We start from the raw sequence: 144,179 nt of genomic DNA on the forward strand, positions 1-144,179 counted from the left end.
ACCTGCAATGCCTGAAACAAACGTTCTCAATTTCATGCTTTTTTGTTGTTTTGGGTTTTTCCCTCTCAGGTCAAGCAGGTTCTGATTTGTGTTTTGTTTCCTATCCTACAGAGTAATTTTGTTTTTGCTCCTCCTATTCAAACCGTTTTCAGTTCCTTTTATTTTTGTTTTGCCTGAAATAGTTGAGACAGATCATATAACTCTGTTTGTCCTATTTTTTTCCTAATTATTTTCCTGATTTAACTACTCAGCATGACTCAGCAGTCTAGAAATTAAAATATGGGCTAATTTTAAAAACAAAACGTAAGTTTTTACTTCACATAACAGCAACATGCAGTACAAAGAAATAGATTTCTTCAGGGTGGAAACGTTTTAAGACTCGAGCTTTCTTTGTATCGTTTAAAAGTGGCATAAACATTGTGGGAAACAGTGCCTGATTGAGTTTATATTTAATGTTCTAGAAGAAAGTGCTATATATAGCCAAAATGTCTCATTAGTGGATAATGTGCCAACAAACTTCAAAACAAAAATAGAAATACTTGCAACTTTATTGCTGATTAACTGTTAAGCAATTGTGCAGGACAATAAAACTCAATTTAGACCACTAATAACTCTAGGTGGAATTTAACTGGGAGACAAACGAAATCCTAGAGTATTATTGCTGTCTAAAATATGTGAGCTCAAAGATGGTCCTTCTGTTAACATTTAAATGCACTTTGGCTTTTATTTTTTTTTAAGAGCATAAAAATAAAGAAGCATAGGTTTTTGCATATACACAATGAAAGACTTAATCGCCAGTTGGCAAATTTTACTTGTCCAAATTAAAATATATTCCTACAAAGTAAAGACTTATTCTAATCTTATGGATTCTAGATGCATTATGATAAGCTATTCTTTACAAAGCAGATCTAACACAGAGAAATAAATTATACAGCTGGGGTAAATTTGTAGCTTTCTTACATTTATTACAAAAATAAGTTTTCTAAGTGAACATTTGGCATTATATTTAAGCACATTTTTGGCACAGTTTCTAAGGCAAAACAGTGAAGATTTTCAAGTGGATACGTATGTGAAATCCAAAGATACATATATACTTGTTACATTTATCTGTTAGAAATAACATTACTTCTTCAACACAATGAAGAGTAACAATTTGCTCTCCTTTTAAATCGGGACTCAGTGGGCTATAGATGCCAGGCCGTCAGACATTAAAGTGTCTTAACAAAGGAGCAGAATTCCATAATCCACCTCTCTCTCATTGGAGACCTATCCAAATAACTGCTCAGGCCTCTGGGATTAGGAGAGGGTTGGGACACAGAGTACTCGAACAGAGCTTTCCTCTCATTACCCTTGTATGCTTCAAGGCAAAATTTGGGGAGCCCACAGGTACAAACTGGAGTCTGAGACATCTTGGAAACAGACCCTTAAAGACAGTTTCTTCTCAGCTCTGAATTAGTGTGCTAGTGCCCCTGACACTAAAAACCAACAGGGAGATGGACAAGTGGGTTGACTCCTCCTTGCACTAAGCCTGGAGAAGTGTGAGGACAGTTGGGAACAGAGAGATGTTGACCAGGTACACCTGGGGAATACACATGTCTTTAAAATCAATTTTAAAAATGATGCCCCTTGACTCAGTAAGGTTACTGTGAAAAATGCCAGGGTCTTTCTTGTGTTTGAAAATCTATCAATATAATCCATTAATTCAACCTATGGAAGAAGAAAGCCGTATGATTACATCGAGTCATAGAAAATGCATTTTAAAATAATTATGTAGCCCAATCTAAAGAGGTAATAAAGTAAGGATAAGTAAGACAAATCACATAACAAAAGCACCTTCTAAAACCAATAGAATATCAAACTAAAACGCAGACAGGAGGACCTTCTATTTCTATTACCACCCAGCAGTTCTTTTGAAGATTCTTGAAAATGCAATGAGATGAATAAATGAAAATACGTTGTAACTATTGGAAAAGAACAAATAAAAGGAAACCTCTTTAGTTGATTGCATGAATGTGTACTGTAGGGGAGGAAGAACTCTCCCTCTCCCCTCTAGGTCCTTCTGGCTGGTCTAAGAATTGAATGGACATGAGGCAGAATAATAGGAGAAAATCAAACAAAGTTGAATAACATATATACATGGGAGAAACCCAGAAAACTGAGCAACTCTCCAGAATGGTGGAAGCCACTACCTTAAATACCATATTTAGCTAAAGACCAAGGAGGATGTTGGGGGTAGTGATTTGGGACTTCAAAGAGGAGGAAGGCAATTCACATGGAGATGAAAAAGCAAATGTTTGATAAATAAATGTTTACTGTAGACAATGAGACCTGAGAGAGAACTTTGATAAAAATGGGCTTGCTCAAGCTTTCCTGTCTTCCACACCTAGAATTATTTATGGTGATAGCTCCTTCCTGGGACTGGCCTTCTGTCTTAAATTCTTTTAGGCAGTAAGAGGAAAGGTCAAATTTTCTTCCTGAGTCTTTTGTTGCCCAAAATAATCATGCCAGAGAGACACATTTTGGGGTGGCAAGCTCTGATTCCCCAGAGTATCTGACAAAATCTGTTAAAAACCCATTAGAAGAAATAAGGTAATTTGGAAACATTATTGAATATGAAGTAAATAAACAAAAATTTTTCCTTTTTTTTTTCTATATAGGCAATAAGAACCTACAAAGCAATATGGAGACATTCTATTCAAAATCCAATTATTGTAAAAAATATTAGAAGAGCATTTAATTTAAAAAGTTATTGGAAAGAAATTGATCAAATCTTATTAAAGGAAACAAAACAAGATTTGAGCAAATAGAAGTGCAGTATACGCTGTATTCTCAAATGCTTAAATTTCATATCATGAAAATACCAATTCTATCAAAATTAATATGGAAATCCGTTGCAATTCAAATTAGAATCCTAAGAAGGTATTTTGTTTTTTCATAGGACAAAGTGATTTTAGAGTTCATAAGGAAGATACATTTACAAGTACAGTTAAGAAATAAATGTTTTAAATAATCAGTGATTCCAGGGCATTTGCTGGTATACATCAGGACACACTGTAAGCGCCCCCTACTCAAATGCATATGTTATTATTATTGGGATACACAGTAGAAAGTGACCCAAGCTGCTACACTTGAGAAACCCACCTTACTTTCATGCCGTAAGTGTGGGAGCAGCTTCTCGTCAGAACCAGGGCTGGATCGCACCCTTGTGGCTCCCTCCACCCATTGGTACAACTTTTAAGCAAATCCTCTAATGATATTTTTTTCCTGTCTAGACCCTGACTGATAATATTTTCCACTGACATTGTTATAACTAATATTAGGTAAAACTTAATTTTAGTGATTTAAATTATACTTACTATCAGGTAAAACATCATCAATCAAAAATGTTGAATTTGAGCTTTGTCACTATATGGATTAGTTCCATTGAGTTATATAAGTAAAAGAACATATCAAATCATATTTTAAGTTATTGTAGTGCCAGTAATATAAAGTGGGAAATTAAGGAAAAGTCTAGTAGAGATACTACAAAAAGATGTATTTGTAAGAGTATATGATGGGACAAAAGTTAAACGTTCCATATACACAACGGGTATACCTTCAAGAACATAGAACTATTGGTTTTGTTTTAAATAAGCCATTGATGTTTATTTTACTTATTTTTTACAACAGGGAAAATGCTTGAAAACCTTGCTAGATTGAAACTGGATGAGCCAAGTTAACTTTGTTTTTGCAAAATAGATTGATAAAATTACAGTACTTCTGGTTTTTTTCAATGTATAGAGATATTCTGTTATAGCTGTTTTATCAATTTTTTCAATGCATAGGGATATTCTGTTATACAAACTCTTTTTATAGAAAACGAGTATCCTTTTTAGTTAAATTAGGAAGTAAATAAATAGAACATCATCGTTACTAAATTCGAAGCATTAGAAAGATTCAACATATCCACAAAAACTAAGGAATAAATTGAACATAATTATAATAACTGTGGCTTAGCACCATATCATTCTATCATCTGCAACATGAGGAAAGAGTAGTAGTATTGAGATAAAAATAGTAAAAACTCAATAAATTAACTCAGTGTAGTGTTTTATATTATGATCATTATTATCATTTTATTCACTGAAATAAGCTATCTCCCAAAAGGCTAAATATTGCAGGAGTACAATTCATACATCAAACTAATAATGTGGCAGTTTAACTCTCATAAGAAAATTGATTAGTTTAAGGATTATTTAAAGATAATACTAATTTAACACTCAGAAAATGTTTGAATGTCGAAATTCTTAACAAGTCAAAATACAAAGTAATATTTAATGAATCCATATAATTTTTCTTAAATTGTTTGTACTATAATTTATGTCCTAAAATAATACAGACAGAAGCACATAAACTAGAACCTTTATAAAAATAGAGGTATATCTGATAATCTGAGACAAATGCAGAAGTCCTATAGGGCATGCTTCCATCTTAACAAAAACCTGTAATCTGGTTTATAAGAAGCTTAATCTTGAAGGGAAAGGTGAAATTATTCTGTCATAGATCAGCTTTTATTTTTTATCCTACAAACAGATTTAAAATGCATCAATTACTCTAAAATATATTTTTTCTGATATTCTGTTGTTTTTTCAATTAATCCTATTTTATGCTTTCTGTTGCATAAATTGTTGAATTAGCAAACTTAGCTTTTGAGGTGTTGCTAATTCCTTGGTTCTACTTTTCTTAGCACGTACAGGCAACTTTTGTTGAGTCTCTTATTGTCCAGGTCCACCTTGCCCTTTAAAATGCCCAGTCCAGAGCAGTCAGCTCATCTCTTCCCTAAGCGTGGGCAGAGCTCAGAAGTTGAGCTAGTGACTGGTGGGTAGATTACTGAAGAGTGTGCGCTAAAAAGGGGGAGAGAGACAGGGCTTGCATGGTGTTGAGTGTAAACTAAATCTATGGCTTTAGGGATATAGGGCGATTGGAGGGAAGGATTCGGGTTCTGTGTTTGCCAAAATATCTTGCCCAATGAGTCTTTGTTAAAGTTAAGAAGGATGGAAGGAAGAATAGGTGGAAGGAGTGAAGGAAGAAAGGAGGCTGAACATGCCTTCTAGAGGTCTTTGCAGAGTTATCGTAGGATGGATTCAATGAAGATAAGCTACCGAAGAGAACACGATTCTGGTTCTAAGTTTTCTTTAGCACCTTTTCCTCCCACATCAGATCTAACCTCTGTAGCCCATAGTGAAAAATTCAGTAAAAGATTCAGAAGAAGAGAGATTAAATTTGGGAATTTGTTCATACATCTTTTCAAGGTTTAAGAAAAGAAATATGAGCCATTCTTCATTTCTGGCTTGGTGACACATGGAATGCAGAGGTACGTCATACCCGCTAATGCCAAATATTCATGTTGGCTACCTCTCATAGCTCCATTGAAAGCAGTTCCACTGCATGAACATGACATCGGCAGAAAGTGAGAAGTTAAGTCACTCATTGAGGGTCACAGAGCTCCTTAGTGAAGGATCTGGGATGCAAACACTAGGAATCTTATCTCCTGAGCTCAGCTTTTGTTCAGCACTCAGTTCTGTGATTTGGTTAGGGAATGGGTAGTGAGGCTTGAGAGAGAGGGAGAGAAAGAAAGAGAGACAGAGACAGAGACAGACAGAGACAGGGAGAGAGAAAGAGGGAGAATGCCAGTTATGGGAAACAACTGATTCTCCTCAAACTTATTTTCCGTGCAATTATGATTTCCTAGGTAAGAGTACAATCAACAGCGCCCCATCATGATCTGACTCCTGTCTAGTTAACTTAGTTAACACCCTAGTAAATTCAGAGAATACTAAAGAGTTCCAGAAGAAATATGTGCCAGAAATTCAAATGCCACAGTGCAAGTCGTAATGCATGAGCTGTTAGCACTGCAAATAGCTGGGCGGCTGCCCCCTGCATGCTGATGTTCGACCTCCTGATACCCGATCGAACACATGCAGCAGCAGCTGGAGATGATTTGAAATAGAAAACTAAAAGGAATTCGCCAGACCCTCAAAGTTCTGGAGATTGACTATTCTTTCCTCTGAGAATTGCCTTCCCCGATATCTTAGTCTGCTTGGGCTGCCGTAACCAAATGTCACAGAGCACGGGGCTTCAAAAACAGACATTTATTTTCTCATGGTTCTGGAGGCTGGAAATCTGAGATCAAGATTTCAGCATGGTGGGTGTCTGGGGAAGGCTCTCTTTCTGGTTTGCAGATGGTTGGCTTCTAGCTCTATCCTCACGTGGTGGGAAGAGAGTGAGGGAGAGAGGAGAGGAGAGAGAGCTTTCTGGTGTTTATTCTTATAAGGACATTAATCCTGTAGGATCAGGGCTCACCCTTATGACTACTCTTATGAATTACTTCCTTAGAGGCCCCATCTCCAAAGAGACCGACACTGTGGGGTTAGGGCTTCAATGTATGAATTTGAGCAGGCCATACACAGTTAGGTCATTCCATGGTAAGATGACTGATTTTCCTTAGGTAGAGACATAATTTAGCCTTTCCACTGTTATCTGTGTACAAGTACCCGTCAGTGCAGGCATGCATGTAATGGATCACTGAGGAGCGCCTGAGCTGTAGAAGGAAGCCTGGAAATTGTAAACACCTTAGAATAGGGATCTTTGTTTCCTTCCAAAGACAACAAGAAAGCACATGGGTGGCCAGTGAGCCACTGGGAGGTATTTGCAGTCATTGTAGGATGGATGTGATGAAAACAAGCTACTCAAATGAGGGTAAATCTTTTTTTTTCTTCTCCCTAAATCCCCTGGTAGATAGTTGTATCTTCTATTTGTGAGTTCCTCTGTTTGTGCTATGTGGAACGCCGCCTCAGTGTGGCCTGATGAGCAGTGCCACGTCCACACCCAGGATCCAAACTGGCAAAATCCTGGGCTGCCAAAGTGGAGCACGCAAACTTGACTACTCGGCCACAGGGAGGCCCCAGGAAAATCTCGAAACATGAGAGGAAGTAAGCATATTCATTGCCTCAACACTCCAGAGTGTTCAAATGAGATGAATCTGATTTTATGGACATGCGTGAGTGAGAACAGTCTCTCCAAATGAAGGTCACTTAAGCAAGTCTCTAGCTTGTGGGAATAATCACACACAGTTTAGAATTCATCGTGATGCTATGCGTTTAAATATCTCTATATTGACTTATACTGACACACCTTAGAGTTCTTTCCAGATAATTTAATTACCATTCCCAATTAGATAAAAAATACTATTTAGAGAAAATCAGTCTCCTTAACTCCATTCTGAATCAGGATCCTCCTCTTTTAAATGAAAACTTCACAAACAGTTCTGGGGTTCATTTCTTCATCATCAACAGGTCTTTAACCCCAGATTGTGCATGTCACAGTGTTAAGTGCATGGGGGTCAATGAAGCGTGATAGATTGTCGATATTTTTAAGGGACATAAAAAGGCAAGGGAAAATATATACTTGGTAACCTTATAAATAAGAGCTATAAGCACCCAACTTGGCATAAAATAAGGAATGAACCTTTATAGAGATTAGCCCACAGAAGTTCTAGAGTCCTACATAGGGTCCTACATATGGTGTCAGAAACAGGACAGGCCGCTTTTCATTCTGCTTCGGTGTGTTTGTGTGTGCTCGAGTCTGTTTGCATGTGTGGAGTGTGTGCATGTGAGTGTGTGTGTGGCGTATGTGTGAATGCACGTGTGTGTGTACGTGTGAATGCACGTGTGGAGACCAGTTCAGTTTGCACTTAGAGAAAAACATGATGTCCTTTCTAGAGAGAAAGGCACAGGAGAAATTCTCCTATTTGTCTCCTCATTACTGTAGAGCCTGAAATCCTTCCTAAATTGCTGCAGTGCGAGTGCAGCTAAAGCATTGCAGCTGCAGGTTTACAAGCCTAATCAGGCTGCTTTTCCCCAGCTGTGGACCAACTATCGCTCAAAGAGTCAATGAACTAGAGCAAAATGATGATTTTGTTGTTATTGCTGTGGTTTTTCCCTACCTCCTCCCACATCTCTTCTGGACTTTCTCTGCTACTCTGCTACTTTTGTTCATGGCGAAAGAACTCATTGAACTCACTTAATGCCAAAGTGATATGCTCAGTGCTGCTAACTTTAAAATACATCGTGAAGAAGGAACGCAGCCTCACTTGAAATAATCTACAACGTAAGGCAGAAGACAAGCCTGACTGCAGTCTCCACACCTTCCAGAGGGTGAAGTAATGGGGAGGTGAGCTGAAACAATGTTCATTTCTGTATGTGGATTAGGAGGTCAGATCGAGGTAGTATGTGGATATGCAGGGCAATTAACTATATGAATCATCTTTTCTGCTCTACAGTAAGTTGGTTCTTTCATCACCACATTTCCATCAGTTGTTTGTCATTTCTTTTGGAGGTGACCTCGCCTGATGCTTCACAATACTGAGAAACCTCTGGCCACCAGCTACCCCAGATTTGTGAGTTAGCCAGGGTTCTTAATTGCTGCCGTCAGAAGCACACCCTGGCAGATTAAGCAGAAAGATGCTTGTTAAAAGAGATTGCACAGATCCCAAAATTGTTTGGAAGGGCTGGAGAACCAGGCTATGGCAAAATCTTCCAGAAACAATATCCAATGTAAACTGTTCAACTGTCTACATTGCCACAGCACACTTGGGGGGTTACTGCCAACTCTGATGCTGCCCTGCAATGACATTCCTTAAGCCAACGTTGTGACCTACTTCCAGTGCAGCTCCCTCAGGGAAACCTGGAAACCCCTCCTGCCATGGACACCTGTAAAAATGACTCTAATTGGAGCACCCTGGGTCACCAATTTGGGTCGTTTCAAGAGAAGCTGAAAATTTGAATTTCATGAATTCTACCTTAAGTAGATGAGACTCATAAAGCAAGAAATATGCCAGGCATAGCAAGTGAGTGCAAAACAAGTCAAAGAACCAAAAATATGAATCCTTCACCAAAGAAAGTTGTGGATGCATTGGGTAATGTCATGATTGATGAATGTCTTTCCTCTTGCTACAGAAATCTAGTGTGAGTTACGGCTGGCTTGGAGATAAATGGGTAGGTGGAAACAGGGCTGAAAGAATCATCCCTGTGTTAGTTTGATGATGATAAATGAAATACAAGGACGTGCCTGTCTAATTAGGTTCCTAAAGAGCTAGCCCCCACTTACCAGGTGTCATATTTTAGAGCTTTATTTAAACACTACTTATAACATAAGCAATGTATATCTGCCTAATAGGTGAAAGAAAAAAAAAATGGATTCAAAAATGTAATTAGTCGTACTGGGAATATAGGAATAATTAAGCACTTTTCCTCTAAGCTATTTGCAGCTGAATGAACATTTCAAGATGAAAAGAAATCCACTTCTTTTTAAAAAGAAGCAAAATCCTTCATATTGAGCAAGATGAAGTGGGATGTTCAAGAGAAAAAGAAAAGAATTGCAGATTAAGAGAGAAAGCCACTAAGCCAGTTTCTCAGGAAACACTCGCCTTGGAAGGAATGCAGCCAATGGAATTCAGAGATAAACCTTTTATTTCCTCAAACTACTATTTGACAACCTCAGATGGTTTGTCTCCCAGATGGATCCAAGATCCAAGTGTTCACCAGCAAAATTTCCTTAAAAACACCAACGTGAGTGATAAATCCCTATCTATTTAATGCCTATTCATTGAGATTCTTTTCTTCCGTAAATTCTAACTGCTGAAGGAGAGAAGTCATATAGTAGCCCACATTTCTCCCAAATGATTTATTCATGGTATGGTTAACTAAAACCACAGCCTACCACAGTTAGGGAGTTGTAAATGACTTGGGTTTGCTGATTCAACTTGCACAGGAAGAGGGAGAAAACAACAAACTTCTTCCATAGTTTTCCCGGTTGCAAGTCACCCCACTCCTGGATATTCCCTCTTTTGATTTACAGCTGTTCCTGTGCAAAGAAAGCGATCCTGTCCTTTCCAGCAATACATCTCTCACACATATCTCCACCTGATCCACCAGCGGAGATCTTCTGGGTTCCTGCATATTAAAAGATGCCAGACTTCTGAGAATACAGGCACCACCTCACTTTCTCCAACCCCCACATCTTCCTGGTGCGTATCTTGCCTCCTAATTATCTCTCGCACCCCCTCAACATGGATGTACCCATTGCTATGGTCTTGGCCCATCATCTCTGGCCAGAGGCAGTCCCTTTTCCTTCTGACAGCCACCAAAGTGAGACTGACAATGCTAACAAATCAAGCCCAACCATTTGACTTCCCAGCTTTCCATTCCCTTAAAGGCAGAGGGGTTCAACCATTTTAAAACTGAGGTATCCTTTCTTCAAAGACCATTATCTGAAACAGATAAAATTAGACTCCTTGAGTGAGGTAAGTTGGGGGGCTCAGAGTTTTCATCACTCATATCCCTAATTCTCATCATTTAGAAGGTTGTCCATTACCCCCATGGTGTTAAGTAGCCTGTAGTGTGTAAAGTATTGTCCTAGATCAATGCTGCCAATTAGAGATAGGATGGGAGATGCCTATGGCCATTTACGTTTTCTAGCAGCCACATTAAAACAGATGAAAAGAAACAAGTGAAACTAACTTTAAAATATATACTTTATAACAGATGCAAAATATTACCACTTTAACATGTAATTAATATAAAATTATTAATGAAATAGTTTACTTTATTTAATACTAAGTATTTAAGAGTAGGATTCTCTTAAACAATGCCAGAAAAAAACAAGTACAAAGGAAAGATATTTCTCCTTCATTGGCAAAATTATGTTTATCATTGCAGTGTTTTAATTTAATTCTGTGCTATAAAACTGTAACTCTATGTAAAGCACCTTTGATCCTCTGATGATCAACAACATCTTTGGGGGCGGCATTTGAAAATCTAGGAAGAGAGAAGTAACATTTTTAGCAAGTTGAGGTGGATCATTCATTAAAACCAGAATACACAAATTTATCATTTAACAATTGAGTTGTGAAGTAGTAGTCTTCTCACAACACAAGACCTTGAGGAAGTATGGTATATAGAATAAAATCATAATTTCTGAATATCAAAAGAGAGTTCATTGTGGAGATTTTTATAAATGTAGAGAAATACAGAGAATGAGAATCAAAGGATCTATTAATATGTCACTGAATAATAACTGCCGTCAAGTCATTGGTGTATCTAGACTTCTTCCTATGGATGTCGAAGTATATAAGATTATTTTTTAATATTTTTTTTTAAAACAAATATAGTGTGGGGGATTGGAATTGGCCACCCCAAGATATGTCTCTTTGTCATGAGGATTATTTTGGCCTGATTACTTTTAAAAGTTGCAGACATGAGAGAAACTCTGAAAAGCAGAAGTTACCCTTTGTTAGGAGACATTTACATTTGTAAAGGAAATCTCCATCTGTAAAGGTGTCTTCTTCTCTGTACCAGGAAGAGGGGGGGATGACCTTATCTCTAGAAACTCTTATCAATGCAGAAGGCAAGGACTTTTGCATAATAACCTTACTCTTGTTCACTGTACTTTTTTGATGATCTCCCATAACTGAGTCCCCCTACCCCCCAACATCCTCCTTTGTCTTTAGCTAAGGATGGTATTTAAGGTGAGAGCTTCCACCATTTTGGCGAGTTGCTCAGTTTGCCTGAGTCTCTCCCATGCATACACGTTATAAAGCTTTGTTTGATTTTCTCCTATTTTTCTGTCTCATGTCAATTTAATTCATTGTCTGGCCAGAAGGACCTAGAGGGGGTAAAGGAAATGTCTTCCTCCCCTACATAACATAGCTTGATTGTATTGTTTTCAAGCCTTTTCAATCATTTTATGCTTCTGTGCTTTTCTGCCTTTCTGAGAGGTAGCATCAGAGCCTGTGACAATTCTTTCTGGGCTTCAGGGGCTTGTGGTAGGTAGAATAATGGCCCCTCCAAAATGTCCATGCCCTAATCCTCAGAACCTGTGAATCAGTTAGGTTACATGGCAAAGGAGAATTAAGGTGGCAGATGGAATTAAGGTTGCTAATCAACTGGCCTTGCCATTGGGAGATAATCCTGGATTCCCTGAGTGGGCCCACTGTAACCAAAAGCATCCTTAAATGTGGAAGCTGGAGGCAGAGGACTCAGAGTGATGACTAGCTATTGCTGTGGTTGAAGATGGAGGAAGGGGCCATAAACCAAGGAATGTGGGTGGTCTTTAGAAGCTGGAACAGGCGAGAAAAATTTCTTCTGCTAAAACCTCTGGAGAAAACACAGCCCTGTCAATGCCTTGATTTAGCCCAGTGAGAACTGAGTCAACTTTTGATCTTGAGAACTGTATTCTTGTGTTTCTTTCAAGGCATTAACTTAGTGGTGACTTCCTACAGCAGTGGGGAACCAGTACACACCAAAGCTTTTCTCTGACTACTCCATAACTAATTCCTCTCTCCTTGGCCATGATTGGGACGTGCCTTACCACATTTGACATGTGTGTTTTAAGTCATCTTCCTGTGTTTAAAAAAATAGACATCAAGTATTATTCATTGTCAGATTACTCAACGTTAGTACAGAATGTGGCTGAGGGTAGATTTTCTCATTAGATATGTGGTAAATGAATTCATAAATTATATTGATAATAGATTTATATTTTGAATTTGTAGGATGCTGGATATTATAGAGAAAAACCGAAAGAGTATTGTATGAATAGAGCAATGTTGTTTAAGACAAAATGTAATATTTAGCCCCAATTTGTGGCAATACAGTTTCTATTTTGCTCCTGTGTTCATGGGTCAGTGCTATAAACAAAAATCAAGCTAAGTCCAATAAAATAAAATATTTAATGCATTTAAAAATCTTACATGGAATGTTTCAGCAGTATTTATTCAGACAATTAATGCCTGGCTTAGTAAGTACAGAAATTGTCAATCAAACAATTTGCTAATTAAACAATTTTAGCAAATTCAAAGACTTTGAACTTCAAGGCTGAGTATGCTGTGTATGTCGTTAACATTTTAGCAATTTTTCTCGATGTAATATTAAATGTAGTAAAAAAAATCCAATAAATAATTACACCAAAAGCAATCTTTTGGAACTTTTAGCAAATATGCTACTTTGAACTGTGTGTGTCATATCTTAATGGCAAAATGCCTATTATAGATCAGACAACCACTTAGAAGTCTCTCTTTAGAGAAAAAGCTAACTCTTAGCATAAAGGAATCCAGCTTTCAGATCATAACAATCTTCTGAATCGTTCTGAGAACAGTCAGATGCTAGCAGAGGGCAAATGACCTCTCATTTCTGATACTTGATGTTAGATTTCTCATCTTCTAACTCATTTCTGACTCTGGCTCTTTATGACTGTGTGGAACACAATGACAGAAGACCGGTGCAAACTGTGAGTCGAAATTTGAAGCTAATTGTACTAAGTTGAAAGCCACTAAATCGCACTTTTTGAGTTGCAGAGTGTTATCTGTTAGGGTTCTAAGGTGGCTTTTAAACTGTATGTTTTTTTATTCTACATAGTTTCATTCACCCACGTAAATAATTACACATTAAAATGTGGCCCTATTGAATGCACAGAATTACATCACAAGACAAATTCTACTAAATGCGATACAGAAAAATTGTAAATCTTTACTCACACATTGCATGCATATGTTGCTTGTGGAAGGATATGTGTACACAATTTTTCCAAGAATTATTTTGGGAACATAGCAGAAGTAGGCTGTGAGCTCTTATTGGTAAGTGAAGTGTTCCATTTCAAAAAGGGATATGAGTATTTCTACAGTGTACAGATCTGGCTGACTTCTTCACCTGAGGCCAGTCGCCAATCCAGAGTCAGGGGTACCAAGATAAACAAGGGCTACGTTACCCTAACATAAGGTCATTTGAAGTGCTCAGCATCACTCTGAAGAATTCGACCTTAAAGCATAGATGAAAAGATTACTCTCCACTATTATAGAAAGAAAATATTCTAATTCAGGACAATTCTGTAAGTTATGCTGCTTAGAAAACAGGATAAACTTAAAAGGTGAATGTCCTAAAAGAATTAACAGAAGCCTCTAAGATTCCCAAGAGGGAAACTGGAGACACTCCTGACATTACTCTGAAATAGTGGTTAAACTTTCCTAAGTTCTGTTTGTGTGGGTCTTCAAGGACCCTCCGGGTAGACTATGACTGGGTGGCAATGTTTCCTGTATTATTGAACTAATGTGCATCTTCATTTACTTATGCCTTGGGGGCTATCAATAGAACTGAGTAATTTTTTAATGGAAACAAGCGTACATAAGTGAAAGTCACAGAGTTTAAATATGCAATTCAATGAGTATTCCAAAATATGTATGAATAGGAATACAACATCCACACCAAGAGAAAGTATCTTCCTACAACTCCAAAAACTCATTTTCTAGTCAACAGCTTCTGTCCTCAGAAGTAACCACAGTTCTGTCATTCAACACACTAGGCTAGTTTTGCCCAATCTTATAATTTGGATGAACAGGATCATACAGTAGGCAATCTTTTGTCTCTAGTCTCTTTGATGTCACATAATGTTTTAGGATTCATCCACATGGTTGTGTTTATAAGCCCTTTTTTTTCATTTTAATTATCGAATAGCATCCCATAAGATGACAAATGCCACAATTTGGCTGTCCATTCTCCTATTGAAGGATATTTGGCTTCTTCTAGCATGGTGCCATTAAGAATGAAGGTGATATGAACATTCATGTGTGAGTCTATTGGGGGCACATATTTTCATTTGTCTTGGGTAAATGCCTAAGAGTAGAATGACGTGGTCATGTGGCGTGTGGGTATAATCCCATAAGAACTACAAAAATGTCTGCTATTGTTGGCCATTCTTTGTGAGCTTTTTTTTCTTTGACATTTGTATGTTTTCTATTGTGAGGCATCTGCTTAAGTACTTTTAAAAAATATTTGTTAAAATATTTAGTTAAATTATAAATTTAAGTATATATGCATTCATACAAATATATATTAATGAAAATAAATCATATATGTTTTACATGTGTGATAAATAAATAATAGTTTATTTAAACATTATGGATTTAAATATTTATGTCTCTCTCTATAACATTTATTTATATACTCCTTAATTAGCCTTGGTAAAATTCATTTTATTGATAGGTGCACTGTGAATATCTCCTCCCAGTCTGCGTGGGATAGATAAAACACAGTATGTAATAGTTCTTGGGACATACCTAAAATGGTGACAAGTAAAGTTGCATAGCATTGCATATATGTACTAGAAGAAATGTGATATATGAAGGATCTAATATTCTGACTTAAGAAGCTAGACAGAGAGTCCACTAAACTCAGAGCCAGGAGAAAGAATGGGATAGTAATATAATGAAAGGAGATCAAACTAAATAAAAATAAGTAGGAAAGAGAAGATAATAAAGAAAACAATGGTAATCAATTAAATCTGAAACAATGGAGATATTCAACAAAACCAAAAATTGTTTCTTTCAAAAGATTAAGATGATCAATGGACCCCGAGAGAGTTTTAGCACCTATGAATTTCCTTGTGCCAGGTCCCACCATCAGGATAAAGCACGTTTCCATCCCCTCAGATAGTGGCCTCCCATCATTTGAAGCTCAGTTCCCTCTACCCTTAACCCTGATCGATTACTCAGTACATATCAGTTGCTTTTTGTAGACATTCTTATCAATGAAAGCATACAGTATGTATTTATTTGTTCCCAGCTTATTTCACTAAGCACTGTTTCTGACATTGCTCCACATTGTCGTAGGCATCAGAAGCTTTTTAGACTTCACTTTTTTAAATCGGTTTTCTTTGTTCCCCTGCTTTATTGAGGTATAACTGACAAATAAAAATTGTGTGTATTTAGCGTGTACAAGATGACGATTTGATGTATGTGTACATTAGGAAATGATTGGCAAGCTAATTAACACATCCATCGCTTCACATAGTTAACATGTTTTTGCACGTGGTGAGAACACTTGAGATCTACTCCCTTAGTAAATTTCAAGAATAAAATACAGTTTTTAAAAACTATAGTCACCATGCTGTATATTATATCACCAGAACTTATTCACCTTATAACTGGAAGTTTGTACCCTTTGACCAACATCTCCCCATCTCTCCTGACCCCCAGCCCTTGGCAACCACCATTCTACTCTGTGCTTTCAGGAGGTTGACTTTTTAAAATTCCACATAGAAATGAGATCATACAGTATCTGCCCTTTTGTGACTGGCGTATTTCACTTAGCATTAGGTCCTCCAGGGGCATCTATGTTGCTGCAAAAGGCAGGATTTCCTTCTTCTTTTACGGCTGAATAACATTCCACTGTATATTTGCCACATCTTCTTTATCCATTCATCTGTCAGTGGACACTTAGATTGTTTCCACGTCTCGGCTATCATGAATGGTGCTGCAGTAACATTTCCTTTGGATATGTGCCCAGCAGTGGGCTGAAGATTAAGGAGAATTCCATTCACCTGCTGATGAGCGTTCAGATGGTTTCTGGCTTCTTGCTGTTATTACTGTAGCTGCTATAAACATTCACAGACACATTGTTGGGGTAGACATGTTTTTATTTCTCTGGGTAAATACTCAGGAATGAAATTTCTGTGTAATGTAGAAAGTTTATATTTAGCTTTATAAGAATATGCCAAACAATTTTCCGAGTGGTTCAACCAGTTATATTCCCACCAGCAATGTATGAAAACTATTTGCCTATATTGGGCTTATATAACTTTAAGATTATCCTTCTTAATAGGTGTGCACTAATATTGCTTTCTGGATTTAATCTGTATTTCAGCAATAACTGACAGTGTCAAATATCAGTTAATACACTTATTTGGCATTTAGATCTTATTTTGAATTAAATTTATCATTTATATATATTTTTTAATTGATTTTTTTGTTCAAGTACCTGTTCGCTCATTAAATTTTTTTTAAAAGTGTTGTTTCTCTTCTTATCATCAAGTTATAAGTTTTTTAAAAAGTCTATTCCATGTATGAGCTCTTTTTCAGCTACAGGTGTTGCAAATATTTTATCCCAGTCTGTGACTTATATTTTCCTTTCAAAGATCAAAATATTTTAATTTTAATGAAGCCTATGTATTTATTTTCTTATTTTGTGTGTGTGTACAATTTAAGAGGTCTTTTCCTACCTCAGTGACACAAATACTTTTTTATTAAATTGAATTTTAACATTTTATGCTTTTAAATTTAACAAATTTAACTGGATTTATGATCCACTTGGAGTTAGTTTTTCGTTTTTGTTTTTTCTTGCAAGCTATGATGAAAACTTGAGGTTGATTATTTTTTTCCATTTGAGTACCAAGTTCTTACAGCAACATTTGAAATGCATGTCCAAAGTATAATGATTTGCTTATCTACTGCTTTCTGAAAGATTTTGTGTAAAATTAGATGATTCTTTTTTCTTAAACATCTGATAGAAATCATCATAAAAGTCACGTGGTTCTGGAGTTTTCTTTATTGAAGGTTACTAAAATTAAAATTCAATGTTTAAAATGTATTTACAGCTATTCATGATCTTTTGTTTTTTGCATGTCAATTTCAGTAGTTTGTGTCCTTTCAAGAATTTTTCCATTTCAAATAGTAGTCTACTTTACTGACATAAAGTTGTTATTCATGTTTCAATATTCTTTTCATGTCTGTATGATTGGAATGGTTTTGTAGGGGATCAGAATTGGCCACCTCAAAATGCGTTTCTTTGGCTTGATTATTTTTAAGGACGAAAGACTGAAAGAAACTTTGAATTTCTCCCTAACTGCCTAAAGGGATTTAAGATAGAAGGGCTGTTCCAAGAAGGAGGTAATATTGTAAGATAACTATAATATAATACAAACTAGGTGTGGTGGACATGGAGGAAAATAACAAGGACTTTTTTTTTGGTGAGGAAGACTGGCCCTGAGCTGACATCTGTTGCCAAACTTCCTCTTTTTACTTGAGGAAGATAGTCCCTGAGCTAACATCTGTGGCAATCTTCCTCTATTTTGTACATGGGACAGACCACAGCATGGCTTGATGAACAGTGTGCAGATCTGTGCCTGAGATCTGAACCCGTGAACCCTGGGCTGCCAAATTGGAGTGTGCAACCTTAACCACTACACCACGAGGCCAACCCAGAACAAGGGCTTTTTAACCAAAGTCCTCCCCATCTCTCCTTGTCTTCACAAGGCATGGCCAACATTTGTTTATCAAACATTTGCTTTTCCATCGTCATGTAAATTGTCTTCCTCCACTTTGAAGTTCCAAACCACTCCCCCAACATCCTCCTTTGTCTTTAGCTGAAGACGGTATTAAGGTGGTGGCTTTGGCCAATTTGGCAAGTTACTCAGATTTCCCGGATTTCTCCCATGTATACATGTCATTAAACTTTGTTTGATTTTCTCCTGTGATTCTGTCTCATGTCACTTTACTTCTTAGACCCGCCAGAAGGACCCAGAGGGTAGAGGGCTGGTTCTTCCTCCCATATGGTGTCACCTAGTTTTCAACTGATACTGGTACTTTTAAAAACTTTCTTTGTTATGATGTATCATTATTTATATACCTAGTTTACCTATTTTATATAGAATCAGCCTTTTAAAAATATTACTTTGAAATAATTAGAGACTTATAAAAAGCTGTAAAAATGATACAGAGTCACTTGTATCTTACCCAGCTTACCTCATGGTAGCATCTTATATCTATGGTAATAATATCAACGCCAGAACTTTGAAATTGGTACGACACTTCTGTTAACTAGACAGACCTTATTCAGATTTCACCCCTCTTTATATGCAGTGTGTATAGAAGAATACACTTTGGACTTTATTAATTAATGGTTCAATTTTCTATTTCAATGATTTAATATTTATTTTATCATTTCTTCTCTTTACTTTCTATTAAAATTGTTCTCTTTATTTTTGCTAGTTAAATGAAAAGTTAAGTAGCTGATTTTATATATTTTTATATTTTTGTATAAGCATTTAAATATATAAATTTTCCTCTATGTTTTGCTTTGCTTGTAAGAAACACATTTTGGTACATTTTGATTTCATTTTCTTTCAGTTCAAAATATTTAAAAAATTTCCCTAAAGGCTTTTTTTTGCCCAACATTAACTCCAAACTGTGCTATTTAATTCCTAAATATTTTGAGGTTTTCTACATATGCCTCTTTCATCAATTTCTAATTTAATCCTTCTGTGATCAGTAATTAAGATGGAACACAAGAAAATATTTGATTTAAACAATGAAAAAACAGTGGAAGAAAAATGCTATTTAAACTTGAAGAAAGATCATGAGAGAAATACTCAAAATGTATATTCCAATTTCTGAAAAATGTCTGGCAATGTTTCTGGTGATTTTTTAAGTAGATAATATTGAAAATTTTGAGCTTGATAATAGTATAAGTGAGTTATTTTGCAGCTGGTTGAGGAATGATCCTCAGGAAGTGCTGAGGAGTATTTCTTTACGGCTTATTATCAAGCTGCTGGAAGGTCCTTAGGGCTGCATTTTCCCTGGCTCTCCCCTATTTCACATGAGTGTCCAGAGCTTGCATGAAGGCATAAAAAGCATGTTCATTCCACACAGCAATAGCTTGCTTGGAGCAATATTTACATCGTGGAGAAAACGAAAATGACTCGCCAAATTATGATGAAATCTAACTGAGAAAGAGTAAAATCTTTCATTTCATTTTTTAACGGCAGGATGGAGAACTCCTAGTTTAACCATTCATTAATTGCATTTAATAGATGCATGAAGTCAAGAGACAGAAGTTCACTAGCTTGAAATTCTGGTTAGATTAGGGTGTTGCATGTAGTTCCAACTGCCACATTTAAGACACATTGAGAAACTGTAGCAAATCCAGACAAAAGCCACTGATGGGGTTAAAAGGATTCACAATTGTGTTATGTGAGGATGATTTGAAAGATTCCATATTCTCAGGTCTAAGAAAAGACTTGTGGGTATGAGAGTTGATTTCGGTACCGCATGTTTGAGGTACTGATGCTTGGAAAAGAGATGTGTGCATCCTGGGGAAGAACTAGAATAGATGAGCATGAGTTTCAGGGAAACTGACAGTGCTTTTGTCTAAGGACAGATTGTATCATTACTAAACTGTTCTTGAATAGAGAGAACTGTCTTGTGAGGCCATCAGCCTCCTGTAGATATTGCCAAAGGGAAGCTATTTGCCAAGAGTGATAGAGAGGAGGTGCAAATGTTGAGTGGACAGCAGGATTGAGTAAACGGGTCAGTGAGAAGATCACCTGTTCCTATAGCTGTTTTGGGATCAATGGATCTTGTTTTAAATGGAAAGCATTGGGAGAGAAGACGAATGAGCCCCAGGAACGCAAGATCCAGGCTTAAGATAAGGTTGCTGTTACTGGCCCATCCTTCTTGGTCAGATCAGAGGATTTATGATGCCAGGATCCCATGAGGTAGGAGAATCACAACAGGTATTATAATCACCAGCAGCTACATTTATGCAAAGGTGAACAATATTCCTAAGATAAAGGCATCAGCCTCAGGTATCAACACTCCCAGTGGCCAGAGGTGGAAATGCAGCTATTTAGACATTCAAGGTCACTTACTTCTTCGTCCCCACATTCAAGTAACATGTCTTCCCTCTCCCCTCCTTTTTTCACATGTCTGAAGACCAGAGACTTCAACATAGCCAATCCACCTCGGTATATTAGGAAAGATGGAACTGTACAGCCTGCAGCTCTTCTAGCCATCTTCGAAGTTATTGCAATAGTACGACAGCCCGAGCTCCACAACTGATGAATGCTCATGGGTGCTATTTGAAACCTGAGTCCATTTCTAGTCCAGGCTGTGCACTCTTGCTAGAGGTGGGGATTTGGGCTCATTTGTTTAGGTTTCACATATTCCCCAAAGCTTGTTCTAATGCACATATGCTATGTCTATGGCTAGAAACTCCTTCAGAGGAATATTATCAGATAAAAAGAAAAATCGACATGGAGAATGTATGGTTCATTCTAAAGTTAAACAGAAAAAGCAAGGAACAGAAGCCTGGATAGCCCCCAGCCTGTGAGGATGCACATCAGGATGTGCACGTATGTGATGAGTGGCTTTATTTTCCTTCAACACAAAACTATTTGGGGCAGAGAGCATCATTGTTGACCTTGTTTTCCTGCAACAGAATGGGCTATTCTATAAAGTAGGTCTTCATATAAAATGATGACAGTGATAAGCCCACAATTATCAGTGCAGGTGGTATGAATATATTAACTGCATACATGGGAAAAGGATGGAATAATCCTTATGTCTTTTCATTAATAGTAGATGTAAATCTATCATCTTCCTTCCTTCCTTCTTTCTTTTTTCTTTTCCTTCCTTATTCAAAGGAGAAACTCTATAATGAGGAAACCCATTTAGCAATGTTTCCTTACAATTTTTAGAGCATGGACTTGGCATCATTTCATTGAGTAGGTGTCTCTCCTCTTTAACACTTTGTAACTTTAGAAGATGTGCTTTACTGCTGTTTCAATTTCTCTAACTGAAAGTGGGGTAAAGAATGATTCTAAATGCCTAGAGTTGGTATTAGCATTTGATAAAATTATTTACATCAATCCCTCAGCAGCACACCCAGCACGTGGTAGGTGATCAAAAACTAAGCCTTTCAAAATGATTATTCGTCTTTGCTTTATAGAATAACCCACTCTGTTGCACAAAAAGCATGTCTTTGGGAAATATTAATGGGGACTGTGACTTGGCCACGACAGCTCAGAGATTTACATGCTCAGAAGACTGCAGGAATGAAGACAGCTCAAGAGAAAACTCAATTAAAGCGAATCAGATCACCTTTAGTTTCTTGTACTGTTTTGTTGTTTTTCTTTTTCTCTCTTTTTTCTTATGAAGCCAAGAGGGAATTCAGGGGATTCAATCAATGGCGGGGCTCAGAGGGCAGACCTTCTCCTTCTGGCTCTAACAGATTTTTACTCTAAAACAAGGAGTCCACAGACTATAGCTGACAAGCCAAACCTAGCCCACTGCTTGTTTTTGTATGGGCTACAAGCTAAGATTCATTTTACATTTTTAAATAGTTGGGAACAAATAACTCAAAAGAAGATTATTATTTCATGACATGCAAAAATTATATGAAATTCAAATATCAGCATCCATAAAAAATTATTGGATCATAGACACAGCCATTCATTGACATATTGTCTATGGTTCCTTCTGTGATACCAGGCATAGTTGAATAATCGTGATAAGAAACACAAAACCTAAAATATTTAATACTTGTCAAAACCTAAAATATTTAATACTTGTCCCTTTCCAGAAAACTTTCCAGAATATTGCTCTGAATAAATCTTTTCAGGGGATATGATATCAGGTGGGATTACTTGGCTCAATAAGGTAATGAGTAAATTTAATGGGCTCCTGCTCTATTTTTTTAAACTTATAGTATTATAATAATAATACAATGGCAGTCCAATTGATATTAATAATATTGTAAGACAAGTATTCATGATGCTCTGAGTAAATGCCTTATAATTTTATTTATGTGTAGGACTTTTTTTCTTTCCCCAATCCAGAAATTCTTGGAAAGACTGAAAGAATCCAGTAAACCTTGGCACAATCATTTTCAGTTAGGTACAGAATGTGTTCAGGAAAAGGACATTTCCAAATTCCATAGGAAGGCATTTTATTACAGAGTCTTCCCTTCTCTCAAAACTGCCTGAATTTCTTTCCATCTTCTAAAAATGAACCGACAGAACTGTCGTGTTCCTTTTCAGAAGAGAACTGTCTATTACGTGCTGTGACTCGGCATCACACTAGTAAGGTAACAGTGGCGCCATCCTTGGTTAGGGAAGGTCAACCGTAAGTGGTAGTGCAGGAAGAGACCAGGTGTCGTCTTTCATTGCTGAGCAGACAGCTAATGATTTGACCACAGACTTTAGAAGGATCCACCTATAAAGCAAAACAAAGGGATGCTATTTTCTAAGAAGCTATCATTAAGCCACAGTTTACAATTGATCTGTTATTTTTCACCCAGATGACATTTTTGCTATCTGTCCACTGAAGCAAGAAACACTTTGCATTGAAGCTGCCTCGAGTTCTTATTTTTCTTTAAACTACAGGTCAGGCTTGCTGGTTACCAATCACGGAGTGGTGTGTGAAAACAAAAGCATAAAGAGAAGTGGAACAGGTGTGAATTTCTGTATTCCATAGAGCCCGAATTTGGCATTGTGCTATTAAATTTTTCTTGATGAAACCAAAGTGCAGGGGGAAAAAAGTTGAGATTAAGAAAAAAAAAGATAGGAAGAACTATGATGCACTGATTGTTGTAAATTTCCTATCAGGTACATCTTTTTATACAACTTTCTTCAATAGGTAATCACTTTGTGGATTAGGTTCAGCAAAGTCAGCTAAAGTGACCTACTCTGGAACTTTATGGCCTTTGTAAAGAAATTACCAACTACAGAAAGAAAAAAACAAATTGCCACATGAGTGATGTTGAGAAAATGCAGTGCTGTAAGCAAAGGGTCAAGTCAAGTAGTAATTGGGGAATTGGGGGTAATTTATGGACCCCAGGAGATGTTATCTCAACATAGAAAAGGGTGCAGTGATGGTCAAGGCCCCAAGGAAAGGTAGGCCAGCAAGATCCTAGCTGGACACAGATCTACTCAAAAGTTGCACAGAAGAGTTTAAAGTAAGGACTATCTACAAAGGTGTGGAGAAGACCGAACTCAGCAATTTGCATTCTAGATCTGCACTGGCAAAATTATTAAGCTTTAACCAGCCCAGGGTGTAAAGGAACAGGGGAGAGAAGGCGATCTCTGTAGAGCTTTGGGGTGCTGCAGGGAAGCAGAATCATGGGAAAACTGACAAGCGATCCTATTCAAAGGCACTAGTCCTACCACATTAAAACATAACAATCTTCCATAAGTAAAATAGTACCATTCTGTTGCGCATAGAGACAGACAAGTTCAATAGAAGAGAAAGTCCAGAAATAGACCCAACCACATGTGAAAATTTAGACAATAAAATGAGGATATCATCAATAAATTGGGACTTCTTTTTGGGGGGGGACATTAGCCCTGAGCTAACAGCTGCTGCTAATCCTCTTTTTTGCTGAGGAAGACTGGCCCTGAGCTAACATACATGCCCATCTTCCTCTACCTTATATGTGGGACGCCTACCACAGCATGGCTTGATAAGTGGTACATAGGTCTGCACCTGGGATCTGAACTGGCGAATCCCGGACCGCCAAAGTGGAATGTGCGAACTTAACCACTGCGCCACCGGGCCGGCCCCAAATGGGGACTTCTTAATATATTGTTTTGGGAAACTACAATCAAATAGATTCCCTAGCTCACACCATGCACAAAAATAGACTAGAAATGGATTAGAAACCTACATGGAAGAACTTGAAAATGTACAATTTTAGAAATAAAGATGAGTCATTTCTCTAAAATGTGGATATATAGGAATGCTTTGAAAGTGACTCAAAGTCCAAATGCAGTTAGAGAGATGATAGATGCATAGATAGATAGATAAATACATAGACAGATAGATGATAGATAATTAGATAGATAGATGTAGATGACAGATAGATAGATGGATAGATAGATCGATCTCACAGGAGTTAATCTATATAGTTGCTTTTTTACTTTTTCAATAAACACTAGATATGTTTGAATAAATTAAATGTTACATTTAAGAAGCACTAAAGGAAAAAAACCCCCACAGTTTGAACTTCCAACATCATGAATAGAATAAAGGAAATTTCTATCATCTAAATCAAACAATCAGAAATATAGAAAGAAAAGAAAGAAGAACATTCTATTGTGCACTTAAAAATCTGTTAAGAGGGTAGATCTCGTGTTAAGTGTTCTTGCCACAGTAAAATAAAAGTAAATATTAAAAAATGATCACTATGAAGTAAGTTGAAAGGAAAAAAATAAAATATATTGGTTGTCACACTGAAGGTAAATAGATTATACTTTCTGTTAAAATGGAAAGTGGAACTTTTTAATTTTAAAATTATTCAAATTATTTAGATTATTATTTAGTAGAAACACACTTAAACATAGATATAAAATATTAAGTGATGGGCAAAAATTTACCAGCTGAATGCAAACAAAAAGAATGGAGGTAAGGTCATTTTGATATCATATAGTGGAATTTTAGGTTAAGCACAGAAGTCAGAATCAAGAGGAGAACTTTTAATGAGTGAAGATGAAAGTTCTGATGCTCTTGTCATAAATCTGTATATATTATCAACATGATAGTGACCAAATAAAAGAGAAATAATAAAAAAATGATAAAAATAAAATTTTAAGCACTACGATGAACCTCATTCATGTTGGGCAGATTCAGCACAAAGTTAAGAATAAAGAGAAAGTGCTTCATACAATCACCAGCTTACTTTTGTGTCCATATCCATGGGGAGGGATGGTTCAGCTTTCAATAAGAAAATCTACTCTTTAATACATCAATGGAAGTGGCATAAAAATTCATACTTACATAATTTACAGGGCAAAGTCGATCTTCCTAAGTCAATGAAAGTAAAATGGCATCTAAATAAAATTTAAATCAGAAAGCTTAGTAATTAAGAAAAGATTTCCAAATAACACTGTCGAAGAAGCAACCACAACTGAATTCACTATCTGCCAAAGAGACAAGTTGAGATGATGGTAGCTGTCAGTACAGCTCCTGACTGTTCTTGCAAAAACTATACAGAACTACAAGAAGGACAGATAGAACTACACAACAACGCCAGCCGCAACATAACTCTATGGCAGAGCATGTCCCCTCTTCAAATTAACTCTAAGTATTAACCGTAAGAAAAAAAATCGGGGCTGGCCCCTGGCCGAGTGGTTAAGTTGGCGAGCTCTGCTTCCCGTGGCCCAGGGTTTTGCTGGTTCTGATCCTGGACGCGGACAAGGCGCCGCTCGTCAGGCCACGTTGAGGCAGCATCCCATGTGCTACAACTAGAAGGACCTACAACTAAATACACAACTATGTGCTGGGGGGATTTGGGGAGAAAAAAGCAGGAAAAAAAAAAAACACGAAGATTGGCAACAGTTGTTAGCTCAGGTACCAATCTTTAATGAAAAAACTCCTCTAAATTCCAGAGATCCATCTCTCATGCTCCCACACTGCTGCATGGCAAAGATGCGTAACCTAGGAGGACTACGGGGAAGAGAGAAAGAGTGGAAAAAGAGCAATTCTACAGCTTGTGGGTTTTCCATTGACATTTTTAAAGTTATTCTTTAAAACACTAACAATAATAAAAAAGAGATAGTATAGTACAGTCGGAAGCCTGCATTAGAACAAAAACAATGGAACTGAAACTCTGGTTGGTTGTATATTGGGCATGTAGCTTATCTTTCTAGCACTTGGATTCCTAATTTCTAAAATGAGTAGATAGGTTGACTTGATGGTTTTAATGCAATTCCACGGATTGCCTTTAAAGGGCTCATTAAATATATCTGTGCTTGCCTGAATTTTCCTGGAGAGAGGATCATAGCTTTCTTTAGAGTCTCATTGTCATAAATAGGCTCATAAAGAGGAAGTACAGGAATGGATGATCCACTTAGTTCCTCTCCGTTCTAGCGTTATCTGATTTCAACAGAAAATAACGAGAGTCTTGGAGAGTCTGTAAATCCTGTAGCATCTAAGATGCTAGGATTAGAATTATTCCCTATGTACACTATTTGAGTTTGAAAATATCTAATTCAATTCATTAAATTATTTTCATTCAAGAGGTGGTCTAATTTAACCCTTTTTTTCCTAGTCTTTGATAAATACTGCAAGGACATTTGTCATTCTATAAAAAGAAAGCATGCATTCAGAAAATTGCCTTTAGCCTACATAAATTCTCTTCGCAGGTTCATCTGTGGTTTGTTCTTACTACATCTTCATTCCCAGCCAAAAGTAACCAAGTTGGTCTTAAGCTGTAAAGGCTTATACATCTCAACTCCTGATAAACATAGACATTGGTTTTGAACAACCTAAAAAGAATGACAACATTTCTGTGTGTTAATTGTGCATCCTTTCGTATAATACTGAAGTTCTCTATGTTTGCCTTTTTATTATATTTTCACTCCAAATGCAGAAGAAAACAGAAATATAACCATGGAAACGCTATCCAGCTGCATAATGGAATAGTAGCTCAAAGCTGTACCCAACAAATATCATTCTAAAAAGCTATTTTGCCAGCATAATATAACCCAATAACAATGCTACATGCTTTTAGTTTGGGGAATGCTTATGCAAACTTCCACAATGATTTCTCAATTTTATAGGCAGCATCCTGGCAGTTAAAATCCAGCCCATTGTTCTAGCTGACAAGGGACTAGAGACAGTGTGTTCCATAACAATCTTTGAAATGCAGAAATATTACCCGTTTGAGGTCCAACATGTTTAACTATAGTGCTTGAGATAATAAATTAAGCTGTTCTGAGAAGGGGTCGATGTTGTTGTTCATTTAAGTGAGCCCTTTTATTCCTCCCCCTAGCTTCTAATGTGTTTATTACTAAATCTACGTAGTTCGGGGTGGAATTCGATGGCTCAATACCTCATTTACCTTCACTACAGATATTTATTGGTTAACTATATGTGTGTATGTATGTATATATATATATACTGACATTCAAAACATTAGGACTTTTTGTTAATTATACAAATTGAGGGTTTTTTACTTATAATCAAATGCAATGATGTTGATCCTAAACTAAAACAACTTGAAATTTGCAATGGGAGTCATGGCATATATAATATTATTGCGTGAAATATTACAGTACAGTTTATAGCTAAATACATTTTAATACATTCAAGTAAATGTTCCTTATACTACATTTTGCTCTATGAGGAATAGTATTGCAATCAATATCAAAAATTGCTTTTGTTTTTTTTCGTATACTGGTAAACCTAACATTCATAAGCAGTCATCCCAGTTCACTTACAAGTACCCATCAATTATCGTGCTACTGGTATTATTCCAACTTTTAGATGAGGAAATTGAGTTTCACAACTTTAAATTTTCATCTAGCTAGTAAAAATAGTGATACTAGCTAAATTTTCATCTAGCCAGTAAACAGTCTTTCAACCCAGGACGTCTTACCCAGAATCCTGTGCCTTAACCACTATGATTTAATTATATATTTTTCCAATTCATTGCACAAATATTATCATTTAGACCTAAATCAATTTACGGAAGGGGAAGAAAGATGTAAGACACACATAAGACAGAAAGAAAATGTAATTATAAACGTAGTACCCAGGAAGGTCAAATGGTGGAGGGAAACAATGTTTGCTGTTATAGAGGAAATAACGAAAATAAGGAGCAGGTGATATTTCCTAGCAAATCTTCAACGATCAGCTCTATTTACATAGGTGGAAGCAATGAAATCTTTTCTTGACAATTTAGAAAAAAATGAATGAAGAAATGGAGGAGGGTTTAACAAGACTTGGGCCATCCAATCTGGTAGCATTAACCATATATAGATATTTACATTTCAGTTAATTAAAACAAACAACAATTCACAGTTCAGTGTCTGAGTTACAGGTGCCACATTTCAAGCGCTCAGCAGCCACACATGGCTAATGGCTGCCATATTGAATAGAACATTGCCATCACCCCCAAAAGTTCTATTGGACAGTGGCGGTCTTAGAAAAGCAATTGCGAGCAAAGTAAAGATGTTTCTATCAGCAGTTAACTTTTAGATCAATGGAGTAATGCAAAGACCAGAAAAGATATGAACTGGTAACCTTAAACTGAGTTAAAAGAAAACTAGCCAGATGTAAAACACGACTTTAATGTGTATGAATTGCTTTAAAATGGTCTTAAATTGAGGAACACACCATTTTTTTCAGATATCAAACAATCATTCCTAAATTATGCAAGGATACTAATTTAGGAATAGGAAAAAATTGCTTTGGGAAAATAGATAAAATGACATTAAATTTGAAATCACTGGTTCCTAGTAGAGGTTTACCATTTCTAAATATTTTTAAGGGATTGAAATGACATGACAACACAGTGACAGCTAACACCCCCTCTTTCTCTCTTCCCTTTCTCTCATCATTTGTCCTCTTTCACGGCCTGTAATCTCTGAAGCTGGAAACCGCAGGCACTTGCGCTTCCCACTTACTTCCAAATGAACCATGAGTTTCGTGACTTCTCATACTTTTCAGCTTAAAAACTTACAATTATTTCTCAAATCATACCCAAAATAATACTGTGTGTTACAAAAATCTTTCAATTTTACCTAATAAACAAAAGTCCACCAAGTCAGTCGCCTTACAACTGCAGCAGCTCTAAGGTCAGAAACCCAGAACACCGGGCCTTTCCCATCGCCCTCTCGTAGGAGTGCGTCAGCAAAACACTGGCCCAGAAATCAGTGTCTCATTTGCAACCAACTGGGACAGTGGAAAAACGATTGTCCTTGCAAGTTTTGTCAAATCCTTCCACACCAACTCGAACATCATTTTCTCTCATCCGGTTGATTTCACCACAGTGCCCTAATTTTCAAAAGTGCATCTTCAACAATGGCGTTTCTTTAAAGGAATTCCTTATAAAGGAGAGAATGCAGGGACATTGGTTGATTTTGTAGACAAGCAATAAAAGAAATAATAAAATAAACAAAATGATAAAATTAAAAAATGAATAAAGCAAATTATACTAATGGTAACTGCAGACCAAAGATTTACAAAGGAGAATCTTAAGATTATGGATTATTGCTTCCTTATGAGGAACTTTCTAGAAATCACTCCTACATGATGGTAGCCATAGGGATGTTGATGAAACTTGTCACTTCTCACTGACAATGTTACTGTGAAGTACACCAGATCCTCAGTGAAATATTTAGCTTTTCTCCACTGTGGAGACCACACACCCTTGTCTGTGAGCAAATACACATGGCTAATGGATGTAATGAGTTGACTCTACTTGACCGAAATTTAACATATTCTTTAGAGAAAATGGGATTTCTAAAAAATCTTGCATCCTGCACCAGTTTTCACAAATGCCACCAAATAAATCCTTACTTCAGAGCAGTGAGATTGAATATCCGAATTTCAAAATCAACAGTAAACCAACTATGTATATTTTTTTGTTGGAAACAATTCCTGGAATAGATTATGCTTCAGCCTGGGCCGTTAAACACAAGAACAACCACCAGCATTGACATTTAGCACCAGAATCCATCACATTTTGTAATGGAACAAAAATCTGCGGGAAAGCAATTGTATTCTTGAAAGTGCAGATCTGATGGATTCTCTCTACATTTTGGCTCTATAACTCCCTGAACAAGTGTGGGAGCGTTTTTATTGTGTTTTTTTTTTTGTTTTTTCCATGTTCTTTAAACTTTCTAATATAAACCGCAGAGGTGCCTTATTTAACATAGTTGAAGGAATACTGGCTTTTCAGGTTTATGAAACACACTTGCAGTCACTAGAATTTTGGTAACGACAGTCACTAGAATTTTGGTAATGACAGTGATAAGTTCCAAATGCATTGTTTCAAGACAGTTTTCACTTATTTAATTTGTTAATAATGTGGATAGAAAAAAAGCCATTATGTCCTTTAGGCATCACTTAATTTGAGGGTGAAAGTGGATCATATCCCTTAGAGTAGAGCAATGAATTGAATTATAGGTCTAGTGTCTGAAACTATTCACCTTTTCAACAAATATGTATCAGCAAGTGAATGCTAACTATTGTTCTTGCAACTGAAGATACAGTCATGAACAGGATAAAGGATCTTCATTGGAACTTTCCAAATAAACGTGTCCACCTAGACAATGTGATTGAAGAAGCTAATGTGATCAAATACAAGAATAAAAAACTTCAGTCCTCCTTCTACCGTACATGGTAGGGAATTCCACTGTCCTCACATGTTGGTGCACCAACACCATCTAAAAACTTTCAGTAGCAGAAGGAAGACTCTAACCAAGGCCCTGACTATTTGGGTTCCAGTAGACCCACAGCTGTCTGTGGGCAGACGGAAGGGGCGGGGGTGTAGCCAAAACCTTTTCAGCTCAGAAAATAGAGACCAGGAGCAATTATTGGCCAATCTCCCGAAGTCCACTTTTCTGACGAAGTTCAGAAATAACCAGCCAGTTTTTCCTTTCTGTTAATTTTATTTTCTCTGGCATTCTACTACATATCAAGTGCTCTGATAGATATTATGTGGGAAATACAGTCCTTACTTTCAAAGAGCTTAAAATCTAGCAACTTGGAAAAGCAAACTGAATGAACTGGAATATCACATGGTCATTACCTGCACTATAATGTACCTAAAATATACAGCCCTGCAATCCCAAATGCCATGAAAGGTAATGCAGGCTTTAAGGAAGGTCTCTTATAGAAGGATGCAGAGGGGAATCATATTTCATACCACAAGGTGAGGCTTCCAAAAACTTACCTTTGCTCACTTCACGCTCCCAAATCCCATTTCTCCTGGCATCTGCATTTTTCTTTTTCTCCATTTCACTCTCTTTCTTTGCCTATATCTTGGTTACCCCACAACTTAACCCTCTCTCTCCCCATTCTTTCTCAAATAGAGCAATTAGCTACATTTCACTGTGTAGGATGCTCCTCTCCACTCCTTCTAGACTCCACTCAGCACATCCACCCATCAAGAACAAAAATAGGTGACTGCACAAGCAACTTTCCTCTATGGACATTATCCAGAGTTCTCAGGTTTCATGAGGCATGGAGCCAACATTATCCTCCCTGCGACATGCCGAACATTTGCCATCTTTCATCCTCAAATGCAGCAGCTTTGGGATGTTCTTCTAAACTGGTTAGTGATGCTGTAAACACTGCTAGCTAATTTACAGTCACACATTTACTGGGCTTCTACTGGACCAACATGCAAATTCCTTTAAAATGCATGTCTGTTCCCCTTCACTTTTTATTTGATTAAAGAAAGCCTACACATTATTCGTTTTTCCTTAATTTTTACCTAAGGTCCACTTTCTGCCTGAGATCCCATCAGGACACCACATTACATTTAGTCATCGTGTCTCCTTAGGCTCCTCTTGGCTATGACAGTTTCTCAGACTTCCCTTGTTTTTAATGACCTTGATGTTTTTGAGGAGGTCTGGGCAGCTATTTCGTAGAATGAGTGTCTCTATTGGGATGTATCTGACTAGACTGGGTTATAGTTTTTTGGAAGGAAGACCACAGAAGGAAATAACATTTCACCACATCACATCAAAGGCACATACCATCTACCTGCTGGTTGAGATAGTGTTTGTCAATTTTCCCCACTTACTTTCCCCCTCAGTTTGCATGTTGCACTCTTTGGAAGGAAATCACTACGTGCAGCCCATCCCTAAAGAGTCAGCAATTATGTCCCACTTCCTGGAGGGTGGAGTACCGACACAAATGGTTTGGAATTTTTCCGCACTGTTCTCCATTTTAACTTCAGCAATCACCTATTTACCTGTTTGAAACTTGTATAACACCCACTGCCATATTTTATTCAGAAAAATCATTGAGTACCTGCCTTCCTTATTCCATTCACACTGTCTGATCTCTGTGGAACAGATGAGACATTTAAAATCAAAGTTCTGATTTCAGTTCCTTAACTCAGAACTATTAGCTGCCCATCTCTATCTGCTTCGATCCGTTTCACATGGTCCATTTTTCTGTGGTGTAGAATAGTTAGATCAATCACAATTTTCACAATAGACTATCTCTGCATTCTACTATAACATATGCCAGGGACATTTCCTCTGTTACAAAAAGAATCCTACTAATGACCTTCAAGTAAACCGGGAGTTTGTGGCAATCTTATACAGATTTGGCTAATCAGAATATCCATATGTTTTATCTAATTAATAATGTTGCTACACAGAAAAAGAAAAAAATATGTGCTTTTCTAATCAACAGAAAAGGAATCTCCTTTATTGTATAAAATATGGTTGCTTTAAAGAAAAATGCTAATAATTAAAATTGGACATTTTTGAAATGCTTAGTGACTATGTTATAATAAATTTGATTTTTCTGTTATTGATAAAATCAAGCATAACATAGTAAGTAGTTCATTAGGCTAAATGCCAAGCAAATATTTAGCTTGTGTATTGTATGTGCCAAGCATTGGGTTAACACTGAAGTGACAGCAATATTCTATCATATTTTATTCTAAGATTGCCTCAAATTTCGTGTGAATTTTTGTCATCTATGAGAATTAATAACACATTTTGGCTAACAGCCATTATTAAGCCAAACCTCAAAATCTAGTTTAAAACACCACTTTGAAGGAGTTGAAACTCATGGGAAGTTTACTTTACTTTGCTGTTTCCAAAGAATAAATTGCTCTTGGGAGAGAGTCACTGTCATGTAGGCGGGAAGGAAAATAGAGCAGATAGTAATCACGTAAACACATTCCTACTCACAAAGCCCGCTTAGAGAGCAGAACACAATCCACTCCCACAGGCCAATGGCCCACAGAATTAGGACGTCTCTTCCCTATAGTTCTACCTCCCACTAATTGTTCTGGAACTTCACGATCACGGGAGAGGATGTCTTTGACACATGGCATTCCTTTCCGCCTTGGCATGTGTGAATGTCTGTGTGAGCACATTGGAAACAGAGAGAGAAGAGAGAGAGGGAGAGAGAGAGGAAAAATTTTATTCACATACACAGTCTTCTTTATTCACTTGGAAGGTACCTATAGACATCCAGAGATGTTCGAATTACAGTTTTAACTTTAAAGACTGTAGTGTATTCATTAAAGTTCTTTTGCTGCTCTTCAGGCAAAAAGAGAAAAGCAGACTATACTTTTTACTTAACATTCATTAATCAATAATTATACTTCCAAAAGTTAGTATAGGGAAACAAGATATACAAAATAAACTGAAACTGATGGTTATTCAAAAAAAGCTAAAACATAAGATATGAAGATGAGTTAAGTCAAATACCATAAAAATCATAAAATATTCTAAAGAAAAATTTATATATTTAGAAGACGATCAAAATGGTGGAAAGGATAATTTTAAAATTTTACATGCAGGCCAAATATGCCAAGAAACAAGTAAATGGTATTTGGTAAAGAAATGCAATGTAAAAATTAGCCAATTAAAGAAAAGACATTTAGAATCAGTCAATTAGAAGTAAAATAAACAAATAAGAATGAAAATTTGCCCCAAAAAGTCCAGCAGGATCCTTCCTTGGCGTTAATACTTACTCATCAGCAAACAGTCTCCTTCACGCTAACCCTTCTCAAAGCTTGGAACTCCAAGAGCACACCACGACCTGGAGATGTGTTATGCAGGAGACGAAATATTTCCCTCATTTCTGCATATTGCCCTACACTGCACTCTAAAATGATATCTCTTAAAATTCCTGGAACAAAGGACAAGAAGAGTAGGCAAGGTGTGTGTGTGTGTGTGTGTGTGTGTGTGCTGTTATTTGAAGGGGAAAAATAGAGCCACTCTATATAAATAATGTATTTATAATGAAAATAAGATGATGCACAAACATTAAATATTCCGGTTTTCCCAGGTTTACAATATCCCTTTTGTTAGAAATAGTATATATTTTTGAAATTACATTTTGTACAAGATAGAGATACCATCACTGTGTGCAGTTGGGATGCAATTTTTAAATATTTTCAAACTTTCCACCATTGAATCTCAATCAGCTTGTTCTTTAACACCTTGTTTTGGAAATTTCACTACTATTATTCAGTATTTCAAGACATGTTTTCTAAATATGAGATCATTAATACTGATTTCCTCCATTTTCTTCAGTTCTGACCACTTTCCCCAGGGTTCCCCTCCCATTGCCACCAGGCCTACATACACATATTCTGCATTCACCAAAATTTAACATCTTCTCCTGGAACTAATTAGTAAGGTTGCAGGATACAAGAGTAATATACAAAAGTTAATTGCTTTCCTATATACCTACAATTAACAAGTAGAGTTGAAATTAGAAAGATAATGCCATTTATATTAGAAAAAAATGTACAAGATCTATTTGAAAAAAATTACAAAATTCTGATGAGCAAAGTCAAAGAAGAACTAAACAAAAGGAGGGATATGCCACGTTCATGGATAGGAAGACTCAACATTGTCAAGATGTTAGTTCTTCCCAACTGGATCTATAGACTCAGTGTAATCCCAATCAAAATCCCAGCAAGTTGTTTTATGGATATCAACAAAGTGATTCTAAAGTTTACATGACCAAGAAATAAAATTTACACACTCTTCCCCAGACACACATTACATTTTAAAATCCAATAGTCTGAACTAGGACTTTACTATTTTTCTTTTTGTTCTCTGAACAAATCGTATATTGGTTCTTTTCTCAGCAGGAATGCCTCTACCCTGAAATATATTCACAGAGTTCTCTGATACTTAATTGCAGACTCTGCTGCTGAAAGTTTGCATCCTCGTGGAGAACCCCTGTCCATCTTAAAATAAAATGTAAGCATCCATAAATCTCTCCACCAGAGTTTGGCAAACTGTTTCTATAAATGGTCAGATAGTAAATATTTTAGGCTTTGTGGGCCAGGCAGTCTTTGCCACAAATGCTTTTATTTTTTAAAAAATATTTTTAGCACTTAATTGAGGTACAATTTACATACCACAAAATTCACCCATTGTAAGGTACAGTTCAACAATTTTTAGTAAATCTATATAGCTGTGCAATCTTCACTACAAACCCCTTTTAGAACATTTACATCACTGCAAAAAATTTCTCTCATGCTCATTTGCAGCGAATCCTACCTCTAGCCCCAGGTGACAGCTAATTTACTTGTTTCCAGGAAAAATTGCCTTTTCTAGAAATTTCAGATAAAGGAATCTATAATATGTAGTCTTTTGTGTCTGGTGTCTTTCACTTAGCATACTGTTTTGAGGCTCATCAATTGTAAGGTGTATCAGAAGTTTGCTCCTTTTACTTGGAGAATAGTATTATATGGATATACCATATTGTGTTTATTCACCCAGTGAAGGACATGTGGATTGTTTTCAGTTTTTAGCTCTTATGAGTAAGGCTCTGAACGTTGGTCAAAGAGTACAAAATTCCAGTTAGAAGATGAATAAGTCCTGGGGATCTAATGTACAGCATGATGACTAGAGTTAACAATACCGTGTTACATACTTGAAAGTTACTAAGAGAGTAGATCTTAAATGTTCTCCACACACACACAAAAGTATTTTATGATGCAATAGAAATGTTAGCTAATGCTATGGTGACGATCTTATTGCACCATATATCAAATCATCGTATTGTATATCTTAAACTGACACAATGTCACGTGTCAATTACATCACAAATTTTAACTCTGCTGTTTTAGTGCAAAGTATCCACAGACAAAGCATAAATGAATGAGCATGGCTATGTTCCAATAAAACTTTATTTATGACAATAAGTGGTGGGCCGTAATTTTCTGGCTCCTGGTTGTTACTCCCACACTTGTTTGTTAGAGTGCCTGGACCCAGGGGATCTTGCCATCACACCACATGTGTTTGTTCATTTCCCCTCTCCCCACACGATCTTCAGCTCCATGGGGGTAGGACATTGTTTTGTTTGCTGACATGTTCCAGTGACTTACTGGTTTCCAACACATAGCAGGCGCAGAATAAATATTTCTTAAATGCATGCTTGAAATTATAATTGAATAAATAATATGCAAAAGAACAAGAGACAGCCAGGAAACATGTCAACACTATTAGAATCTGATTCAACATTCCTGACGCCAGTGCTCTGAAGATAAAGCAGCAGCAGCAAATATGAGTCTTCTTTTCAAGCTATAATTTTTCACAAGCATTTAAAATCATTCAATAAAATTCAATTTGTTAACTATGTTTCTCTCTGCAATTTAAAGGTTAAATTGTTTATTTTCCAAAATTAAGGCATTCTGGTAAACCATTCATATTTTCAGAATACCTTCAGAAAAATGATAATAAAAAAACTTGGTCTTTGTTAAGAATAGGTAAGTCTAATGCCACTGAGTTTACATGACATTTTCCAAGGAACTTAGGAAATGATGAAGGCAATAAATTTAAGAATGAACTGCAATTTTACCATTCCCCTAGCCTCTAACACAGATAACATAGTGACATTAAACACCTACTTACTCCCAAGACAAAACAATTACTTTTTACAAATATATTCCAAATGCCAGATGTAGAAATTCTCTTTTAGAAGTAGATCCACGACAAAGTGGCAATGTTCTTGCCATTCTGAATAGTTTTTGAAAACTGAGCTCAGACCTTAAAATGACTGACTCATGGCTCAGATAAATGCAATAAAACTGAATTGAATTAATCTCGAAATTATACCCTGAAGGGAAAATAAGCTACATGAGAATAAGGCTATGTTGCACAGTAGGCCATTCTTGGTAAAGAGGAGTAATTTATAATCTGTATCAAATTGTTTTTATGGCATTTTTTAAAGTTCAAGGTTATGAGTGAGTTTCATGAGCAGTCCCAATTCTCCATCCTTTTAATCCATGCTATCACACTGATAATTCATGACAATATTCAGAATAAAGTCTTTGTTTTGAAGTATAAATATGTTGTCCATATAATTATCATATTTGTGGGTAGAAGGGAATAGTCATAATTATATGGGATCCTTGCCATATCCAGGGATTTCCTACACAAAGATAACTAAGTCATCCTAAGTAAAACTAAATTGTCCTCAATTTAGAAAACTCTGAATATAAAAATAGTTTTGTATTTATGTAAAATAATGCCATCAGCTTGATGGCCAGAAAAACCTTGAAGGGTCGTCTACCTATTGTTCAGAGTTAATGACATAATTTGTTCATAAATTAAGTAAACAAACAAAAAATTTGATATTTTATGTGCCAGGACTGTTGCCAACCTCTGGCCATTCTTTCAACAAATGGTTATAATGTGTCATTCAAGTCACCTGTCCTCAGAGCTTTGAAGGGGCTTTGAAAGGTCAGGACTAACCACATTTAGGGAAAAGGAAATGACTGTAGGATGATGCCTAGTCTCGTGTTTGGGATGTTGATGCTTGCCGGAAAGCATCAGCACCTGAGAAATACAGAAGGAAGAGTGTTGAGGGATTTGGAGAATTCATACCACTCTTCCTCCTGTAATTGTGGATTCATGTGGATAATTGGGAATTCATTTTGGGTAAAATGAATTCAAGAGATTTATGTGATACCCAAATGTACGTGTCCCAGATACTTGTAAATAAGGGTCCGGATCTCAGTACAGATTTGCAATGATTGGGGTAAAGGGGTTTGAAAATGTGTATATAAGTATATATGTATACATGCATATTGTACAAGTATATATATACATATGATGTAATATATGTGTATGTATATAAAAGATGTAATTGATATACATAGATATGCACATAGTATAGAGGTGCATTTATCAGTATGTATCAATTACATCTTTATATAACCATATATAATTACATCATTTTGCATATACCTATATTATGAATAATTATAAATCTATATCTCTGTATCTATCATATCTATCATATTATCTGTTTATCTTTCTATCATCTCTCTATCTACGTATCTATACCGACATATATCTGTCTATAGCAATGTGATTTTGACCAGTAACATAAAGGAGACCAATTTCACAAGTAGGACAGATGCCCAATTATAGAGTCCATGAGGGTCCATTTAATTATTAAGATCAGAAAAGACACCACTGATGAAGCAGAAAAAATATCATATAAGTAAGAGCGACACCAGAGGTATTGTTATCACAAAATCCAAGGATACTGTCTGTTACAATAGCAAGCAGAGAATATGCCCTTCACAAACGTTGGTTCAATTGAACTGGTGAATATTGAAGAGCGCTCAATTGGAAGAATAATTGTGACAATCTTTACTTGAACAATAACTGTTGCTCTTTCAGACTGAGTTAATTCACCCCCTGCCATCTGTTCCTCTTGAACGATTGAATTCATTGGTTCCCAAGGAAAAGCCAAAGATAGACTTTAAAAAAAAAATGAATCTTCAATTAAAAAAAATAAAAATTACAAATAGCACTGTTGATAAATTTTAACCTGATGGGATTTCCTTTGACAGTGTCAAATTTCCTTCCATTCTGTGTCAAATCATTTTCTTGATAAGGTACCGTTATTCAAGCTCTACAAGTAACTAAAATTGTATACATCTTTGTTGGCAAGGAAGTCCACTGTCAGAATGGGAACTGTCTCAAATTCCATAGGGTTTTTAGATCTCTCAGCTACTGAGGTTTTGGAAAGTGCATGTGGGTAGTGACCTCAATCAATTTGATCTCCTTAACATGACATCTGCTGTCAATCATCTACATTTGATAAGAGCTGTCAGCCAAAGGAGGTTGATGGAAGAGAAGACAACTTTATAGTGAAATGCTCAAGTCATTCTACAGAGAACTAATTGTCCAAGAAAATATCATCTAATACCTCGTCTAGACCTGGATGTGTTCTTAAATTGAACATGACATTTCTACATAAGTAGAGAAATTAAAATATCTATTTCTTTATTGTCTCACATTTTTCAATTACGTATTCCACCTGATTAAATCTTCATAGCAAGTAGCAGATTTCATATTATTACTATCATCATTACTGGTTTACACTTCTATTTATATTATCATTACCATCATCATCATTACTTCACAAAGTCTTGCACAATAGTACAAAGCATTCCCCCAATTTAAATGACAGTATGTCTATGTTTGGCAGAATAATGATCCCCCAAAGATGTCCATGCCCAAGCCCCTGGAACCTATGGACAGTTTACAGTGCATGGCCAACAGAGTATTTTGTATGTGTGATTAAGTTAAGGATCTCTGAGATGGGAAGATTACCCAAATGGGTTAAATCTAATCTCATGGGTCTTTCAGAGTGGAAGTGGGAAGCAGAAGAGTCAGAGTGATATGATGTGAGAGGGACCCAACCCACCATTTCTGCCTTTTAGGAGGAGGAAGGAGGCCACTTGCCAAGAAAAGTGGTAGCCTCTGGAAGCTGGAGACAGCCCTCAATGGACCATCAGCAAGGAAACGGGGCCGCAGTCCTACAATTGTAAGAAATAGAATTCTACCAACAACCAGGATGAGGTTGGAAATGGATTCTCTCCTCAAAGCCCCAGGAAGGAACACAGCTACCAAGACATTGATTTTTATCCAGAGAGATCCATGTTGGACTACTGACCTACAGAAATGTAAGATAATAAATGGGCAATGTTTTAAGCCACTAGATTTTTGGTGATTTGTTATAGCAGCACTAAGCAACAGAGGCAATGGTCTGGAAGGAGACTATGCTGCTGGAGTGGAATTCAGACAGGTGTGGAAAAAAATATCTGGTCTGCTGTTAGTCAAAATATACCAAGGAAAGGAGAAAATGAGTTACACAGAGATGTATATTCTTCATTGAAAGCTCACTGACAGACATCCTTAATGATATTCTTAGGCTACTGGACAGATGAATAGGTATAACCATCCTCTCATCCAGCCCTCCAGCTTATCACTGGGAGCCTGGTTCCAAGCATTCTGTAGACACTGAGAAGAACCAAAGGAAACATACCACATTATTTTGGGTAAAAACCATAAAAAGGTGGAACATGTCCAATCCAGCAATGGATAAAGAGAAGAAAATAAAATGAAAACAAAGTTATTGGGAAGATTATTCTATGGGGTATGTGGTGAGGGATGAATGAAACAGAAACCATGTGATATTGATGGTTTGTGAAGTCAGGGGCGTGTTCATGGGGAACCATTGTTTCTTGATTGTGCTGTTGGTGGTTTAACTCTTCAAAATCTTCAGGGTGTACATTGAGCTTTCATATAAATTTTAAAGCTAAAAGCTGATAGCATATTAGCTTATTTTCAAGATGATGCCGTAGACATGAAATGGCAAATTCCACTTTTAAACAATCCACTTGCAACATACATGACAGACAATAGACTGATAAATAGAATTGACATACACACTTGTCTATATTTTTTCTATGGAAAATACAGATTTCTCCATAGAAAATTAGGCAAAATACATGAATAAAATCTTTTCTTTTTTTTTTACAAAGAAGAAAGAAAGAATTATGAATAAACAAATGACGAGATCCTCAAAGTCATTACTAAATTAGAAAACCACAAATTAAAACAAAAGTGAATTTGATTTCATAAGTGTCAGTTTGTCAAGGATTAACATCTCACAACCCTTGATGTTGGCAAATCTGTGGGGAGTCAGGATTTTCATTAAGTTTTCATGGGAACGTGCATTTTATTAACTTAAAAAAAGTTGTTCTCATCTATCAGGCTGAAAATGAGCACAACACCCTTAATCCTCTATTTCTGCATGTAATATATTCCTTGAGATCATGTAGCAAATGCTTTTGAAGAGAAGCAAGACAGGATATTTGTTGTAGCATTGCATTAAAGAAAACCAAACACAAACATATGCAGAAACCCTGAAGAGAACCAAAATGTCTGTCAATGGAAGATGGTTACATTGTATGATTATATTCCCAGAATACAACACTGAATGGATGTTTAAAATATACAGTCTACATGGTCATATCAAAATTTCTCAAAAATGAATAATTAAGTTGGAGAAGTGTATGCATAATAGGATATATTAGTTATAGGTTTTAAAATCATATAATCTACTAAAATTTTTATGAATCTTTTCACATTTAGGACAATTATAAAAAATGCTGGATTGTTCAAATTTAGGATAATGACTACTTCTATAAGGTAAAAGATAGAAAAATTTCTTGGAAAGATTCAAAGAAGCAATCTTTTATTTTGAGAAATCTGCCAAAATAAGCAACTGTGACACAGTAAAATGCCACATTTACTTGTTGAACCCATGACTCTCCTCTGATATTCTGTTTGATGTTAAAGATACACCTGTGTATAAGGATATCAAAAGATGCTTGATACCATTAGTCATCAAAAATGTAAATTAAATCTACAACAAAATGCAAGTGTCTTTTGTATGTACTATTTTTTTAAAAATGTCCCAGCAAGGTGGCCATAGATCTGGTGGGAAGGCTGAAAGATGAGTGGATAATTTAAACTCTGTATGTGAGGTTTCCCCTCCAAAGTCTTGAGTGCATGGGGCCATGTGTAATTGTAGGGCCTTGCATAATTGCTTAATTTCATTAAGCACCACCAAATGCATTAGGTCTTTTCTCATCTATTCCTGCCTCCTTCTAAGGACAGGCTGCTGATGGATGAGATGGGTAAGAAGCGGAGTTCTTCTTACTTGTGTGTGAGCCTTTGAATTCATGAACTTGGGATGCCATGTTCTGCCTTCTTCCTGTTCCCTGTCATCCTCTCAATAGGCATGCCAGCACTGACTCACCTCAATATTTCAATTCAACAGAGAATAAAAAATCTCACTTAGATCTCAAATCTCAGCTATTTGCTTCAAGGCAACTTTTTACCAGAGTTCTGTATTGTGTGACTGCATCATGAAACCATTAAGGTTGTTACCCTTTAATTTCCACTACATTTTTATTCCTTGTCTATACAGCTCCCTCTTGAGGTAGGAGGAGTGAATGGCAGGATTTCCACATCCATTGTGGGGAGAGATCTGGGTCTAATTTAGCTCCATAGCTCTACTATCGTATCCATATGCCTAGCAACTGGAATATAATAGAAACTCAATAAATATTTGATGAAAGAGTGAATGGAAGTCAAATTTAGATGAAAGCTTGTGCATTGATAATGACATCTGTCCTCATGGGATGCAATTTTATCCAGCTGCTGTAGGCTAGAAATTTTATAACAACTTGGCAGGAGGAACAAACAGCTACTGAGACAACAGAAAACGTGAGTTATTTCTAATTTATTGTGGACCCCTAAGTGTGTCCAGCCCATATGAAAATGAGCATAAAATTATCACTCTCTATATCTACAGTTGGAGAGGGTAGGGTTGGCTATCTAAAGTATGGTTCAAAAGATAAATATACCAACAACCTAGAACACGTTTATTTTTTTTTTCTTCTGCATGACAGAAAGTTCCAAATACACACACACACACACCCCCACACACACACACTGCCCCAAAGTTCTTCATGAAGGAATGCAACAAGCAGTTTCAGCAAAAAGAATTATATATCTACAGAAATGAAGACAATGAAGAGTATGAATGATGAATAAAGGCAGACACTGATTAGTATTTCCTGCAGTAGATATAGCATCTCTAAAACAAGAGAACAATGAACCTAATATAAAAACGAAGCAAAACAAAAACAAAAATAGCAACAACAACAAATGATGTGCAAATTTGTGTGCAAAATTGAAGAGGCAGAACAGAAAGAACAAGGGATTTTTATGTGATCAAAGGTAGTTTTGGAGAAAGCAGTACCCATTTCATAGTGGGGGAAATTGAAATGAAGAATATAAATTACCACTCGATTTGTGAATGTTGCACACACATATATATATATATAGACTGTGGGTTTTGGGGAGTTTGTTTATTTGTTGTTTCTGGTCTATTCATTCTCCTCTTTGTCAAGTTTTTAACTTAGAGCTCGGTTTTTACACCTTTGTTATGTAAGGACAACTAACACGGGAGATGCAAAGAGATCAATCCTATTATGATTCTGTGGCAAAGAACTGGTGTCCTAATAGAGCCTTTCCATGTGAAGACGTGACACCCAGTGTGACATGTCCCCCAGCTCAGATCCTTTTTGATTGGTGAGAATTACTTTAATCAGTCGTTGTGTATGTCTTGGTCCTGTTTTTGTGTGATCGTCCTTAGCAAGTTCTAATTTAACTGAAAAGAACGATGTGAAAGCTCTGGGAAACAATGTAATAAGGCTGGGAGGAATGTAGGCATTCGTCCACAAATTTTGATTCTGCCCTCTAATAATCCTATAAGTATTGACTGCTTACTTAAACTCTATAAGCTCAGGCTAGAGAGAGGAGCAGCACTCGCCTCTGACTGATCATGACAATCAAGGGAGAAATTTCCAGTAAAGGGTGTTACTATAGCAAAATCCCAGCTGTTCCACCCTTGTGTACAGACATTATATGCTATTTCATGTAGATGGGCAAACACTGTAGTCTTTTTCCCCTGCACTTTCAAAAGTCTCTGCAGTTGACAATAGGATAATTCTAGTGTAAATAATACATATGTGTAAGATATACATATAAGATATATTATTTATATCTATCATCTATCTGTCAGTCATCTATCTATTCTATCTCTCTTTTACTTACCAACCTGCATTATAAACACATGAGCAACTATTAGTGATAATGCCTGCAGATCTTTTTCAATCTTACAAAATACACAGAATGTTGATATATAAATTCCATATCCACTTCACGACCCTTCTCAATGCCATTACAGTCTACCCTTGCCCAAAGGTGAACCAAAACCATGGATGTGTTGTGTATTCTTCCCATTAATATGTTAGATTTTATAATAAACTTGTATATCCACAAATGATCTACACTTTGTATAAATTATACACTATGGTGTCATTTTGTCATTTTTTCAATTTTGCCACTGTACTCAATACATTTTACATCTATCATATTCATGTGACAGATATAGCTCAGTATTTTGACTGCTAATTGTATTCCATTGCATTTCATATTCTGCTCTTGATGAATATTTTGATTGCTTTTCTCTTTGTTAGATCAACGCAGTTGTCATGAACAAATGATTTATTTTTTTATCCATTTGGTGCAAATGAGTAAGACTTTCTTTAGGTTATATGCCTAGACTTGGAATTGGAGAGAATTATAGTACAAATGATCCATTTTTAATTTTTAGTAGAGATGTACATGTTTTGAATAAATTACACTCCAAATAGCAGGTTAAAAGTGTTCCCATTGATCTTAAGAATTTTAGGTAATATGACCACAGGGTCTGTTTTGTCCTTCTCAGTGCATCTTGTGACTCTTGTTGTTAACCTTGATTGCTTGATTAAGTTGTTGTCTGTGGTTTTGCCTCTCTAAAGTTACTATTTTTCCCTTTGCAAATAATATGTGGGAGATATTTTGAAACCATGTAAACGTTGTCTTTCTCCTCAAACTTCTGCCCAATAATTTCACCATCCATTGGAGGATATTGGCTACAACAATTATTTCTGCGATATTTGCCTAACGGTGATTTTACATTTCCCTCATCCTTTGAACAGGTATTAAATGAAATTCTTCTGTAAGGTAGAGCTGTGCCTTCTTACCCATTTATTTATTAAATTATCCGTGTGCATCTGTATGAACTCAGTTGATTTTTATAGTATACTATGACTTACAATTCAGTGCTCTTTTTATTGTTGCCCAAGTTTTTCCACCTTTCCGTATTGGGAGCTCCTTGAGTTTGACATGTGTGTTCTTCCAACAAACAAAACATCAGACAGATCCAAATTAGAGACAGCCTGCAAAATAACTGACCATTACTCTTCATAAGTGTCCAGGTCACCAAAGGCCAGGAATGACGTAGGACCTGCCCCAGATAGGAGGAGACTAAGGAGATATGACAATGCAGTGTGGGACCCAAGATTGGATCCTGGAACATAAAGAAGACATTAATTTAAAATAAAAGTGGGATTTGAATTATGTCTGCAGCTTCGTTAACAGCAGTGTACCAAACTTAATTTCTTAGTTTTGATAAACATACCAGGGTTACATAGATTTAACGCTAGAGGAGGCCGGGTGAATGTGAGTTCCCTTGACTCCATGTCCTTGTCCAAAATCAACAAGCTGCTAGGTGCAATTTCTGAGATCTGTTTCTCTTTCTGGTAATCTATATTTTCTATCTTTGCACCAATATTGTGCTGATATTTTAAATTAAATCATGCTGCTTTTATTATAACTAAGAATTAAAGTCTATTTAAACATTTTATCTTCCCCACACTCAAAGATTTGGACACTGACTGGTTAAGCATTTTTCTCACCAGCATAAATAAACAGCAAACATTTTTACTACCAGAGTGATCTAAACAAATGAAAATTTTTAAATTAGGAAAAATCAAGAAACTTTAAGTTCTCAATTAATCACTGAAACCCTAATTATTTTACTATGCAAAGCATATTTAATTAGGCAATGTGAATCCTTTGTCTTCACTAAACATAATGAAGCTCTTTAAATTCAGATTTATAGTATCGTGTGGCAAATGTCTTGTTGCCTTTATTTCATTTTATACTGATCATCATTCTTCATGGTAAAAATTGTTGTGATCTGTCTCAATTCATGCAGAGATGACAGGGATTCATTCAGTCTCTGGGAACTTCGAAGAGAAGAATGGCTAGTTCCTGCTTCTCATGTTTTCAGAATTCAGTAGAGTAGCTAGGAGACAAGACAGGGAAAAATATAAAGAAATTGCACTGAACACTGCTGACTTTGGGAAGCCCATGACCATCTTCATTTCCTGCTTTAATCCACTATTCCAAACACCTATATATGTGATCTTTGCTTTCCAATATAGCTGTTCAAAAATGAAAGAAAATTCAAGATTTCCCCTTTCATTTTGATTCCTTCATTATTACATGTGTTCTTGTGTTTTTGCTGTGTTTTTAGCATATTCCTCTTTGCATTATTATTATTGTTTTTTTCACATGAGAAAATCAAATAGTTGATTACACATGTAGTAATTTTTCTGCACCTGAGACTTAGTCAAGGCTTAAGCATCTATTTATATATCCAATAATGTGATCAATGACAAAAATGCTTGAAGATCCGTCCACTACAATTTTTGCTCTTGATGAATTCTGGAGATGTGTTAATAGGCTGGTGTTTAGAACCTTTACTCAAAGCAGGATAAAGAGAACGTTAGAGGATGAATACAAGCTAGAATTTAATGGAAGCTTACAAAAAATATCAATCCTGGGGGCCAGCCTGGTGGCACAGCAGTTAAGTTCACATGTTCCTCTTTGGTGGCCCGGGGTTCTCGAGTTCAGATCCTGGGTGCGGACCTACACACTGCTCATCAAGCCATGCTGTGGTGGCATCCCATATACAAAATAGAGGAAGATTGGCACAGATGTTAGCTCAGGGCCAGTCTTCCTCAGCAAAAAGAGGAGGATTGGCAGCAGACGTTAGCTCAGGGCTAATCTTCCTCAAAAAAAAATCTGAAAAAAAATATATCAACTCTGATAAAATAGAACATCATTAATAGAATTTATCAAAAATCACATTTTTACAAATATGATTTAAATGAATGTGCTAATTATAATGTAATGGATTGTGAGTTAGTGAATTGAAGACTTGAAATACAATGAGGTAATGAGGATAAGAGGTCTCACTTACAAATGGAAAATTGAGAGAGTGACCCTGGAACTAAATAATAGGTTGGAGCATCAAAACAGAATGGTGGCAGGCACAGGTGGAGAGAAAAGTGAAGATAGATGGATGAGAGAATGGCAAACGGTAGTGAATTCCCTTTGTTCTACATGTCCAAAGTCAGGTCTTCTGGCCTGGCATATCTCTAAGGTGATCTATTTAGATTCAGATTTTCCTATTTTCTACTCCTATTTATTAGAGAAGGCTGTGGGTCTTCTAAAGTGTCTTTTATTACCTGGGAATTACCTCAGATGTTGGATATTTTAAGGCCATAGAAAATTAAATCAGTGCCATCGCCTGGAGGTAATGATGCTGGGAGGCTTGTGAATCATACATGACCATGGTTCATAATTCTGCATGTTTCTCTAATACTCACGGCTAGTGGAAGTTGAGAGAGAAGAGAGAATTGTAGACCCAAGAAATAATTGAGTTCCATAGCCTGATAGTCACACTATAAATAATTGATAAACATTTTATTCAATGTATCAAACATCTCTTTTTTCTACTTGTTCCCCGTATCAAACATGGCTAGTTAGAGGCATAGCCTGGTCTAAAATCAAGTATCTGCCTCCTAAATCTTAAACCAATTGGAAATGATGTTCCCTAAGGTTTATTCTCTTCATTTTGAGCTCTTTCCCCTATTAAGTAGTAATTACTCCCTTCCCCTCTCTTATCTGTGCTGTTTGTTTCTATTGCAGGAGTCAGGACTTCTTAGTTACATGAGTCTGAAAATGGCAGCAGACTGACAATCTTGAAATCAGGGAACTTGGTATACTCAATTTTCTTAATTCAGTAGAATTCAAGCACTTGTCCTAGTAGAATGAATTCCATAAGTGTTTGGATTACCATTATTAGTGATTATCCTCACCTAACACATCATATTTGGGGTACTCCTTAATTGTAAGAAGAACCTGGCCAGTCATCAATCAATGGCAGAAGTGAATTTTTTCCAATGTAGCCCACTTTCTGGACATTTCCACTCTACTCTCTTTGTCAGTTAGATGTTTTAGTAACAATTGTCTACATTTTTGTCCTTGTAGATCAGGTTATGCCATAAGCGATATTATTCATTTATTTCTGGGCCACAGAAATTTACTCTGGAATTAAAGGGAACACAATCTCCATGTGGGATAATATTTTTATGTGCAGTTTAGGGGGAAAGGCTCTCTTGCTGCATGTAGGGCATATTTTCATCAAATAGCTTTTTTCATTCTTGAAACAATTCTTTGCTTTCCTTTTAGCAAGGTTTCATAAAGCATGGTTCTACACTTTATGGAAATATTGACCTCCAATTGTGAAAAATCTCATCCTATACAGAAGCTAAATTTATTAACAGATATTTCTAAGATGTTTTCTTTATCTTGGGACACACGACTAAGACAGACTACATTCAATTTCCCCACTAAGTTTCAGAAAAGAAATCCTTACCTTCTTATAAGTTTTATCACCTTTTGCTGGAGTGAGATGCAAGAACTTAATGAGAATGAAATGCAGAATGTGATGTTTCAAAGAGAGATGTGATCGATAATATGCTAGCGATGACAACCACAGGTTTCTGAAACTGAGCAATCATAATCATATTTCATGTCTCCTTTTTCTCATTGACAGGTCACTTAACCACAGAAAGAAAAACATTGTGTTTTGGTCTTTTTTTGGGTGAGGAAGATTGGCCCTGAGCTAACATCTGTTGCTAATCTTCCTCTATTTTTTGTATGTGGGATGCTGCCACATCATGGCTTGATGAGTGGTGTGTAGGTCCATGCCCAGGATCCAAACCTGCAAGCCCTGGGTCGCTGAAGCAGAGTACACAAACTTAACCACTACACCACCTGGCAGGCCTGGAAGCAGTCTGTACTTTGACGGTGAGGAATGATGCATTGCAAATTAAAAGGACAGAAGAAAGGCTTAACAGACAAATGAGAAAGTAACTTTCAGATGGATCAAAATCTTCATATTTTTATAAAATTGTTGTGTGCAAAGTAAATTTAATTTCCTTAGATCAATAAATGATGGATTCTGCATTTTCAGGGACACAGTCATGATGACATCCACTTCTGTCTTTTTAGCCAGAGGCTCCAACAATACATTTCTCCATTACTACCTTTCTCAGAAACCAGATTTCAGACGAAAACAAACCTAATGTTCCCTGAATTCAAAATGAGACTATGAAAAGGATCTATCACAGTTCAGTTGGGGGGTGGAGGGTTATCCAAACTGTCGGTCATCCCAGACGACTGTAAATTTCTTGGGCCAGAGTATTCTTAACATGAATCAAATGCAAAACACTCTAGCAGAAGAGATAGATTAAAACTCGCCATCTCATTTCAAAACCAATTTCTTCTTTGAATGGGAGGAAGACATTTATCCCCATATTTAGAAGTTTCTTTATGCTGTTTTCCAACCTTTAAAATTATGATTTCAGATATTCCCAAGGACTCTTTAGCAGGATTTCTGCTCATATCCCTCCAAAATAGTAAAGCCACCTTGAAACGTTCTTTTTAGAAATGTACTTTTTTTGTGATTAGATTTCTCTGCAGCATCCCAAAAACAAAGTCTCGCTTTCTTATTCAATTGCTAACTTTTTGTTCTGCAGTAAGAAACAAAACATTAATGGAAAAAAATGCAAATAATGGTAGAGAAGCTGTGATGGTTTCCAGGATCCCCAGCAAACAGTATTTAAAATCATGAGAAGCCTAGTCCTGACCAAGGACTTGTGTGAATATTTGGGAATGGCGATGCAGGTGGAGGCAGCTGCAGTGACAGAGGGGTTTTGAGCACAGCTTTTTAGAACTGCTCTGCATGTTTCCTCAGGAAAATCACCACTGTCCTTGATGGAGCAACATCCTGGTAGCACCCAGACTTTTGGGATGAGATGTGGAAAAAGATACTCCATGCAGGTTGCCTGGCTGTCCCTCTCCATTTCCTCCTCAACCTCCTTTCCAATCAAACTTCCAGCTCTAGGGAATTACAACCTAGGCCGACTGCCTCTTTGATGGAATGGTTTCCTGACTCTTTAGATGAAATCTAACTGGAGGACTTGGCTGCTGGATTGACATCACATGAGAATGGCCAATAGGTCTACCTGAAGCTTGTCTACAATCCTTCAGTTCACCTGCTGGTCTAGACTAGGCCTTGACCTTTCACGTTTCCATATGTAGGTTACTGGAGAGTAGGCAATAAAAGGAATCTGAAAGTGAGGAGGAGAAGCAACAGGGCATCCTTCTTCCCCTTTGCTGCCCCAGCATGGCCATTGGTTCTAGCAGCTTCCAGCTTCCTACAGCACTCCCATCACCCACAATCAAGTATACCAGCAATACGGTTTCCTCGGAGTTCTGCCTGAGCCCCACTTTGATGGATTATCCTCATCCTAGCAATGAGAGCGTCTTCCTTTGGATATTATTCCCGCACCTCAGTGATCCCATTTGGTGCTTTCAGCTCTCAAGTGTCTCTCTAATCAGTCCCCTAGACTAAATCCCTCTGTTGAAACACATCGTGAGGTTTTTGTTATCCTGACCATACCTTGATAGATACATCTGAAGCTAAGTTACCAGAAGGAATGAACCAAGTGTTTAAAGAAGTATTATACATGTATGTCAGGACATATTGTGTTTGTGTGTGTATATATATATTATGTATATATATTATATATACATAATATATATATATTGCAAATTGCCTCTCAAAAATTTCTTTTTTTTAAGATTATTCATGCTTATCTTATCTCATTTTGGAGACAAAATTTAAAAGAACAAACTTGTATGACTTTACTTAATTTTAAGACACTGTAAAATTAGAGTAATCAATACAATACAGTGTTTGCATAAAGAAATCAGATATGGACCCACCTATACATGGTCCATTTATTTTCCACAAAGCCATCAAGCCATGTTAATGGAGAAACAAAGTCTTCTAAACAGGTAATGATGGAACAACTTGATATACTTATGAAGAAATATCTATGGTTTTGGGATGGAAATAGGGAGAAGCAGAAGGTGAAAATGCTTGAGAGATTCTGAAGTCAAACCATTGCTCTTTTGCATAGTTGAGAATTTGTCTGCTGGTATGAAAGATTGCAATGATTAAGACAAGAAATTAGACATAAGTACTTCACATCCTGTGAAGCAATTATCCATATTACATCGTTGACAGTATCAAATAGATATATAAAGAAAGATATAAAAATAAATGTAAGCACTTGAAGAATATATATATATATAAAGAAAAATATCTTCACTAAGAAGTACTCCCCAACGTGAATCAGTGAATTACACTACTTCCCCCAGTTAAAGTACTTGTGTGCACTTAAAAATTACACATTTTCTTTGAGTCTGTGTGTTTAAAAAATATTGAATATAATGCTTACATCAAAAAGTACAGAGAATTTGCCAGACTAAACACAGTTCAACTATACAGTCTACTAAATTGCAAACTTTTTGGTCAAGAGAACTTCTCTTGATCCCTGCTCTTGAGTGATACTTCTTGGGCATATAATATAAGACTTTTGGCTGCATGAACAAATGCACAAATGCTTCATCACACGTTTTCCCTGATTTCTTCCCTATACTGAACCAAAGAAATTCCTAAGGGTAAAAGAATGTCATGAGTGTGCATGTTGGACATTTCAAAAGAATGATTTTATTATCTTATAGGAGCTGGTCCTCAACCACAAAGATTCAGAAACTTGAGTTTGTAAATGCATGGTGAGGACAGCTATCATATGGAGGCAGAAAATTCAAATTTCCAAGACTGATAAACAATGCTGAAAAGCTAAATTATTAACTTACAATATATGCCTCTCACTGAAACTAGAATATTAAAGGAAAGCTAATATTAGTATATTCTCCATCAGTAGGCAGACTTATGTGGCAAAAAAAAATGATAATTTAATTTTTTCCATGAACATAGAGTTGGCTAGGTGAACTAAACTCTCTTAATAGACCAGATTTAGATCACTTCATCCAGTCTTCTCCAGAATAACAAGGGCTTAGTAAATGGAGCTCATGTATGAAACGGTTGTTGTTGACTAGTTCTCTGTTTTCTATTTCTAGTCAGCTGACCAGTGCAGATTTTCTTTCTAATGGGCACAGGATTAGAAACCTACCTATCTTTAGGTAGGTTAATATTTTGAATCTAGTTACAGATTGAAATGGGGTCATCCAGTACATTTAAAGGGACTTCATATTTTCATACTCTTTCTTGATTTTCAAGTCTCATTTCTGGAGGACAACATCTTTTTCATCTCAGTTTCCTAAACACTTGGGGGAAAATCTCACTCCCAAATCCATAGACCAGTTCCAGATCGTATAATGACCTCATGCCTATCCCAGTCATTTTTGCATTCCCCTGTTTTTGTTCAGTTCCTGCCATAAATTGTTGAGTAATTTTGCTGTGCTCTGTTAAACAGCTGACACATTTTCATTGTATGTGAAAAGATTCTCATATTCATCCGTAGTTGCAGGGTTGTTAAGCACTTTATGAACCTTCCAGATGTAAGATATAATAAAACTGGAGGTCATTCTCATTATGAGGATCATTTTACCTTTTCAGAATGGCTCATGGCATTCTGAATTTGTGAGCAACACCTATAACCTTCTCTCCAACCACAAAGTTATCTGCCCACCCTACAATCCAACGGAATTCACCATTAGGAGTAAATCCTTGATATTTAACTTCATCAACAGAACGGACATCTTGCAGGCATCATTGCATTTACACTCCTACAGAAATTTAGTCAAGTGCAAAGATTTAATGGGTACATGTTGGGGAAAGGTTAAATTTTGTCGTCTACTTCTTCTATGTCTAAGGGAGAAGAAGACAAAATAATTCAACATGGGGAGCATTCAATTTATACTTGAATGATTCCTCTCAGTTATGTAAGGAGAACAAACATCACTGGCCTGAGAGGGGGGCAAAGAGAATAAGTGAGCCTTTTGTGATACAGTCAAGGTTGCCTGAGCTGATCACTAGGACTGAGGAAATACCTTTGCAGGAAAGCCTAAACCCTTTGGAAGAACAGGGATGGAAAAACTTGGAGGATGCTATCTTTGATCAAGACCTGCTGTTAGGAGAAGGGACCAAGGCATCCCAACACAGCACCTCCAGGAAAGAGAGTCTCTGCTGGTGACCCAGGTGCAAGACCAGGGTCCTCAGGGTTGGGGGAGAGCTATTTTGAGAAGAGTTTTTGGTTGATGCGGAAGGATTTGTATTTAGGTCGTGGTATCTAGGCATGCTGAGCTGGTGTTTGTGCATCCCAGAATAGTAACTAAGCCACGGTCTACTGATCAGGCCAAATTTAGTGTTCAAAACCCTCCATGTGACACAGAAACAACTGCTCAGTGCATAGATCAAAATCCACTTTCCTCTTCATTTGTCATTTAGAAGAAGGCAAACCCTCCTTTTTTCATTTCTTTACCTTTTTTTAATAGACTTTACTTTTTAGAGCAGTTTTAGGTTTATAGCAAAATTGAGGGGCAGGTAAAGAGATTTCCTATATACCCCCTGCTTCCATATGTGCATAGACTCCCCCATTCTCAACATCCCCCACCAGATGGTACATTTATTACAACTGATGACCCTACATTGACAAATCATTATCACCCAAAGTGACAGAGGGAGAAAGAGAGAAGAAAAGAGATCTATGTTCTTTCCAAGATGCTGAAACCAGTCATCCAGATTAAACAGGTATTTTTTTAAAAAACATATTGTAGATAGCTGCTCCATTAATTTTAGAAAACAAAATAACTTTATTAAAATTACTTAAATTAGGGTCTTTCTCTAGTTTCATTATTTCTGTTATAGTGGTACCACCCTATGTTGGTCAAACCTTTCAAAATTTTGTACTGGTCTATCTTTTCTACTCCCACATTTTTCTAACATCAATTTAGTCAATTGCTATATGGTATTTCTTACCTAAAAAGGAATAAATGATTTCTAACATCTATTTATATTCTTATGGTCTAGCCTAGTTTTTGTAATTGTTACTTTGTGGTTAGATTCCTGTCTTATAATCACTGCTATTCCATTGAGATTAAAATAAAGGGAGGATTAAAATTGCTCCTGTGGGCGTTTGCCCCGAATGCCAACAGAATTTCATCAATTTAGTAATTTTTCCACCCTGACTTTATAAGGTTCAAAACTTAATCCAATCTGTGACCTAGAGATGGCTCAGCTCCAAAGTGCTAACTCTAACCAGTTCTTCCTCTGAAATAGCTTTAAAACTCTAACCCCAGGGCAAAATGATTAAGAAAGAAAAATATCAGAGATTTGCTGGAAGCTGTGACTTCACCACCACATCCTGTCGCCTTATAAGAATCTAGATGGTTGGATGTGTATGGAAACAGCAAGACAAATAGAAAATAAACCGTTAAGGTGAGATTAGAGCACAACCATCCACAGTAAAAATATACTTACCAAGTTGACACCAAGGTCAGTCCATACAATCCTAAAAGGGAAATTTTCACATGCATTTTTGGTAAAAGACTATCTCAAATCATGATCGAGCTAAATGTTCTGCCTGCTTTGAAACCTATGGAGTTCTGATACTTCAAAATGGCTTTACATTTTACTTATTTATTTCAGTTTGTGTTGGTTGCGTAGCCTATATCTAAAACAAGTTAATTTTTAACTTTATGGTGGATGACTCCCTGTCTTAGATTTAAACATGTAGATGCTGCATATTTCCAAAGGATGACTGGGGTTGAGTCATTCCTCAGTTCAAAAGCTGCTGTTATGGAATATGTGGTCTTACAGAATCTATCACCCAATTTACGGCTTTTCATTAACACGAGTCTTATAGTAATGTATAGTTTTCCAAATCTTTATTGAACTTACTTCTGAATCTGTGAATGATCTATCTATGCATAGATTATTTCCCTTGTTAAATTTACTTATAATTTACTTGCAATATTTTCTACTATAGAATAATAAGGTAATAGTTCAAAATTCCATTTTATATATACACATACATAAACATATTAACTAACAGATCAGTATGCTAACATACTTAACCTACTAACATGCTATGTTTATAAATATTATGTTATACTATATGTATATAGGTTATGCATTAATAGGTTAAATGTTCACATATTATATACTGTATATATATAAATACAAAGCCAAGCACAGTTTCTCACTAAGATTGTACAAAAGTGAAAAACTGGGTTTTAACATGTTTTCCTTTCCACATCTTGGTGCATTTAAACATTTTATTTTCTATTATGAGTTATTGAATTTCGAATAAATTGTTTAAATGCACAAAGATTGAATCTGAGCTCAAAGCCACTCCTAATGTATCACTATTTATTCATTTTCCACTTCAATCAAGGAGAACCTGTTTAGCTTTATTAACTTTGAAAATGCTGCAGCGAATGAAATATATTTGCCACAAGTAACTATTAAACAAACTGATACTTTCAACACCAGAACTATCTGCTAATCTGAATAGTTTATTAGTGAAATTGTGATTGCAGCCTTTTCATGATCATTGACAAATAGAAATGGCAAGCAAGAGGATATATTGGAGTATATGAAGAAGCCATTTGGTGTAAACCTGATTCGGCCTGACCTTGTTTTTCCAAAAGGGCCTGACCAATGGCTGTTGAGCACGCATTGTATATCTGCTTAGACATTTCCTATGGTAAGAACAAATGGCCTTAAGATAAAGGTGCAACTTCCCCCCATATTGGCATTTCCTTAAGGATAAGCTTCTTTCCTTAGGCTAGGAACTGATTGCTGCACTCACCTTTGACCACCCAGCTTGAGACAACAGACCTGCCACCCTGCTGTGTCCACCGAGACAGCAGATCTACCTGCTGTTTCCATCAATCTCTGTGCCGACAGAGCAGTCTCACGACTATTGTAAAAGGGACATTTCAATCCTATGTGAAACATCCTCTCTGGGGGTACATAACCACTCTGTGCACCCCACTTCTTTGGTGCCCTTTCTTCCTTCGGGAAGAAAGGCTCCGGCCATGGTCCTCAGATTTTAGCTCAGAATAAACTCTCCCAAATTTTCATTTATAGATTGGTTATGGATTATTTTTGTCGACATCATTAAAAATAAATTTTATTTTAAAATTCGATTTCCCATTGTCTTAGAATTAAACTTTGAAGAAACCAACTTAATCGTACAACAAATAAAAATAACATTTGAACCTTCTAGCTATAGGGGGAGAAAAGGAATGAAAGAAGGAAAACAGCAAGAAGCCTCCTCAGGGAGGTATTAAGAGTTTCTGGTCACCAATTCCAACGTGTGTGTGGAGGGTGGGGGAGATTTGACACCACCAAGCAGTTCTACTCAATTCTGACACTATCTCCACCTGGATATCGTGTCAGACCCCACAGGTTAAGAGCTCAGTCCTACAAGACTGCCCCACCCCTTCTGATGCCAATCTTAAATCCAAATTGTTAGCTGTGCTTTTGACCCATGGGCTACAGATAGGAAGTTCCCATTATCCCTCTTAGAGTGGCTCACAGAACTCAGAGAAACATTTGACTTACTAGATTACTGGTTATTATAAGAGGAGATAACTCAGGAAGAGCCAGATGGGAGAGATGGGTTCCCCTGGCAACCAGCCCCTATCCTTAGATGACCTAGGGGCATTCCAAAGTCACTCTATTTATGTAACAAAAGACATCTTTGTAGCTCTTATCACAGGAAATTCCAAGGGTTTAAGGAGTTCTGTGCCAGGAACCGGGAGGAAGACCAAATATGTATTTCTTATTATAAATCACAATATCACAGGTATTTATTCTGGACTACCCTCTTCCAGACACTATAAGGCCAAATTCAGGAGAATGCTATTTATTTAAACAAAAAAAGATTGACAAAGCATGCTTGCTTAAAATATTTGAAAGTATCTGTAAAAAAATCCTTCATCATTCGGTGAAGAGCAATGATTTTCCTCTTTACGTGAAAGTTTTCTTCTTTATTATTGGGAGGGTAGGGGAGCAAAATTTGCCACTCCAAGATGTATTTCTTTTGCATGAAGATTATATTAGGTTGATTGTTTTTAAGAAACAAAAGATTCAGGAAGTTTTTCTTTTTACCTTCCACTTAACTGCCAAAAAGAATTTAGATAAAAGACCTGTTCCAGGAAGGAGCTATATAGTTGATCTCTGTACATTTTCAATTCACTTTAATTAAATTAGGCTCTTATGTTTGTTACCTATTATTTTGTTATTTGGGTATCTTTCTTTTAGCCTTCTCAACTTCTTACATTGTAGGCTTTGGTAATTGATTTTCAGCCTTTCTTATTTATCTGTTATATTCTGAATGTTACAATTTCTCCTCAAAGTACATGAAATAAGTCTTAATGCAATTTTATTATTGCTTATTTCTATAGATTTTTAAATTTCCATTTTAATTTCTTATGTGATCAATTTTATTTTACAATGTATTTTAAAATTCCAAGCAGATGTTTTAGTTAATATTTCATTCATTCATGTAAATTTATATTTGTTTCTAATCGATGATATTTTTCTTAGAAAATATGACCTGTAAGATACTTGTACCCAGGTATTCATTGAGACATGATTTGTAGCCTAATTCATAGTCAATTTTAAAAATTGTCTCTCTGCTTGCAGAGAATTGTATTTGAGGTTTTATACTTATCAAGAAGATCAAGCTTGTTAATTACGCTATTCAATTTTTTCCTATTTTCCAATTGATCTGTTAATAAATGAGAGTCTGACTATGATGACTACTCTATCTGTTTCTATGCAGATTTTTTTTGCCCCATATTTTGTAGCTATGTTATTTGGTGCATGCAAATTTAGAGTCCACATAAAACATCATTTTATATCATCACACAGTAATGCCTTTTATCTTAAAGTTATATATCGGATATTTATCTAGTTATATTAGATTTTCTTTGGTTGGTCATTGCCCCTCTGCCATTTTTATATAAGACTTTTGGGTCCTCATATTTTAGCTATATCTCTTATTTGTACAGAGAATGTAGCAGGATACTTTTGTCTGCTGTATTTTATTCAGACTTTTCTCTCTGTCTCACTTTTATTCTGCTTTTTGTCTTCCTTTTATATATTTTGAATGAATATAGAATGCTTTTTTTCCCCAAGCTTGATGATAATTCTTGATTCTCATTTTCTTGAATCTAAAAAAGATCATCCTTTACAATTCCAGTATAGCTCCTTTGAATATTGTTTTTAATAGAATTACATCTGTAATCTTCCTGAATTTTAATCAGAAGTGTATAAGACCATTTCTTTCTTTTTTTAAAAAAATTTTATTTATTTTTACAATTTTTCCTTCTTCTCCCCAAAGCCCCCCAGTACATAGTTGCATATTTTAGTTATGGGTCCTTCTAGTTGTGGCATGTGGGAGGCCACCTCAGTGTGGCTTGATAAGCAGTGCTAAGTCTGTGCCCAGGATCCAAACTGGGGAACTTAACCACTCAGTCATGGGGCCAGCCCTGTAAGACCGTTTCTCATCATTCGTTTTTGTTTTCAAATCTTTAGCTTTTTATATGAAGTTTTGTATAATTTCTTCAAGTTTCCAGAATTCTAATATTCTCTGTAGCCGAATCTATTCTGCATTTTAATCCATCTTTCAAAGTTTAATTTTTAAACATTTATGTAATAATTTAAACATAGACAATTGAAATCCACTTAAAGTTCAATAAATTCCATTACAATAAACAGTTAAAGTAATTATCACATCAAGGCAAATAAATTTGGGGGGTATGTGTATGTACTTGTTTATCTGGAAATTCTGCCCTATTTGGTTCTTATTGCTTCATCAACTAGAACAGGATACATTTTTAGAGAAAAATAAATTTAGTAGTTACATTTGAACATCAACTGGAGAGTCTGTTAATACATGTAAGGGCTTCTTTTTACATAACAGTTATTACTCTCAATGATGTGCTGTTTCTTCTTTTATTCCAAATTAGATTAATAAAATGGTCATTCTTTTTGTACTCTAGAGGTTAACATATAAAGTAGGAAAAAATTAAAAATGTATCAAGAACAAATTGTAACCAATATTTAACACATGATTACCATCCATTCATATAACAAATGGATTTATTTCATAACAAAGCTATATTTATTTTAATTGTTTATATAGTTGTTTAATTGTTTTCTAATTAATTGTTAATTGTTCCATAAGATGCAAGCAAAAATGTTAAAATATATAAAAATATACCAAAATTATAAGCTGAGGGAGAATTTGGGACTCTAGGAAGACTGTGGCTGGGCTGCAAGTCCTTGATTGCTTCTCATAAATATTAGTTGAAAATTTTCAGAGTCGGAATCGTGCTTCTGTGTTAACTTTCACATTGCAATATACAATATAATTAAAATTGATTTTTGTGCATGGTGTGAGGTGGAAGTCAATATTCTTTTTTTTTCCATATCCAAAATATATATTCTTTCTGTCTATGGTGCTGCCTTTGTCATTATTCAAGTGACAATATACCTCTGCATCTTTTTCATCATTGTTCCATTGTTTCCCATTGATCTGTGTATATTTTTGCATCTATAACATACTGCTGAATTATTATAGTAATTATCCAGCGATGTAAGTTCTCCATAATTTTTTTATTTATCAAGATTTTCTCACCAAGTGTTAGTCCTTGCCATTTCCATTATAGTTTATGATTGATATCAATTTCCACAGAAACCCTGCTTTAACTTTGATTTTGTTTACCTTGAACTCAGAGACAAATTTGAGGGGATTTGAAGTTTAATATAATAAACATTTAAATAAAGATATTAAAACTCAGGATGAACAATAGATTCTTTAATCTACTAAATATCATTCAATGCATTAATGTTTTTAAAATTAACTATGAATCTTTAGGTATGTGCACTAACAATAAAATGTATACACATGTATGAAAAAATTATGGCATCTTATTTATAATTTTTGTTTACTTGAGTTTAATAAAATATTCATTTGTAACTTGCATGGTTAAAACTTTGTTGCATTTGTTAATACAAAATCCCAAGTTCCATTAAGTTTTGAAAAAAATTAACAATGGAAGCAATCCATCTACTTTTGATCTTGTCTGAATTTGAGTTTTATATTTGCCTATTGAGTAACTGAGTATTCAAAGTAAAACTCCTGACAAAAAGATATTCAGGGAAAAAAACAGATTGGTGGAATCTGCCAGTAGAATAAGAATATAAACAGAATAACAATATTCTTGAAGAAAAACGAGAGTACAGATGCAACAACATAGCATGGTAAGAAGTAGGACTTAACCAAAGCAGGAGAAAAATGTAATATATAGCCTATAAATTACACCTGACTGATGTATGTTATTACACTTGAGTAATGAATGTTCATTGCCTACTCATTGGATTAAGGTAACAAGCCTATTAAAGAAAACTATGTTTTATCATGCTTGTCATCCAAGGCATATAGAAATGTACAGTTTTTAATGGAAATCATGGGTCTAAAACAAAGTATATTTGATTTTGTTGTTTTTATGTTAGGATTATATAACAACAAAAAGTTATGAGTTTTTATCATCCCAAAGCAAAACTGGGAGGCCATCGTCCTGTTTACCAAAAAAGTCAGGGGGACATTAGAATTTGATTTCATAATGGATTTCAATGGAGGAAAAGTACTGCTTTCTAAAAATTATTATGTCCTTTTATGATTATTCTTGCACTAACTACTATATTGGTTGCCTTAGATTAATTTGCAATGAGAAACCTGTGAATCTTTATGAACTTCTTACCAATGAGTGGCCATCCACTGACATATTCACTAAATTGCTAATCCATGAAGTTTCTTTCCTTCAAATACTTGAAGGCATTACAGCAAGAAATTCTGACAGGTTTGGAGAATTTGGGGAAAAAAAGTCTTGTCTCTTGTTTTAAAGGATTTCCAACATTACTTTCTTCTGCACATTGATTTAAAAATCATGTATTCCAAATAACAAGATAAATAAATAATATGGAGAAAATATATTGACAATACATTTCATGAAATTTAAATATCCTAACACAAGGGAGACTGTCAGATTTAGTATGTAAATAAATGAACGACATTATTGTCCACTTCATTTTTTTATACTATTTTCCTACTTAATTTGTCCTCACTATGAATTATTAGCTAATTTTTTGGAATCCACATATATTCACATAAATGTAGGATGTTTCTTAAGTAAACGTTTTAAATTTAAAATATTAAAGCATGAAACTTCTTATTGACTTTATAAAAGTTGGATTAAATGTTGATGGCCCTTAAGTTTTTATGTGTTTTTCTGAAAATATAGCATAAGGGACTTTATATCAGGTGATAGAAGTTTTTCTTCCTTTTTATATTTTTTTCTGTAACGTTTCTAACAAATTATTATGTGCTCTGTGGTTTGCTTTTTGTTCTCAAAACAGCTATACTATATGTTTTTCTTTTTCTCTACAATTCCCTGGGCAGAGGAGGTTAGCCTTGGTTCAATCTGGCATTTAATTACTCCTCCTGTAAACTTTATTATCGCAGAGTTGATGAGGTAAGTTCCTATAGCAAGTTTTAAGTGTAAGGTTGTAAATAAGTTTAGAGTCCATTAAAGTAAGTTGATGTGGTAGTTCTCTAGTACCCATGCTGGAATAACACTATGGGAAATATTTTGCTTTTCTATAATGTGTTTATTTTCCCTAATTTAATCGTTAGCATATTTTGTATTACTGAAGTAATATATGTTCATTGCAGAAAAACAACAAAATAAAAATAGTCAAATACGCATTTTTCCTCACATGTTTTACATGCTCAATCTATGTGAATTGTAATTAATATAATATGTAATAAATATGTAACCCAACTATTCTACACTTTGTACTCCTAGACTATCTCTTTCTATGTATGTCAGTACATATTTCCGTTATTTCTGATTAGTTCAATTTGATATGAACAGTCCACAACTCACTAAATCAACACTCCATTTTAAGATAGCGTCTGCTGGTCCTGGTTGTGACTATTATAATTAAATTGAAATGAAGAATTAGCTATTCAAAATGGTGGGCATTCTTACTGCTTTCCTTGAAAGAATTCTTGAAAACTATACTAAAAATACTAATCATAAAGGGAAACATGGACATATTTAACTATATTAAAATTAAGAACTTTCTTAAACAAAAGATATCATGAAATGAAGGAAAATACAGCCATGCACTGGGACATGATATTTGAAAACAGAGTTTTAAAATGAGGTAAGTGTTACATGTACAAGGTTTAAAAAATGAAAACATTTAAGAAATGCATAGCATTATTCATGTTATTATTTTTAGTTTTTCTAATGCTGACATTTATATCTTTAAGTAGCATACTTAAAATTCTAATGGTTGATTCAACTATTTTATACCTAATCCTTTTACTTTTCAAAATGTAAAAAATCAACATTAGGGACTTTCAGGTTTTTTAACCTCTTGTAGGAATAAAGAAATAATTTTTAAGTTGTTTACATTTCTGTCCTTTTCATTGTATTCTATAAGTATATGTAAGTCTCTTTTACATTTCATATACCAATTCTAAAAATAAAAGTCAAGAACACCCACATTGTGTTTAGATATAACCTTGATGGGCAATTGTTAGATCCCTGAGGAAGAAGATATAATTTTGATAAAGGTACAAGCTTGAGTAAAATTTTATCATAAACTGATGTCTTTTTATGTTCATCATAAAATTTCATCATAAAGATTCTTAGTTACTGTGTCTCTATTTTGACCTATTCTTCATTGGTTGTATAGAAAATTATAAGGTAAAAACATGTTTTCCAAAATTGTAGGCATTGCATGTCTATCTTCTTCTTGACTCTCAATATGTTAGCAGTTTTCTTTATACAGCATGCTTTTGTCACTTGTCTGTAAATATTCAGATGTTCCTCAGTTTTTGAAGTCCTCGATATCATTAGTCTTTAAAAACGGTCTTCCTCATCACCCTCCTTGCTTTCTCCATCTCTGTCTCTCTATTTTTCTCCTCTCTCCTTCTCCCTCTCTCTTTCTAAAAATTCAGTCTTAAAATCTCAATATTTCATCAGGATGTAGAAAGGTTTTTTCCCTCCTACTCTTTCATTTATGTTCTCTGCACTTATTTTTGTCTATTAAGACAGATATTTGACTTCTGCATCTGCCTTCCTTTCTCTTATCATTTCCCCCACATGTTTTTAAAGCACTTTTCTCTTTTTGTTTTGCATCTTGACAAATGTCCTTTATTTTATAAAGAGGACCAACTTATTTTATTTTTCAATTCCTTCCATATTAAAAAAAATTACCAATCACATTTCAAATTTCTACAATTAGTTCTTGTTTTTGATTCCTGTGATGGTATAGAAACCTGTTCCTCATTTAAGATTTACTCATTGCTTGAAAATCTCTAAGAATGCAAATTTTAAATTTCTTCCTCATACCTGAAAAATCTCTGCTATCTTTATAAACAGTTATTCTTTTTTTTCCATTTTAGCCTCTTTTGTCATTTTTTTTTTCTTTTAAATGACTGGCAACATTTGGTTTTCTACCTTTATTTATGCATTGAAGATGAAATTGGTATGAGTAACTAGCATGGAAAGTCGTGATGAGAAAATGTGACAAGTACCACATGACCTTTAAACACTGGAAACAATATAGGAAGAAACAGCGCAAATAGCAGAGGTGTATTCAAAATACAGCTCTTCCTCAGCTAATGATGAGATTACATACCAATTAACCCAGTAGAAGTTGAAAATATGGTAAATTGAAATGCATTTAACACACCTAACCTACCGAACATCATAGCTTAGCCTACCCTACCTTAAACATGCTCAGAACACTTAGCTTGGCCTACAGTTGGGCAAAATCATCTCACACAAACTTATTTTGTAATACAGTGTTGAATATCTCATGTAATTGATTGAATACTGTACTGAAAGTGAAAAACAGAATGGCAGTACAGGTACAGAATGGTTGTAAGTGTATCAGTTGTTTACTTTCCTGATCGCGGGGCTGACGGGAAGCTGCGGTTCTTCCCAGCATCACGAAAGAGTATCTTACCACATATCGCTAGGTCGAGAGAAGAACAAATCCAAAACGTGAAGTGCAGTTTCTACTGAATGCGTACCATTCTCCTAACCTGGACAAGTCGAGAAATCATAAGTCAAGCCATCATAAATTGAGGATGATCTGTATAATTACCTAGTTTCTGTACAGTAATCACTGTTATTATTTTTTGGTAAATTCTTGAGAATTTATGAATTAGTCTTCAAAGGCACAGCTAGATTTTATGTTTTCAATGGCAACATGGTTGCAAGGCAAGAAGCAAAAAGAAGAACACAGATAAGTGATAGATGATCAGAATTTGATAGGGTAGTTAGATACAGTTAGGGATGTGTGTATCCGTTCAGTACAGGATGACGGCTGCCCCTGAGGTTTGTGGAATTCCCCACAGCACTTCACTCTGTTCCCCATGCACATTTGCTTCTGCTCTTCTCTCCACATGGGATAGCCTTCTTATATTCCCGAAACTCCCCCCTTCTCAGTTTGTTTGCATGCCTCGTGAAGCCCTGCCCATCTTTGAATTCTCAGCTCAGACATCGCTACTCAGTGCATCCTTCTCCAACTTCCTTTGAACTCCACCTCTACAGATTCCCATTAAAGAAATGGCGACACTGTGCTAAAGGTGCTATCACATAGCTTTCTCCCTAGCTAGAGTCTGAGTGCCCTGATGTAACATGTCTAATTCATCCCTTTATCTCCAAAAGCTACCGCACCACTTTAAGTATGACAATTGTTTCTTAAGTGATTTCTAATGCTGTTAAATGCCATGCTCTGTGATTTAAAAATGATTGCATTTTCTACAAGAGCTTACACTTCCTTTATTGTATCTCTCTCTCTTCCTAGACCATGTCATCATTCATTTGCATTTCTAACAGAACAAATGCAATTATACTCTGTAACCAAAACTTTATTTCACTGACTGGCAAATGTGGCATATTTGGAAATCTCCGCAGGGAGAGTTATTTCTGCCGATTCCCGGATACCATATTTATATTTGCATCTCTGAATATTAGCATACTTATTTGCTCATCATGTGTGCTCAATACATGACTTTAAATGAATAAATGCCATAATTACTGAAGTCTGTAAAGTATTTAAAATGACATGTTTTCTTTGATTTCTGGGATTGAGAAAACCAAAAGGAAGTAACTATTGCATTATTAATTCAATTGGAAGACACCAAAAGTGGTAAACCCTTAAGTTGCTCTCCTGCACAATTTTCCATTTTCTGGAAGGTTTTAAATTGGTTCATAGCTGTCTTAAATGTTATATATGGTCGAAGTTGTCTGTTTGTCATTCTAGCTGCTTTAATGTGCACTTGGAACCACTAATATCATCAGTTCCCTTGTACACAATCAATGATTACCAATTAACATGTTTTGTAAATCTTCTTACTCTTTTATTCAAACCCCATCAGGTTCACATTTAACTCACAATTTTCTTGAAGACTTCCTAAGTTTCTGCAAGGACTGTGTATTTCAACTGAGTAGAAACTTGGTGGTGTATGTTATAAATGACAGTAGTCAATAAATTCATGCACGGTAAATTTGTTTACTGCCAACTACCTTCCAGAAGGGCTCTTTGCCTTGATTGAGCAATGCTCTCACATTCTTTCTCTAGTGTTCGGATCCTTTCTCTCTTTTCTGATTTTCTTCTTTTCTATGCTTATACACTCACTATGCTTACTGAATCCAAAATTTACATTGCCAGCCTTGTATAGTGGTCTTTCACAATATGGATAATTATGAGCACAGTTTAATATACTGTATGACATAATCAGATCATATTATGATTTTCTTACTTGTTAAGAGCATTCTGTGGCTAGGCACATGTCCTTCACAGAGAAATGCCCATAATGGAAAGGGAAAGAGGACTCAACACCAAAAACAGAATTCATGGAGGAAAACCTCCCTCATCTGCTGGTCTCTTCCATCTGAAGATTCAATACTGATGAGTACAAAGGAGAGTTATTCATTTCTATGACTACATTTTAGCATTTTAAATAATTAAATGCATATTTATGAGCATTCGTTTCATTATATACAATTCCTGAACAAATTAAACAGTAAAGGCTATAAAAGAAAAGCAGATTATCATAGCTATCCAGGCTTTACAAAATTTTAAGGCAACTATATCACAGTGACAATCTATGTTTGAATCTCTCCAGTTTTAGAGACTCAAATAAATGTGAATAATAGATAACCTATAACACGGAGCTTAATTATCAATTTCTTCATCATTGTAAACTATTTAGAATGCTACAATTTTTTTCAGGTGCTCTCTAACCATATAAATGGATAATATAACTATTTTCACTGCCCAAAATACTCGCAACAGTAGAGAAACCAAAATTTGATTTTGAGGTTCTGCAGATAGATTTTTTATTTATATTTTTTATTTTTATTTTTTATTCTACTTATAGATTTCAATTAAAAAATGTGTATGTACAAGACGTGACTCCCAAATTGGCTGCCCAAAATAAGTAGATTTTATTAAGTGAAAAAAAATCCCTTTCACTTTATTTGAATTCATCTTTTATTTTTACATATTTAGTTTTCTTCCCGCAGAAACACTATTTTAAACCATATTGTTTTTACAAATCCTTGCTCATTTCCCCGTATGAAATAAGCTTCAATGTACAATGAGTATTCCATGGGGAAGCAGCCCAGAAAAAGCAAATACAGTCGTAAAGTTAATGGATTCCAGAAATGACTCTCCACAAAGATCACTGACAGGGCAAGTCAATTGGATAATTCAATTTAGATTGCATGTAGACCTCAGGGCCATGGATACCCAGTTCTAAACAATTAATTAATCAAATCCAGCTTTATCTGGTACAATAAACTGCCTAGGCAGGATTATTTATTGGTTATATATAGAAAAGACAAAAAGTAAACAATATAGAGATATAATTGATGCAAACCCTTCATTAAACTCTTTAGTGCATAACTAAAGGAAGATTATCCAATAATTGCCATTTTATAAAATATATTGGCCTTTGAGATTAAAGGGAGGTACCCACCAAATCTGCATTTATTTAAGCACACTTGGGATTACTTTGAATATGTACTAATATTTTAAAGCATATTTTACTATATGATTATTATATATAACATCGTATTTTAATATTTAATATTATATTTTAACTGTATTTTAACTTTAAAGAAGCCAATAAATATTACATCAGTGCATTGTAATAATACTCCTGTATGTGAAGTTTGAGAATATACTGTTTCCAACGTTTTGGATCAAAGATATAAGAAGGTGAGAAATATCATCATAATAAATAAATTAGGTTATCTGAAGTGATTCATAAATTTCATGCATTTAAAGCTGTATTATGTTTCTATTTACTCATGGAAGTATCATGAATATTAAAGTTATTTTATAGCTGTCTTAAGGACTCCACATAGAACAAGGTTGAAATATGTTTCTTCTGAACTTATAAGACCCTAGATAATTATGCTAAGGAAAATGAGAGGTAAACCATTAGTCAAATCCAAATAAGATGGTAAATTATACTGTCAAAATATCCTAGAACAGATCCAAATGGGCCCAGTACCAATTTTGCTTCGCCTTTATTTGGTTTCTCATAATAATTTATTGTCAAACTCTAGTTATGCTGTAGATAAATATACCTCTTTAGTGGTGAACCCAGAAAATGGATTTCCATTTGGATTCATTAGGTTCCATCGCCTACTATATATGTGCCAATATATTCTCCCAAGTTCATTGTTTTAGTCGGCTAAGAGCACTGTAGATACTTTAGTTATTATTCATTTTATGCAACAAATATTTGTAATGAGTTGTCTTTTTTCTCAGAAAGTCTAATTTCATTTAGAAACCACCAAGAAGAAAACTATTATTCATAAAGAAGAATAAAAGTATATATTTGCAATGACTTCTACCCTTGGTCGTTTACATATCCTGATTACTACATTTTAATGATAGGTTGAGAAATTCCTCTTCTATATCAACAGCTAAGATTACTCTTTGGGTGTAGAGAAAGTTTAGTGACTAAACAGTATATCTGTCTAACTCCCTTTGGACTATGGCAAGAAGCAAATTGGTATCTTTTTGTGCAGGGCATATTCTTCTTAGCTTTTGAATGGTCAACGTTTCTGGACTCTATGGCATAAGGACTTTTCATAGGCATCACTTATATATGTATATGGGACTGAAAGTACCAGAAAAGACCTCCCACACACACAGTGAAGGGAGGGGACATGTTCTAATTCTTTTTTAAATGGATTTATAGGGACATAATGAGGGTCTGTGAATGCAAAGTGAGTTTCCTGTTCAAAGGAAACTTTTCAGAAATTTACTACATCAAGACTATGCATTTTAGGACTCTAAGGAAGAATGAGTGAGACAAATAGTTTGCAAGGAAGCAAATCCATGTTTATAATCCTGAAAAAAGGAAAACAAGAAAAGAGCAATGTGTGGGCTTAAATGTCTAAAAGAATAAGAAGCTTGCAATTCAGCTTAATCTGTAACGGCAGTTACCAACTGTGGTGATTTTGTCCCCAAGAGGACATTGGTGATGTGGAAATATTTTTGAGGATCTCAACTCTCCTGGTGAGTGGAGACCAGGGATGCTGCTCATCACCTACAGTACACAGGACAGCGCCCACAACAGAGAATTATGCAGCTGCAAATGTCAATAGTCTACCAGGACCTCAGTTGCTCATGAATGAGAACATGGAAGTGCCATGTAGCAGAAAGTCAGCAGATGCTATACTATAAAGGAAATTTGAAATTGTAAATCACAACTGTCATTTCTTTGATCACACGGCTGGGTATAGTTCACTGGCTTGGACTTTGCCGCTAAACAAATATCATGCCACCACTCCTCACTAAGTTTGTATGAACCTCGGCAAATTAGGCCCAGTGGGCTTCAGGGTATTCTTCTCTAAAGTTAGAAATATATTACTACTAATATGGTGGAGTTTAATGATTATGTAAATTATAGTAAATATTAACTTACAAACTGAGGCAAGAATGCTTTGCTCATAAAAAAGTATCTATCACAGAAAATGCGTTTATTAGTTATGTGCCAAGGTGTTTGTTTAAAAAGATAATTATACACACACACACACACACCCATATACATACAGACATAACAAAAATATGTTTAAATATTTATATATAGAGAGAGAGAGATAGATGAATGGGTAGATAGATGATAGATAAATGATGAATGGATAGATAATTTTGGCTCAGAATGCCCTATTCAGTAACTTTGGTATATCTATATTCAATTATTAAAGAAAAAGCTTGTCATTTAATGTTTGTTCTTCCAGATGATTGTTTTTATCTACTTTGGCAAACTATTAACAGAGACTTCCTGTAAGTTTCCACAATTAAAGTCAATTACTGCTCTCTCAAACCTTGCTAAAATGTGCTCTACTGAATTCTGGATCTTTCAGTCTTCAAGAAGTAATTTCTGAATGCCACTTCATTTGACACAAGGGAAAATAAGTGCATTTTAAAAATCCTGTGTCAGAGAGGGAGAGAACGATGAACAAGGTATTTTGGTGATGTGCTTTAGGGGCCTTCTGACCTGGTTTCTAATTGTAAACTTAGAAACCTTACAGCTCTTCTCCTTGGAGGTTTTTAAGAAAGTTGCAAAGCTGTGAGATTTGCTCTGATTTTGGCTTCCCGCTCTCGATTATTTTCAGGGTCCACTGCTTTATGCAGTTTGTTTGAAAAACAATCATTTTGATCATTTGCAGACACATATTCCAGTGATGCGCTTTATTCTCTATGATGTCAAGGAACATGTTAGTAAATTAATCTTTTTGTAATGGATGGAGATTTGGGGGTGTACAACCCTCAAATAAATTTTAGTTTTGAAAGGCACGTTGTCTTGAATAAATACTTTCCATTCTCTTGCTTCTCAAAGTGTGGGGACCAGCAACGCTGCATTACCTGTGAGCTGTCGCTAGAGATCTGTGGAAGCAGGATCCCTAGACATGATGATTCAGAAGCACCGCTCTAAAAGCATCCTGCATCCATTTTCCGTCTTAGATTTTGACTTCATGGGCAAAAGGAATATTCAGATGCTCTAGTTGTTAAAATACAGCTAGGCATCTTTTGGTTGACAATCGCCTCACCCCTGGCACTCTCGTTAGCTCTCCCAGCTGCCTGTCATTGCAAATGCTGAATATCAAAATTCTTCTTTGAGCAGTTAACTGTCCATTCAGGATATACGAATATATTCACATATGATGTAAACCAAAGATAGGACCGGATAATATAATAATCTAGACAGACTTTTATCTGGTCCTGTCTTTCATCTATATGATAGTATATATATAATATGTTTTATATATGTACATAATCTATATTTACATGTATTTATATATATTTTATATGTTTCTGTTACATTATAATATATTATATATACTATATGTATAAAAATAGAAAAGCATATACATGGGTATGTGTGTGTGCATATATATAAGCACATATATGTTTATTTTATATGTATAAATACATATATATTATTTTATAAACTAAAAATAAACATAGAAGGCCATTCATTCAATAGAGTTTTTTAATAACCTGTGGCTTAAAAGGCCTTCTAAACAAGACATGAACTCAGAACTCACAGAAGCATAAGTAAGTAAAATTGCCCAGATTTTGGGTAATATTCTTATAAATATTTTTAAATGTGCCAAGATATTATGATAAGTGATAGAATACCCAGAGGTATAAAGCAGTTTCTACTTGGCCTCTCGCGCACAAAAGCCCAGGTTCGGGAGAGGTTCAGCAGCCAGATAGTGTACACCCATCTGGGTGGTGATTATACATGCTGTGGCCTGAATGTGTGTCCCCCAGATCCATATTCTGCAGCCCCGACACCGCGTGGGATGCTATTAGGAGGCAGGGCCTGTGGGAGATGATTCGGGTTAGATGAGGTCATGAGGGTGGAGCCCCTGTGATGAGATTCCTGCCCTTATGAGAAGAGGTAACAGAGAGCTTGCTTTCTCCCTCTCCACCACGTGAAGACGCAATGAGAAGGCGGCCATCAGCAAGCGAGGAAGACAGCTCTCAACAGAGCCTGCCCATGCTGGCCCCTTGATCTCTGACTTGCAGCCTCCAGAACTGTGAGAAATAAGTGTCTGTTGTTTAAGCCCGCTGCCCCTCCATCTGTGGGATTTTGTTCTGGCAGCCTGAGCTGACTGAGACAGTATGCTTTTGTCCCAAACACCCCGTGGCTTCCTCTCTCTCTCAGAGTCAAATTCACACTGGTTACCAAGATGGAGAAGAATGCGCATGGTGTCCCCACCCACTCCTTCTCCTACTGTGTCGTCCCCCCCCCCCCCACGCATTCTCCCCCTACCAGCCCTGCTGTTTCCCTTTTCCTAGAATGTGGCAGACGTGCTCTGGCCTGAAGGCTTTTGCACTCTCTGTTCTCTCTGCTCCCAGTGCTCTCTCTGCAATATTGACAAGGCTTGCTTCCTCTCCCACCTCAGCTTTGACTTACATGTCCCGTCGTCAGTGGGGTTTTCCTGGATCGCCCTATCTAAAATTACAAACTCCCACACCCCCATCGCTTCCCAACTTCTTCCCTACTTTATTTCTCTCTGCAGTACTTACATCTACATCATATATATTTTATTGATCTGAAGTTTACCATGACTTCCACTGGGATATCTATTGTGGCAGAAATACAGTCTGTTTTGTTCACTGGTCACCAAGGGCTGGCACACAGACGGAGCTCAGTAAAACACACATAGCATAAAATTTACCATTAGTGGCATTTTGTGCATTCACAAAACTGCAACCAGCACCTCTATCTAGTTCAAGACTGTTTTCCACCCCTTCAAAGGAGACCTCTACCCACTACTAGTGACTCCTCATTCTCTCCTCCCTCCAGCCCCTGGCAACCTTTAATCTGCCTTCTGTCTCCATGGATTTTCTGATTCTGGACATTTCATATCAATGGACTCATACAACATGTGGCCTTTTGTGTCTGGCTTCTCTCACCTAGTTAAGGTTCATCCGTGTTGTAGCATCTGTCAGGGCTTCATTCTTTTTTATGGCTGCAGCCGCTGTGGTAAACAGTTTGAAGGTTCCTCAATAAGCTAAACATAGAATTATCTTATGACTCAGTAACCCCTCTCCTAGGTGCATACACAAGAGAATTGAAAACAGGTGTTCAGACAAAAGCTGGTATATGTCTGTTCACAGCAGCACTATTCACAACAGCCAAGGGTAGAAACAATCCAAATGTCCACCAACTGATGGATAAATGAAACGTGGTCTATCCATACGATGGAATATTTGCTCCCTTATGTTTCAAGGGAAGTTTTTATTTTCACTATACTGTTTTCCCTCCACTCAAAGATATTGAGAGCATTGAGACCGAGTAAACATCATCATTTGGTCTAAAGGCTGCAGAATTTGAGCAACTCCATTTTGAGTGGCGATATCTGAACTGGGAGATAGCCAGCAGAAATGGGAGGGTGTTGGCTCAGGGAGCAGTTTCTCCTTGACGCTGCCTCTGGATGCCAAAGCACAGCAAAGTTTGTGTTGTCCTGCTGGAGCTGACAGGGTGGGCGTGGGGCGGCCTGCCCAGCGATGCTGGGGTATGTTACAATAGAACCACTTTGGATGTGCTGTTTTGGAGAATGTGCCAAAGAGAGGCTGGGAGAGACAGCTTTCCAATGACTATTCACAGTGTCTTCCTTCCTCAAAAGGGCGTGCTTCTTGGGGAAAAAAAATATCTCTATGTCATCAATTCTTTCATCTTGAAATACAAGTGTATGGGGGGAAGAAGTTTCTCTACCTTGTAGGTCTTTCTGGCTGGACTACGAATTAAATTGACATAAGACAGAGTAACAGGAGAAAATCAAGCAAAGCTTTATATGACGTACACACGGGAGAAACCCAGGAAAACTGAGCAACTCACCAGAATGGCCGAAGCTGCCACATTAAATATCATCTTCTGCTAAAGACAAAGGCCGATTGGGGGTAGTGGTTTGGGACTTCAGAGGGGAGGAAAGCAAGGTACATGGAGGTGGAAATGTAAAGAGCCAACTACAGACAATGTGGCCTGAGAGACACGTTTTACATTACATTGCAGTTATCTTATGGTATTAGCTCCTTCCTGGAACAGGCCCTTCTATTTTAAATTCTTTTAGGCAGTTTGGGGGAAGTTCAAAGTTTCTTTCAGAGTCTTTTGTTCTTAAAAATAATCAAGCCAAACAGACACATTTTGAGGTGGCTAATTCTGATCCCCCACACAGGAATGGACACAGACAGCAAGAAATAGCCAAAAGTGGGTGTTTTGTGTACATGGAGAGGGAACTGTGGGTGTGCATGATGTAAGCAATTGCATTTTTATTATTATTTTTAGACTTATGTGAACTTTATTTTAGAGAAGAGATTTATTTAACTTCCACAAAAAATATATCTCTTGACATATAAATCCATCAAAAGGATTGTTATGTGTATTATTTATCTGTTACAGAACATGAGCATGAGCTTTGTTTTTTCTACTACAATAGCACAGAGACATCCCAGAACACGTCTGAGCATGTCTCCACGGGATATAATCAACATCGCATCAGGAGTATTTTCTCTCTTCTGCAAGTGTTGCTTTATCCACTCATTTAAATTGATTTGTTCATGCTAGATTTTCCACAGAAGTGATATCACTTCAACTACGCCACGGACTAATGGATGCAGCCCAGTACAACTTTAGATTCAAACTTTTCTTAGACAGCAACAGAACAAAAGTTTTCTCAGGAGACCTCCAGCAGTGAAAATGACATGCCAACATAGAACAGATTTCCTTAGAGAGACGGGCTGCATAAATATTTTGTGAAAACAGAAAAACAGTTCCCCAGTAAATTTTAGAATCAAATTCATTTTTTATGTAGGTGAGCATAAAACTTAGGAAAATCACCTGCAAATGATTTTTTTGTGTGTGACTGGCTGGAGAATCAGTGGGTCACAGAGTGTAATGTGTTTGGTGGGCAGAGGTGTGTGGAATAGAATAATGAGCTACAAAGAAAACATCTGAGCATCATACAACAAAGCTCAAGATCCTACTCAGTCCTGCAGATAATCTGCAGGAGGGAGAAAGAAGCCTGCTCTCGGATATGAAGGATCAAAATCCAGAGTAAAAAAACTCAAGCATTTGAGAAAAGAATGGTGTAAGACATTGAAAATCATTTAGAGGGAGAATGAAGTTATAATCATTCAGAATCTGAAAAATAGTTGTATCTTCTTCTTACATTATCTGGTACACTAGTTTTTTAGACTCAAAAATAAAAAAAGGGCTGTTTTGTCATTGCCATAGTAATAGTGATTGAAACATCCACTAATTTATATAAGCTACAATCATTTAAACACATAAAATAAAGCACTGAACTCAGAATGTAAATTTTTATTTGAAATTTGTATTTACTTTATTTAGAAATTATTCAATTTTGAAAATTAAACGATTCTCTCTATATAATACCTGTGCATCAATATTTCATTCTTCTCAGTATAAAACTATGTTAAATAAAAATACCTCTGACGTACAGTTTGCTCAAAATGCTTATTAAAAATTCACATATTTCTTTGAACACAGTTACTTTTATTATTGGTAAATTTTTGTACGTAAGTCATAGATCTATGTTTCAATTTTGGATTTTTGGACCCCAGAAGCTGTCATAGAATTGGATTGTTTAGATTCAAACTGCCATCCTGTCTGCTGCCAGCCTGTGAACCTGGGAAAATGACTCTGCCTTTTGAGGCTGCACTTCCCTAATTTGTAAAATGCAGAAAATAGTCTTACAGGCTAGCTGGGGTAGGTGAAGAGGCTAAATGAGAATACCTCGGTTAAATGGTTAGAACAGGGTCCGGCAGATGACACGCGATTTAAAAACCAGAGCCGATAAGCGGGAATGCATTTGTTATTGAAAGATCAGTACCGTAGTCTCCCCTTTCTGCTGTTTGCTTTCCACAGTTTCAGTTACCCAAGTCAACCTCGGTTCGAAAATATTAAATGAAAAATTCCAAAAATAAACAATTCAGAAGTTTTGAATTGCACACCGTTCTGAGTAGCATGATGAAACCTCTCACTGTCCCACTCCATTGCCCCGGGGATGTGACTCAGCCCTTTGTCCAGCGGATCCACACTGTAGACACCACCCACCTGGGAGGCACTTAGTAGCCGGCTCGGTTGCCAGACCAACAGTCGTGGTATCACAGTGCTTGTGTTCATGTCACCCTTATTTTACTTAATAATGGCCCCAAAGCACAAGAGTAGTGATGCTGGCAATTCGGATATGCCAAAGAGAAGTCGTAAAGTGTGTAAGTGAAAAGGTGAAAGTTCTGGACTTAATAAGGAAAGAAAAATAATCATATGCTGAGGTTGCCAAGATCTAAGGGAAGAACAAATCTTCTATCCGTGAAACTGTGAACGAGGAAAAAGAGATTCATGCCAGTCTTTTTGTTGCATCTCAAATACGTATGTATAGGAAAACATAATAAACATAGGTTCTGGTACTATGCATGGTTTCAGGCAACCACTGGGGGTCTTGGAAGGCATCCTCCGTGGATAAGGGGGAACCACTGTAAATAAGTCCTTCTGGGGAGTGAGATGTGAGAAATACAAAGGGACTTAGGGTCAAAATTATCGGTGAGTCGGGGTAAATATAATTGAAAATCTAATGGGGCTGGATATAAAGGAAATTGTCACCTGAATTAATGCAAGACCATTTCAAACGCATGTTAAACAGTAAGATCAAAATATGCCATAAGGTAAAAACAGGTAACATATAAGTAACTTAGTGAATATGGCATTACATTAAAAAAAAAAAACAATTCAACGGCAGCTGAAATGGAGTCTGAAATTCCTCATGAGAATTCTACTCTTTTATATCCAATACGTGAATTCAATTTGAAGACCCAATGGGTTCTATTTTACACTTGTGACCAAGCAGATCTTTCTCACCTGGCCATTGGGACACCAATCAGCACCAGTCTTTTCACCTGCAGATTTATGGAACATCTAAGGAACCAACGGGCCACGACAATGCCATCAAATAACAGGGCCGGCCCCGGGGCCAAGTGGTTAAGATCCTAAGCTCCGTTTCAGTGGCCTGGGGTTTCGTGGGTTTGGATCCTGGGTGAGGACATGGCACTGCTCATCAGGCCATGCTGAGGTGGTGTCCCACACAGCACACCCAGAGACACTCACAACTAGAATATACAACTATGTACTCGGGAGCTTTGGGGAGAAGAAAAAGAAGAAGAAAAAAAGGAAGATTGGCAACAGTTGTTAGCTCAGGTGCCAATCTTTAAAAAAACAAAACAAAACAAAACAAAAAACCACATTAGAAGGATGCAAGACAAGACACTAAGATTTAGGTGAATTCTACTCTTATTTTAAAACACGACAAGAAGTTGCAGCAGTATGGCGGAATTATGGATCTTCCTCGCACATTTTTAAAATGCTCTGTACTAAAAAGGAATCCACTATAATTAGCTATTATAATTTGTATGTATAACTAATTCATATAGTGTATGTTATAGTTCATAGATATAAGTCTGTATTTAGCATCTTTCCCACAATCGTTTCAAGCCACCCTCTTGCTCTCCTGGAAGGTTCTCCACCCTGAATTCGTCTGCTTCCAGAGTTTCCAGCTTTTCTGTTAAACAACAAGCATGGCTCATTCCACCCTTTCAGCCTTTGCATATGCTGGTCCTGGTCCTCATATTCTTTTCCTGCTGCTCCTTGAATGACTGAATCCTTCAAGTTATGGGAGTCTCAGCTTTAATGTCACCTTTCAGGTTTCAGTCTTTGACAAAATTGTACAGTTTTCTTGTAAGTACATCATCAAACACCACCCTCCCTGGTTCTCCAGCCTAATCATGCCCTCCAAAGCTCTTTGAATTTCCTAATTATTTGTGTGTTAATGTACTCACCAATGTCTGCTTGCCCTACTTGAGTATAAGTTGCTTCAGGGAAGAGAGTTTGTAGGAAATGCCTATGTTTTTGGACGGCACCGTGAGCTGCGTGTCATTATTCAGTAAATTATTATTGATTGGATGATTGTGGAAGAGAAATGGCTTACATGGTTTTTGAGCTGAGCCCTTCATTAAAGCTGTGGGCTCTCTTTACAGGAAAAGCACATTAGCACGTATGTGTTATTGCAAGTGCATGTAACAAGAGTGTTTTGCTTCATTAAATTTATACCAACACTGATACTAAGTTGAAATGGATATTAACCTCCAATGAAGAGTTAGTCTCCACTGCACAGGCACTGGGGTTGTTTCTGTTGTGATGCATAATGAATGACACGTTGTGCTCAAATGGGTTCATGCGAATCAACTCACCGTGTTTCGTTTATGTCTGCTGTTTTTGGCTACATGTCTTAACTATCTTCACTGGTGGTCTTGAATAGCCTCTGCCTTCTGAACTTCCTAGGACTAAAAGTGGATGCAAACTAGATGAACTAATTTAAACACATTTGACAATAATTTCAAGAATAATATTAATGACCATGTTATTATTAATTCATGCTATCTATGACAATGTTTTCTAAAGTGGCTAAATAAGTTCTGGCATTCAGTCTCATCTATTTGACTCCTTCCCCTGGAGCCCTGTTCTTACCTGTGGTGTCATCAGAATCAACTAAAGTAAACTGGGGAGTTATTACTTTCACATTACCAAGAGAAGAGTATTCCTTTGCAAAATTTAAATTAAAATACAGATTCATTGCTTTGGGAAATAAGGGTTTTTAAATACTTTGATATAGGTGAAATTCCTTGAAGTAACTTTAAAGTACTCAAAATTTAGAGACTAAATTCACTTAGTTATGTTTTCCTGATATTCATTTTTCTAGTGAGCCCATTGACTTCAAATTAATTTTAAAATAGATGAGGCAAAATTATTCATGTTATTTCAAATTAATTTTGATAGATGAAAATTTGCTTATAAATTTATAAAATTATAACCATAAAATGATTTTTGTTTTTAATTTAATTTTTATTTAAAAATTTTTGGAAGTCTTCTAAAAATGTTGCATGCATTTTTCAAACAAAGTAAACTGTTCCTTAGATGTATATATTTTGTTTGTATAATTGCAGATAAACTATTATATAGCAGCTTTTCTTAATCAAATGTATTTTGAAGTTTTAAGTCCTAAAGTTAGATCCTCATTCTTGATGATGAGGAGGAACATTTATTTTATCATTAGTAAACTCTGCTCAAACAGATCAAATCAGATGTCCTAAGGGATGTGTTAAGAAACAGCTCATATCAAATATAAGTCACAACAAAATCGCACTAGCTTACACTGTAGCATGTTGCAAAATAAATATTGCAATACGTCTCATAATGTCTTCCTTAAAAATATGACTTCAGATGAATAATTATAATCAAAAGAATTTTTAAAACATTGTTTCTGGTTTTAAAAGATAAACACATGGTTGCAGAGGCAATGTCTTCCACAATCAAGGGGTACTCTCACACCTGTGAGTCTGGGGCATGTTTTTAGGATTCCCTCTTATGTGCCTCAAACATAGGCAGCACAGAAAAAAAAAAGTGAAGCCTAGATTTGCATTCATCATTAATTCTTCAATAATAAGTAGAGAAATGACGAGGATAACTGTGTCTAGACTCAGATGCTCAATTCCATACTCGGACAAATTGGAAATCCAAAATCAGGAACAGAGAAGTAATGTTTAAAAGAGTAACAGGCAAACAAATTGAACTAAATCTCAAATTGAGTAGAGCTAATTGCCTTTTTTGAGAAACAAGCGTTAACAAGGGTTAATCCCATTTAAAGGTGAATCCCCCAGAACGTTTCGTGCATAAAAGATTATTTTTAAGTGGGGATATCAGAGAGCATTAAAACATTGCCCTATTTTAAAATCTAAGCCTGTGGGTTGCTTTACAGCACCAGTGTGCTTGCTCCTATGATACAGGGGTTGGCAAAAACAAATACTTCTAAGGGTTAGAAAATAGTTTCATTTGGAAGAGCTGGTAGGAGATGCGCAGCCTTCAGAGGGCCTCCTTATCTGTCTAGAAACGGCATTGAACACATGTGCTTTTGTCCTCTACAGGGATACCCAGAAGAGATTAATCTAACTAGCAATCCAAAATCATATTCCTATTTGCCTCATACAAATATTGCCAAAAAAATTATATTTAGGGGCCAGCTCCGTGGCTGAGTGGTTAAGTTCGCGTGCTCCGCTGCAGCCCAGGGTTCAGATCCTGGTGGCACTTCTCGTCAGGCCACGTTGAGGCGGCGTCCCACATCCCACAACTAGAAGGACCTGCAACTAAGATATACAACTGTGTACAGGGGGGGTTTGGGGAGATAAAGCAGAAAAAAAAAAAAAGAGATTGGCAACAGCTGTCAGCCCAGGTGCCAATCCTTAAAAAAAAGGAAGATTGGCAACAGTTGTTAGCCCAGGTGGCAATCTTTAAAAAAATAAATAAAAGAAAAAAAAGAAAAAATTATATTTAATCTTGCAAATTACTGACACTGGATAAAAAGAGTTGAATGTCTAGTGTAAACTTTTTTACTGCTTCAAAACTCTCTCCTTAAAGCTAATGGGAGCACCACAATAAGTCTTTAAATTCTACATGTAGGATTTCCCTCTTAAATATGTTCAGTTACCATAATCATTTTAAAATCCTCAACAAAAAGTTTGTTTGCAGGGCATACATGTGAATTGAGTGACAAGGAGTTGAAGTTATGCTAGCATTATTCAGAATATCATACTTGACATGATCCTTTCTGGATTGTAAGGTACGTTTAAAGGACACGCATATGTGAACACAGAAGACATTCTCAGAAATCATCATACATTTGTTAATGATCAATGTTTGAATGAAAAACTCCACTTGGCTCAAGATTTATCAGGATTCAAATAGGGTAGAGAGAAAATTGCAACAGTGAAATCATAGAAATTTGGTAAAATGTTTAGGACTTTAGTTAACTCATAACTATGAGAAAATTAATACTTTATAAGCTTATTTTTCAGGGCAAATAAACGTGGGTAGTGGGTTTTCATTATACAGTTGTAAGACAAGCACATAGGTACTATTCTGCTTGTAGACAACTCTTATCTGTAGTATAGGTTCTTTGTAGTTGTCAGTTTTCAGCTATTAGGAAGATTTAAAAAAATAACATCCAAATAGCACATATTGCTCAGAAGTCAATGTATTATAACCGAAGAATTTCTTTTTTTTTTTTTTTTAAAGATTTTATTTTTTCCTTTTTCTCCCCAAAGCCCCCCAGTACATAGTTGTATATTTCTCGCTGTGGGTTCTTCTAGTTGCGGTATGTGGGACGCTGCCTCAGCGTGGTCTGACGAGCAGCGCCGTGTCCGCACCCAGGATTCGAACCAACGAAACACTGGGCCGCCTGCAGCGGAGCGTGCGAACTTAACCACTCGGCCACGGGGCCAGCCCCCCGAAGAATTTCTAAGAGTACCGAATGTCTGAAAGAGTTAACAAAGGCATTTCTACAATCTCAAAGCAACACTGAAATATTTATGCTTTATAGGACACCAAACTGGACTAGGTCTTAAAAACTAATTGGAGGAAACCCAGATAATGACAGTCACCTAAATCTATATCTGTAACACAGCCTCCAAAAAGATAGAGTCCAAAAACAACAGCAACAACACGAACAGAACCCAAATAAAACCAAGCGGACCCCATGCCTGCTGCATAACTACAGGAGAGAAAAGAGACTAAGCTTCAAATAACATGTAAGAGGAAAAATGCAAAAAACAGAAAATAATTTCCAGAAGAGCTATTTCTAAAGCTCCCACAATACCTCCAAAAGCCCTTTGCAGAGAAATAGGAGGTTCTAGACAAAATGCATGAGAATGGAAGCAGTGAGCCAAAGATTGGCCTAATGTACTCCTAACAAATATACAATCCACACTAACCGTAAAAATATTTATAAAGGGCTCTAGAATATCAGACCACTGATAACAGTGATGGAAATGGAAGGTTTCAAGATTTCCAAGTAGTAGTCTTGGAAAAGCATTACATCTTGGGAAGTCAATTGAAAAAAGAGTGAAATGCTATCTTTTGAGCACAGGTGGTTCAGGGAAATAGAAGAAAGAAAGGGATATTTAGAACCTCTCAAGAAGAAAAAAATACTGATGGACACAAAATCCTACCCCCAATTATTCCTTCCATTGACCCTCACACAAATATAAAACATCATTTGAAGGAACTGAACTTCCTTACACTGACAGAAAAGGGTCTAATTGAACTAGGGGTCTTATAAACCAATACATATCATCCAGGAAATTCTTAAGCAAAAGCAGATTCCATCTATACATATTTTTGTTAATCTGAATGCCAACTCCATTCATTCTTTCCCTCTCAAAGCATACTGAGAACAGAATAAAACTTCAACATAACACTCCAAGTTGACTCGAATGTCCAGGCTTCCGCTTCTGAACATGATGGAATTCCCAGGACTGGATTTACTCTATGAACTTAAAAAATGAGGAAACCAGATAAAATTGTGGAATGCATTTTCTTTTGAGACATTAGACAGTAGGCACCACAAGATAGTGATCCTCAGAGAAGAGAAACAAATAAGTACACCCTATGAGTATTCCACCTTATTGTTGCTCAGGGTACAGAAACACAACTGGAGCTCACAGATCTCTTTGAGTTCAGGGCACAGAGCATGGAATTTGAGGGACCAATGCAAGCAGAATTTGAAAGGCAAAGTATTGCAGAGAAGGAAGCAAAAAGATGATGGATCTGCCAAGATACCCTCATGAAAATTTGATGGAGAGCTCATATGTACATGAGTGTGGACATGACCCAAGATGGAGAAAGAACCAACAGAAAGGATCAGATGGAGCAATCCCTAGAGCTCACGCAGGGCTGAGAGTAGTTTCTACCATCATCCAGAGTAGGAAGCCCTCCTAATACAGACCACAAGTACTACACTTCTCTGAATGGTATCACCTTAAAACTGGGACCAAATTAGCCCTACATGAAGGGCTTCTCTTGTTCTACTCTCATAAAACTTAAAATCAAGACCTGGATGGATGATTTAAAGCAAATTAATTCAACCAAAACACTAAGGAAAAATATAGTTAAAGAATTTTTTTAAAATAGCACCCGAGAGTGTAAAAATGACACTATCTGGCATTCAACAAAACTCCACTAAGAATGCAAAAGAAGGAGGAAACATATGAGTCAAAAGAAGTGGAAAAATCAGTCATTAGAAATTGAGACTGAGATAACACAGGATAGAATTAGTGAAAAAGGGTCTTACATACTCTATCTATTCAAGAACATATCAAGGAGAGAAGCAAATGATACAAAAAAGAGAAAAAAAGGAACTCAGAAAGGAAACATGTAATTTCTGAGATGAAAACTGAAAAATAAACTGGATGTGATTAATAACCAATTAAACACTGCAGAAGAAAAGACTTGTGAACTCTAATACACATTAATAAAAAATATGTAAAATAAAAAAGTGAAAGATAAACTGTATCAGTGGGTTATGAATAACTGTAAGTGACTTAATTTGCATGTCTGGAGTCTGAGAAGAAGAGGAGAGTGAAACAGAGACAGAAAACATATCTACTTGAAGAAATAAAGGCTATTAAAGTAAACTTGGTAAAAATTATAACCTAGAGATGAAAGAAACTCAGTGATTCTGAAGCAGAAGAAACACAAATATCACACTAAAGGAAATTGTAATCCATTTGCACAAAATCAGTGATAAAGATAAAATCTTTATAGGAAGCACAGGAAACAAATGGATTATCTTTGAGGAACAAAGATAAGAATGACAGCAGTTTTCTAGTTATAAACAATGCAAGCTAGAAAACATTGGAGTAACAGCTTTTCAAGTAGCAAGGGAAAAACCACATAAGACAAAAAAAGGCAAGTGTTTTTGCTGCTAAAAATGTCAGTTTTTTTGTTAGCATATGAATATAGCTTTGCCCTACCCACCTCACACACACAGTGACCCCATCTGCAGAGCAAAGCATGGCTAAGAAAGTCTTTTTTTATTATCTATTACATTATTGTGAGAAATCCTCATGTCCCACAATAGGAAACTGGCTTATTATTGTAATGTTTTATATACATGGGGAAATTGAAGTAATATTTAAGTGAGTATACAGTTGTACATTAGGTAGTATATACAATATTACTGGAACTGGATTGGTTAGCAATTGCTGCAAAACCAGTTCTCCCAAACTTAATGACTTAAAACAAGAACCATTGACATTTCTAATGAGTTTATAGTTTTGCTCATCTTAGCCAGACTGAGCAGATCTTGGTCAGACCCATTCATATGTCTAAGGTTGGTTGGTAGGTTGACCTGCAGCTGACTGGTCTAGGATGGCCTAGGCTGGGAGAGCTGAACTCCGCTCCACACGTTCTCTGATCCTCCAGTGGGCTAGCCTGGGCAGTGGTGGGATGCAGGAGAAGAAGTGGAAGAACAGAAGTAACTTTCCAAGTCTCTGTTTATGTCATGTGTCTGCAGGCATCTTACTGCCCAATGCAAATCACAAGCTCAGCCCACTTTCAAAGGATGGAGAAACAGATTCCATCTGTTGATGGGAAGAGGAGGAAAGTCATTTGCAACTCGCAGGGGTGGAAAATCAGGGCTATTTATGTGATCAATCTACCATATCAACTTTGGAAAACACGGAAAAAATCTGGAATCTAATATTTCTAAGATGCTAGCAATAGTGGGTTTGGTGGTTAGCTTCCAGGTGAATTTTTCTTCTTTCTTCTCATCTGAATTTTGTATAACATATATTTTCTTTAGCAGTTAGGAATATATTTTGAGAGTAGTGCAGGGGAATCTATAAATGTTTTTCTTTCTTAATTCAGACAGGGTGACCTACATAATAACTCATACAAACTATACACTCAAATGCCTGATGGTTGAATGAATGAAAAAAATAAGGAGAAAAGAAGCACAAATAGTCCAGATACTTTAAAAAAGGGAAGTAGATAAAGTTAGAAAAGATAAAATCAGACAGTTGCTGCCTATTTCAAAAGGCTGTTTGTCTTCAAACAGCTAGAGTCTGCTGCTGAGTAGAAAATAGGAATCTGTTTCTCCAGGGGAATTTTGAGGATATTTCCAACAAGATAGTGTTTTTAATGACTCTTATTCAGGATAGATGCTGCAATTAGCTTCACAGCAGGAACCACAGTGGCTTCCAAAGAAAGTTGACCACTTCTAGATGCCAGGAAATGGAAGTAACAAAGGAATTAGATTAATACAATGTCATTTGTGGCAAAAATCGAATTTTCAAATAAATCTCTAAGTTTATTGTGTTCTGTTATAGTAAAAATCTATCACTTATTTGAGAGTAGTTATCTTTGTATTTATTTTAAGTTGTATTATTTCAATACATGTTTGATAATAAAAATCATTATTATAATGTTGCAATTCATTGATGAGGCGGTATATTTAATTACATGGTGTAAGTTCTGCCTTTAAATATTTAGGATTTTTTGGAAAACTATACCTATTGTATGGATGATAATTAATGTGTCCTTTAAAAGCATGAGCTTTGTAGTTATATTTAGAATTATATAGAATTTCCTTTATGAGTTTCAGAGAAGTAGAGAAGAGTGACTCAAATGTACAAAAGTAGACATGATACACTGGGATCCTCTATTTGGGTGTGGGATGGAAAGCACGCAAAGAGATAAGGGGAAATGGGACTTTGTTAACAATGTCTCACATTGTGTTTTCCTTTCAAAAAGCTGTACACAAACTTTTCAGAGAGGTGCATACACTTTACAGTTTATGTACTATTTTTGCCTATACAGGAATCTTAAAGAATATCACAAATATAATTAAAGAATTGATATTAGTTTAAAATTTGTTTTTATTTCCAGTGTGAGAAGCAGTTGGCATGGAATTTTCCTATCCTCCATTTTCTGTACACCATTGAATGTCTATATGTCTTTAGGAAAAACTTGACATGCTATAAAAAAAAGAGTGGGTATCATTTATGACGGTGGGATGCAGCTTTTTATGTCAGAAGTTAACAGAATTTGGAGATGAATTCCTAAAACTTTTAATAACAAATTGCAGGGGAATTTGGAAATGGTGAAATGACTGTTTTAATGGGTGCTAAAAACTTACTACTCTGCAAACAGTTCGTTTCTCAGACATTACTAGGAATGGGGGAGAAGGGGAGAGATGGGCTTTTCAAAGAATGGACATGAGGATTAGGAATTTCTTAGCTGCCTTCTGGCTTTTGGTAAGCAAGATAACTTCTTTAGGCCAGGTGTCAGCCACGTTTTTCTGTAAAGGGCTAGATACTAAATGTTTTTAGCTTTTCAGGCGACACATCTCTGTCATGATTGTCATTTCTGCTGTTGTAGCATGGAAGCAGCAATAGACAATGTGTAAATAAATGAGTGAGTCTGTGTTCCAATAAAACTTTATTTACAAACACAGATGGTGGGCCGGATGGAGCCCTAGGGTGCCAACTTCTGATCTTCAGTATTAAATATGTAAATATTTCCTTAAAGGAATTTGTCGAGGATAAAACAGGAGCATTTTTCACTTAGTGAGCACTGAGGGTTATTCGTGTTGAATCTAGTTCTGAAGATTGCAAGAGGAATCCCAAAGAAGCCTTCTGTTCTTCTGAGTTGAAACAGCCAACAAACTGAATGTTTGTTCAGAAGACAAGGATTTGAATACATGCCTCTTTTTCTGATTTTTTCCCCAAAAAGAGAAGACTAGCTGTCTCCCCAGATCTATGGGGAAATATGAAAAGTAGGAAATTTTATTTGGAACAAATGTTTATTCTCCCTGTTGACCTCCAGTCCTCAAAAAGGATGCTCAGAGTAATGTGTTGATCAAGCCCGGCAGAGGGAGACCATCAACTAGAGTCTCAGGAATATTTTAAAAGGGGGAGATCGAGGGAAGATATTTATAGCATTTGGAGGTCGAGTTCAAGAGCATTAGGACTAGCCTTTTGATGTGGGTGATGTATTGAATTTGGGCAAAGTTTGTGTATAATAGTTTGGGGTTGCTTTGCACAGGAGAGCTTTAGAATGACTCTTGATGAGTAAAGAGTTGATTTGATAAGTCAGAGAGTTCATCCCTTTGAATGATCAATTATTCTGAGAAGGAGGGTATTTACCAAGATGAGTCATCTAATTTTTGAATAAATAGGTTACTCTGGAGGTTCCTGAATATAACGATGAAGTTGTTTACTGGTCTATAACCTTGCATTTCTGTGTACTGGAATTGCCTGGAAGAAACAGCAATCAAGTTGATGTCATTTTAATAATGAAGCTCTGGGAGCTGGCATCCCGGTTTTCATCAAATGCTATAATAATGGCTATAACAATCTAGAACAGGGGCTGGAAAACTATAGCCCACATGTTGACCAACTGCTTTTGTAAATAAAGCTTTATTGAGAGAGTCACGCCCATTCACTTATGCATTTTCTGTGGCTGATTTCATGCTACAAAAGCAGAGTTGAGTAGTTGAGACAGAGATCATATGGACCACAAAGTTGGTACTATTTACTCTCTGCCTCATTACAGGAAAAGTTTGGAAATCCTAAAGTGAGCAACTATTTCCCACAAATACATGGGTTAGTCTAAGACCAACGCAACATTTTTTCCTTATATTTGGTAACGATCTTCATATGTGTTAACTTAAACTACTATTTAGTTTCTTAAACTCTTTCTATAAACCCAGGACTGTGGTTTCTTCTCCACCAAACAGCCTCATATTCTACATTGAGCAAATAAGTTCTGCTTCCTTCAACACTCATCTTACATGCTGCCTACTAAATGAACTATGTCCATTTTAAGTGATAGAATGCTGTTTTTATTTGTACTTAAAAATTATGTATGCTTCTTGTCCCACCACAGAAAGGAATATTATTTGAAACTGTAAAATTTGCATATATTAGGAAATGCCACCATGGAGATTTATTTTAAATTAAAACAAGGAACAATTATAATTTGCATGTGCATATATATTTATGATTTTTAAATTTCCTTTAAATATATATGTATATTTATGGTATTTATGTTTATATACACACACAGATATATATACATATATATAGTCATTTTTTTGATGGGAATGAGCAGGACAGACATTTTCTTCATTCACTAGTGAAAGAAACTAGATCATGGGCAGCCATGATCTCAACCAGGGAAAATAGTCAATGACAGAGGTGGAGACCCTGATTTCCTCATCAGGGAAACCAGTCTATTACTGAGACAACTGATGGGCAGCCATGATCTTTCATATCCAGGGAGATTAGTGGATGACTGAGATAACTGATGGGCGGCCATGATCTCCTTAGTCCTGGGGAAGTAGTCAATGACTGAGATAACCAATGGGTGACCATGACCTCCTCAGTCCAGGGGAAGCAGTCGATGACTGAGTTGGCTGATGGGCAGCCATGATCTCAGACCAGGGAAAATAGTCAATAACAGAGTTGGAGACCCTGATGTTCACCAGGGAAACCAGTCTATTACTGAGACAATTGATGGGCAGCCATGATCTTCCATGTCAAGGGAGATTAGTGGATGACTGAGATAACTGATGGGCGGCCATGATCTCCTCAGTCCAGGGGAAGTAGTCGATAGCTGAGTTCGCTGACGGTGCCCATGATCCACCATGGCCAGGGCAAGTAGTCGATGACAGACATGGCCGATGGGAGGCCATGATCTCCTCAGTCCAGGGGAAGTAGTCGGTGACTGAGTAGGCTGATGGGCAGCCATGATCTCAGGCCAGGGAAAATAGTCAATGACAGAGGTGGAGACCCTGACATTCTCACAAGGGAAACCAGTCTATTACTGAGACAACTGATGAGCAGCCATGATCTTCCATATCCAGGGAGATTAGTGGATGACTGAGATAACTGATGGGTGACCATGATCTCCTCAGTCCAGGGGAAGTAGTCGATGACTGAGTTGGCTGATGGGCAGCCATGATCTCAGACCAGGGAAAATAGTCAATAACAGAGTTGGAGACCCTGATCTTCACCAGGGAAACCAGTCTATTACTGAGACAATTGATGGGCAGCCATGATCTTCCATGTCAAGGGAGATTAGTGGATGACTGAGATAACCAATGGGTGGCCATGGTCTCCTCAGTCCAGGCGAAGTAGTCGATGACTGAGTTGGCTGATGGTGACCATGATCCTCCATGCTCAGGGCAAGTAGTCAATGACAGACATGGCCACGGGGTGGCCATGATCTCCTCAGTCCAGGGGAAGTAGTCGATGACAGACATGGCCGATGGGCGGCCATCATCTCCTCAGTCCAGGGGAAGTACATGATGACTGAGTAGGCTGATGGGCAGCCATGATCTCAGGCCAGGGAAAATAGTCAATGACAGAGGTGGAGACCCTGATTTCCTCATCAGGGAAACCAGTCTATTACTGAAACAACTGATGGGCAGCCATGATCTTTCATATCCAGGGATATTAGTGGATGACTGAGATAACCAATGGGTGGCCATGATCTCCTCAGTCCAGGGGAAGTACACGATGACTGAGTAGGCTGATCGGCAGCCATGATCTCAGGCCAGGGAAAATAGTCAATGACAGAGGTGGAGACCCTGATTTCCTCACCAGGGAAACCAGTCTATTACTGAGACAACTGATGGGCAGCCATGATCTTCCATATCCAGGGAGATTAGTGGATGACTGAGATAACTGATGGGCGGCCATGATCTCCTTAGTCCTGGGGAAGTAGTCAATGACTGAGATAACCAATGGGTGGCCATGGTCTCCTCAGTCCAGGGGAAGTAGTTGATGACTTAATTGGCTGATGGGCAGCCATGATCTCAGACCAGGGAAAATAGTCAATAACAGAGTTGGAGACCCTGATCTTCACCAGGGAAACCAGTCTATTACTGAGACAACTGATGGGCAGCCATGATCTTCCATATCCAGGGAGATTAGTGGATGACTGAGATAACTGATGGGTGGCCATGATCTCCTTAGTCCTGGGGAAGTAGTCAATGACTGAGATAACCAATGGGTGACCATGACCTCCTCAGTCCAGGGGAAGCAGTCGATGACTGAGTTGGCTGATGGGCAGCCATGATCTCAGACCAGGGAAAATAGTCAATAACAGAGTTGGAGACCCTGATGTTCACCAGGGAAACCAGTCTATTACTGAGACAATTGATGGGCAGCCATGATCTTCCATGTCAAGGGAGATTAGTGGATGACTGAGATAACCAATGGGTGGCCATGATTTCCTCAGTCCAGGGGAAGTAGTTGATGACTTAATTGGCTGATGGGCAGCCATGATCTCAGACCAGGGAAAATAGTCAATAACAGAGTTGGAGACCCTGATGTTCACCAGGGAAACCAGTCTATTACTGAGACAACTGATGGGCAGCCATAATCTTCCATATCCAGGGAGATTAGTGGATGACTGAGATAACTGATGGGCGGCCATGATCTCCTTAGTCCTGGGGAAGTAGTCAATCACTGAGATAACCAATGGGTGGCCATGGTCTCCTCAGTCCAGGCGAAGTAGTCGATGACTGAGTTGGCTGATGGTGACCCTGATCCTCCATGGCCAGGGCAAGTAGTCGATGACAGACATGGCCACTGGGTGGCCATGATCTCCTCAGTCCAGGGGAAGCAGTCGATGACAGACATGGCCGATGGGAGGCCATGATCTCCTCAGTCCAGGGGAAGTAGTCGGTGACTGAGTAGGCTGATGGACAGCCATGATCTCAGGCCAGGGAAAATAGTCAGTGACAGAGGTGGAGACCCTGACATCCTCACCAGGGAAACCAGTCTATTACTGAGACAACTGATGGGCAGCCATGATCTTCCATATCCAGGGAGATTAGTGGATGACTGAGATAACCGATGGGTGGCCATGGTCTCCTCAGTCCTGGGGAAGTAGTCAATGACTGAGATAACCAATGGGTGGCCATGGTCTCCTCAGTCCAGGGGAAGTAGTTGATGACTGAGTTGGCTGATGCGCAGCCATGATCTCAGGCCATGGAAAATAGTCAATGACAGAGTTGGAGACCCTGATTTCCTCATCAGGGAAACGAGTCTATTACTGAGACAACTGATGGGCAGCTGTGATCTCCTCAGTCCTGGTGAACTAGTCTATGCCTGAGTTGGCTGATGGTGACCATGAGCCTCTGTGTCCTAGGGTAGTAGTCAATGAGTGAACCAGCTCATGGGCAGCCATGATCTCAGGCCCAGGAAAATAGTCAATGACAGAGTTGGAGACCCTGATTTCCTCATCAGGGAAACAAGTCTATTACTGAGACAACCTATGAGCAGCCATGATCTTCCATGTCCAGCAAAGTAGTGGATGACTGAGCTAACTGATGGGCTGTCACGATGACCTCAGTCCAGGAGAAGTAGTTGAATACTGAGTTGGCTGATGGCAACCATGATCCTCCATGTCATTGACAAAGATGTCCGATTGGCAGCCATGATCTCAGGCCAAGGGAAACAGTTGATGACAGAGATGGCTGATGGGCAGCCATGGTCTCAGCCCAGGGGAAATAGTCAATAACAGAGTTGGAGACCATGAGTTCCTCATCAGGGAAACCAGTCTATTACTGAGACACCTGATTGGCAGCCATGATCTTTGTCAAGGGAACGTAGTCAATGACTGATAACTGAGGGGCGGCCATGATCTCTTCAGTCCAGGGGAAGTAGTTGATGACAGAGATGGCTCTTGACTTGTTTTGGTATCAGCAAATTTTCAAGAATGGCTGGAATGCAGCAGTCTTAAAGGAAAGGTACTCAAAAAAAGATTGATAATGTAAGATAGTGAATTAATTCATGGTCGCACTTTGACATTTCTTAGTCAACTGTTAGTTTAGACATTTTCTTTAACTATCAATTTTTAGATGAAAATTATATATACACACATATATATAATATATTTACAATATACACATATATGTATGTATATATACATAGGAAACAGGATGGTTAGTGATTCTGAGAGTTTATAAAAGAATCCTTTTTTTCCATAGACATTCTTGCTCTCTTAACAGAAACATCTCCCTTCCCTCTATTCACTCCAAAAATATATGAAAGGAATAAATGTTATAATTCTGAAAATTTTAGACATCAAAGGGAGAAGTCTTGAGAACTTTTCAGAAATATCATTAACATGAGATACATAGCTAGTAAATGAACGGAAACATGAATATAAAAACTATCTTTCTGAACTAAATTGAGAGTAGAGTGGATTTTACGCATGCTTTAGATGAGCTTCCATCCAATTTAAAGTTGAAGAAAGAGAAAAAAATTATCCTGAGGATCGAGAGAGAACCTCTGGGCCTTTTAAGTGCTATGATTTCTGAGCATCATTTCCATGAATATCAAATGAAAAACAGAGGGAAGACTGTTATGCTAACCTTTTTTTTTTTACTATTTGCTATGTTCTTGTATATTGTGAAAGGGAGCTATTTAGAGAAACATACACAATCATATACCACTCAGGCCCTTTCAAGTATCACATAAAGATACACATTTTTCAAATGTGTAGCATCCTAGTCATTCTTTCCTAATATGTTGCAGGAAAAAAATAAATACTGTCATGTGTCACTTAACAACAGAGATGTGTTCTGAAAAATACATCTTTAGGCAGCTTTGTCATTGTGTGAACATCATAGCGTGCACTTACACAAACCTAGATGGTACAGCCTACTACACACCTGGACTATATGGTACTGATCTTATGGGACCACCGTTGTGTATGTGGTCTGTTGTTGACCGAATCATCATTATGCAGCGCATGACCATATGTGCAGCATTCAATTTGGGTAACGCATTCTTTTGTGCCAAATATGTATTTTTGTCAGAGACTGAGTCACTTATTTATGTATTAAAAATACATTTTATGAAAATAATTTGAAACCAATATGAAAATCAGTTTCAGAAAATGGCATCTGACTTTTAAAATAATAAATTTTAAAACAATATTACATAATTCTATATAATAATTCCCATTTCAGAAAGCTAAATTACTTTAAGTTTTGTGTATTACTCACTTGTGATTAGTTATCAATAAAATATCCATCATATGTTGTTAGAGGGACAGAGACCGAATGTGATTAAAATGCTAATTATTTAATTAAAATGAAATGAGTTTAATGAACTATTTTGGAGGATATTTACTTTGTCAATTTGCTCTTCACACCACCAGTTTTCCCCTTCTTTTGTCGTCGCTTCTCTCTCTGTTTTCTTTTCCTCCTCCTCTTTCTGATTCCCTTCCTTTCTTAGAAAGACAGCAGTGGGTCTAGTTAATCAAACGTGTCCATTCTAGTCACCTGAGCAAACATGACACTTCACGGAGTTAAGACTCCGTCTGTGATTCCAGGTAGAACAACACATTCCATCCTTCTTGCTGCTTATAAGGTCATTTCCAAACTTGTATTAAATCATCTACTAGAAGATGTGATATTTTTTCCTCACTATCTTCCAGCTTGTGAGGTTGCTGAGTGCAAAGAATGGGCTGCTCAGCCTCAACACCACCTATGTGATAGGGAAAACATTAGGTGCTCAGCAATGCTTGACAAATAAATAATGAATGAAGGAATGAATGAATGATGTTTTTTAGCAGAGCATTCTGACAGTGGCCATGGAGAATGCAGAGACATTGTGTCCCTCGCATTTGGGATGGGGTGCAGGTTAGTTTCTCTGGGATGTCGATTGTGAGATGGAATGTAACATGCCAGTGTTTATTAAGGATGGTCTTTGAGGTCAACATGTGTGGAAAGGAATGGAAGGATATAGGGAAGCATGTAGATGAGACAGATGGAATGGGTGGATAGGTGGATGCATGAGTGGGTGAATGAATGGGTAGATGGGGTGATGCTCGATGAATGAATAGATGAATTATATTTCCTAGGAAATTACTATATTTGTAAGTTAAAAAATGGTTAAGGGGCTGGCCCCGTGGTCCAGTGGTTAAGTTCACCCCCTCTGCTTCGGCGGCCCAGGGTTTCGACGGTTAGGATCCTGGGCGCAGACATGGCACCGATCATCAGGCTATGCTGAGGTGGTGTCCCACATGCCACAACTAAAATATACAACTATGTACTGGGGGGATTTGGGGAGAAAAAAGCAAAAAAAAAAAAAGAAGAAGATTGGCAACAGTTATTAGCTCAGGTGCCAATCTTTAAAAAAATCATTCTTTTAAAAAAAAGATTAAATATTGTCCATACCATACACGCATATATGTATATATATAATATAGTATATATACTATATAATATATAATACAATTATATACATATATACATGTATACATATATATTTTTTCATTAATGCTTTTTACATTATTTATGTATTTATTTAGAGAGAGATGCAGGGAGGCAGAAGTGATGTCCATAAGGAAGGGAAACACTCAAACATATAAAGAAAATGTATATTTTAGAGGCAAAAATGTAATTATATAAACCAAATATTAATATCTAGTGTACTACCTATAAACTTATTTTGTGTATCAGAGTAAATTATTATTATATTATTATTTTTTCTATTCTAACATGTAATTTATCCTCACAAAGTGCTCTTGCTGCTCTCTGTAAAAGAGAATTTCTGCTGCCTGTGACAGCAAGTCCCAGGACAGGAGCCAACAGCCAGCATAGACGTGAGGATGAAAGGGCCCTGAATTTCAGCAGGGAGCCAGCCTGCCTCTCTGTGCTGCACTGGAGAAGAACCTGGCTGGAACGCAAAGGCCATCGCTGGAACCACAGTAAACATAAACTGGGGTCTTCCATACACAGTTCAGCACCTGAAATTATGTGAAACACCCCTAATGCCTGAGCCGAGGATCCTTCAGGACTGGTTTAGACAACTCATGGGGAAGTTAAGGAACTGTCCGTCTGGTTCTCCGGGTATCTGAGTGTGCTTATCCTGTAGGGTTGACATTGGAAGTCTTGCATTTATCGGTGCCAGATAAAGGAGTGAAACGTGTGTATGCGGGTGGGGGGAGCGTGCATGAACGTGTTCGGCGGGTGGTGCTGGTGGTTACATTCTACTTTTCCTCGAGAATTAGAGTTGTTTCATGAAATAGAGGTTGCCCAATTAAATTTGAATTTCCAATAAACACCAAATTCATTATTAGTATAAGGCATTCCAACTATTTCATAAGACATACTTATGTAAAAATATATTTAGTGTTTATTGGAAATTCAAATTTAACAGGGCGTGATGTATTTTTATTAGCACAATCTAGCAACCTTATTCAGAAAAAAAGGTGAGGTTCTGTAACGGTCTAGAAAATAGGTAAACGTTAAATAAATAAGACAACTTCAGATGACACCATGAGTGGAAATACATTTAGGATGCTACCTAAAGAAGTTTAGGAAATATGAATACGCTTCAAAACTTTTATTCATACCCTGGACATGGGTCAACGAAACTTTGTCTGTTTGTGTGCGTGAGGTGGGGTCCTGGGAAACGTGGCTAGGGAATGCTGGACCATATCCCTCCCATTGGTCTATCAGCTGGGGTCACTGTCTGTCTGAATGCTCTGCCACGCTGCCTATAGGCAAGACTGTAAAAGCATATTTCCTCTTTCAAATATTCAGAAGTGGAACAAATGTAAACTGGCTGGCCCACCTCAACCTCCCATACTCTTCTTATGCCGTCGTTCTCCTCCAGCAAGGTGGATGCTGCACACGCAACGTAATCACTAATATTAATTATGATTTCATTTTCTTAAAGGAGGTCATATGCTCAATAAATAGGGCAATTACTATTCCAGGTGCAAGCATGATTCATTATAGCAACAGAGTAAAACGCTTCAGTTTATCACGATGGTCCTGGAAAACATACTGCAGTATGACAGCAACACTCAAGAGGCAAAATGAAATGCAGTGGAGAGGAATTGAAGGTGCTTAGGGAAAACAGCACTAATTAGAAAAAAAATTGCATGAATGGCTGAGCTTTTTTGGAGAGTTTCCCTAACCTATTTATAAGCTCTCTCTGTATTTTTATAAATAATGCAAAAGGTATAAACATCTTCTATCTAGTTGTTTGTGTCTAGTTTTGTTACAGTTGTGTGAAACATAAGGAGCATAATAAAAACCCAAAGTGAGCTCCTTTGTACACATATATCAACGGTTTACTTTAGCTTACCTTGAATATATTAAAATAAATATCTATTCATTCATCTACTTATTGATATCTACCTATCATCTACCTATCATTTATGTATCTATCTATCCATCTACCTATCTTGTAAACTCACACTAAAAACTTTTTCTAAAACATAACATTCTCTTGTAGAATAAAACACTAAATTCAACATGTTTTAATTTAGATTGTGTTCACTTTCGATAAACAAAGACTACAATAAATGTGGGTTTTTTGTACAACTTTTATCATTTTGATGTAATTAACTATTATTATAATCAAAATGTCAATAATTCTGAATCTCTAATAGGCATTTATTTGTTTTTCTTTCTTTTTAAACTAGAATTACAGTTTAATGTGTAAAATGAATGAGTAACGTGTAGATTGAATGAGTATTTTGATCCTACAATACTGATTTTGTTATAGACTCAAATCTTTTAATCAAATTCTGATTTGAAAAGCTTTTTTTATATCTCAACATAGAAAACTGTTGGACTACACATCTCCATTGTTTTTGAAATTTGGGTGTGTAAACAGAATCTTTTTAGCATTATTCAACCTATACATGCACTTAATAAAAACTGAATGAGAAATAGCATTCGAGTTTCCTAATATATCTTCATGGTGGCGTTCCATCTCCAGAATCATACTGCCTCTATTTAATAATAGATCAGATTGCAAATGCTAAGAATAATCTGAGGTGACAGCCAAGGGTGAATGAACGTTCTGAAAGCAGCTGTGAGCACAAATAGATCGATGTGGAAGGCTGGGTCTGGAGGACGCTGCAGGAACATGCCACACGCTGTGGGTGTTCAGTTCAGTAGGCGTTTCACAAAGAATTCTAAAAATAACTTATTGAGATGAATATCCAGGTGAATGAAGAGTGGACCTTTAAAACAAACAAAGAAGATCTCTCATAGGATTCAGAGCCAATGTCACCATCATTTACAGAGAGAGAAAGTGAGACAGGGAGAGAGCTGTCTTTGGAGCCATCTTTAACACTTATTGCACCAATCCACAGCAAGTTTACATTTTAATCCCAGGTTACAACAAAATCACGCATCATTTGATATTCCCCAAGAAACCAGATTCTCTTATTGTACGTCATTCTCAGGTAGAGGAAGAATTATTACCGTCTGTGTGTGAGGCAGAAAATATATGATGGTAAGATCCAGCTTACCTAAGGGCTGCTACTCTTATTGGTCTGGTTCTTAATTAGATAAAGATATCTTCAAGAAAAAGGTGATTTTTACTTAATTAAGCTGGATAACCTAAACAACTAGTATACTCTTGGGCCAATAGTGTGTCCACAATGAAAATTTGTTGAAAGAACAGAAATGGTCCTGTGCGTGTATGTTAAGACACCCAGTTTTCTGAAGTTTCACCACTAAGAAGAAATATAGACATTCAAATGGGAAAGATATCTCGACTGGCACTGGAGATCACGGGCAGTTCACTAAGGAAGGGGCAGTGGAACAGAGGTAGGAATTACTGGAGACAAGTAGTGTAATTCCACTGAGCAAACATATTCACACTGGCAGAGCAGATTTGGTCCTATTAATATGTGCAAACTTTCACAGGAACTTTTACAAAGATGGCTTTCCAATGTCTTAATTTCTCCTTGCAAGAGAACATGCGTTGGGCTCTAGATTTGCAATATTTGCAAACTTCTTAAGGAACATGAACTGACAGGAGATTATGAGAGATTCAGTTTAGCTAATTTTCTATTTCAATTGTGAGGACTTCAGTCTTCCTACCTAACAAATGTTACAGGTTGTAGTGTAGTTTCAGAAATAGATTTGGTTATATCTCATGACTCAGAACTTGATAAATGGGAGCCTCAGGTAACTTTCTTTTTTTAAAAATTAATTAATTTATTTATTTTCAGATGTACATCATATTTCAAATTCTGTGTACATTACATCATGTTCACCACCCGAAAACTAATTATAGCCCATCCCCTCACATGTGAGCCTAATCACCCCTTTTGCCCTCCTCCCTCCCCCCTTCCCCTGTGGTAACCACCAATCCAATCTCCAATGCTATCTGTTTTTTTGTCATTGTTTTTATCTTCTACTTATGAGTGAGATCATATGGTATTTGACTTTCTTCCTCTGGCTTATTTCACTCAGCATAATACCCTCAAGGTCTATCCATGTCGTCACAAATGGCCGGATTTCGTCATTTCTTATGGCTGAGGAGTAGTCCATCGTGTATAAATACCACATCTTCTTTATCCATTCGTCCCTTGATGGGCACCTAGGTTGCTTCCAAGTCTTGGCTATTGTGTATAATGCCGCAATGAACATAGGGGTGTAAGTATCTTTATGCCTTTGTGTTTTCAAGTTCTTTGGATAAATACCCAGCAGTGGGATAGCTGGATCATATGGTAGATATATCCTTAATTTTCTGAGGATACTCCATATTGCTTTCCATAGTGGCTGCATCAGTTTGCACTCCCACCAGCAGTGAACAAGGGTTCCCTTCTCTCCACACCCTCTCCAACATTTGTTGTTTCCTGTCTTGTTAATTATAGCCATTCTAACCGGAGTGAGGTGATACCTCATTGTAGTGTTGATTTACATTTCCCTGATAGCTAATGATGTTGAGCATCTTTTCATTCCTTTAGACCATGCACAAAAATCAACTCAAAATGGATTAAAGACTTGAATATAAGACCCGAAACCATGAGACTTCCAGAAGAAAACATAGGCAGTACGCTCTTTGACATCAGTCTGAGCAGCATATTTTCAAGTCCCATGTCTGACCGGGCAAGGGAAACAAAAGAAAAAATGAACAAATGGGACTACATCAAACTAAAAAGCTTCTGCACAGCAAAGGAAATCATCAAGAAAACGAAAAGACAACCTAACAATTGGGAGAAGATATTTGCAAGCCGTATATCAGATAAGGGGTTAATATCCAAAATATACAAAGAACTCATACAGCTCAACAACAAAAAAACCAACAATCCAATTAGAAAATGGGCAAAAGATCTGAACAGAGATTTCTCCAAAGAAGATATACGGATGGCCAACAGGCATATCAAGTAACTTTCTAATGTTTCTGAGTAAGGTGTAAAAAGGTCTCAGTTCCCCATAGTGATTTTTTTTTCGTATTTTTACAAATGGTGCTCACTTTGCCCTGGAAATTAGAGTTGATGCTTGTTTGGTTTATTAAATCCAACATGTATAAACAACTAACAAGCCCCACAAAGGATATCTTTTACTCTGAGATATTTCTCTGTAATCACTTCCCTAAGTTCCTTTAATTATCACTTTTTTTTCCGTGACAAGTCTTTTTGTTGATCTATGGGAAGAACAATAATTACTTGATCTATGGAGATTTCCTTGTGAATAACATATTATAAATGTGAATTCCCAGGGAGAAGACAAAACGAGAGTAGCTGATAAACACTTAAGCTGATAATGCTTAAATAAGCATTTAAGATGTACCATCTTAAACCTCCAAGTTAGGATTAAATATTGCAATTTTTTACTTGTCTTTAGGAATACATTTTTTGGGCTAAATTAATAAACTTCGCCCCTCAGTACATCTGCTTTTATGGAAGAAATGATAGATAACGAGTTTGAATCATCCAAATATCTGAAAAAGCACTGAGAAGCAAATTCTCTTTTCACGAGCGTCCAGCTATTGTTATGGTTTTAAATCACTGTTATGGTTTTAAATAGCATAGTAGAAGCTAAATTCTAAACAAAATATTTCAAATATGGATCATTTGTTAACAAAATCATTGACGAGTTATGCCTTTAGCAATATTCCTTTGCATATGAACTCTTTGTTAACTTAAATCATTTTTTTTTTTGAGGAAGACTGGGCCTCAGGTAACATGTGTGCCCATCTCCCCCTACTTTATATGTGGGACGCCGGCCACAACACGGCTTGATAAGCAGTGGGTAGGTCTGTGCCCAGGATCCAAACCAGTGAACTCTGGGCCCCCAAAGTGGAGTGCAAACTTAACCACTGCACCACCAGGCGGGCCCCCATTTTGTATATTTTTTATTTATTGTCATAATATCTTTTAAATGACCAACTTTAGGTCCTATCTAGAAAATTCATAGCTATTTATGACATATGAAGAGTCTACTTAACAGATGGTAAAGATAATGATAAAACAATGACATATCAGTATAAGAAATACTGCTTTCCTTACATGAAAAATAAACATTTCCTCTCAAATTCCGAAGAGGTGGTAAAAATGTGAATCAGATTATTGCTCTCCCTGCAGAAAACCCAGCAGTGGCTTCATGTTTCTTTGATTATAAAGTGCAAACATTGAGCCCTTTTGGTTGTAAAAATTTGGTTCTTCTTTTACCTCCTGATGCATCTCTTTCCATCCTCTCGGTATGTCCTGGCTGCAGCCAGGCTCATTGTATTTCTCTTTCTAGAACCAGCCTGGCTCAGCTACTCTCCGAGCCCTTGCACTGGCCATGTACTCTTTCAAATATTTCTTCTCTCATTGTCTTTCTTTTTTTTCACAACTGTGGCCAATCTTTTTTTTTTTTTTTTTTTTTCTGCTTTATCTTCCCAAATCCCCCTGGTACATAGTTGTATATCTTAGTTGCAGGTCCTTCTAGTTGTGGCATACGGGACGCCGCCTCAACGTGGCCTGGTGAGCGGTGCCATGTCCACCCCCAGGATCTGAACCAGCAAAACCCGGGGCCGCCGAAGCGGAGCACACAAACTTAACCATTCTGCCACTGGGCCGGCCCCCTCTCATTTTCAAAAGGTTGTCTTCTCTTCATCACTCAAGCCTCTACATAAATTTCTTCCCAAGGTTCTCTCTGTCTATCTTGTTTAAATTAGACCTCACCCACTCTCTCTGACATCCCTCTCCTGTATTTGCTTGGCAGCATTTATCACTTCCTATGTTCCTTGTTCATGCATTTCTTTATTTTCTCACGCGTTTTATGCTCAATAACCATAAGAATGCACCTCAGGAGGGCACAAGACTTGCCTGACCAGACCTCTGCTACACATGTAGCCCTGAGAACAGACGCTGAATGTGAGATGGTCCACACCTGCCTAGTTTGAACTGAGTGAGGGGAAGATAAGAGCTTAACATAAGCCACTGTAGCCCAGAAAATGCACAGGTAGAAAAACAGAAAACTGTCCCTGCGATTCCAAGACTTCAAATACTTCATGAAATTATAGGGGATTGAAATAACGTCAGTCAAAACAAGAAGTAAGAACGATGAGGACTCAATATCTGGCTTTGTTGTTGCATTTTGGTGTAAAGAACCTACTGCTGGAAATAGCAACAGCACAATTCAGTGTTTATATCTTTACTAACTTCTCTCATCAGTGTTTTGTAGATTTTTTTTAAATATAGGTCTTGCATGTACTTTGTGGAAAATCCATCCCCAAATAGTTGCTATCTTTTGATGCTAACGAAAGTAATAGTATGATTTTTATTCCCCTGTTTGCTTGATATTTGTTTGTTTGTCTTCTGGCCTCCTCCTGAGTAGATTCAGGTTCTGTAATCTCACCTGGGATGCTCCACAGGCCATGCCGCGTCCTTCTGTGCCTCACATCTGGAGGAACATCACTCACCCATCGTCGATGCTAATACTGATCCCTCAGTCAAGGTGTTGTTCGAATAACTACTGTTTTCCTTAGAAACAGAAAGCTCTCTGGGAGAAACCTTAAGACCATGTAAATATTCTGTTTCTCTTAAGATTTCCCCCTATATTTAGCAAGATTTGATAGTTCTTGCCCAGTCCAATCTGTACATGATGGTTGCAAAATTACATATATATTTCTCTAACTACAGAACTTGTTCCATATTTACCAGTCAGGATTGGGCATTTATTGAAAAGAGTCCCTTTTTCATTATGTACCAAATAACAATGTTTTGCTCAACAATGGGCCGCATATGTGACGGTGGTCCCATAAGATTAGTCCAGATAGCCTAGGTGTGTAATAGGTTATACCACATAGGTTTGTGTAAACACACTTTATGATGTTCACACAGTGACAAAATCTCGCCTAATGACGCGTCCACTGTAGTTAATGGACTCATTATGGTATATATATTTGTATATATTATATATATCTATGCTTGCATTATACATGGAGATATATAAATAAATAGATGTTCATTATGGACTTATGCATTGCTACTTTTTCAAATATGTATAATCTATTACCGTACTTAATTTATTTGGTGCTCAAAGTTTCCCAGAATGGGAGCTCCTTTGTTATAGCTTCCATATCCTTCTGATAAGTTCTTCTAATATTTTTGAGCACTTTCCTACTTTTTAGTATTCGAGGATATTCCAAGTTCACCTTATATGTACCCAGCCCAACACTGAAATCAGCCACATCTACAAGACTCAATTCCTTTCGTGGAGATTGATATCAGAAGCTAATATCTGGCTGCAAAGTATGCTCATTGCTACCGGGTGTCTTCGTTTCTTGCCTATTTCAGTGGACGGACGTAGGAAATATATCTATGTATTCATTGAAGTACACATGCCTGGGCTTACACAATACACACTTATAAATATACATGCATGTATAACAGCGCACGTACTTGCATATGTGTAATTTTGAAATCACAATGATGCCTTCAATTCCAAGTCACCCCTACAGGGACCTCAGGTTCATTCATGTGGATTTCTTATTCCACTATGAGAACCTTGGCTCCCAACATCAGCAGGGCTAATTTTTCCTCCAGAATAATTATTTTAAGTTTTAATAGTTTACAATCTATCACCACTATATGTGTATGTGTGTACACACGCATTTTTCAATTTTGGTAAAGTGACATTTGAACATTTAAACACAAATGTTCCTATGAATATATTTCTGAATTAAATGGCTGGGGATTTTTCCACTATTTTATGTAAACAGGAATTGATTTTACTTATTCCCAGAATAAGAGAGATTTCAGAGAAAATTAGCAGTGAGTAGGTGAGACCACTAATAAGAACAAAGTTTACAAATGTTTTATGAAACACTTTTGTCAGCTGTGTGGATTATGCCAAAATCCATAGCCATTCACCTATTAAATACGTGGTAGGTGTGAACACAGAAGCACGTGCAGTAGAGAAAGCAGAAGATTGGTATTGTAGTGTCCAATAACCTTTTGGCAAATGACAATCAGTGGTTCCTTTTCTGAGTTGTAGTATTTCATTAAAATACAGGATGGCATCTTAACTCCAATGTATGTTACTTTAACTGAAAGTGTTATTATTATTTTGTAACTTGTAACTTTTTACCACCTTTTTTCCCCCTAAAATCATTCAAAATATAAAATTGAGACACAACGTGAAACAAGAGTGATTGAAAGAGTCCTCCAAGCTCTTTGCCACTCTAGAGAATGCTGAAAAGGCGGAGAGAGCATGATTTGTAGCATAGTATTATTTCCCAGGATGCTTGCCACTGATCTTGAAAATCTAATCACAAGATGGATAGACAGGGAAGGCATTGGACCCTGCCATGCGTTCGTGGACTGGATAAAATAGTGTGTTGCCACCTTCAATATTTCCTACAGATATTCTTTATGTTCTGCTCTGGTACGACGTTCCCCCAGGAACAATTCCTTCTTTGAAATAGTCGGGCATGGAAAAGGCAGGTTGTTAAATGAAAGTTGTAATCACTCCCACTGTGCAAGTCTGCGGTCTGTCTGAATTCAGGGTATGCCGACATTGACCAAAAATACCTGGGGTTCTTTTTTCGGCCCTGACAGAAATAGGAATGAGACCGGGAAGGAGACAAAGTCTCACCTGTGGTCTGCGGTGCCTTGTTTAAAGCGGGCTCCATCAACACAGTGCCTTGAAGCACTCTCTGTGGACCATCCTGGACTATTCTTTCCCATGCATCATGAACAAGAGGGGCCGTCCTCTGAGACAGGCTGGGAAGAGTGAAGAATGGAGGTGGTGCGGAAGACTAGCAGGGCCCACCAGCAGCCACAGGCAAGTTCTCTGGAAGAACACTCTTAAATGAACACTCTTTCCCTGCATTTCCTCAGGAAAATCTCCATTTCGTTTTCCCAGAGGGAATGTTGAATATTCTATTCAATGGTTCTTGATTTTCTCTCATTTTCTGTATTAGATTATATCCTGTCCTAATTCTAATTTGATTTTGTTTTGCATTATAAAAATAAAGCCTTGGGTGAGGTATTATAACTTCTTTCTTATTCAGTTTAGCCATGACTTTTTGCAGGAAATGTTTTCCAATCCAGCCTACCTTGGATTGAAGACAATTCCTTCTAGTATCATCATAGGATGAGCTTTTGTAGCCCCAACCTCAAGCCCTGTCACACTGTCTCATGGTTTTAGGGAGAATGGCCCCAAGTTTTGGAGAATGGACTCCCACCTTGGAACAGCAAGCTCCAGAGAACGAGAAATGCTTAGGAGGATTCATAGAGACACACTAACAGTGTCAGGAAAGGAAGATGTGAAATAAGGTGCTTAGATTTACCATCTCGAAAATGAGGAGTTTCATGGTATCTGAGCAGAATAGTGACATGTGAGGTGATTCATTTTGTTGCTGCCAATCAGACAAGGCACCTACCAACACACAAACATACATGCATAGGGCAGCCCATACGGAACTTCACCAAGATCCATATCTACCCGAACACTGAGAGGAGATGCAGAGACCACTGGCTGAGGCCAGACTGCAGAGCCAGTTGGTGGGAAAGATCACGGAGACAGCATGCCCGCACTGAGGCTACCAGCTCACCCAAGATATGCCTCTCCTTCCTTGTCATATTGCTCTTCAGCAAAGAGCCAGCCCAGAAGTCAAGATTCTACTCAAAATGAAGAAACCATGAGAAATAAGTAAAGAAGCAAGTTGGTATGAGGAAGTGAGAAACAATCAGCAGGAAATATAATTTTGGCAGAACGTAAAATAATATTTCCCAAGTTACTTCCTGGATGACACAAATGAATAAATTGCGTCCTCTTTGGAATAAACTCTCATAGATAGAATGCAACAGATCTGAGAAGAAGTGGAAATACAACAGCAGATGGAGAAAGGCCTGGAACATACACACATACATACATCTACACGCCAAAATTTGATAGAAAAGTAATGCCGTTATAAAAATGAAATTAATATTGGGAAAATGTAAAACAGAGCCGAAAAATGTAAAAAAGTAAAGTTAAACCTGGAGGTTAGGCTTCTAAATCCTAAGCTACTCGAAATAAAGAACTAAAATTCAAAATACATTAGGCCAAAAATGATAGCTGTGTTGGTACAGAAATCAAGTTGAATATATGCATAACCCATAATCGTTTGATAAAGAGTTACTGATGCACAATTTTTTATTAGTGATATAATGACCTAAAAGATAACAATGCGTCAGACCCTGGGGCAAGTAATAGAGATTCAAACATTTCTTACCTTGAACCATCATCATTCAACTGTAAATGTCAGAGAAAGATATTTTGAAACATAGGAGACATTGAGAAACATAAAGGAGCTCTTCTTAAAAAAAACGACAAGTGAACCCAAATCCTGCCAGTCAAGTGAGTGAATATGAAATCCATATTCAACATGTCACTGACACTAAAAAGCATTGAGGTGGGTGATTGGCATGCATAATTTATTTGTTATACAAATGCAAAATAAGGCAGTAATAACACTAATAGAGAGTAGAAGTGGATGAGGAGAGACTTCTTGATTTTGTCAGGTAGAAGCTGAAATTCATCTTGTTCCTTCTTTTCATGGAGAAAGTAAGTGGATATTTTAAAGATGATAGATTATGATAAAGATTTATGGATATTACTAAAGAGTTTGTAGGAATCTCTAGAAAAACTAGAAATAATAAAATAATGAAAATGAGGCAGAAATGATGATGGGGAGGTAGGATGATAAATATTTTTCTAATATCCAAATCTTTGTGAATAGGAATCAATGTAAAGTTTAATAAGTCAAGAAATAATTTTGAATATATTGATATCCACTTTAAATTTTCACCATAGATTATATAACTTCTATGTTTTGGAAGGAATGTAAAGCACACACACACTTGCTGAAGGCAAAAGAGCCTTTCTAATTGTCAGATTAAAAAAGTCAAATATTAAAAGTGAAACCAGCTTTCTTTCGGTTGATGACTGTCAGTTTTGGATAAGGAATTATCTTTCCTCCCCTCGTAAATCTCCCTTAAAACTGACTGCAGTTTTTAAAGTTGAAACTCATAACACAAGAGTGGGGGTGAATGTTTCTCAGTGGATAAAGGCTTTCAGTGTTACTTAAAGAAGGAAAATGTGTTGACTGATGAATGACAAGAGAAAAAGACACAAGTTAAGTTTGAAGTGCCCTTTTTTGGGAAGTTCAGTGTAAAGATCAAAAATGGAATCCCAGAAAATGGTAAAGGCACAGAATGATAATTTCGAAAAGGCAAGCATCATGAAGGTTTAGAAGTGTTCATAGGCTCTGTTATGGGCTCAATGTGTGTGTGTTCTCCAATTCAGATGTTGAAGCCCTAACCCCCAGGGGGAGGGCATTTGGAGATGGGCCTTTGGGAATGGATTAGGTCATGAGAGTGGGGCCTCCATGATGGAATTTGTGTCCTTATAAATGGAGACACAAAAGAACTTGCTGCCTCTCTCCCTCTATCATGTGAGGATACAATTAGAAAGTGGCCATCTGTAAACCAGAAGAGAGTTCCCAACAGAACCCAGCCCTGCCAGCACCTTGATCTTGGACTTCCAGCCTCCAGAACTGTGAGAAATAAATGCTGTTGTTTAGGCCCCCAGTCTGTGGGATTTGGTATGGCAGCCCCAGCTGACTGAGACAATCTCAACATGAAACAACCGGCCTACTGTTGAAGAGTAGGTCAGCACTTTAAAGATGAGGAATCAGTTCTACTACCAGGAAGATTTGCAAACAACTGGAAAATACAAAGTATGTTCTAGAAAATACCTGCATGTTTTCTAAGAAAATGAAGAAAAAGAGGGCAATTGGAAAACAAAAGTAAACTATTCAGGAAATGCATCATCTATATTTGAAGTATTTTCAAACGAAGTGGAATGTATGAAAGGAGATGCCATTTGAACTTCTGTTGTTGCCCCAGATGCCAGATGTGGAAGCACTGATGATTATAGAGATGAAAAATTCAGCTGTGGCAACATAATTGATTTTGCTGTTTAAAACAGGAATCATAATACAGATGTACAGATATTCTCATTGATTTTAGTTTTAGAGTCATACAAATCACTGAAAATGTGACAACTGATGCAGGTCTGAATATAAGGACAGCGGCTTGAGAATATAAAAGTATGAACAATGTTGATGGGAATTAAAATGCAGAAATGGTAACAAAAAAGCAGGTGTTAGAAAAGAGAATATAGAAGAAAGCAGAAAGGAACTAAGTTTTATAATATGTTAGTTAATTCACTGTTGAACGCTATATAAATTGAGAAATCTAGGTGAAATGATTTTCTGGGAAACAAAAATCTCTCAAATAATGACAGGAGATATCTAAATTATTATCGTGCAATTACTGAGGATGATATCAATGAGATTCTTAAGAAAGCCCAAGTGTAAATGTCTTCTTCTATAAATTTGATGGAATGTAACATCCTTTTTCAATGCTACATAAGGGATTTCAGACTGTATATAAAGAAGGAGAACTTCGAAAGTATTATTTTATGGATTTGGCATAATTGAATTCCACCACCTATAGGTTAAAATCAATTATGATTAATGATGCAAGATTTCTAAACAATAGCAAATGGATCCCAGTAGAGATGCAAATATATTTTTTTCAAGACCTAATGGGGCTAATTCCAATAATGCCAGGATGCTTTCACATTAAAAATTGATGTGTGTATGTGTGTGCATTTGTGAGTAGGAGTATAAATTATTATTTTTCATCCAAGGTAGTAAAATTAAAGAGCAATGGAATAAAAGTGGTCTTGAATATATAAGCAAAATGGTGACATAAGTGATGGTAATGGAATCTAAGTTGCATAAGACATGAGTCAATGCAAGTGGGATCTATTTGAAAAGGAGAAATTAAGAGTTTCCAGAGGTGGCAGTGTGGTGAGGTCAGGAACAGGAGTGAGCATGGATGGGAGATGTGAGATTGGATGGTTTCAGGTGTGAACACACTGGGAAGGTGGGTCACATGAACATGGGGCTGCTGATGCTTCCTGCAAAGATGGAGGTCATTGGGAAGAGTCTAGGATACTGGACCACCTGTCCACAGGATTGCTACTTCCAGTACTGGCTTATAGGGCTACACCACGCCTCTGCATGGGAAGGCACTTGCAGAAGGGGCATGTGCTCTCAACAAATGAGCTCCATGAGTCACACAAGCCATGTCTCCACTACATCTCAGGTAATTAAGACCCTCACTGATTTTAGTTTGAGTATTTTGATAGAAAATAAAGCTGCCCATTACTTGTTTCATTTTTCCTTTTTTTTCTTTCCACATGAATCAAATATTTGTCTCCCACACCACTTGTCTTGTCTCCCACTGGCAGCACAAAGAGACAAAACTGAAAAACTCTATAATGTTTTCTCCTTTGAGTATACTGAAATTCTGAAACATATTTCAAGAAAATACTATATTGAATAAACTCATCAATATAAATAACTTGGAATAAGGTTTTCAAAAAAGAACTCAAGTTCTATTAAGAACTTTTGGTAGATGAAAATATATAGTTCAGCAATATATGGGGATTCTCCATGGATTATTTTGGCCTAAAGGAGATATAGTAGGGAATCGATTTTCTCAAATAAAAACAAAATGATGTTGTTATATCCTAGCATTTCAGAAAGTTATTGCTATGGAGATCCTGGGCTTTTTCACACTTCGTATGTGTGGGGAGTAGGGGAGAAAACAGAATAAATGGGGGAAAAAGAAAATGTTTGATGATCTTTCTTTAAAAAAAAACAAATACTAAGCATGTATCTTAAAAAATCAGCTTTAAATTCACATATCGTACAATTTACCCATTTAAAATTCAGTGGTTTTAGATTGTTCACAGAGTGTGCAACCATCACCACAATTAATTTTAGACCATTTTCATTACTCCAAAAAGAAATCTTGTATTCGTTAACTGTCCTCATTCCTTTCCTCCTCTCAGCCCCTGGCAACCACTAATCTACTTTCTGTCTCTGTCGACTTGCCTATTGTGGCTATTTTATATAAATAGAATCCTACAACATGTGTTCTTTTGTGACTTGTTTCTTTCACTTAGCGTGATGTTTTCAAGATCCATCCGTATTGTACCCTGTAGCACTATTTCATTCATTTTTATGATCATATAATATTCTATGGTTGTATGGAATACCACATTTTGTTTATCCATTCATCCATTGATGGACATTTGGATTGTTTCCATTTTTTCGCTGTTACAAATGCTGCTATGAACATTCCTGTACAAGTTCTTATGTGGACTCATGTTTTCATATATAACTTGAAAAGGAACTGATACGTCACAGTAAAAATGTATCTTAAAAGATTACTTTTCAACTTTATTTCAAAGAAAATGCATGATCTTACGTATGAGTTTGTGTATGAGTATCTCTACAACATAGCCTACTGTATATAAAGTCCACACAGCACGGGATGCCCTACGTCATCTGATTTGTATTACTCTGACACATGTTATGTATTCAAGACAATTGGATTATTGTTTACCATTTACAGATATGATTTGTGTTTCTAAACCTCCACTATTTCTTGGTTTGTTTCTGCTGACAAAATGCCTTTTGTGAAAAATCATATGCAAAATCTTTCTTCAGCTCCTGCCCAAAGAGATATCTTTATTCTCAACAGTCCCACCCCTCACTTTAATTTTCTTTTAAATACTCACAAATATCTTAGAATGAGCATGGAATAAATACTCAGCACCCAAGAGCAGATGGCCTCACACTCCCCCTTCAATGATCTAAGGTGTCTTTACTCCCTTTTCCTATCACTTCTGAAATTACCAGCTTTTCTTTCAAGTAATTTTAGAATTCACTTTTGAAAAGCATGGGAGACTTTTAAGTGCTATTTGCTCAGTCTGCCAGTTCTTGCACTTAATGAAAATCTTACAATGGAGATAATTTAAAAGGGAATTAGGTTTTATAGTCTTCTGATGCTAATTGGAGTTTATAGTTGGCGGTAGAAAAAAAAAAAGATTCGAATGTAGCAACAGTAGGCTAAAGATCTGATATATCTAAGTCTTCCTAGGATTTATCTCCCACTCTCTGGAGCTTGCATCCTACCATGACCTAAAGCTCTTCCTATTAGCATGATGTCCAGCAGGGTAATGAGTCCATGTGATGTTCTGTGGGGTATCCAGGTGGGTCATATCTCTTCAGACTATATTATGACAGAAGGTGAGAAATAAATGTCCAGGGGCTGACCCTGTGGCCGAGTGGTTAAGTTCGTGCGCTCCGCTGCAGGTGGCCCTGTGTTTCGTTGGTTCGAATCCTGGGCGCTGACATGGCACTGCTCATCAAACCACGCTGAGACAGCGTCCCACATGCCACAACTAGAAGGACCCACAACTAAGGATATACAACTATGTACTGGGGGGCTTTGGGGAGAAAAAGGAAAAAAATAAAATCTTTAAAAAAATTTAAAAAAAGAAAGAAATGTCCATTGTTTAAGCCACTGCATCTGTGGTTTTTGTTTTGGCAGCCCAGCAAACAAATACAGTTATTTACAGTCTGAAGAATCCAGTAGTATTAATAAACACAGTCTTGATTATGAGATGTAACCACAGATTATTTCCAAGAGTCAAATAACTACACAGTACATTTTGGCATTTTCCAAAGTTACAATGAGAGTAACTTTGGGTAGATGATAGCGATGCTGAAGAACTACAATGCTATTTAGGTAATAATTATGGCTTCTGGGAAAGAATCAAGGTGGCTAATGTAGAAGGACCCCACTGGATTTGTCAAACACCAACTGCAAACTCAGTGTTTATGCCAACCATGAGACTCATTGCACCTAAGAGTCGTAATAGATTAATGGCTCTGAGGAATGTGGGCTTACAGGACCCTTTAAATTTCATTGCATTAGAATTCAGACTACCCGCACTGCCTAATTATTAGCATACACACTAGTTTCTGAAGGCATATGCCCCCTACAAATCCATCCAATCAACAAACATTCAGTGTATATGTTTTGATGGAACCTGTGCTACCAATACTGCAATGATACATAGATGGGTTTGTTGTCCTTACAAAGCATACAGATGAGAGAGAGAGCATCCATCAGCATACAGGAAGTGTAATAAAACCTTGAATGCCAGTAGGTATGACTTCTCATACAATTTAGTCCCATCTAAACTGAAGAGGAGATAGAGGATTTTCTTGTCTTTGCAGGTCAACTGACGTCATAACTCTGAGAGCCCATTTCAACAAGCCGGTGACAAATTAAACTCAGTCTCTTTGACATTTACCAAGGATGTGCCATGTGTCTGGAGTTGTTTCTTTGTTGTTCATTTTGTAAGCCATGTGGGTCTTCAGTTCTTAGGAGCTAATCTGCTTTCATGTTGTGTATAGAATCCAGAGACATTTGCCAAGGGAGAATCATGCAGCTATTTCAGATTTAGGAATGACGGCACAGGTACCTTCTTTGCTTGCGAAACCAACAGACCACACCTCTGATATCTCTTCAAGGCCCTACAAAACTCTTGTAGGTTTGAGTAATGTCCCTCCCTCTCAGTTCGTGCATCCTTCAGAATTATTACTCTCTCGATGACGCATGGCATAATTTCCCAGGATTATCTGTTCATTTTAGAAACACAAACATTAAAAAGGGAATTGATTTATTGACAATTTTTTCCTTCCTGTCCTCCAACAAAAATTTCCTGAGCCTAAAAAGCTTAGTACCTAAAACATCTTTAAATGAGGGAATGAAAATATAAATATTTAATATCTTACTGCCCCCAAGGAAAGAAAAAGTGGATTCTTTGAGAATGATAGAGGGCTAATAAGTGTTCTGGTAGAGTAGATATGGAAAAATCCACTGAGGCGAGGGATAATTTGAGATCTGAAAGATGATGGATGGATGTTACTCAAAGTTGGAGAAGAAAGAGGATTTCTAGCAGAGGGTAAATAGTACAGACCTGCAAGGAGAAATTTAAAAAATGGATACATGAATTTCAATAGATAGAAGCTATTGGGAGGGTGAATGGAGTAGAAAGAGACTGGGTTATGGGAGAAAGGGACAAAAAATCAATAAAACAGGAGAAATGGACCTTCCATTGATTAAGGATGGTGATGTCAAGCCGTGAACTGAGAAATAAATTCCGCTAAATGCTAAAAGTTTCAAAGCAAAAGAATATTTTATTTGCTGTTTATTTATCTATCATCTATCTATTCTATCTATCTATTCTATCATCTATCTCCCTATCATTTATCTATCTATCTTTTATCTAGATCAATAGATCGATGAATGAATGGATGGTTGGATGCATAGATGGAAAGACAGATAAGTCATAGATCAAGATAAACATACATATTTAATATTGATAATGCACACAAAATAAGGGAAAGGACAAGCAAAATGCAAAGAGTTGCCCTGCAGTTTTAACTCTGAGCTATCGATCAAATTGTCAACTGTACCCGACCCACTCCTCTTCAAGAAGTGGGTGGTGATGGAACTTTGCAAAAGGGAAGAAAATGAATCTAGTCCCTGATGATGGTGGCGGTGAAGGTGGAGGATGATGATCTTGCACTTAACATTCATTTCAAACCCCTTTGCTGCATCCCCCTGCATTGTCGAATCCAGAAAATGTTCTATCTCCATTTCTCCTGCAGATAAAGAGTATGTATGCAATTCAGATCCTTTTTTCTCTCTTTGTAAACTTTTAAATGACATAAGACATGCATTCATGAAAAGGGCTTAAAAATAAACGAAGAGCTTTCTGAATGAGGCAAAGCACAGCACCACCAGGCTGTCAAGAAACAGCACACCCAGCCCTCCCCAGCGCTTTTTCCATCTCCCCTGGAGGTAAGCTCTATCCTGAATTTTGGAACAATTGCTTCCTTGTTCTTTTCTAAACTTTTATGCCTAAAAGCACAAATGTTGCACTTCATAAAAATGGGCATGTAGCATATGTATCCTTTCATCTCTGGCTTCTTTCTATCAAGTATTGAGATCCATTCAGGTGTTGCAAGCGCCTTGTAGTTCGCTCACTTTCTCTGCTGTCTAGTACACATATTAGTCTAGGAATACACCACGGAGGATTGATGCATTCTACTTTTGGCAGATGGAGTGGTCGACTCCACTTGAAGCTCTTTTAAACAATGCAGCTGTGAACATTTTCTGTTATATCATCTGGTTTACAGAGAATACACTTATGAGTAGAGTCTCTGGGACTTCATGTGATTCAGGCTCTGCCATTTGCATGCGGTCTTCCGAAGGCAGAAGTTAGACTGCTTCTGCTGTATCTCACTGGAAAACTCAAAACACAGAGGATTTTTTTCGTTTGTTTCCCATGCCTCAGCATTCCGAAGTACAATCCTTGGCTCTGTGAGTATCGCGGGGCATGGTGCCAAGTATTTTCATTTTTGTTGGCTCAGAGCTAGCTGGGCAGAGTGGCCATGGATACAGCAGTTGCAGTCAGGAGCCGTGGGACTCAAGGAATTGGATTAGGAAATGTAATTGGACTCAGATGACTCTGAGTCCCTGAACTCCCAAAGCCAACTGAACCACAATTGATCCTCCCCACTGCCCACCCTTTCCACATGAGAAACCGATCCTTCTCACTTGCAGACCCTGCAGGCCACACTTGAGCAGTTGCTTCGCAAAGTAAATCCCATTCTCATCACGGCCCACCCCGAGAGGGCCTCCTGCCTCCAGACACATGATTTAAATCGGATCACAGCTTGACCCAGGAGGACAAGCACCAGGACTCTTCCAGGAGGAAACATCACACAGGTCAAGGAAACAGGATGAATTTATAACTGTGCAAAATATGACCTTCAATTTCAAGAAAAAAAACTACACATCTAACTACTCTGAATATGTGAACCCACTGAAGACAGAACCAAGTCATGCTGACAATGTAAAAACTGAACTGCTCTCCCTAAGGATGTATGGGGGATGCAAACCTTTCACTATTTAATGCAAATTAGGTCTCTTCTGTGATTTAAGAATTTGGGGGCATGTTTAAAATTCTTTTTAATTAATTATTTTTAATTAATTTAAAGACAATTAGAAACACATACACTCATATACGTACCTTCGAATTTATGCTATTCTGCAAATATATAACATGAGTAAACGCACAAGGAGAGTGAAAAGCAAAATAGTTACATTAGCATTCTGTTCAAATTCCACTCTAGTGTGGCCCAAATGATAGGTTTTAAAACGTTGGAGGCAGAGAGAAATCTTAAACCAAGATGCTGTTTGTCTAGCCTGAAGGAAAATTTTTACTGCCAAGTGCTGAGCTACTGAACAGAGGGTCAAGGATTGAGAGACCAATAAGTCATACAGCAGAGTCTTATATAAAAGTTCACACAGCTAGCGGGGATCTGCAAGTCCTGTTGTGACAATATCACTGGCTGGTGCTTACATGGGGTGAGAAAACCACTGTCCTTCCCGATGACGCACAAAAATGTTTGGGAGAAGTTATCACTTTGGAATTCATCCCACAAATGTGTCAAATGATGTCTGCATCCTAAGGCAGCAGTGGCTCAGCAGGTTTAATTACAAAACCTGCTATATTACACTTTAGTAAAAGCCATCTGCCATCCCTTCCACTGGAGGCCAGGCTTGTGGCTTGGAAATCAACTGGATTGAAATTAAAATGGAATCATGTGATGTATGAAGAAATACTGAGAGTTTTAATGATGGCACATTTTTTCCCATCAATTTAGAATTCATTTCCCCCTCTTTGTTTTTATACCTGAGTGTGGATTCGAGCTAGGATAAAACCTTTTTAAAACCTCAGACCTAATAAATATTTGACAAACTACACATCGGCATATGTTGTTTTTGTTTTTTTGCTTAATAGTGGATCTCCAGAACTTATTCATCTTGCAAACTGAAACTTTGTACCCTTTGATCATTTCCTCTCTCCCCCAGCCCCTTGCAACCACCACTCTACCCTCTGCTTCTATGAGTTTGATTATTTTAGATTCCACATATAAGTGAGAGCATACAGTGTCTTTTTGTGTCTGGTTTACTTTAGTTAGCATAATGTCCTTCGTGTCTATCCATGTTGTTGAAAACTGCAAGATTTCCTTCTTTTTTAAGGCTGAATTATATTCTATACACACATACATACATGCCGTGTGTTCTGTATCCATTCATCTGTTGATGGACACTCAGGTTGCTCCACGTCTTGGTTATTGTAAATAATGCTGCAGTAAATATGGGAGTGCAGATAATTCTCCTAGAGATTGATTTCATTTCCTTTGAATAGATACCCAGAAGTGGAATTGCTGGATCATTTATGAGTTCTATATTTAGTTTTCTGAGGAACCTCCACACTGTTTTCCTTAGTGGCTGGATCAATTTACATTCCCAGCAGAGCACAAGGGTTTCCTCTTCTCCGCGTCCTCACCAACACTTACCTTTTTTTCTTAAAAAATAATATTTATCCTAACAGGTTGGAGGTGATATCCCCTTGTGGTTTTGGCTGGTATTTCCCTGGTGACTAGTGATGTTTTCATGCACTAGTTGGCCATCTATGTATCTTCTTTGGAGAAATGTCTATTCAGGTCCTTTGCCCATTTTTTAAACCGTGTCATTTGTTTTTTTTGCTGTTGAGTCATATGAGTTCCTTATTTTAGATATTAACCCATATTAGATATATGGTTTGCAAATATTTTCTCCCATTCCTTGGTCACCTTTTCATTTTGTTGATAGTTTCCTGTCCTTGCAAAAGCTTTTTCGTGTGAGTAATTCTACGTGTTTATTTTTGCTTTTGTTATATTGCAGCATTACTCTGAGGTATTGATCATTCCCCAGGTGTCCCTGGTGACTCAAGCCGGTCTGATCAGTTCCAAATGTGACCCCCATGATGGCCCAGTAACTGCTCAGGGCACATACACGTTGATGGCCCCTTTTCTGGAGAAAGTCCTTAGGGAGGTGCCATTTGCCCCATCACTACATTTAATTTTTTTATTGTGGAGTCACATCCTAGTGTAAATTTACAATGTGCTACTTTTCAAGTGAAAACAAGCTGATAGTGATCAAGCAGTGGAGTTTACAAGTAGGTGTGTCAGCTTGTTTTCTAAAAGTTGCAATGAGATGCTACGTATCCACTGGCCTTCTCATGATGGTTTACTATTGTGACCAGCTACATGTTTGGACAGTATTAAGCATGTAGTCTATTTTCTTGAAGCAGACAGAGAGGGAAACGAGGTAGCATTTAATGAGAAACTGCTATATGCCAGACACTTTGTCTTCTGAATTTACTTTTAATCCTTCCAACAATCCCATCAGGTAAGTTTGTGACATCCCCATTTTACAAATATGGGGAATAAAGCTAAAATAGCTTCACACTTCATGTGGATGCATCTGGTATTCTTGTGAAAAAGGTTTAAACCCAGTATTTTGACATCAGAAGTGAATTCTATCCAGGCATCGAAACCTAAACCTGGCCTTTGGGCAACATTAAGAAAAAACAAATCTGAGGTCAACAGTCATAATTATAAATTCAAGCACAAACACATTGAAAGGGGTCTTCTTGATTCTCCACACCTGTTTCCATAAAAAAATTATAGTTTAGACATAAACTGCCCAAAACAATACACTACTAAGACAACTGTTCATTTATGCTCTATAAACACCTTTAAATTCAGTCCTTGCCTTAATTTTTTTTTTCCCTACCCTGACAAATTCATTCAAGGCATATATCTAAGAGCATAGATGCTCCCAGTTAGAAGACTGATTTTATTTTTCATATGCAATATTGTTTCAGATACTTATTAGTTACAAATTTACCAAAAAATACAATTTTATATAATCATAATTTTTTTAATTTTAAAATTCAGCTTTTATCATATTGCATTGTTTTTCTTTTTCATGCAAGGAAGTGCTGATGGTGGCCTTGAGTCATAAACCCTGTTCACATTAATATCCCTGGTATTTTTGTAAAATAAAAAGTTTTATAATTGTCATATGAATCCTTCCAATAACCTGGCTTAATTTTTTTAAAAAGCAGTAAGTCATCTCTTTTCCCGATGTTTCCTTTGTTCTTTTCTAGGAGAAAGGCATAACAGAATCTGAAAATGCCCTATAACCCTGATTAAAATTTTATAACATCAATCACAGGTGTCCAGCTACTTGGAGGGGGGCTTTGCCCAGCCCCACAAACCTCGGAATATGTTTTAGCATTAGTTATCCACGTGAACCACATGGAATTGTCATGTTTAACCTATAAGAATGGCAGTTTCATGATTCAAACTATTACAGTCTTAACAAATATGAATCATACGATAGGTCAAAGAAAATGTATTTCTAATCTTGGTTTTATTAAGCCAAACCATGGCTCCTAATTGCAACAAAACATCTTTTCCATAGCATTTTTTCCAGAACGAACTTTACAGATGCTCCCAGCTTATCCAACCCAACCATTAAAGAATAAGTAGGCCACCTATAACACATTTCTTTTTTGAAGGGCACGGCACGAAGAGGAATGCTTTAAATACTGCCCTTATAAACTCTTGTATAAGCACCTTTGCAAGCGTTTTTATTCCACATATAAGTATAAAATTCACTTGCTAACTTGCAAATTAAGTATTTCAACTCTGAGCAGGTATAAGCAAACACAAGAACATTTGCACCTGCTAACTTGCTATCATGTATAAAAATAACCTTTTAGTCATTTGGGAACTAATAGCCCCGAGCCACCTTGCAAAATGGCAAACCAATTATGTTGACAGAGCATGGAGCATTTAATTTACGGCATGCGCTCTGATTATTGAAGCTTATCTGTGGATGTAAATTGTTATGCAAAGTACATTTGTACACATTTGTTTCACCAGTGCAAAAGGAGGTTGCATCTTTAATAGGTATCATAACAAATATCTTAATACCTTACGTTTTGGATGTTTCATCAGACTCTGTCGCTAAGAGACTCAACAAGAAGCATGATAGAAACATATTTTGATCCAAAGGCAATTTAATTATATTCTAAATGGAAAGAAATGATGCTTTCTACATCCTTGGAAACAAAAAATTGCCTTCTGCCTATGTTGTCTTGGAATTGTGTTGCACAAATAGGTGCAGCTTGGACATTCCTGGTTTGCACACTTCCGGTGTGGGCTTCTGCCAGTTTCGTTCCGTAGCTCTAAACCACAAGCAGGAAGAAAGCAGGATAAGATGTACCCCTCAGCCAAAGGAAGTTGGGGGCGGTAACAACAGTTCGGAATGCTAGGCCGTGGCTCCCTATGACTTCTTTGCCAATGGCAAAATGTTTGATTCTTTGACAGGATTAGTGAGGCCTCTCTCACAGGAGACTGCAGAATAGGAAGAAAAATAGGTTTGTCCTTTTGGTTTCAAGAGTTATAAATTAGGCAGTGGCACATGAGACAGATGAACATGCTTGATGTTTTTGTTTTCGTCAAATAACTTCAGAGTTTTTCCTCCTGTTTTAGTAAATCAAGCCCCTAGAGATCCAGAGCCTTGTCCATATTTAATGAGGGCGCTTGTTTGTTTTATTCCTACTCTTTGGGGGCATGGAGAGTAATTGCGGTGGATGACGGCCCTGGGGGTTTTGGTGCTTAGATCTGCTCTTCAAAGTAATGACAGGGGATCATTTTTAACGGTCGTTAGTCTTGTTAGTCTTCACTGATGCTGTGTGTTCTTTGTTTCTTAGGAGCAATCTACGTGCCTAATATAAAACCAGTACCTCCCGCGTGTGTTCACATCAGGAACATAATTTATTCTACAAAAGCTCCATCTTTGGTTGGTTTACTTTTTATTTTTTGTCTCTTAACATTCCACACATTATGGATTTTTCTCTGATACTGGCTTCTGCTCTAAGTTCTACTCATATGATACCCAATATTTTAAGATGACGTTAATCTGTAAATAATTTATTTATAGACATGTGGTATATAATATTTATAGGCATGTGTTATATAGACTTGTGGTAATAATACTGGTATTATTAAAGTAGAACTGAGATTATTGCTTTCTTACACTCTTTTCTAGACATTTAGATTCTCATTTGGGTTGAAGTCCTGGACTTCTAATATTTATATATTAGAACATATATATACACACACACATACATATAACAGAAATATATATACTGGAATATATATCTAGAACTTTTTTGTGAACACATATTAATAGTTATGCATATGTGTTTATTATTTACAAAAAAGTATACACATGTATATTAACATACGTTCATATACGTATACATATTCGTATACAGCCATGCACCGCATTATGATGTTTCGGTCCATGAGGGGCCACATATACAATCGTCTCCCATAAGATTAGTACCATATAGCTTAGTTGTATAGTAGGCTATCCCATCTAGGTTTGTGTAAGTACACTCCATGATGTTCACACAATGACGAAATTGCCTAATGACGCATTTCTCAGAACATGTCCCCATAGTTAAGCAACACATGACTGTGAACTCATACATATGTGTATATATTTATAATTACATGCATAAACTATACATAAAAAAATAATACTTGTGCATGTGTGTGTGGTTGTATACATCTGTCAATAAATATAATCAAGTAGTGATGACAGGGAGATCCTGTTACATACAATTGGAGTATAAGGAATAATTGTTAATCCTTAGAAAAAAATAACTCTTACAGATCTATAATTTAGACTGAGCTCATTTGTTAACCTGAGTATGTCTAATGACTCTGCTTTCTTTTCTCAGCATGTTTGATACCATAAGGTAAAGCGTTTCTTCACCCAGGAAACACAGATGCAAGGTAATTTAGATTAATGCATGAACACCAGGGGCAGTTTCAAAAATCAATGTGCAATTAAAGGTAAACTTCACAGCTTCTTTATTTGTTCTAACTTTGTAAATCAATAAGTATAGGTATAAACTGAAAGAGTAAGAGAAAAAAATTTCCAGGTTAGTAAGAGGATGCCTTCATCTCCATGCGGTTTTACCACATCTGCAAGGAGGACGGGCTTGATATTTAGAGCTACTGCAATGCCCTCTAACAATGGATCCTTCTTTGGGTATTCTTGGGAGACGTCTTTATCAAAAGTACTTTTCTTCATTTGCAAATTTCTAATGCATGAAATTCTATCATGGTTATAGAGGCTCAACAGATGTTTTCCAAAAATTTCTCCTTACAAACAAAATGAAAATGCATATCTTGTATCTGTCTTAGTCAAGTTTTACAGATTTCCATTCATTCCAGTGAATATTTCCATTATAGTTACAGCTTCATCTTATAGTCTCATAGTTACATAGGTCATGAGATATTTTCCCTAAATCCATATCCCATGAATCCATTGATTCCAGGTATTTACCATAGGCAATCTTGATCATATCATTCTACAGATAAGAGGTTCTCCACTAGCAAATGCCATCAGGGCATTCACCAGGAAGTCTGTCCGTAGTATGTTTATAAGAAAAGAAAAGAATGGCTTTCAGGTTCCCTGGCAACTCTTTCTTGCCCACTCTTTTAAGACATTTCTCACTTGGCCATTCCCCCAGGCCAGTTCATATGGTTAAGTCTTTGAAGTAGGAAGATATTTGCAAAACATATATCTGGTAAAGGACTTCAATCTTAAATATATAAGAACCCTCAAAATTTAATAAAAAGACAACAAATCACCCAATTAATAATAATCAATGGGTAAAAGATTTGAATATACACATCACCAAAGGAGATATATGTATACCAAATAAGCGCATGAAAAGATACTCAAAATTATTAGTGACTAAGGAATGCAAAATAAAATCAGATGAGGTACCACTACACACATATTCTAACGTTTCAAAACAACAACAACATCAAAAACCAAAAACATCAACCAGACATTGCCAAGTACTGGTGAGGATGCAGAACAATTGGAACTCTCATTCATGGTTGTTGGGGTGCAAAATGGTACAGACTTTTTGAAGACAGCTTGGTAGTTTCTGATAAAGTTTAGCCTATCCTTAGCACTTGAGTCAGCAATCCCACTCCTAGCTGTTTACTCAAAAGAAACAAAATCTTACGTGCACACAAAAACTTGTATGTGAATGTTTACAAGTTTATTCATAAGTGTATGAAACTGGAAACAACACAAATGCCCATGAACTGGTGAAAAGATAAACAGATTTTGGTGTATCCATACATTAGAATATTATTCAACAATTTAAAAAAAAACTACTAATGCACCCAGTGACCTGATGTCACACAGGGACCAGTGCTTTATTCAGGGCGATGGAAGCCAGACTCAGAAGTCTACATGTAATATGATCCCATCTACATGACATTCTGGAAAAGGCAAAACTATAGGGACAAAAATCAGTTCAGTCTCTGCGAGAGGCTGTGGATTTGGAGAAAGTGTGAGCACAGAGGCACACTGGAAAATTTTGAGGTGACAGAACTGTTCCATATCATCGTTGTGGTAATGATGACCGTAAAATAGCTAAAGCCAAAAGTGTACACTAGAAAGGATGCATGGAGCTGCATAGAAAATATATAGATATCTGAAAACACATAAAACATACATTGATAAACCTAGCTTAACAAACAAGAAGAACAACACAAAATAGACATTCTACACATGGTTTAATCCTTATTTGCTCCCTGAGCGCCTCTTTCCTGAAACAGGAATTATTCAAGAAATAGCGATGCTCCTGATTCCAAACAGCCCCTTGTCACTGTGCTTCAGCAAAGCAATTTCTTGTAATAAATGAGGCATCTCATTAAAACCGAGATTAAGATTATATTCAGAAGAGCAGATACAAACCTGCTTTTTTTTTGTTTTTTTTTTTTAACAAAATCTTAGCTTAAAGAAATGAAAGGATCATCAACACCTGTTGGAGGTGGAAGAAACTAGGGTGAAATAGGGCTGGGTGGAATTTTTCTAAGGAAAAGCCTTTATTAAATTTTGACTTTCACACAATATAAACATTTTATATGTTAATAAAATTAAATCAGTTTATAAAAACCCACAAATATTGCTACCACCAACAACAAACAAGGAATCTAACTTTATGTCAAACTGATAAAATGATGACTCATGTTGATAACAACACAAATTGCAACTTGAATAGATACGGTGATGTTCTTAGGAACTAAGGCCTTCGGTGTAAGAGAAAACAAAACACGATAAGAAAATAAGTTAGGAAAAATACTGTACTGCTAACTTTCAAATAAAAATGTTAATACAAACTGATAATTTCTAAAATAGACTATACCTTAACTCAGTTCAATAGAAAGGACTAGAAGCAATGACACCACAGTAGAAATCAAACAATTAGTACTCAAATCTTGATTTCTGATTGTTGGTGTTATTAAAAGGAATTCAAGCCTCTTGGGGAAAATAGCTGATTTATGGTGTGGAGAAAGGACGAGGTAAGTCTGTAATATCCTGTTTTGTACCTGAAAGATAGGAAGATCTGAGTGACTAATTCGGAACACAACGAAAGGACGCAGTAATGAGTTTAGTTTTCTCCCTCCTCTTGGATTCAAGTGTCAAGCGCTACAGTAATAGATTAGTTTCACAGACAGATATTAATGATGTTAGGGCAAAAGCTTATTACTTTCAGATATGTATATATGTTAAGTACAGGGAGTCTTGACCTGTGTTGCTCTAACTGGTCCATAGATAAACTTCCAGGTAACCAACTCTATACTCTCAGACATCTTGTGTCAGTGCTACTGTGCCATAGGGATCTCCCTAACTCAAGTTATAATTAACAGCGTATTGAAGGAGGGAAGTCTGAAACAGGAAAAGACATCTTTGTCAGATGGTTTGAATCTTGGGTGGATTTGAATGACTTTTGCATATAATAGCAGATCTCCCTTTTGCCTTATGGACTGGCTTCTCAAACCAAATGACCTGGATTCAATTTCCAGGCTGCACAAAGGAACAAAAGCAACCTGCAAAACTGGATGTGATAAAAAGAAAAATGTATTCAGTCTTTGGGTTTCCCCTGAAGCACACAGTCCAAGCGTAAGAGAAGGGACATTCAGACTCTGAGTCCTTTTGTTTTAATCAATCAGTTCATTTTGTTTTTAAAGTGAATTTACTGATTGAAAAGTAGATATGAGACTGAGAAGCTCTTGCTTAAAAGTATAGCAATGTTTTGAATGTATTGTACAGAAGTTATACTGTTTCAATGAGTAAATCTATTCTTTTTTGTGTCCATGATAACTATTTAACTTAAATATAAGTGGTCATTCTTTTTCTAATATTTTCTGCCTCATATTAAATGCATTCACTTATATAAATAAAGTTCAATGATGTGTGAACCCTTCAGAAAACATGATAAAGAAAATGAAATTGTGCATTGACCCCAAATTCAAGTATCCTTTCCTGATTACTACATAAAATTTAAAAAGTAATATAATATTATTTGTGTTCTATGCCATTCATTCAATTTTTTTAGTTTATAATTTTATGAAAATAATTCAGTTTTCTAATCATTTCTTTTCCATGTGGAAAACTCAGGTCTCTGTAACTCTTATTTTTTTTAATACGACATAACATATAATTTTCTGAATTTTATCAATATCTCTACCCAATAGCTTTGCGTCTGGTTAAGAACAAGACAGTGTCTCATGTACTGGAGTGACTGTGTGGAGTGTTTTGAAGCTGGCAAATTTGTCTTCTCCAGGTGCCATTTTACGCATTTGGGAAATATTTTTATAAAATGTCTTCAAAAATGAGAAAGGATGCTCAGTGGAATTTAAGGAATATTTACTTTCTCCTCTCCAAAAATCAGGTTGCTAAAATTTTACATATTTTAGGTGATGCGTAAGTTTTTTTCTTTTGGAGGTCTATCAAATTATAAATATTTCTGTTATGGCATTATTTACTTTTGTATAAGAAAATATATGGTTCTTTTGGTTATTTTCTGGTACAAAATATGGAATATGAAATTCAAAAATGTAAGATAGGGAGAAACAACAAAAAAAGGAAATCACAAATATTTTGTCTTATTTTTTTAGCATTCATTTGTATTTCTGTATTTTTAAAACTAACAGCAAGATATACATGCATAGGCATTTGAGTACTTTGTTTTATTCAAGATAATATTGGGATTCTTTTCTCGTGTCATTATTTGTCTTTAAAAGATTATTCTGTATCTGCACAGATTCCATAATGAGAGCATCTTTGAAGGTTCATCTCATATTGGAAAGCCCTGATGTTTCCTCTTTCCCTATTTTAACTTTCCATATGAGAATCTTGGCAAACACTCCTTACTCTACACTTTTGATATTTCATTAAAATAGAGTCCATGAAATGGAATTATTGTGACAAAGTTTATAGTTTTAACATCATTGGTTCACAATGACAATTTTTTTTAAATAATCATAGTAATAATATTGCCAACATCATTGTATAAAACTGTCTTGTTGACCTGCCTTTTAGTCATTCAGTGTCGTCTTTAAAAAAAAAACAATTTTATCATAAAAATGTCTGTTTCATTACTTAAAGCACACTTCTTACTAGGCATGAGAAATAAACACCATGTTTTCATCTATTTATTATCAGCCCTGCATAGAACTGCTCTGTGTTGTTCATTGGGGAGATTTTATGATTTTATTTTAGCTTAGTTTTTTCTAGTGATTATTCAGCATACTATGTTGAGAACATCAGCCCTTTACAGCTGATTCAAATGCATGTGGCATCCTAAATGTGTGGAGTGTGTTTTTTTTCCCCCAAAGGGTTTTCTGTGACCTTATGTGCCCTCCTGCTGCTTCCCGTCCTCTGTCTACTGGATCTTTCATAGCCTGTGGAAATGATCTTGGCACTGTCCAGCCCAAAGGCAATAGCAACAGCAGAGAAAGGAAAACCCCAGTATTCTATAGCCCTTGGAGAGCATTTGCCCAGTTCTACTAAAGACCAACACAATTTGTTTTAATTCCTTGCCGTGAAGCTCATTTGTGCATCAGTTTTCTTTCCTACGTATGTAAAAGCATTGAACCTTTGGATTCTCCATCGCACAGGCAGCACAGATGTGCGTGAAGTCAGGGAAAAATCAAATCAGACTATTAACTACTTTATCTTTCCACTATGGCAACCGAAAAATAGAATTTAGCCTATATGTTCAATTACCTTAAACTGTTGGTGGTAAACTCCTGATTTGAACTATTCTTCCCCCATCTTAAAACTATGCACTTCCATTAAAATAATCAGGGCAAGCATTATTTTCTATTTTAAAAATTTAGGTTTTAAAATGTAAGTTTGTTTCAAAATTTCGATTTTGTTAACATCAGCAGTTTTAGGTTGCTAACTCTTTCTGTGTCCGTACTTCATTGATCATCACAATGTTTAAAACATCTGTGAAGAAAGAACATGTATATTTCCTCCTCAGGAAGTTGAGAATGTCGATTACCAGATCAATCAACAACAGAGATTTTACTACCAATTTATTGTTATTAAAAAAAATCAGAAACTGGTGGGGGAGTTATTTTATGGGAAAAATTCCCGTTTTACTTTAAACATAATTATTGGATTGTCAAAGGAAAATAGAAGCATATCAAAATGTACATATATATGCAGTATTAACATATGCTTATGTATATATATTTATATAAATATATATGCATATAACTACATGTACATATAGAAATATACATACATATAGAAATATATGTGCATATATACATATATAAATATACACCCATATGCATATATTTATATATATGTACATTTTGATACGCTTCTGTTTTCCACTGAAAATCCAATAATTATGCTTAAAATAAAATAGGACTATTTTCCCTAAAATAACTTATATCTGTATATATGTCACAAGGTATAATGTGTATATATTTATATATGTGTATATGTATGTCCATATATGCATGTTTAAATATGTATATTTTGATATGAATGTGTATATATATGCAAAATATTCTGATACTTCAGTTCCATAGCTGCCAGAAATCCTCCACAAATGATTTAATCAGAAAATGTACAAATAACCCGAGCTTCCACAACAAGCCATCATGAAGCAACCACGGTGTGTGGGTGACGTGTCAACAGCGAGCTCCCTGGAGAAGAAAGATACGATCACCCTTTTCAGGTGTCTGTGGTGAAGCACAAAGCCCAAGTCTGCGAGAAGAGCGCAGTGTATCTCAGGAGTTCTGAGACACGAGCATGGTAAGGGGTGGTCAGCTGCGTGCTGGTGGATCCAGGAACACGTCACAGGGAGAGTAACACTTGGCTAAGAGTTAAGGACAGAGAGAATGTGGCCGGGCCCACACCTTGGACAAGCGTGGAGCGCAGTGGGGTGACAGCTCTTTTGGGAGATGCAGACCTTCAGATAGCACATTTTTGATCTGTACACTCGCTTTAGGGACCTTTTTCCCTGAATTTATTTATCTCCTCATCACTTACATCTTTTCATTCCTGACATATTTGTCAGGTATGTAATAGTCGTTTTAATGTCCTTGTCTATTCATTCCATCATCTCCACCATATCTGGGTTTGTTCAATTGCAATGCTCTGGCCCACAAATGGCACCTGCCAAACCCTCCCCACATGCCCACCTCTGTCCCCACATCTCCTCGAGAAGAGGTGGCAGTGTTTGGGGTTTCTCTCTCTGCACTAGTGCCTGCAAACTGCCTGGGGGCAACACCTTGGGGAAATTGTAGGGCTCGTAGCATCTGTTTCCTTTCTCTCAGTGATCCAGGATCTGAGAATAGCTGTTTCTTGTGTTTCATCTGTTTTTATTTTCCTACTTTTATTGGGGAGACACTTTCCCTTGTAGTTGCTACTAGAGAAGAGACCCACAAAGAAAGAGTTCCTGAGATAGAGAAGAAGATCTCCTCAAATGCTGGCTAAGTATTGATTTGTGTATGCACAGGGTAAAATTAACCTCCAGGGAGCAGAAGAATGGAATAGTCTAGAAGTTCAAACATGGTTGGGAGATGAGTTTGCATTCTTAGCATCCAGGAAATAAATACAGCATACTACACACACACACACATACACACACACACACACACACACACACACACCCCCAACTATATATCGAGACAACTTATGGTGGCGGATACGTCAACTTATTACCAGTTGCATAAGTCAATGCTTTCATCATTGAGAAAAATCTAGCTATGAAAATATGTAATGCAGTTAATTTACCTTCTGGTATATGTTTTTTATATTATAAGAACAGGAGATTCATTTTGCAGAGTGGCACAGTCTGGGGACCACCATTGGAGTGGCTCCGCTATATATCATCTAGAGATACAAGCATAAGTAAGACTTTAAAATGAATAGGATGCGTACCGACTTGAGGACAACGGGGAGGGAGGAACAGAGAGTGCATTAGTCTGCTCTGGCCGCCATAGTAAAATACCACCAACTGGGGAACTTAAACAACAGAAGTTTATTTCTCCCAGTTCTGGAGGCTGAAAGTCTGAGATCAAGGTGTCAGCAGGGCTGGTTTCTCCTGTGGCCTCTCTCCTTGGCGTGTAGACACGTCTTCTCCCTGTGTCCTCACATAGTTGGCCCTCTGAGTGTGTCTGTGTCCTCCTCTCCTCTTCTTATAAGGACCCCAGTGCTGCTGGATTACGGCCTGCCCTAATGACCTCATTTAACCTTAATTACCCCTTTAAAGACCAATCTCCAAAGCCACTCACATTAGCAGGTAGGGCTTCAACATATGATTTTGGGGGGAACATGATTCAGCCCATAACAGAGAGGAACATATGCATGGAGATATTTAGATTCCTTTAAAGTAAATTCCTGTGCAAACCTACAGTCATTATTATGCATAGTGAATGTCAAGTAACCAAAACGTCCCATCCAAAAAGTATTGTGTAACATGTACAGATTATACATGCATCAATGTTCCAGGCAGCTGATGCTACGAATGATGCATTACCTGCTTGCCTAAACAAAGTGCAAGTGATTCTGACAGAATTCAGTAAAAATACTGCTTGATATTTTCTGTCACATCTACTTTTGTTTTCCCTTAATTTATTGAATAAAAAAATACTTCTGGGCACATGTTTGATGATCAGAATATCAAAACTGTATCAGCTGGATTAGCTGACACATAGTTAGCTATATCAGCTAATACAGAATCATGCACAATGTTTAGGGTCAGACTCTGATTTATCTCTTGCTTTTCCAGATATGTCTTCCAGCCTTTCTCGTAAACAAGATCACCAGGCCAAAAATGTATTGCAAGAATAAATTCAAGCGATTGTTGGCTTCTTTCCTGGTCAACTCTTCTGCTGTCACTTTCAATAGGTCTGGACTTGGCTGTGGTCTGTCTGCAGAGCTGGTTTTGTCTATCCATTCCACGGGGCATCTCCACAGACAATGTCGTGGCCTTGAGATGCTGTTCTCTTTCCACACCCTCACACTTCTTCAAAATATCGGTTGGTATTTGTATTTTTCAAGCATATGACCCTTGATAAAAGCTTCAGGTCAACCCTTCAGCATAACCTAGAGCACACGGGGCACGAGTTAAGATGCTCCGAAGGCAGGTCCCGGATGCTGCAGATAAGGGTGCGCTGGGATGTTTTCACTAGTTCAGGAGAGGAGCGTTGAACTGCCTCACAAGCAAGAAAATTGCAGAGTCCTCTCTTGGAAAATTCAGAGAGATATCTGCAGGTGATAAAGCCACTGCATTTATCCAGTTTGAGAGGGAGCAGATAGATGCTGCCTAACCAAGAGGCTCCAGGAGCTCTTGACAGGGACAAAAATCTAAGTAATAAGCATTCTGCCAAAGGAGCCCCTTCAGCCATCTCTTCATCTCAGAATGCACTCACTTACGGGTGGACAGCTAGGTTTCTGGCACTCCTAAGATTTTTCCAAGACTACATGCAAAATAGGAATCATTCACAGGATGCCTGCTAGGTATTTTTTCCCCATCTCAAAGTTTTAAAGTTGAAAGAGGTAGTATTTTTAATGCATGATTCAAAGAAGAGGTCTTGAAAGTCTGTCAAAGTGATATGTATGTTTGAGTATGCATTTAATAATAAAAAATTCAAGCCTTTTTTGTCGTTACTGCTGCCGCTCAGAATAGGTATGGATTTCTGAAGCTGTGATGTGCTCACTGTGCATTGATTGGGCACAGTACAAACCATTGCACTGAGAAAAAAATAGATAGATAGAAGATGATTGATAGATGATAGACGATAGATAGGATATGATAGATAGATGTATAGCTAATAGATAGGATGAATAGATAGATGATAGATAAACAGATGATGGATGGATGGATGGACAAATAGATGATAGGTAGATAGAGGATATTTAGCTGCAAAGCAAACACTGATTTTGATCCTGGTTATTTCCCAAACTAAAGTTAGAAATAAGGATTTTAGGGGCTGGCCCCATGGCCGAGTGGTTAAGTTCGCGCGCTCCGCTGCAGGCGGCCCACTGTTTCGTTGGTTCGAATCCTGGATGCGGACATGGCACTGCTCATCAAACCACGCTGAGGCAGCGTCCCACATGCCACAACTAGAAGGACCCACAATGAAGAATACACAACTATGTACCGGGGGGCTTTGGGGAGAAAAAGGAAAAAAATAAAATCTTTAAAAAAAAAAAGTTTAAAAAAAAAAAAAGAAATAAGGATTTTATGCAACAATTAGAGGCATACCCTAATTGCTCCCTCTGAGAGGGGACGATGCCTGATCCCACAGAGAGGCAACGGAAACATCTCAACGCATGGAGTGAGGATGAAAGAGCGCTTGGTGGGAGACCAGGACCCTTTTTGACCCATCAGAGCCTGCACTGATTACCTGACAAGTTGTGTCACCTTTATGGCTTTCATTGTGTTCTCTCTAAAATGAGGGGTGGGTGTTCAGCCTGTCCTGAATTCCATTCCCACCTTGAAATATGTGCATTCATGCCCCTTGTCCTTTATGTGTGTGCACATCTATTGGGAAACTGAGGCAGGGGAAGGCCAATCTCCGTCTCCAGTGTTTCTGGGGCATACATGTTCTCACATCTGAGGGAGCGTGCCCAATGTTAGAATGCCAGCAATAATATCCTCACTCTCATCATGCAGATTTAAACAATGGAACTCTTATAAAGACAATATCATATTTGTAGTAATAGTTTATGATTGAAAAACATCTTCATGAAAAAATGTTTGAGTTTCTTCTTTTAAAAATTATTTTATTGAGGTCACATTGGTTTATAACCTTGTGTAAATTTCAGGTGTACATCATTATATTTTGGCTTCTGTATAGACTGCATCATGTTCACCCCCAATAGTCTAGTTTCTGTCTGTTACCACACACATGTGCCCCTTTACCCCTGTTGCCTCCCCCATCCCCTTCCCCTCTGGTAACCACCAATCTGTTCTCCTTGTCCACGTGTTTGTTTATCTTCCACATATGAGTGAAATCATACAGTATTTGTCTTTCTCTGTCTGACTTATTTCACTTAGCATAATACCCTCAAGATCCAGCCATGTTGTCACAAATCTCATGATTTCATCTTTTTTATGGCTGAGTTGTATTCCATTGTGTATATATACTACATCTTCTTTATCCATTCATCCTTTCATGGGCACCTAGGTTGCTTCCAAGTCTTGGCTATTGTGAATAATGCTGCAATGAACATAGGAGTGCAGGTATCTTTTCCAATTAGTGCTTTCATGTTTTTGGATAAATATCCAGAAGTGGAATAGCTGGATCAAATGGTATTTCTATTTTAATTTTTTTGAGAAATTGTGAGTTTCTTAAATCTGTGATTTTTCAGAAGGGGATTGTGAAGCCTAAACTGTCTCTCTCCTGGAATGTTCCCATATTTGAGACAGACAGCATAATGAATTTCTTCTATGTTGGTAATATTATTTTGGCTTTGCTTGTATATCTATTTGCATTAATAATTGTTATAAAATGATAAACTACAATTTATATAGATATAGATCTAGAAACACCATGAAGACATCATGAATCTTTTATGAGAACTATGTTAAGTGTTCATAACTCCATGACTGAAACAGAGAAGGCACAAAGTTGACTTCTCACTGGGGTAAATTTTACAAGATTTTATAACAGCATGACATCTTGTGGTCGTTAATTTTACATGTCAATGTGGCTAGGCTATGGTAACCAGCTGTGTGGTCAAACACTCATCCAGATGTTTCTGTGAAGATATTTTTTAAGTGTGATTAACATTTACAATTGGTAGATGTTGAGTATAGCAGATTATCCTCCATAATGTGGGTGGGTCTCACTCAATCAGTTGAAGGCTTTAAGAGCAAAGACTGAGGTTTCCCAAAGAAAAAGCAATTCTACCTCCAGGGGCCAGCCGTCTGGCCAAGTGGTTAAGTTCAAACACTCCGCTGTGGTGGCCCAGGGTTTCACCGGTTTGGATCCTGGGTGCGGACATGGCACCACTCGTCAGGCCACGTTGAGGTGGCATCCCACATGCCACAACTAGAAGGACCTGCAGCTAAGATATACAACTATGTGTGGGGGAGATTTGGGGAGATAAAGCAGAAAAAAAGAAGATTGGCAATAGTTAGCTCAGATGACAATCTTTAATAAAAAAAAAAAATTCTACCTCCAGATCATAACACAGAAACCCTGCCTGAATTTCCAGCCTGCTGTGCTGTTCTGTGGATGTTGGACTCAAAACTCTAACATCAACCCTTACCAGAATTGTCATCTTGTAGCCTTCCTTATAGGTTTTGAACTTGAGAGCCCCCAGGATCCCATGGGCCGAGTCCTTAAAGTAAATAATATTTCCTATTGGTTCTGTTTCTCTGGAATATCTTGTCTAATACACATACACAACGTCATGTGCTCAGGAGCAACTATGAGTGACATTAGAGTGTGTATACACTGGATCTTGGCTAATATGATTCGAGATCTCACATAACATGGCCTTCTTTATCTGCAGATTTATTTTGTAATCCATTTCCATCTCTCTGAAACTCAACAGCCAGGTATTTTATGCTCACAATGTGCATATTGTACAACATGTATTTCTAGAAAAAAGTGCATCTTACCATTAGCCCATTCCTCCATAATCTTAACTTGCAACACATATGAAGCACAAACTTATTCAGTAAGATTTCCATTAGAAAAGTGTGAACTCTGGAGGACCAAACCAAGATATTTGGGGAACTATTGTTTTCAAGGAAGCCTCTTTTGCTGATTAAAGAAGCAACCACAAACAGTGCAGAAGTTTGACTTTCATTGCTGTATTGGTCAGAGTTCTCCAGAGAAACAGAACCAACAGGATGTGTGAATAGATATAGATATAGATACGATATAGGTACAGACATAGATATGCATATAGATATAGATGTAGTTATAGATATCGACATAGTTGTAGTTACAGATATAGATGCAGACAAGATATATAGATATAGTTATGAATATAGATATGGATACGGATATAGATATAGATAGTTATAGATATAGTACAGATATAGATGTAGATACAGATACGGATATGGATATAGATATAGATAAGTATAGATGTGTTACAGGAAATTGGTTCGTGTGATTCTGGAGGCTGAAAAGGCTGAAGATCTGCGATTGGAAAGTTGGTTAACTTCCAGTCTGAAGACCAACAGGCTTGAGACCCAAGAAGTGTTAATGTTTCACTTGGAACCTGAGAACCAGAAAAGACAAATGTCCCAGCTCAACATTCAGGCAGGAGGAATTCTGTCTTATTCAGCCTTTTTGTTCTATCTGGTCTTCAACTGATTAGATAAAGCCCACCCACATTGAGGAGGGCAATCTGGTTTACACCTTCTACTGATTCAAATGCCAATTTCATCCAGAAACGCCCTCACAGACACACCCAGAATCGTGTTTGATCAAATATCTGGGTACCCTGTCACCCAGTCAAGTTAACACATAAAGTTAAATATCACAATATATCCTAGAAACATTTGCCTTCATGAGACTTTTTCTCCATTAAGAAAACAAACAAAGAAGCCCACTCAAGGATTATTAAAACTAAAGTCTCTAGTAGAATGTCCCTCCTTCAACTTTGCTATTTACTATTTGATTACAGTCCAGATACTGTGAATTACATGTTAACTTGTAGACTTCTGTCTCATAGAAAATGAATCTGGAAGTTTAAGGGTTTTGAATCTAACCTAGTAATTTTATTCTAACATTCTTTTTTTTAAAAAAAAAATGCTTTTCCTGATAGACTGTATAAATATGTGTCCCTTACATGCTCTCAGACCTGATTTTGCCATTTAAAATATTCTTGCATTAATTTAGGAATCTGATGACTTCATTCACATGAGTTTTTTCTTTATTTTCATGGATCAGGTTTTCAGCTTTTCAAAAATTATATTTTGCCATAGGAAATGCAAGAAATGACAAAAAAGATTCCAAGTTTCTAAGGCCCAAAGATGTCAAGCAGAGGACATCTAAATGGAATTGAATACAAGTGATCGGATATTGACTTTATTCAGTGAAGAATGTGCAGGAGCTATTAAATACTTAATATCTTGGAAGGATCAGAAAGAAATACTGGAGAAAAATTAGCTGTGCTGCAAGGCACGGGCTGTGCTGAATAGCAGAGGGATGGGAGCAGGGAACTGAGGGAGAAAGCTAGTGTGTTTATTTGGGTTTAATTAGGGGATGAGGAGGGGAGAAAGGTGAGTGACTTCAGGAAGGAAGTTCCAACACAGGTCGAGGACTTTTGGATACGGTTGGTGTATTAGTTTGCTAGGGCTGCGGTAACAAAGTACCCCAAACTGGGTGGCTCCAAACAACTGAAATTTATTCTCTCACAGTCTGGAGACTAGAAGCCTGAAACCCAAGTGTCCGCAGGGTTGGTTCCTCCTGGAGGCTTTGAGAGAGAGTCTGTTCCATGCTTCCTTTCCGGCTTCTGGTGGCTGCCCGCCATCCTTTGGGTCCCCTGACTTGTAGATGCGTCTCTCCAATCTTCCTCTCCGTGTTCTTTCCTCTGTGTGTGTCTGTGCCCAAATGTCCCCTTCTTTTAAGGACATCAGCCATTGGACTAAGGCCCACCCTAATCTAGAATGACCTCATCTTTACACAGTGACTTCTGCAATTACCCCATTTCCAAGTAAAACCACATTCTTAGTTTCTGGATGGTAGTGAATTTGAGGGGACTCTAACCCAGGAGGGTGGCAAGTTGTCACTAAATGAGAGGAAGTAAGGCATTCGATCCCCCAACCTTTGTAAACGACTAATTCTGTACATTGATCTGAATCCTGGTTCCTGCCTACAGCTATCTCCTCTCCCATCCTCCGGTAATAGGGCTCATCAGAAGAGCGATCGCCGAAACGCAGAGTCCTCACAGTGTGCCATACTCACAGCTACTCGTCTGCGTTTGTGAGCACTTGTTTCTTTGCCAGCTCTTCTGTGCTGGGGTTAGTAAAAACGTATGGTACGATCTTGGGCATTGAAGCAGTTCCTTCTCTTTCAGTGTGAAGTTTTAAACCTTCTAAGAAAACGCCAGCTCTATTCAGTGGGGCCCCTAAGTTACCAGATGTCCGTACTCAGCAAGGCAGACCTTTAAAATGAGATGCCTCTGCAGATTCTTAAATTCCAGAAAATTGGAGCAGCTGGCTCTCCCTGCTCCAGCTTGTCAATTAGCAGAGGTTGATCCTTGTAACCTACAGTTAACGTGGGGAAATTATCGGCTGTTTAAAACCACGTTATAGCTTTGTCAACCTATAGCTCACATGCAGTTAAAAGTAGCGAATGCTTTGATTTGGGAATCCAGTTTGTCCACTTAATTATAGTTACCACATTTCATGATATGGAAACAAAATAGACGTAAATATTTAAAGTTAAACAGGTAACATTTTGCTTAATCATGAGATTAAAAGAAAATAGTAGATAGGTAGGTTATAGCATATAGAGTGTATTTGCTCCTTGAAATTATAAGTGGGCATATTTCTTCATGGAATTAGTAAGCAAAATTTATTTAAAATTGGAATATAAAACGATGTTATGTGTGGATTATTTCACTTTCTATAACTTTTAGTTGCTTGATATAAAGGAATATTGAAGGCAAGAATAAAAGGAAAAATTTATATCTCATAGTAATAGCAGTAATAAAGAATAACCTTAATTAACTTTTATTTAAAAGATAAAAGTGGTTTATAAGATAATTTAAATTATCAGACACATTTTCAGTAATTTCAAATGATTTATGGCAAAGAGGGTTGGGTCTTTTCTTTTTCCAAATTCTTAATTCTCTTGAAACTAAAAACAAAATTCTCAAAGAATGTGTATAAGAAAATGAAAGATTAAAGAAGAGAGCATACAAAATAATAGTTTTTCATCCAAAGAGAAAACGACGAGACGATGCCTGTGTGTGTGCTGCATTTTAAATTCAGTTTTAGGGGATGACAGAGATCATTTTCCCACTCAAACCCAATGTACTATTGAGTTATGCTCCTTTAATATCTGGTGCCATTTTTCTTACAGATTTGGACTCTTTCAACCTTCTGAAAATTTAAAATCTCTACTCATTGGGCTATGACGAGGGCTTCTCCTAATCTAGACCTTGACTGAGCCTCAGTCTTTATCCCATATTCCAGTTCTGGAAACTGCACCACATCTCCTTCCCTGTCCATGGCTTTTGGCCTTGCTGTCTTGGTTAATGTCTCATCCCCTTTAAGGCTAATTCTGCCTTGACTTTGGATCCTACAATCTCCTGTGGGCCAAGGCTGTGCTGCACGGTACCTGTGAATGTGACCTTATTTAGAAGAGGGTCTTTGCTGAGGGTTGGCCACAGCATGGAATAATACATGGCAGCATGTGAATGGGACTGCAAGAACTCCTCATGTGGCCATAGGCTGGGCCCTTGGGAGCCACCATGCTCTGACTGCCACCCCGTTCTCATAAGCCAGCACACACATCTCTCTCAGTTTCACTGGCCTATGGGTTCCTTGCTACCTAAGGGATATACTGACCCCTGGAATTTAGTGTGCATCTGTGAGGAATAAGAAAGCCCTCAGGCAAGTGTGCTCACTCTCTTGGATCCCTGGTGGACCTATTCATATGGGCTCATTGCTAGTTAGGTATTAAACCGAAGTCAAAGTCATCTTAAACCCAGTCTGGGTGGTCCTCCTTACCAAATGCTTAATGCAATCTGTATTCGTTTGCTAAGACTGTTATAAGAGTACCACAAACTGAGTGACTCAAACACCAGAAATTTACGGTTTTGTGGTTCTGGAGGCTGGAAGCCTGAGATCAAAGTGTCCACAGGGTTGGTTCATCCAGTATGGTCACCTGCCTTAAATACTGAGAAATCTTTCATGCTCAGTTTCTTTATATAAAACAGTTGACCAACAGATGTTTTGTTCTTAGACTTCTCTTTTCCGGAGTTAAACTTCAAGTAGTAGAGGGTAATTTCAAGGGTTAGTGCCCCACTCAAATGTTATTACACTTGTGTATTCTTTTTCTGGGTATAAGGTGACTGAATACATATTTTCAGTTTTATCCCATTTAAGTATAAGGTTTCAAGACTTTTACAATATAGCCTTTCTGTGTGGAGGAAAACGTTTTGCTTCAAATTATGTACCTTTGAGTTACACCTTTCAGATATAAATTATATGTACTGTATATTATTTGCATATAAATATGTATACATTTTACATAAAATTATATATATACTATATTCTGAAAGCTGTAATATATATTATGTACATATATTTAATTTTATATATTATTATATGTGTACATACAATTATATGTGAAATTTATATATAATTTTAACATAAAAATTAAAATATATATTAATATAAATTTCACATATCATTGTATCTAGAAAAGAATAAAAAAGTGGAAAGATTTCTGGAATGAATTTCTGTATACCAATCACCCAGCTTCAGTAATGGTCAACTCATGGCTAAACTTAATTCATCATTGCCTCCACCCCTCATTTCTTCCCTCTCTCTTCAGATTATCTTAAAGCCAATACCAGGTGTGATAAAAATAGCCTTCAGTACTCACATGTAAATATTTTGGAATTCTCTCCATTAAATAGGAGCCATTTAAAAATAAATTCACAATTCCTTTAGCACACATAAAATATTATACATCACACTTAAGATCACAAATAGCTAATCAGTGTTTAGTTTCCTAAATTGTCTCATAAATTGTTATTTTACTACTATTAATAGTTTGTTAGTTTGAAACAGGATCCAACTACATTCTATGCATTGCAATTGGTTGGCACATATGTCTCTTTTCTCTTATAATTATAGAGTCTCACTTTTCCTTTTTCTTTCCCCCTTACAATTTATTTTTTGAAGAAACAGGAGTTTCTTTCCTCCTATGATTCTCCACAGTCTGGTTCTGTACTCAGGATGCCCTTATAACATCCCTTGGTCTTTTGTTTTCTTGTGAATCAGTAGTTAATCTAGAGGTTTGATCAGATTGGAGTTTGATTGTTTCAGCAAGAATATTTCCATCAGGAGGTACTAATTATGTGCATTTCTTTCTTTTTTGATATTAAGAGTCATCAGTAGACATTCATTAAAGGTTACAAAATAGTAGTATTTGTGTTTGTCTCATTCTTTTGCATTGATTAGCTGGTCTATTCTTGTAAAGAGACAATTCGTTCTTCAGCTGTCTGGTTAAACTGAGGTCAAATTTATTGAAGAAAGTTAGGGATATGAGTTGATTATTTCACTTTGTTTACCAAGATGCAAATTAGTTTTCTTGTTTGTTTAAACAAAATACCATCATTGACAGATACATATGAAACCTCTCAGTTGAATATCCTCACCCCACACAGCTCATGCTCTTTAATTGTGAATATCTGGTACTCAGATTTTTTTCACATGATGCACGTCTGGGAATCTCTCTCACTCTAAACTAGACAGGATACTTTTTACAGGTCTCCAAAACTCCCTCAACAGTGGGGAGTAATTAACTGAAAAATTACGTATAACAGCCTTGAGCTGGGCATTGCCAAGTGGAGCACACAGACAAGCTCTATCCCCTCACTTTCAGTTCCACGTCTTTTGAATGTTCTTTACCTCATTCATGATTGATATAGATAGGTGGTTCAGCCTCTCTTTGTTGCCTCAAATAGTTCACTTCTGGAGAACATCTCATGTAGTTCTTTACATCTCAACATTTTAGGAGTGTCTGGCAAACGCTTAGGTATACATTGTTTTGCCACAATTTCTTGACATATTCAGGTCACCATCACCAACTTTTCTCCTTTTATTATGCTCCCTTAACCCTTCTCACCACACCTTTCACTCATCAATATCTTCATCCACTTTGATCAAGTAATAATCTCTGCTCTTCTCCCCAGCCGCTTTCTTACCCTGAATATTTTCCCTATTTTTGCTCAATCTCCATCTGCCATTGGAGCTGTCATATAAGTTATCAGTTCTCTCTATCCTGGAAACTGAGCTAACAAATTTGGACTTTCTCCTGAGGGTTGTGGGATACCATTAAGGAGTTTTAATCAGAAAATGATTTGAAGAGGCTTTGGATTTACAAAGTTCGCTCTGACTGAAGGACGGAGAAAAATTTGAAGATGAGCAGAGAGGCAGAGAAATCTGATAGGAGCCTACTGATTAAAAATCTAAGAAAAAAAAGGAAATGTGTGAAAAATATGGGTAGACTGCGAAGTGATTACAGAGATGTCACCAACAGACACTGGGAAGAGATTATGGGATAGTGGAAGATAAATTCTCTGATCACAACCAACTGTTGGCTTGAGGGTTGGTTGGTGAGCTTGCTATTTAATTAAAATAGGGAACACTGGCTGGAAGTAGAAGGACTAATGGACATGGAGATGAACTCAGCTTTAGAAATAGGAGGTTTAAGGTCTCTTATGATACAGTAAACTGATGGTTCAGATCAGTTGTTGAATTTATAATCATGGGTTTAAGAGAGAGATCTGTTGGAGATATCAACTCAAGAGTCATCACCAACTTGCAGTTGGTAAATGATATCATGGTAGTGGATGAAGTGCTCATTGGAGAGAAGACTGAGAAGACAAGACAGACTCCTAACTTCCAGATTGGAATATAAATGTGAATGCCCCCACTCCAGCACGTTCTCCTATATTATGTCAACATTGTCATCAGTATTTCTGTGTGTGTATGTGTGTGTGTACACCATATTTAGTCACTCTACTTATTTTATCAGAAGGAAGAAGATGTAGCTTAATACAAAGAACAGAGCCATCGGAGCCAAACAAACTTGCATGCAATGAAAACCCAAGACAACACAGACTACCAAGCAATTGGTAACATTCTTAATGTGTAGTCTCCCTTTACTTAAAGGTTGAGAAACTTCAGTGGAAAGAAGAAGAAGGTTGAGTTGGGAAGTTGTAGATTCATATCCTAGATGTATAATTGCTTGGGTGACTTTGAACAGATCATTCTATTGTTTAACAGATTCACATTCTCCATCTGTTAAGTGGGAAGAATAAGTTCTCCTAAGCAGGGTTGATGAGGAATAAAAGAGAGAACTTACATGAGCAGAAAGGAGACGACAAATGTTCTCTGATACCTTAACTGATCTTTGTCTGGAAAGCAGCAGAAGTGGAATTTAGCTGAAGTGCAGAATATAGCTTCACACCCACAGATGTCGAATAGACAATGTTAATATCCCTTTTGTGTGCAGATGTTTTTTAAAGCTGTGCCCTTCCCAACATCCACCAAACAGCCTTGGGTCAATTATATTTATGGAAAGGAAACACATATGAGTTGACGGAAAAGGAACAATTTAGGCAAGTGGTGAGATGAAGATAGACACGAAGAATTCTGTGCTATTGATAAACGTGATCCAAAGGCAAGAAGAAAAACATAGCAAACATGGCCAGAGACTCTCTGAGATGTTTCAAGGAATAGTAGGCATTTGAGATAAATATAATCAGTTTAATTTAGAATCTCAAAGGCAGCGGCATCCAAGGCCGGATGAAGTTGAGGTCTTTGGCAGCCAACACATCTAATGTAGGTTTGGCATATTATACATAATCTGTAAATAACATTACTATCATAATAGTAGTAAAACTAGTCGCTCATGCTATCATAAATTCTATTATTAATAATTATAGAGATATACTCTTCACATATTATCTGTATGCTACATGGGAAACTCTTCATTCATTGCAACATGCTCTTTGATTTAACGTATATATCTTGTATTACCTATTGCCTACTTTCCCAGCACTTCCAGCTGAATTTTCATCCAATATCCACAAAGAGTTAGGATACTTGCACACGTGCTTGGTTGCCTCTGGCTTAAAAAACCCAACCAGAAACATAAGGTAATGCATAAAGTCATTGGCACCATCGAAGCATCCTTCTTTTACCATTTTTTAGTGGTGATGTCTTCTGTCATTTAAACAATTTGTTCCGAGATGCTCGTATGACTGGTATTCTATAGAATTCAGTACGTAAGGCCATACGGTGTGATGGAATTGAGGTTCCATCGATGAACCGGGGGTCTGGGTTTGATGCCAGTTCCACTAATCATTTCTCGTGTCAACTTTGAGAAGTTACTAAATGTCTTAGAGCTTCCGTTTCCTCATATGTAGAACAGAAATAAAAGTTTTGTCAATGCCATGAATTCATGGTGAATATGAAGGTGATACCAAATGCAAAGCACTATTTTTCTATAAGAAAGATTGGAATGCAAGACATCATTTGTCTTCCAGAGACAAGACTGTCCAAAGCTCTATGAGGTATATTTTAATTAGAATATAAGTTAGAACACCACTTTCCAAATCTCTTTTCCTATTGAATGTGGTCAAGTAGGTAATAGGTGACTACATTTTGCTGATTTGGCAAAATTCTCAGTCTTTGCTGTATATTCATACTATTATTAATGAGGGAGGAGGGGTTTCAAATACTCACACTTGAAGCCCCTCCCTAGATAGACCCAACCCAGGCTAATTAACTCAAAAATCTCCAAGAGTGGACCTGAGACTTCAATATTTCGTAAATTCTTTCCAGTGATTCTCATATATGCAGGCAGGGTTGAGACTCACTAATGAGAGGTTTGGAGAGAGAAAAATTAAAACTAAATCTAACTCTGAAGTTCTCTGAAATCAATCTGATCTACAGAAAAAGCATTTGCGTCCTTACCGTGTATGTACAAATCAAATTCTCTGACTCAAATCAAACATGAGAGGGATGATGAAGAAAACAAGAAAAAAAAATCTACTACACTAGAAAGTAAGATTTATCTGTCATAAATTGTTGTGTGCAACTGTAAATTTTGTAACTTTAGATTTATAGAACTGTCAAGAGACACAGGTGGAAAGAAATATGACATATGTTCAGTCCTATAAGGGAAAAATTCGTAACATTTTCCAGGTTTGGGCCATTAAAGAAGTTTTTGTGAGAGGAGGTTTCTGGAGTAGAGTCCAGATGGTTCCGCGGTTGGTGGAGTTATTAATGTGACAGAGATATTTTTCTAACATCGTTACGTTCCATAGAGTTGTCAATGTTCGTTAAGACGAAAAAATGCCCTGAGGTTCCCTTAACACTATTAATGATTAAGTTTTTAGCAGCCAGAATTAAATTCCAACATAAATCTTATTGTTAATCTAAGGAAACAGAAGATTTAAGGTAAAAAAATCAGCTAGAAATAATTTAAGATGACAAAGTGAATTTCCATGCAATATTTAATAAGGGTTTTAGAGTATGCATATAAAATCAAATTTGCATTAAATTACCAGGTGTTGAGTGCCCACTATTTGTGAAAAACCTTCACATTTATGTTCTTTAAAGTTGACCAAAGGCTGCTAAAATCAATTTCATTATTTTGAGTTCACAAAGAGAACTGAGAATTAAATAGATTAAATTTTTATCAAGGTTGTAATATTAGTCACATCCAAAATGAGTGCAAATGCTTAGGTGTAAAGGTTGTAAAAATTGCCCTTGAATATTCTTCTTCCCCATTGTCCATGAAATACACATGACATATGGTTTTGGACTACACCCTGTACATAGAAAATTTGTACACAGAAGTTTGAGCACTATGAAGACAAAGGAAAAAAAATCGAAAGTATTTGCAAACGCTTGGTCATTTAAAATATTCCACTTAACTCACTCATTCACACGACATATGCACACATACTGCTCTCTGAGGTAAAGTGAGTGACTCACGATGGCTAAGAGGAGGAGAGTGACTTTTGGACTCAGCAGGATTCCCCAGCAGTTAGCATCATGCTGGAGCCGACCAAGATACATCAAAATATGAAAGCAAGCAAGGTGCTGACTGGTTCTTTCAGGTACATCTCTGAGTACTTAGGGGCATATTGATATAGACATTCTTAAACACTGTGTTCATGTTTCTAAAATAAAATCAACTCAGAACTTATAATTTATTCAAGACCTATCGCATTCGCCTGCTTGTGGTTGGCCAACATTGAGGTGGGCATGAGTGCCACCTGATGCTGGTGTTCTCAGGTAGGGATGAAGTCATGCTTCCCATGGGTGGGGATCTCGGGTGTACTGTCATAGGAGAGGTGGCCTGTAATAAATTTAAACTATTTCTCATCTCAGTGCTGCAGGGTCTAGTGCAGTAAAATGTGTGCTAGAAGAACTAGAGTATTTTTGTTCCCACACTTCTACTTCATCTGATAAGACCACCCTATCTTAAAAGTTACCACTGATGGAGAAAAGATCCAGACTCCAGAATACAGTAGTTTTGTTGCTGTTGTTTTTTAATCAAGACAGCAATTAGGGGTGGGCCCAGTGGCACAGTAGGCACGTTCTGCTTTGGCAGCCCTGGGTTTGCCAGTTCGGATCCCGGGTGTGGACATGGCACCGCGTGGCAAGCCGTGCTGTGGTAGGCGTCCCATGTATAAAGTAGAGGAAGATGGGCACGGATGTTAGCTCAGGGACAGGCTTCCTCAGAAAAAGAGGAGGATTGGCAGATAATAGCTCAGGGCTAATCTTCCTTGGGGAAAAAAACCAAAAAAAAAAAAAACCCCCACAGCAATTAATTTCAAATCAAATTCTTTTTTTAAAAAAAGGAGAAAGTCTAAAAATTTTTTGATTCTATTCAATCCTGATTAGTTTATCCCTTACTTGGATTGCATGCCAGTCTTGTCAACCTCACCAACGTTTAATGAGCTGTGAAGGCCAAGCATTTACAAACCAAAGACATCCAAATGCCACAGAAATAGGTTAACTGCTTTAAATAAGTTAAGGTTTTGCCTAAGAAAAGGCAGCATAACTAAGTTAAAAGATTTATTCATTCCTGGGAACTACACACCAAAGAGGGATCTGTTACTTATGCAAAGATAAATATTTGGATTGTGCAATTGACTGAGTCCAGTTGGCTTCCAGAGGAGACTCTTTCCTCTCCTGCAGCTTTTGCTCTCTCATTGCTTGTCTGTCTATTGAGCAAATTGAAAGATAAATGAAGTATTAAGAAAACAGGAACAGCTGAGCCTCTGGAATCACTGCAGAGTTCCGGGACCATCCATGGCTTTGGATAAGACTGACACAGCTCGGGATGGCCTCTCTCCACTGCTTTTCAGTTACCCGCCGCGGTCTAAATCAGGTTGGAGAGATTCTGGGAGAGCAGACAACGCCCTTGGCAAATATTTCTGGAGAGAACCGAGGAATTATTTACAGCGCTTGGCTTCAAGGGCTAATTTGGCAAGGTGAGAACAGAGCAGGTTTGTGCAGGAAACACTGAAATTAGTAAGAGGCTCTTAAATATTAATAACCTCTAAGAATAACTCCACGTGGGAGAAAAGAGAGCAAGCTCTGAGGCCTATTTTCCACTTCAGCAGAGGCCTGGCTAGGAAAATGGAATGCTGGTTTCGTAACAAAAGATATCTTATTAAATTACACGAGGGCTAGTGTGTGACTGTCTGCAGGTGTGTGCCTGGCGGGGCTTCCAATACCTACTGTAGTTGCACATGTTGTTATGAAAAGTCAGCCAACATTTTAGGACAAGTGACACAGATGTCTTACCTCCTGGTGGTTGGTGAGGGTTTGTCTTTGTTGGTTCTTTTCAATAACAGCTATAAAGACTTCTTTGGAAAGGTCTTTTACTTTTCATTTTTCTTTTCGTTTTTTTTTAGAAATCAGTGGCGTGCATGAAAAGTGAAAAGCAAAAAAGGCAGTTCAAGATCTTTAAATATAAATGCCTATTGGATATGTTCAAAGGCAAACTTTTGTGATGTTGTGCCTCTAGGCTCTCATCTTCAAGGGGAAAGCATGCATCGGAGGAAGCTCTTGACTTTTATCAAAGCCACTGGGAGTGCCTCACATGGAGGAACCTTGCCCCTGTACTTGAGGCTGACCTGCTTGCAGGCTGAGCATCAAAGCAAGTCCTCCTTCTTGCCTACTGGAAAGGGAGTATTTAATACATGTTCATTCCCAGGATTCTTCATTATGATTTAAGGATATTACAAAGCAATAGGTATCTTTGGAAAAAAGTTTGAATAATGTGATCCTTATCATCTAAGCCACCCTATGTCACTTTAGATTTAACAGCATCTTAAGCTGAATATGGAGAATTGAAGGCAGAAAATAGAATTCAACAAAGAGATTTTTTTGTGACCTTAAGAAAAGAAAAATTTGGGGCCGGCCCAGTAGAGTAGCAGCAAAGTTCGCATGTTCCGCTTTGGCAGCCCAGAGTTTGCTGGTTTGGATCCCGGGTGCAGACATGGCACCACTTGCCAAGCCATGCTGTGGAAGGCATCCCACATATAAACCAGAGGAAGATGGGCACGGATGTTAGCTCAGGGCCAGTCTTCCTCAGCAAAAAGAGGAGGATTGGCAGTGGATGTTAGCTCAGGGCTAATCTTCCTCAAAAAGAAAAGAAAAGAAAAGAAAAATTGGCCTTTGGCTTTGGCAGGAGATTGTTTATTCATGAGTGGTGATTGTACTCTCAGCCTTCAATGCTGAACAAGAGGAGGATGAGATGGTTTTGACCTTGCTTTGGAGAA

This window comes from Equus przewalskii, chromosome X, assembly GCF_037783145.1.
Source record: "Equus przewalskii isolate Varuska chromosome X, EquPr2, whole genome shotgun sequence".
Classification (NCBI taxonomy): domain Eukaryota; kingdom Metazoa; phylum Chordata; class Mammalia; order Perissodactyla; family Equidae; genus Equus; species Equus przewalskii.